We start from the raw sequence: 108,928 nt of genomic DNA on the forward strand, positions 1-108,928 counted from the left end.
TAATCACTTTATTTGGGCTGACAACGGAGCCACAGAACAACTGCGTCTGCATTTGATCTCGTCTTGTCGATGGTGTAAAATGAATTAGGTATATTGTTAGTAAGTTAGCCATGTAATAAGCGGGATAATGTATAGCCTATACTCTGTCATTGTCGCAAAATAATTGACCTTCACTACTTTTAAAACACCTTGGCGAGGCGCCTCGGTATTCTAAACTCTGTGTCGGTCAATTATTTTGCGACAATGACCTCGTAGCTATACATTATCCCTTACATAATAGATTCTGAGTTTCAACTCTGAAAGACAAATCTAGAACTAGCCTAATCCAATGCTGCATCCACATGGATCCAGGCAGATGGTAGATGGTAACCCCGATATCGCTTGGTAAAACTAGAAAGGTGCGCTCAGTAGAGATCAAATCTCCAGCAGGTATAGGACACACAGACAGACGAACACACACAGAGACATAGTAGCATAGTACATAATAGTAAAAGACAGTAAGGTTATTTCTTTTTTTAATTCAGATATTGATGTGTTGAGAAAAAAGTGTGTTTTTAGTCGACGGTGGAAAATTGGGGCGGGTTTCAGTTCTCGTGACTGTGGTGGGAAGTTCGTTATATTTCATATCTGGTCTTCGCGTTTCGCTCTACCTTTGGGATCACAGTCGTAGCTCATAGCACCTAATGTGCTCACTGAAAAAACGTCCACCTGCACCTTTACATCTACCACAGCCACCCCCACCCCGGGTCCCATAAATCCCGGGGCGAGGCCCATACTTCCTCCTTCCTTTGTTTTTTCACGTGAGAAGGCTGCTCACACGCACCGGCTAACAGTGAAGCAATTTGGATACTAGGAGTTATGAAGAGAAAGCAGAAAGAAAAGAACATTGAACTACCGAAGTCCTTTCCAGGACTTCCCCAGCATGTCCAGATGCAGTATCGCTGGGTGCCCGATGCTGGACCTTCTTCAGATCACCGTCGCCGGTCCGGTAGATGGCTGGCGAGCGTCAACGCGTGGCGGGCGGTAGTCGAACCGTGCCGTGCTCAGGTAAGGCCGGGCACGGCGGCACGCGGCGTTGAAGCTGTCACTGCTGCCCATTGCTCCGTGCAACCGGTCGGCATGGGCACAGTGCAGTGGGATTTGTACATGGGGGAATGCAGACAACAAGCAATGTTATTACGTGTTTTCCCCAGTATTATGGCGTTCCCGGCTGCAGCCAACAGGGTACCACTCCCTGTACCCCCGCCGGCCGATGGCATGTTGGGGAAGTGCTTCGGGGGGGATCTGAGCAGTGGGCAGGGCCTGCTGTGCCCGGGTTTTCCCTCGATTAACCCTTATGTCACTAAAGGCCAGGTGGTGTAGAGTGTTAACACATTTGGCGCCAGACCCGATAGTCGGGTTATCTCGCCAGCGGTTGAGCGCCATACCCGAGTATAGTCAGGTTTTCATCGTTTTTTCTTTTATTCGATTTTTTTATTCTATGCAATGTCACGGACCTCAGTGTTACCATAGGAAATCATCCTGAGATCCCTAGAGTGCAATACCGGCCGCATCCTGCTAGGTGGCAGTATCGCCCACCCGTTGAAACCTTATTTCACACTGTGTGTTACATCTAATTTCCTCCGGGTGGAGAATTTTGGTCCAGGCAAGTCTAGCAGTTCACCCGATCACATTGGAACGCGTCCATGGCCCCTCGATGCATGTGTTGTGCCAAATTATGTCGGGGACCCGATGGACACCAATACTGGAAATCGCGATCAGACCTGTCTCAAAACCCTGGCCTCTTTTCTTGATCCTCCAATCACAGCTGTCGCTTACCTCTGACTTCCTCGTACAAACAAAGTTTGTACGAGGAAGTCCGAGGTAAGCGACAGCTGTGATTGGAGGATCAAGAAAAGGGGCAGGGTTTGAGACAGGTCTATTGGAATATTCTTTTTGGGATACCTCCTAGTAAAGGTAAGGACTATATGACATCAACCCTAGTTTGATCCAACAATGATTTCACATCGATCGCAACGATTATGTAACATACTCCAAAACGTATGCCGTTGCTGACGATCAAAGCATCAAAGAACAACCCCCCCCTTTCATGCATTCATGATGAAACATAATACCTATTATATACCTTTGAATTGGAAATAGTACCGTGTCCAGGCGAGCAACGCAACCGCTTTTAGCAAAATTCACATATTGCTCCATAGTGCCGTTTTTAGGAATTAGCCAGGATCACTCTGAAACTATACAATATTCACCACGGTATAACACGCGAACGTATACATGAAAACATTTATTCTTTTTCACATGTTGAACGATGGATAGTTAATGTCAAATTAGTATTGACTCCATAGCTATAATATAGATATAGCCCTCCAAACACTGAGACGCACAGTGAAAATCCCTATCTCTTACAGCGGTGGCACAGTAGGTACAAGGATAGCTAAAGCGGCTGGCGCCCAAAGTGTTAAGGGCCTGACCGAGGCTTATCTACCTTTTAACACAGGTAGAGGGCCGGGTCAGGGGGCTTAAGACCGGCGTGCCGTGCTTAGATAAGCCGCTCGCCTTGGTCCTTTGCCCAGAAATAGTGGAGTGGCACCCCGACCGGAAGCCGGCACCGGGAGGCGATTCGGCCCGGAAGATGGCTGAGTGGGCCAACGAGGCCGCTGCAGTACAGAACCTGGCAGCAGCGACTAACATTGCTCAGCTAGCTGCCTTTCTGTCAAAGGTGGTGTCGGGCGGAGGGGTCTTGGGTCCAGACGACGCCAAGACCCTCGCTCAGGGTTCCGAGGTTATACTGCACATAACGCAGCTGCAAGCTATAGCCTCAGGGAGAGTGACGATGCTTACAACCTTGATGCATAGACATCTTAGGTTGGAGCAGTCGCCCCTGGAGGAGGTGGCCCCCCTCTCCGAGGATGGACTTTTTGGTTTATCAGCAAAGTCGTCGGCGGCCTGTACCCAGGTCCCCCACGCCACCCCACGCCCCACAGCCAGAGGGGAGAGTACTGTCTCGTCAGCGGCTGCAAGACCCCTGACCAGCGGCTTTGTGACCCCTGCCCGGGGCACCCTGGCGCGCAAAGCGCAAAATGAAAGAGACAAGCGGTACCGACAGACCCAGGCAGTTGTAGGTCCAGGCGAATATGAAGTGTGCGGCTCCCCCCGGGGGTTAGGTATTGGGGATTGGGTATTACGCTGGCCGCACAACCGCTTTGTGTTTTTTACCACGTGTGGCTACGGAAGTGCCACATGTCGGTATGGTAGAGAGAACGTTGGGGCTCATGTTGCAATTTCAACACCCTCCCCCTCCGTTTATGGGTTTGAACCATACTCTGTTATCAGAGGCCACGGCAGTGACAGTCCTGGCCAAACAGAGACAGTTTTTTAATCGAGTCGTAATGTGAATGGGTCATAATGTAAGGGTCTATCCCCTGTTTTCTGATACCTAAGTAAACGGGGGGGGTGTCTGGCCAATACAGTAGGGAGTAGTTGGCCTGCCCTGCCTCCCTACAATTAACGGTGCCTGGTCTCAGGCGTTGCAATGCTGTCTTGGGGACCGGCACGTCCTGGTCTGGCCGAACAGCATAACAGCGTTTATGTGGTCAGACAGGAGGGAGTACGTCTCCGCCAGGCAGCAGTCGAGCTCTGCTCTTGCTAAGGAATCTGCCAGCTTGAGGGCCCTCTATATTTCCGGGTGGAAATGACAGGGCAGATCGAAAGTCACAGGGGAGCTGCTTTTGAGCAGTCAGTCCCGGTAGCGGCCCCTGTGGTTTGTGGTCAAACGTGCACCCCCCCCCCCCCCCCCCCCCCCGCTTGGTATACCGGTTTTAAAAGTGGTGCGGCAGCGTTGGGGACCCAGGCCTCATTCTGGTCGCGCCGGACCGGATCAGTCTAACCCGGTGTCCGCCAGGCGACGGTTGAGCTCTGCTCTTACTAAGGAACCTGTCACCCTGTGCATTTCCGGAAGGAATTAACGGGGCAGACCTGACGTCACAGGGGGCTTCCCCCCCCCCCACCCAGCGGGTGGGCCATCAAGGTACTGTTTTTAAGCAGTCAGCCCCTCTAAGCGCCCCTTGTGTGGCTCATGGTCAAAGGAGCAGTGTGTCTCCTCCAGGCACGGTCGAGCCCTGCTCTCGCTAAGAAACCTCTCAGCCTGGGTTAAAGGAGCAATCCTCTTCAAGGAGTGGATGTCTCCCGGTATGCCAGTGGTCACACAGCGTACCGGACGCCCCCCCCCCCCCCCCCCCCCCCCCGCCTGGTACACCAGTTACAAGAGGGGTGGTTACGTCAGGGACTCAGGACTCATCCTGAACCTCCACCTACCAGTCAACGAACCTCCTCTGCATCCCGTCGCTAGGTAACGGGCGGGATGCACGGTGAGGTAGTGGCGTATGTTTTGAGAGTGGTGTGAGGCTGAGGGTCTGGACCCGGTCCCCTGAACTCGGTTCTGTCCTTCCTCCAGTCTATCCTTGATAGGCTCTCGGCCTCGACGGTGAAGGTATATGCCGCGGCTATATCTTCATGTCATGTAGGCTTTGAGGGCAAACCATTATTCAGCCACGTGAGACGTTTCCTGCTGGGCACCTCTAGCCTGTTAAACGTGCTTTGTCCCCAAGCTGGGAGTCCAACTAATCCTGGTAAGGCTGTTGGGGGCCCCGTTTGAACCTCTTGAGCAGGCGCTGTTGGATCGGCTGTCTTTCAAGACAGCGTTTCTTCTGGCCATCACCTCCGCTAAACGCGTGGGTGAATTATGCGCTCTTTTGGTTCGGCCCGAGTGTCTGTCTATCCAGGGAGATAATAGCAGCGTTACTCTGAGGCCCAATCCAGCCTTTGTGCCAAAAGATATCCGGAGCTCTTATCGCTCCACGGATATTGTGCTAAGGGCTTTTCACCCTCCCCCTCACGCAGGTGAGGTGGAGAGGAGCCTTCACCTGTTGTGTCCTGTTTGTGTGCTTGCGGTATACCTTAGACGCACACAGGACCTCAGGGCTACCAGTCAACTATTTGTCTGTTACGGTGGTCCTAACATGGGTAAGGCGCTGTCCAAACAACGCCTGTCACATTGGTTGTGCGAGGGCATTGCCCTCTGCTACACCTTGGCTGGACAGGTTCCCCCCGCGGGCGTCAGGGCACTCTACACCGGTGGAGTGGCAGCCTCTGCTGCCCTGCTTGGGGGGGTCTCGGTGGAGGACATCTGTGCTGCAGCCTCTTGGTCCTCCCCGGGCCCTTTTGTCAGGTTTTATCTCATGGACACGACTGAGAGCTCTGTCTCCCATGCAGTCCTGAGTACCGGGACTTCTCCTGCATCCCGCCACCAGGTGGGCTAACAGGAGTGTGTGGTGATGTGGACCGCGGGGTGTTTACACACGGTCACACTCATGTTGTGCGTCCTAGGGTGGCTGTGCCCTATTACACATAATGGATCGGTGTCCTATCTTCCCGCTCCTCGTTAGGATGAGCGGGGGGATATGACCCTCCTCCCCGCCTTGATGGTCGTAAGGGACCTCAGGGGGTGCATCTATCAGTGGCTACGCGTCCCGCTCCCCCTTTAGTTCCCAAAGGTAGAGCGAAACGCGAAGACCAGATATGAAATATAACGAAGGTTATCCTATAACCCTAGTTATATGAATACTGGCTGAGCGTTTAGTTTTCAAGCCCTGAGGACCCTTGGCTGTTTTCAGACTCGGAAGGAGGAAGTATGGCCCCCGCCCCGGGATTTATGGGACCAGGGGCGGGCGGGGCCGTGGTAGATGTGAAGGTGCAGGTGGACGTTTTTCAGCAGGCACATTAGGTGCTATGAGCTACGAATGTGATCCCAAAGTGTAATGGCAGAATTTCTTTAGACTTTCGTTTACCATTTCATTTTCAGTGCGGGCAGTAAAAAGGTTTCAGACTCGTGTCCAATGGCTAACACAAATCTGTATCCACAATTATGATGTACACTCACGGACTCCAGGAGACATTTGAAGGCTCTTTACTTTCATTTGGGCAGTCACAGAATAGACAACATCAATCTTCATAGGATATAGACCGGACTAGGATCAATGGACTACGGTCAAAAAGTTATGTACTTCTTAACTGCATGGACACTGTCTCACAACTAACTAGACAGTACATGTTCACGGCATGTCTAGACTCTCACACATGCGCAATAACACATCTACAGTACATTTATCATTAATTAATTAATAAACTAAATTATAAATATGGCTTATAGCATACCACAGCATTACAAATTAAACTACTGCTCATTTTCTATGCAATAACTAAATATATAAAATACAGATATATTCAAAATATGACATTTCAAGATTTGGCTCTTACACAAAGGTAGAGTGAAACGCTCAGCCAGTATTCATATAACTGTTATAGGATAACCTTCGGTCCACCACCATGGAACCAGGACAGATAATAGCCTGCTTCATTTCAATGACCCCCCAGGAGCCCCCAGCCTCCCATGTTGCCTTGATACTGTTTGAATTGTGCCATGAATTATACAGATTATGTTTGTCAAGTGTAATTGTCAGCTAGCTAATGTTATGTTAAAGTATCAAAAGCTATTGATAATGTTAGCTAACTTGCGAATCAATCAACTTTCTTGACTTGCAAAAGTATCTTTTAAATTGACAAATGTATGGCACAACTCAAACAGGATAAACATACCCCCCCCCCCCCCCCCCCCGAAATAAGGTCCCATGGGGCAGTGGTTCTCAACAGGGGTTCCGCGGCACCCTAGGGTGCCGCAGAGAGCTGCCAGGGGTGCCTTGAGATAAAAAAATATATATATATATATTCTTTTTGGATTACAGAAAATTATCACTAAAGTGCTATCTGTTGCAGCTGCACTGTTTTCCATGCAAATACAATATTTGGATAAGTTTGACCATTTCTCAAAATCTGAAAATCATTATTTAATAAAACACAGAAAAGGATCACCAAGTTACTCTGGATAAAAAAAAACGTTACAGACAACATTGAGACAAAGCTTCCTGACACATCTCCATCCAAACTCTTGGAATAACACATTGAAATCTCATCTGATACCACCTGGAGAGCTAGTTTCAGAGTGTGGTGCTGAGTACCAAGTATCTCATGATGCAGCAGTTAAGGTGTTGATACCTTTCAGCACCACATATCTGTGTGAAGCTGGCTTTTCATCCATGACAGCTCTGAAAACAAAATATAGTTGAGCCTTGAGGATGACATGCGTGTTGTGTTGCCTTGTCAAAGATCTCCCCACGTATTGACCGTATTATTAGCCAGCAGCAGCAGACCTCGCATTGAGCTAGAAATGTCCATTGAGTGAACGAGTGCTTATTTTCTGTATTTATTTTATTTAATTTTTTGAGAAATGGTAACTTGGTGATTATTTTCTGTATTTAAAAAAATACATAATTTTCTGTTTTTGAGAAATGGTCAAACTTATCCAAATATGCTATTTTTATGGAGAACAGTGCAGCTGCAACAGATAGCACTTTAGTGATCCTTTTCTGTATTTAAAAAAAAAACATGATTTTCAGTTTGAGAAATGGTCACACTTATCCAAATATTATGCTATTTTTATGGAAAAGTGCAGCTGCAACAGATAGCACTTTAGTGATAATTTTCTGTAATTTTATTTAAAGAAATATGCTCTTTGATTTACTACTACAAGCAGTGTAATGTCAACAGTACTAAGCCATTTAGACCTGAAACACCTGTTAATAATGCATTATATAGGCATATACACACAAATGTGTTTCCCGGTTTCTTAAATAAACATTATTTTGAAAGCAAGCACTTTTGTCATCATTGTAGCAAAAAAGACACGACCGGAAAAGTCTTTATCGTATGTAGGGGTGCCCTGGAATATTTTATTGAACACAGGGGTGCCTTGGCAGCAGAAAGGTTGAGAACCCCTGCGCATGGGGGACAACGGAAGAGAAGGGTGAGTACATGTTAGGTTTAGTCTATTCAATGTTTTCTTCTTGTAAATTATAATATCAGGATTCAGGATGACATGTCGTCAGCTTGTGACTGCAACTTGTTCTTGTTCGCGGACGACTCAGCCCTGCTGGTCTCTGACACAATAGCCTCCAGCTGCAGCACTAGAGCGATCCCCTCACTAGACGATGTGGCAGCCACAGAGAGCGCACGCTGATTGGCGGAAAGTACGGACGTTTCTCTTAAGGGTTAGGTTTAGGCCCTCATCTGAGAGAGGTTAAGGTTAGAGTGACAGTCAGCGCTGATAATCCTTCCTCCTTCATGTTAAACCCAGATTCGGCTCAAACAAGGGACTAAACACGTTTCGCAATTATCAATGTGGAACGCCCTACCCAAAGCTGTAAAGGAATGTGAATCACTACCCACTTTCAAAACCACTCTCAAAGAGCACCTACGGGAGACTGCAATTCGAAACTGGCCCCTGTAAATGTCCTAACCCAACCCCCCTCCAATGTACAGTAAATGTCCTAACCCAATAATACACAAGACCCTCTTCTTGGGACCAAGTAAGGTTTCGTCGATATTCCAATATACAGTTTCCCCCACCCCGCCTACCCAATAAGGCAACAGCCTAACAGACCAATAGCGGCTGTGTACTGGTAAGTGGAGTTCTTTTTTTACGACAAATTAAAAACCTTATAACTACCTTTGTTTCAACCAAAAATGCTTAAACAATCATGTTAGTGGTAGAAGGGAACTCATGTTGTGCAAAAATGGAAAGCTTGCCAATGTTCATGTGGCAGAATTGTTACAATAGCCGATAATCCATTTTCCCAATGATTGATTGATTGATTGATTGAAAAGTTTATTAACAGATTGCAGAATGGGTACAGTACAGTACAGCTCAATACATACAATTGTTAAGAGGATGCAGACCTGAGAAAGACTTTCGTCTTGTTTCCATCAGGGTCCCCCATTTTCAATTCATCATATGACACACATGACATACAGATAGACAGTACTGCTACATCTATACATTTATGACATACCAGATTTTCAAATACAGTACTGTTTGTGATACTAAAAAAATCCAGAAGAAGAGTATATACATTTGACATAGAAACTGTGCATTGGGGGAGGTTGGGTAGGTGGGGTGGGGCTGTACATTGGAGGTGGGGGGGGGGGGGGGGGGGGTTGGGTAGGGGGGGGGGGGGACACTGCACATTGGAATACTGACATACATTTGACATGGAAACTGTACATTGGAGGAGGTTGGGTAGGTGGGGTGGGGTTGGGTGGGGCTGTACATTGGAATACTGACAAAGCCATGCTTGGTCTTTATTGTACAACTGGGTTAGGACATTTGTAGGGGCCAGTTTTGAATTGCAGTCTCCCGTAGGTGTTCTTTGAGAGTGTTTTTGAAGGTGGGTAGTGATTTACATTCCTTTACAGCTTTGGGTAGGGCGTTCCACATTGTTGTGGCATAATTGCGAAACGTGTTTAGTCCCTTGTTTGAGCCGAATCTGGGTTTTACATGATTTGTGGAGCTCCCTCTGGTGTTGTGATCGTGGTATTCACTGACCTTTGGGAAGTATTTTGACATGTACATGGGTACCTTGGTCGTGTAGTGTATCTTGTAGACCAGGCCCATTGCAAGTTGCTGTACTCTGTTGTCTACTCTAAGCCATCCTAGGTTGGCAAAGTGTGCAGGGGTGAGGTGGGTTCTAGGAGTCAGGTCAAGCAGTAGTCTGACTAGTTTGTTTTGAGATGTTTGTAATTTGGTTTTTAGTGCCTTTGAGGTGCTTTGGTACCATGAGGTGCAAGCATAGTCGTAGTACCCTTGAATGAGTGCTCCTGCCAGAGTCTTCAGGGTATTCTTGTTTACCAGGGAGGAGATCCGGTACAAGAATCGAGTTCGTTGATTGACTTTTTTTATTACATTGGATGCCATTTTGTCACAGGAAAGATTAGCCTCTAGGATGGAACCTAGGTAGGTAATTTCATCTTTCCTTGTGACAATATTGTCACCCACTGTAACTGAGAAGCCGTCTGTTTTGCTGAGTTTGTTATTTGAACCGAAGAGAATGGACTCTGTTTTGCCCATGTGTAATGATAGTTTGTTGTCGGCGAGCCATATGCAGATTTTGCCTAGTTCCGAGCTGAGGGTTTTTTCAACCTGTAACTTGTTCTTGTCAGAGACCAGCAGGGCTGAGTCGTCCGCAAACAGGAACAAGTTGCAGTCACAAGCTGACGACATGTAATTTGCATAAATTAGGAACAGTAGTGGTCCTAGTATGCTTCCTTGTGGAACACCACAGTTCACTGTGAGGGGGGGGGGATAGGGTACCGTTTACCTCCACCATCTGTTCTCTCCCCTCCAGGTAGGATTGTATCCAGCTCACTGATAAACTATCAAAACCAATTGCTTTTAGCTTGTCAATCAGAATGGTGTGATTGACAGTGTCGAAGGCCTTTTGTAGGTCTAGCATGACCATGCCGCAGTATTTGCCCGCGTCCACCTCTTGCTTGATGTGGTCGTTCAAATAGAGAAGGCATGTGTCAGTGGAGTGGGATGTTCTGAAGCCAGATTGGAATTTGTAGATTAGATTTTTATCCGTAAGGTACTTTTCGACCTGTTCGTATACTATTTTTTCCATGACTTTCGAGATGGATGTAAGGATAGAAACAGGGCGGTAGTTGCCTGGGTCTAATTTGCTGCCCTTTTTGTGCAGGGGTGTTACTCTCGCTATTTTGAAGTCCTTGGGGACGTGTCCCTGTTTTATGGAGAGGGTTATTATGTGTGTGATGACTGGGGTGATGGCGGCTGCTGAGTCTCTGAGGAATTTGGAGGGGATGTTGTCATGGCCAGTGGCCTTGTTCGGTTGGAGGGCGCTCAGTTTATTGAGTACCTCATCTGTAGTTACCATTTCCAGTTTGAAATCGTCTTTGTGGACGCCTAGGTTCTTGTAGTATGCTACTATGTGTTCTACCCCATACTGCCCTGAGTGGGAGGGTAGTTTGTTTACCAGTGTTGTGGCTATGTTTGTGAAGAAAGTGTTTAAGTAATTGGCTACATCCAGTTTGTCTGTGATGAGCGTGTTGTCCGTCTTTATGTTTATGTTTGAGAACCTGGTTTTAAGTTTTTTACTGCAGCCTAGTTAATTATTGAGTAATTTCCAAAGTTCACGTGGTTTATTTTTGTTTTCCTCAGTTTTGTCATTGATGACATTTTTTTTTGCAGTTTTTATCATGGAGTTTACGTCATTTCTTAGTCTATTTCTTTCTAGTTTGAGTTCAGTCACGTGGGCTTGGAGTGATAAATCCCTATACGGGTGGAACAACCAGTGACGTCAGACTACACCTCCCTATAGCGTCCTCATAGTAGTACCCTCCCGGGTTGGGTAGGTGGGGGGGGGGAACTGTACAACTGTACAACCAAAACTGTACATTGGAATATCTACGAAACCTTACTTGGTCCCAAGAAGAGGGTCTTGTGTATTATTGGGTTAGGACAATTACTGTACATTGGAGGGGGTTGGGTTAGGACATTTACAGGGGCCACACACACACAACTTCCTGTTTATCAAATTCTATTGATGACGTTATTTGGCAACTTGCGTACACGCAATTTGTCTTTTTGCTTGCTCACACAAAGAGGACAAAAAACAATACATCTAGCACAAATTATCTTGTTATTATACGGTCTATGCCTCAAGCAGCTATACTAAATGATCGATATGATCTATTACAAAAACAGCATTTGAAAACACCGTAAATTGCATTATTATGAATCAGCCTTTAGCAGCTGCAGTACTTATATTCACCACTAGATGCCACCCATATACATTGAATAGACTTTGGTGACGTCACCTTTTTAAAAGACAAAAGCCCGATTGGTCCTTCCAACTCTCGCCGGGTGCGGTGGCGCGCGCCTGTAATCCAAGTTACTGGGAGGCTGAGGCTGGCGGACCGTTTGAGCTCAGGGGTTCTGAGCTGCAGTGGACTATGCCGATCGGGTGTCCGCGCTAAGTTCGGTATCGATATGGTGCTCTGATTTTTTTTGCTTATTTTTTTTTATTTTTTTTATCAGACCGTTTCTACACTGCTTGCTTTCATATTAGCTCAGTCTGACACTGGGTGTTTCACTGGTGGTTTCAACATCACTCTCTTGATAAAGATATGAGTGATGTGAATAAATAGTGCCTTGGTCCATCATAACTTAACTTACGTAAGTAAAGACATACATTTGGTTATTTTGACAAAATATTACAACAAAACAAGACAAAATGGCATGTTCATGACTGCCTCCTACTGGATATCTGGGGTAAATACAACCCTTTTTCTGAGCACTTTCCAAAGACGTTCACTAGTAGGCACTGTTTCACCAACAGACAGTGTTGCGTTGCTGATATCCGCACGCTAATGACGCCACATGCACGTTACACACACACACACAGGAGTGGTGTGTGGAGCAGGAGTTTAGAAGTTCAGAAACACTAGGTAAAGACAGTTAAAGACAAACTGTAATATTGTCAGATGATCTGCCAGATGCCTGTTTGCCTGAGAGGGTCACACTATGACACCGTTTATATTCTATGGCAAACACAGGAAGGTGCCTTGGGCAGAATGTTGGTCCCACTCCCCAGGCGCTGAACCATGGCTGCCACTGGTCCTAACTGGTTGGGTCGGGTTAAATGCAGAGGACGAATTTCGAGTATATGTCAAATGTGCTTGATAAATAAAGATAACCTAACTTAACTTATGTAATTCTAGTTTAAAATGGAATACTTATGGACAAAGAGATATGGTACGGTTTATTTTTTATTTATCGCCATGATTAGTTTCAGGCTGCCAGGTTAGGTGAGAAGTCTATCTGGTTACTCTTGTCACTCTCATGCAATCTTTGAGATGTGATCATAAAGAAGTGATGTTGTGAGGTCACACACCTGAAGATGCCCATTATCTGTCTCCCATGCCTGGATACGATGGGACCAGATGACCTTTTCCTGTTCTCCATCTCTTCACACGATGCTCACATGCACATTGTGGCTGGACTGTGTCCAGACTACGTAGCATTCAGATCTCAATACCAGCACGGCAACTTAAAGGAACAGGCCAACATTATGGGAAACAAGCTTACCATCTTCTCCCGAGTCAGATAAGAAGATAGATACCTATTGCCTCTCTGTGCGTTCAGTAGAAAGCCATCTGGCTGCAAGCTAGCCTAGCTTAGCACAAATGGAAGTGGATACGGATGGTTTGTGCTAATAATGTTGGCGTGCCCCTTTAACTCATTCAACGCCATAGCCAGCGCCCATCTCTGCTCTCTAGCGCCAGCTTTCCATTGCCTATATATATATATATATATATATATATATATATATATATATATACACACACACACACACCATCCTGGTTGAGGGGGGGTCCTTCTTTGAATTGCCCTCCTGAGGTTTCTTCCATTTTGTTTCCTATATTAACTCAGTCAGTGATTAAATGTAAACAAATGAGTGGCACTCATTTGCTTCCATAGAGTAGCTCCACTACCACAAGAAAAGAAGCACAAAAAATAAAAAAGCAATGGAGACGTGTTTTTATTCTCTAGCGCTGATTGACTCAGCTCTTATATATGGGTTTTGAATCGTATTCACTGTGTTTTGGGGCTGTACGATATTTGTTTATATTGTGACTGTTTGTAAAAACTAGACTAAAATAGACCTATATGCTGTTTTATGATTAGTTCATTTCTATTATATACTGTATTATTATCATTCACATGTATAGGCTATGGTAAACTGAGGGTTAAGGTCAGAGGGATGTTGTTTCATCACAATGTGGCTCTGTGAAGCCCTCTGTGAAGCCCTTTGAGACATGCCACTGTGATAATGGCCCATAAATCAACTTGACACACACATGTACACACAGACACACAGAGACATGTGCGCACACATACATGCAAACAATGCACAACCATGCCTGGACACACACAAGTCTCTGTCCGTCTGGTACATTGGCTCCTGTGTACAGTTATGTGGCCAGTCCCAGTGGAGGAAGGAATAGTTGTGTGTTTTCTCTCTCTCTCTCTCTCTCATTCTCTCTCTCTCTCTCTTCGGGGACGTGCCCAGAGTAGACAAATCATGCTTATTGTCCGGGAACGAAACAGAGCCTTAGACCCAAGATGAAGGCAGAGAGACGGACTCTCTCAGAAGCCAAAACCATTCCAGTTTTACTGCTCGGGTGTCTCCTCCATCTGTTCCATTTGGGTATGTCGAACGTTTCTTCTTCTTTGACATTCAAAATGTCCAGAGATGAGGCTTTGCAAGGTACGAGGACGTTTGAGTGAGCTGTGCCTACTTTCTGACAAATGATTGGTTTAGAGTTATACAAAAAAGTTTAATTTCCAACATAAAAATATATAGGCCTATTACATTTAATGTTTATGAAATTTATTTAATGTTTGGCTGTTGAGTTGATCTACGTTCATTTAAAAAACTATTAATACTATAATCTTTTGTGAGTTTTAATCAAGTGACTTGGAGAGCAAAAGAAAAGCAGCCAAATAAGTATGATTCTGATTTCAATTGATATGTTCCATAGCATTAAGCACAGTTACAATTACCATCTAAGAAAGTTAATTTTGTCTAAGTTCTTTAACACAGTAGACCTAGAATCTTTCCAGATAAATAGATTTTCACTCATTGGGAATACATGGGAGAATATTAACTAGCTGACCATAGCAGGAAGTGTCATGGCTCTCGCTGAGTATCAGTACACCTATATGGAGTCTATAGACCATAGCCATTGTAGAAAACAGTCTAAAAGATCAGCAATTCAGCTACGTTGTTCATGTGTTTTGATGCAGATGCATCAATTAGTTGGGTGGCACAATCAGATAATCCTCCCGGTATCTTATAGATAAAGGGCGGGGGACGTTCAAAGGCTCTAAGAATATTTTCTTGTACGCCATCATAAAAGTAGCCTACAAAAGGGACTCATGCAGCATCTTTGCATGTCGTTTTACAATATGCTTGATTAAGTGAGGCATGTTGAGAAAATGTAAGAATCCTACTTTCTTGGCTTCCTGTCCCTGAATCATGGCAACTCTAAATTTGCATACTGCTACTGTACAAACACATATTTAACACTAATATATTTGTGGCTCGAGGCGGTAACAAAACCAATATTTTCATATTATGCACAATTATTGCAGAGCCGTGGTGGTGCCCCGTCATTATTGTCTTTCAGCAGCAGAGTCACTGGGCTGCTCTGTCTCTGCCCAGCCTATCAGGGAGCCCTTGTTGTTCAGCTCTGTCTCTGCCTGACCTATCAGGGAGCTCCTGTTGTTGTGCTTGGTCTCTGCCCAGCCTATCAGGGAGCCCCTGTTGTTCTGAGGGCTCTTTTCATGGGCTGCCAGGGAGGAAATTAGAACAAACAATCCCTACTTTTGTTAGCTCATCCCAGGCCTCGCTGGGGACTGCCACCCGTTACTATGGCAATGAGGAGCAGACATGCAAGCTTGCTCTAGCACATTGAAACCCAGTGGAGGAGGAGGGGGGGGGGGGGGCTGCCTACACCCACATAAGCCAACTGCCTGTTACAGAAGTTTACATAACTACGATACAGCATTGGCATGTACATTCTCTCTGCCCACCATGCACACTGAACACAATTTTCTTACAAGGGAAAAAGCCCAGGTCACTGACCTCTGAAACGCTGCTAGAAGAGTGATTGTGATATGATGGAGCGATAGAAGGCATCACTCGTACTTTTTCCATATCACGGACCCCCACAATTATACGTAGTAGGCCATGGACCCTCTTTGATAAGACTTTGTTCATATGTACCCCATGAATAATCCAAACTAATCCAGGTTCCTCTCCCCTACTCTTTATCGTCCAGGAGGGGTGTTGGCCGTGAACATCACCAGTTCCAACGCTCTGATCAGGGGCATATTAGGAGGAGAGGCCCTTCTCTCTGTCCGCTACAGCAGCATCAGTCTGGACCCGCCCGTCATCAAGTGGCAGCTGAAGAGGGACAAGCCCATCACCGTGGTCCAGTCCATCGGTACCGACATCATCGGGAACCTGAGGCCGGAGTACAGCGACCGCATCCTGGTGTTTGAGAATGGAACGCTGCTGCTCCACAACCTCAAGCTCTCCGACGAGGGCACGTACGACGTGGAGATCTCCATCACAGATGATACCTTCACAGGAGAGGGCAGCATCGACCTTACTGTGGATGGTAGGTGGACGTTGTGTTTTTCCGTGATATTGAACATTATCCGTTATATAATTATATAATTCATTTAGAGTAGAGTAAATTCTCAATAGACACTTTCATTGAAATTGTGAGTGTGGGTGCAGCCTGTGCACCGCAGACTGTGTGCTGAACGGCATCGGTAAGACAAATAATTCTTGAGATAGGAACGGGGACGGAGCAAACATCGGCCAAGCGGCTCACGAGATACAAGAGGGGGTGGGGCTTAAACATAGGGGGTGGGGCAAACAAAGACCAATGAAAGTGGATCTCCCCGCTGAGTCCAACGGCGCCACTCGTGAGTCTCTATGATGAACTATCTCACGGAGGAGATAAAACTGGGAACGAGGTTAATGATGAACGGTTCTTGAGATACAAAAGGGGGCGTGGCTTAAAAACTATACAATAATAAACAACACTAGGCAAGCCTCATTAAGCCGAACCCACAGCCATGACACTCAACACACATTCCTGTTTCAACGATGGGGTGTCAGTCAGTCAGTCAGTCAGTTAGGGACATTCGATATTGTAGGCTCTATTTTATATTGTAGCATCATCAGTATAAGCATCACCTCCTTATAAACATCACCATCATAGTAACAGTCAACACCAACCTACCCCAGCAACTTTATCCCTAAAAACGAAACTAAATACCGGTATATAAAAAACGTATTAAATGAACACAGCAATTATGGGAAATTTCGCTTACTGTCTTCTCCAGAGTCAGACAAGAACATAGATACCAGTTTCCTCTCTGTGCTCAGTAGGAAGCTATCCGGCTGCACGTTAGTCTAACTTATCAAAAACCTCTTAAGCCCGGAGCCCTATTTTCTGAAAATCCGCCTAAAATACATACCTAAGTAAATGGAATATTGCTCCACTTCTACAAGGGCAATTTGCATATTCTTGGTATCTAGGGACATCTATGGACCTCAGTGAATGTATTCCCAGTGTCCGAAATATTGTGTCTATACTAGGCTTGCTTAAATTGTGATGAAACAAAGGAGAATATGAATTATGATTTTTCTTTGCATCTTTGACAGTGAATAACACCATGCTAAAAATGACCAGACATGAAAAACTGCCACTGCTCTCATTCAGTACCTTCTTGAGATCATGTGTACAAAAAATCTAAATACAGTACTGAATTCTCCCATCCGGACCAATGCAATTTGAAATATTATTATAGAATATAGAATAGCAGGCTTATAAATTACCTTATTATAGCCAATTCGCACATTTATGGATTGTACCAAATCTTATATTTCAAATGCCCAAGTTCAATTTGGATTTAGTATCACCAGGCATGCATAAGAACAGATAATGAAATCTACTGTATGTACAGTAGCTTTTTTATTTTTGCCAGGGTGCCACCATTTTGAAACTAATTTAAAATCTGATTGTTGCTAGAAATAGGGGAGACAAACTAATTGCGCTCCCATTTATGCCAATAACGTTACGTTTTGTGGTTTATTATCCCGAGTAATAAGAGATATTAAAATAATTCATACAGGAGTAATTTGCTGGAAGCCCTGTAGAGGCCTTTGGGAAGTGTCGTTCGGAAAGATTCCAACGCTCATCGAAAGCTCATCGGAAAAAAAAACTACAATTCCCGACGTTAAATTTTTCCAAAATGCTCGACTTTCGCGACCAAAACAATAGAAAAACGAAAACGAAAATCAATCTAATAACACTTTAACCTATTGGTAAACTAACGTATTGATGATAATATACATTATAACTGCTGTTGTGACATGGTTATGATGTTTATACTTCATCTTCTCCAGAGTGAGAAAAGAAGATAGACACCAGTTTATTCTCTGTGTGTTCAGTAAAAAGCTCTCCGGCTGCACGTTAGCCTATAGCTTAGCCCAATGAATGGACACAGACAGTAGCGGTTAGCCTAGGTGTTGGCAAACTAACACCTCTCCCGGAATTTAACATTTATGATGATACACTTGTTGTGTTTATGACGATGATCAACAATCTCTGATTGTCACACCTCCCTAATCTCCTCCCACAGAGCCTATATCCAGGCCCTATATCCACATGGAGGCTTCATCAGTACTGGAGCTCACTGAGAACTTCATCCTCAACTGCTCCCATGACAACGGCACCAAGACTACATACAGCTGGTCAAAAGCTGGCAAACCGCTGACCAATGAGACACGGCTACTGTTGTCACCAGACCAGAAGCTCTTGACCATCACACGGGTGCTGATGGTGGATGATGAAGTATACAGCTGCACCGTGGAGAACCCCATAGGCATCATGAAGAGCGTGCCCGCCAAACTGACTGTCTATAGTAGGTGATTCTACCTTGACTTCAGGTATCTGTTGTCGCAGTGACAAGCAGAGGGGAATGGAGCCTGTGTGTTCTGTACAAGACATATACAGTATGAGGTGGGCAACAGGAATTTCAGCGTATGATGATTCACAAACATTTAGAGGATGTATTTCACTGGATTGCTTGCTAGGAATCTAGAGACAGATCATGCAAACGTTTTTGAGAAGGTCATGGGTGGATGGATGGGCGAAAAACATAGTGAGACAGACTCAGTGTGGGTCGGCGTATCATACTTTAAACAAGTGTGGATCCACAATACACCTAAAAAGCCTATAGTTGTGACAGTTGCATTCCCGGGTGTTGCTTTTGAATAATTATCTTCCTGCCCAGAGACCACAGATGTAAATGAGCTATCCAGCTAACTCTGGCCCAACTGTTGTGTTGTATATGGCCCCTGTTAAATAAACAAATAAACTAAACTAATTGCAATGAATAAGCATTTATGGTGCCCACGTTATCCGCGACCGAAGTAGCCTACCTTATCCAAACTCTATTAGTTTGGTGAAGTGTTCTCTTCATTTTGTTCAAATAGAACTATGTCAGATGTACTTTCATTGAGTTGTACAAAATATAGATATAGCCCCTAATATTAGCATGCCCATTTCTTTGGCTAATAATAAGGCAATAACAGTCATATGGTTTTAAAGGCAAAAATGAAAGGCTATTGTCAGCGCAGCAGTAAAAATAAATATGCAATGGATGGTGTACCCAAATGGGAGACATGAACAGGGAGAAGAGGATGGGGCCTAAAATTTTGCCATGGGGGACTCCACAAATTATATTGTGATATGGAAAATTCTATGACAAAGGTAGGACCTGACTTTGTGAGAATACCTAGGGAACAAGTTGAGTACAGGAGGTAGAGCAGTCGTCTGGTAATCCGGAGGTTCCTGGTTCGATTCCCGCTCCTCCTGGGCAGCGTGTCGAAGTGTCCTTGAGCAAGACACTTAACCCCTAATTGCTCCTGATGACCAGGTTGGCACCTTGCATGGTTGAGTGAATAGGTAACATGTGAGGAACAAATTGTGAAGCCCTTTGGATAAAAGTGCTGTATAAATGTACCATTTAGTCTCCCCATGACCAATAGTGAGATGGGTTCAAAACACCCAGATACAATAGAATATTTGGATCTCTATACTTATAGTCCATTTTGTTACCAGAGACTCTACCTGCCATGTTGCCTAAAAAGCTGTTGTTCTGTAGGATATGTGCAAACTGTAAAGCGAGTTGTGAACTGATACTGTATGTCCTTAATATCCCATGACTTTGCAGGGAGGAGTTCCCTCTATATCATCCTTTCCACGGGCGGCATCTTTCTCCTCATCACCCTGCTAACCGTGTGCGCCTGTTGGAAGCCCTCCAAAAAGTGAGAACTCCCACTGGGTTATACTATCTGTCCACGCCTGGCCAACACAATCTACTTGTGTACTGAACTGAGTAGCTTCGAACATAATGTGGGTGTGGAAATTGGCCAAAACACATTAATATAGTCAATAGTGTACAATTACTTAATATGGCATGTATAGTTTTAAAATATATTATGATTTGACGGATGTATATTTATGGATGCATATGCAAGAGCAATTGGATTACATAGCAATTCAGTTACTATTTATTGTCATTTTCATTTTCAGGCGAAAACAAGACAGAAAGAATCTCTCAAGGTCTTATGACCAGTGTCAGCATGCACCACTCAACCATACAGGTATGGACCATTACTCACTTACTACTTTACTTTTAACACTACCTACCACACTCTTAAAGGAACACACCAACATTATGGTAAATGCGCATACTGTCTTCTCCAGTCAGACAAGAAGATAGATACCTTGAATTTCCTCTTTGTGCATTCAATAGAAAGCTATCTGGCTGCAAGCTAGCCTAGCTTACCATAAATTAATGGAAGCGATAGGGACCAGCTAGCCTATAGCTGTCGGCCAAAAACACCTCCCCTGGAGCTTTAAGCTAGACTAGTGGTCCATATCCACTTCCATTAATTTATGCTAAACTAGGCTAGCTGGCAGCCGGATATCTATCTACTGAACGCACAGAGAGGAAATTGATATCATCTTGTCTGATTCTGGAGAAGACTGTAAGCGCATTTACCATAATGTTGGCGTGTTCCTTTAAATTCATGTGAAATTTATTAATTGTTTGTGTGCTTTGCCACAGTTGAAGTGCTTCCAAAAAGGACAGAAGGAAAGAATCCAGTGTCACTTTACATTCTAAAGAAAAAGGTAAGTCACATCACCATTGAGAATAGAGGCCTTGATATGGAATGTTTAGAATGGCCATTTGAGCTCCATGTTGGAAGAAACAATGGTTGCTATGTGCAAAACAACAGTTGCTATGTGTTGACAAAAATGTTAACAAAAATTTTATAATTTCATGTCTTATTACTGGATCTTGTAAACAAGTCACTGTAGAACAATATAATTTCCAGTGTTTTACCTACTCTAGCACTGCAGAAATTTGCCTTTAAAAAATAAAAAATAATAACGTGGTTACCAATGGTTACAGGCAGCATGTTGGAAGAAAGAGCACCAAACAAACGTTACATGCAAGACCTCCATTCATCTGTCTGTATGATCCTGTAGCTGAATTGGGTGAAGCATGGCACTAACACTGCCAGGGTTAGGGGTTCGATTCCCACTGGGGCCTCCCGTACTAAAGAAACAAAACACTCTTTCTTGGTACTACTGTGAGGTGCTTTGGATAAAAGCATCCACCGTGTTTATTGAGTTGACCTTCTTTGCAGGACTCCTCCAATGGGAACCACGACTCATCCATACACTGCCCCTCTGATTGTGGCAGCCCACCCAGCTACACCAGCTCCATTTCTCCATCCACCGAATCGCCCGCTCCCCCCGCCCGCTCCTCCCGCAAGTATCCCCGTACCCCCACCAGCTCCCCGCCGATGCCGCGTAACAAGATGCACAGCAAACCCTCCCCCTCTCCGACCCGCCCGCAGGGGTCAGGCCGCATCTCCCAAGGTCCAGTGGGAATACTTGTACGCCACTTGCAGGAGCCGGCCCCTGTTTTGGAGACCAATGGTATTTTGAAACCCTGATTGTAAACTCCGTATCACTGTGTACCACATTCAGATAGCCTACTGTACTTCTTTATCTAGGCTTTTACAATAAGGACAGTATTGTATGTATGTAAATATGTTTTCATGAAGATACACTTTTTTAGTATTGTTTGTTTATACTATCAGAGGATCCCAACACAGCACTTGATATTCCTTTTTTGATGGGTTTGTAGGCTACATACTCTGTCAGCCATAGTGAAGTATTTTATTTGGCCAAGTCAGCCTCTGCTCTGGCTTGGAAGGAATTAATTGAATGGACAGGTCTTTTCTATATGTAATAATGTGAATATAATTGTGTGTATGTTTTAATTGAACTAATGTCTGTATCATAGTTAAATAATCGTTTAATTGTGTTATTGTATGCCTATAGATTTAAGAAATCTATAGAATATCTGTGAGACTGGCTCAGAAATGCATCAGATTTGGTTTAGCTTTTGCATTATTAGTGAAAATAATTAGGGGTTTGAGCCCCTAGGGTTTAAATGCTATTGTTTTTGTCTTTGTATATTATTATAATAATAATAATAATAATAATAATAATTATTATTATTATTATTATTATTATTATTATTATTATTATTATTATTATTATTATTATTATTATTATTATTATTATTATTATTATTATTATTATTATTATTAAAATGATCATTATTGTTGTTGCTGCTGTTTTCTCTTTGTTTCCCTCTCAAACTACCATGAACATCCAACATACATTAATTTAGTTTGACAGTTATTGAGAGTAAATGAGTTTGAATATGACCACCAGTGATGTCATCAGGGACATTGATTAATTGTGTTGTGTTAATTACAGCTCAATAAGACAAAGTATTGCTATTTGTAATTAACACAACACAAGAATTCACTGGTGGCCATATTCAAACTCATTTACTCTCAATAACTGTCAAACTAATTTAACTTGTGCAAAACTGTTTAGAGTTTTTGGACGTGTGTGAGACTATGTGTGAAATAAATCAGCATTGTTTTTTGGTGAAGTGTCCCTTTACACAAATTAGTAGGGATGCTCGATATTGGCTTTTTTACCGATACCGATATTCCGATATTGTCCAACTCTTAATTTCCGATACCGATATCAACCGATATCAACCGATACCGATATATGCAGGGTTTCCCCGTCCAAAAAACTGAATAATTTCAGGTAACTAATAATTTCACTGGATATATATTTAACAAATATTGTTATTGTTTTTTTTTCTTTTTTTAACCGATACCGATATTTTCCAATATCACATTTTACTGCCGATATCGGCCGATAATATCGGTCGGCCGATAATATCGGACATCCCTACAAATTAGCCTTTGCACCATCAATGTCTGACATAACGGAATGTTTGCCATTTTGAACAGAAAGAAAGAAAGAAAGAAAGAAAGAAAGAAAGAACAGTTATTTCTTTGTCTTGTTTGGGTAGCCTAGATCTCTAAAGGGTAGAGGGGCTTGTGACCGATAAGGTCACCGGTTCAAATTCCAGATTTCCACCAGCTGAGGGGAAATTAACAAGTGTCGAGATGCCCTTAAGCAAGGCACTGAACCCCCAACTGCTCCTGTGCAGCTACTCGGTAGTCAGTTGGAGTAAGTAAAAGTATGCATTTTAGATTAAGTTTGTGTATTCCAGTGCTTGGGAGCATTCAATGACCTCTATAGGTTATGTTCAAGTGGTATGTGGTCCAGTTATGCTGCTCTGATTAAAGGTTATGTTAAAGTGGTATGTGGTCCAGTTATGCTGCTCTGACTATGTCCTCTTGAAGTTGACAGGCTTCAAATATTGCCATGTTTACTATGCAAAATCAAAAAAGTAACTAGTAACTGATGGGTTCAGATAAATGTAGTGGAGTAAAAAGTACAAAGTTATCAAAAATGAAAATACTCACGTAAAGTAAATGGACTGCATTTATATAGCAGTTTTTATCCAAAGCGCTTTACAATTTTGTTCCTCACATTCACCCATTCACTCACACGTTCACACACCGACGGCGGAAGCAACCATGCAAGGTGCCAACCTGCTCATCGGGAGCAGTTAGGGGTTATATATTCGTACTGGCATCGTGTCCCGCTCTTAAGCCATACCGAGATATACCTCATCTCATGTACCTAGTGTACTCCATCAACGAATAAAACGAATACACCCATCACCTGCCAGGCCCCGCCCCTAGTGGCGTACTATATAGTACTAGGCGTGGTCACCACTCACTCTTCCTCTTTTTTTGTTTCCATCATAGCGGATGCATGACACCCTATGCAACTAGTTGTTATGAAAAGTTAAAGTAATTAGGTTGAGTGCTTACCGAAGATTTGCCTACCCCTGAAATCTTCGCGGCATGTTCTGGCGGTTCTGCGACTCTGCAGCGGGATGCATTTCGATACATTTCAGCGTCGAGTTCTGTAGTCTCCTTGTCTTGTTGACAGCAGACAGAGGGACAGCGTGTGAGGTGTAGCTATCGAGCTACCTCGCACAAGGTAGGACTTGCGCCACTAGGCATTATCGCTGGTGTTAGTAAATGCTGCTTGTTGTGAGTTGTATATTTGCGCCAGGGGCAGGATGTTTGGGTAAACGTCCCTCTAAGAGGTGGACGTTTCCCAGGCTGTCCTGGAGCGCGCTGCTAATACTAAATGCTATAAATGCTGGGTCAATGTTCTACTGTTCCCCGCTGTGGGATGTCACTAGGCATGACAATGCTGGCGTTTGTGATGTGCTCGAGTTGTCCCGAGAGACAACCGAGTGTGTATTGGCGCAAGCGGCGGGATATCTGGGTAAACGTTGTTGTTTTCCCCGTTATCCTGGAGCGCGCGGCTAACGCTATGCTATATTGGGCTACTGTTTCTGTTCTGTCTTTCTGCTACGGGAATGTCTGTCTATACTACAGTCTTCCCTCCTCTCAACCATTCATGCTGACGGTCAATCGGTGTCTATTGGGGGAGTATTGCGGGGGGGGGGGTTTGTTTACCTTCATGGGTAAATGGGCTGAGGTCTAGGGCTGGTGTGCTGTTGTGAATATTATGAATGAATGCGGGACTGGTTCTCTCTGGTCCGCAACACCTTAACGTTGTGTGCATGGGCTTGCCCATTCTACAGTATATTCGTGGTGTTAGTTCATTTATTCATTAACCCCTTCATGGTGCACACCACAGTGGAGGTTGCTGGTTGCAACCACCACTGGTGCTCTGTGTTAGCATCAGTCCTTTGCTTTTGACATGTTGAAACAGTGCCCCGCCCGGCCGACGCCATGAGGTGGGTCGGCCCGGCGAGTGGCTGGTGGGCTGCTAAAGCCTGTACCGCCACGGTATGGAATTGGCAGCGATTAGTAACTGTGTTTCGAATTGCTGTTTTTTCTATAAAAAAATGGTGTCTGGTGGCGGGGCCTTGAGGGCCAGCCGACGTCGACACATTGCGCGAGGTTGTTGACGTTATTAGCTTTGACCTAGCCGCAAGCTATAACCGCTCAGGGCTCCCCTCTCCGCAGAGGATCTTGGTCTTCCGCTGGAGCGCGGGCGCGGGCGGTATTGTCCTAGGCCCCACACCGCCTCACACCGCGCAGCCAGAAGAAGAGAGAGCACGGCCTCGTCAGCGGCGATGACGAGGCCCTCGACAGGCGGCCATGTTTTCCCCCGCCAGAGGTATCCTGGGCGTTGAATCGACAGGTGTCCACAAGGCCGACAGCCTTGGCGGCCGAGGGATGGGCCATGTTGGATGAGCTCGGCTTGGAATATACAAGCCGTCGCCGTCCTGCCGCGAGCAGCCCGCTCTCCGATCATGGCGCAGGGTGAGTTGGGAGTGTCATCACATATGGCTACAGCAGTACCATATGTCGAGGTGGATGGAGAGAACGCTGAGGCGGGGACTTGTGTTTACACAACCCCACCCGTTTTCGGGTTTGGTACAGACCCTATTGTCAGGGTCACCAGCAGTGACAGCTCTGGTCAACGAGATCCAATCTCTGTGGACAAAACAAGCCATTGTCGTGGCGTTTTCCTCCCGGTGTTCTCTGGTGCCTGAGAAATCGGGAGGGGGGGTGTCAGACCCATGCTGGACTTGTTCCATGGGAAGGTACAGCATTTTTTGGATCGTCTCCTACCTGTTGAACACTGTCAGGTGGGGGTCTGGTTCTCCTCCATAGACCTGTAGGATGCGTATTCACATCCCCGATCTTCCATCCTAGGGCTTACCTACGCTTCCTTGCAGGGTTAGCGTATGAGTACCAGAGGCTGCCGTTCGGTTTTTCTCTGGCTCCTCGCATCTTCACCAAGTGCGTGGAGGCCGCACTGGGGCCTCTGCGTCGTCAGGGGTTACGAAGTGTATGCCCTGACGACGTTCTGGTCCTTGGCGGTCAAGGTGGATCGTCAGGTCTCGTACCAGGCAGGTTCCTACCAGCCTGGGGTTTGCTGTAGACTGGAAGTAGAGTACTCCTCTTCCCAGTCAACGGGTGGAGTGCTATGGGCATCCCTCTCAGAGCGTGTTGTCGACACGCTCGGGAGGTTCTGTCCTAGGACGGTTACGGCGCTGTCCGTGATACGCCTGCTCGGTATGATGGCATCTGCTCATTCCGTGGTCCCTCTTGGCCTCCTCTTCACCCCAGGAGGGGGTTACGGAGGTGGGTTTTCCAGTATGGAAATAGACCCGGTGAGAGGCAAGTGGAAGCGGCTAAGGTTCCCGTGTCAGTACTGGGGGACCTCGCCCCTGGGTCCTCACCAGGGGGGTCCCCATGGGCAGTAGGCTGTCACACGTCACGTTTTTCACCGACGCCTCCCTCGCTGGAGACGCGTCGGGCCAACGCAGTAGGGGGCAGCTGGCAAGCCATGCTGCCCGGTCTGCGCTACGTTCAATGTGTTGGTATTGAAAGCGGTCCTTCTGGTCCTCAAGCGGTGTTGATCAGGACGGACAATACGACGTCAGTGTCGTATATCGACAGACAGACAGGAGTACGCTCCCCCCGTCTGCACCGGGCGGCGGGCGGCTGGCTATGGGCGTTCTCCATCTGCGCGCCCTGAGGGCTCTCCACATCCCCGGCAGGGTGAATGTGGGTACGGGTGGGTACGGGTGGGGATTACGTCCGGACATAGTCAGGCAGGTCTGGGACCAATGCCGTGCCGCCTGGGATTCTTTCCCCCATACATCTGTTAGGTCAGTTGTTGGGGCGGGTACATTGAGGAGCGCAGGTCCTTGATCCTGATTGCGCCGGACCGGGGCGCAGCTGTGTGGTTCCCGGTCCTGGTCCAGCTCTTGGTATCCCGTCATGGCCTGTTCCTTGGTCATCGCGGGCCCTCCCTCAAGCGCACGGGTCTCTGTGTTAGTTCCCTGTGCTGGGCCAGCTGCTGGTGGGTTGGCTGGTGAGAGGGTGAGTCTGGAGAGGATGGATCCTTCTGTGGTTGGTACCATCCGGAACGCGCATGCTCCCTCCACTATCGCGGGTTACGCGGGTAGGTGGCGTATTTTCCAAGAGTGGTGTAAGGCCACCCTCTTGTGAAGCGTTTCCTGCGTGGCGTTGACGCCTTAAGCCGGTGAAACGCTCTTTGGCTCCGAGCTGGGATCTTCAATTGGTCCTCGGTCGGTTGTCCTTGGCCCGTTTGAGCATCTTGAGCAAGCGCTGTTGGAACGGCTGTCGTTCAAGACTGCGTTCTTGCTGGCCATCACCTCCGCTAAAACACGTGGGTGTGCTTTGTGCTCTCTCGGTACGGCCAGAGTGCCTGTCTTTCCGTTCCAATAGCGGTGCCACTGTGCGGCCTAATCCAGCCTTCGTGCCTAAAAATATCCGGAGTGCTTTCCACTCCAGGGATATTATGGTTCAGGCGTTTCATCCGCCTCCTCATGCTAGTGAGTTGGAGGCGGGCCTTCACCTGTCATGTCCGGTCCGGGCTTGGGGGTTTACCTCAGCCGTACTCAGGGCCTCAGGGCTACCGATCAGCTCTTTGTCTGTTACGGTGGCTCTCGTGCTGGTAAGGCACTGTCGACACAGCGCCTGTCCCATTGGTTGTGCGAGGGCATTGCCCTTTGCTTCACGTTGGCCGGGTTGGCTCCCCCTGGGGGCGTCAGGGCGCACTCCACTTGTGGGGTGGCGGCCTCTGCCACTCTGCTGGGTGGGGCCTCGGTGGAGGACATCTGTGCTGCAGCTTCATGGTCCTCCCCGGGTCCCTTCGTAAGGTTTTACATCATGGACATGACCGGGGGTTCTGTCTCCCAGGCGGTTCTGAGGTCTGTGGCCTCTCCTGCTTCCCGTCCTTTGGTGGGGTAGCAGGGGTGTGTGGGTGTGGGCCACAATGTGTTGTGTCACACGTGGTTCCGCCTGCGCTGTGTGTTCAAGAGGTTCTAGTTCCCTCTTGTTCGCACTCGGGTGGAGTTGACTGCGCCCCCTCTTCATTAGGAAGGATGGGGTGACGGGACTCCCCTCCCCCCTGATGTGGGCTTACGGGTCCTCAGGGGGTGCATTTGTCGGGCCTCGCGTCCGCTCTACCCCATATCTCGGTATGGCTTAAGAGCGGGACGCGATGCCAGTACGAATATATAACAACAGGTTATGTATATAACCTAGTTATATGAGTACTGGCTAAGCACCCCGCTCTTAGCGTGCCCTGAGTTCCCTTGGTGAAACTTTTCTTTGGAAACGATTTTCCGAGGAAGAGTGAGTGGTGACCACGCCTAGTACTATATAGTACGCCACTAGGGGCGGGGCCTGGCAGGTGATGGGTGTATTCGTTTTATTCGTTGATGGAGTACACTAGGTACATGAGATGAGGTATATCGCGGTATGGCTTAAGAGCGGGACGCTTAGCCAGTACTCATATAACTAGATTATATACATAACCTGTCGTTAAGTGTCTTGCTCAAGGACACTTCGACACGTTGCCCGGGAGGAGCAGAAATCGAACTCGGAGTTTCTCGATTACCAGGCGACCGCTCTATTTCCTGAGACACCTAAAAGTTGCTTGAAATTGTACTTAAGTACAGTACTTGAGTAAAAATACTTACCGGTAGTTACTTTCCACGACTGAAAACCACTGAGCGGTTTTTAACATAAAAATAGTTTTTGAAACGTATGATATATGCTGAGAAAACACAACCGAATCAATCAATTGTATTAATTCGCTAAATACAATATAATGAATGTACCTAGGGATTTATTTGGGTGAGAATGGTAATGGTATGCAGAAATACTCAACAACTCAAGTTTTACAGTACAACAGACACACATGTGGTACAGTAGTGACAAGAGGATGAAGTCAGTGTACAGAGACGGCATGGCAACAATAGATAGTGGGCTGTACACAACATTCTCTATACATTTAGCTCTAATGTAAACAGATTAGCTTGCTGAGTAGGCTGACAGCCCATGGGAAGAAAGCGTTGAGGTTATGTGTGCTGCCTTGGTCTCCGGGGAACTGTGTAGTCTACTGTCTCTCAAAGGAGAGGTTATGAAATAGATTCTTCCAAGGGTGGGCGAGGTCATCGACAATCTTTGCAGCCCTGTTGTCTCTGTCATGATGGTGGGCAACTGGAAACTAATGACCCCCGCTTAGCAAAGTGGACAACATGCTGAAGCTTGTCAGTGGGAGTGTCTTGCTCAATGTAATTATCTCACTCCTGTTTATGCGTTATAATTGGACTATTATGATTTTAGAGTAGGCTGTGTGAAAGAAAGCCTGTATGTAGGTCACCTACTGTACAGTATGTACCTCCTTATCGTCACCCTCTTAAAATAATGGCCTAAGTCATTTTTTGGAGATTTTTTTTTTTTTGCCTAACTCATATCTTCATGATGCTGGCCACCCTCTGGTACAATCGCCTACATCCTTAATTAAAAGGATCATGCTGTTTCTACCCTGGAAGAATATTGCTTATGTCAAGAGTGTGACTTAGGCAATTTTACAACTTTTCAAGATGGCAGATGCTTCAAGAAGCAAGAAAAGCTACAGTCTGGATGAAGTAATTTCCATGATTCAGGGCTCGTCCCCTATTGGTAAATGATAAGTGTAACTGAGGGGTACAATTCCCTGACTGTATTGATAAGTATGGTATCATTAAACCACTACCGATTATGTACTTTAACTTCTGGCCACACAGTACATGATATAGATATGATGAACACTTTCCCACCATGAAACGAAGTCCACACAAATGTATAAATCGAATATTTTATATAGCAAAGGGTATATACAACGTTCACTTAATGACATTTATGATTTGAATGCACTTGTAAGGCAAATGAGTATTCGTAGGCAAATCAACATTGAATGTCCAATCTCTGGTTACGCAGGGAGCAAGTATACAATCTGGTTCTTTAGGGAACTATAGCGATGGTACTTAAATGATTATAGCTGGATACACTAAAGGGGGGTCCCGCTGGTTGTAAGTCAGTAGGGGGGGGGGGGTTAGGAGAGCCGCCGGCGATATCCCATCTGGCCAACGATTTCTTGGGAGAATTCAGAGTGCTGAACACGGTGCCCACAGAACCTCGGTCCACAGATGAATACAGCTGGGCCCTCTTGTAGACGGTAGCTGCCGGTCCACAACGAAGAGACGTGAGGCGACCTCACTCGGGGTAGAGCGCCGTCTCACCTGGACTCCTCTCGGGGGGTAGTTCCAACACTCAGCAGTGTTGGCTGTTATCCATGGCATAATCAAAGCACCCAAAGCAAGTAGATAATCCAAGCCGTGTAGGGCTCGCCGTCGTCCGGGTAAAGTAATCCAATGTGCAGGTCCACTCGTCCTGGCCCAGAACTCCTCGGATGAAAGCACCACACGTGGTCTGCCCAGCCTGGTTAAGACTCTAGATAACGCCAGGAACGATGGGGGTACTGCTCACTTTATAACTCTAACCGAACGATGCACCATACATAATAGACTATTATTAACTTAATAGAAATACGTCCCACTCGACGGTATAGTGCCAAACTATGACAATTCAACTATTAATCCACACGATGTCTCAATGCCTATTCTGAGGCCAAGTAGGCCATACTGCACCACACGTGGGTCGTGGGTGAGGCTTCACGTCTGTTACTAGGTTGGAGGGTAAAGGACTAATGGACTAAAAGACTAAAAGTTCTACTTTACTTGCGCCATATATATATGCGCTGTGAACAAATAGTACCATTCGTATTTCGCCAGACGTATTCCTACGCGGAACCGGGCTTGTAACGACATGTTCGTCGGCACGATTGAACTTGAACCAAGGGGCTTGGCTGCTGGCGCCAGGTTCTTGTCCAATGAGAGAATGAAACTATTATGGGCTGTTAGTAGACTAAAGGGATATTCAGTGTATATGTACAAGGAATATACAAGGGATATCAAACGATATACAAATACTATTAAATATATATCCATAAATAAATATATATATTCGGTTTATGTGATCCTTCACAACAGCCGCCCCCTAATTAGTCCCACCTAATTAGCTAAGCAGAGACAGATTAACCGCACTGTCTACCACTCAAGGTCCGCTGTAAGGGTCAGTCAACTCACAAAGTCGTGGGGTCATGGTCGTCATCGATAGTGTCTGGGAGTCTGGGCAGTTCTATTAGCCTCGCCACGGGTCGTGTGTAAGTTCGCCCTTGGACGAGCACCTCGGCTGCTCGGACCTTGCCATCGGCACCGGTGATCACTTTGCTTACGCGGCCAGCCGGCCACATAGCTCTGGGTAGTGACTGGTCGATAATCATGACGACTGTTCCTTCTGTCAAATTGTCTCTCTCTTTTACCCACTTCTGGCGGGTCTGTAGAGACGGTAGGTAGTGGAGTAGAAAGCTGTTCCAAAACTTGTCAGCTAGTACTTGACTGTACCTCCACATTCTTTGGCCGTTCGCTTCTTCAGGCCTGTACATTGTCTGGGGTAGCGCGGGGTCCAGCCGCCGCATCAAGAGTGTGTTGGGGGTGACTGGGTCGACATCTGCTACATCACTGGAGACGTAGCCGAGGGGCTTGGAGTTCAATACTCCCTCGATCTCCGTGAGGACTGTCATTAGGACTTCTTCCGCCACAGTCTGGGCCCCAAGCACGGCGTACAGGGCTGTCTTTATAGAACGTACTTCTCGTTCCCAGGTTCCACCGAAGTGGGGTGCGTTCGGGGGATTAAACTGGAAGTCAATCTGGGATGGAGCGAGGTGGGTCTTAAGTTCTGGGCCCATAGCTTGGAAGCTCTCTCTCAGCTCTCTTTCTCCGCCTTTGAAGTTTGTCCCGTGATCAGACAACAATGTAGACGGTTTTCCTTTCCGTGATGTGAATCTTCGGAAGGCCATAAGGAATGAGTCTGTGCTCATGGTTGGAATGAGTTCGATATGTATCGCTCTGGTGGTCATGCATTTGAATACAATACCCCACCGCTTCTCGGTTCCTCTTCCTTTCTTTATATACAACGGGCCAAAACAGTCCATGCCTGTGGAGTGGAATGGCTTGTCGCCGAGTTGGAGGCGACAGGGAGGTAGGTCAGCCATCCGGGGTATGCTGGGCTGCGCGCGCCACTTTCGGCAGTCTAGACAGGTTCGCTGGAAGCGTCGCACTGCTTCTCTTCCTTGAAGTATCCAATAGCGACGTCTGATCTCCGCGAAGACTCTCTCTGCTCCTGCGTGGTGTACATCCTCGTCGTATTTCTTTATGATCAGCTCTGTGACCTTGTGTCGGCTGTTCAAGACTATCGGGTACTTAACGTCATCCGGTAGATTGGGGGCTCTCCGCAGACGACCACCCACTCTGATGAGATTATGGGCGTCGCTCTCGGGTGCCAGGTGGAGCAGTCTGCTGTCTGATGGGACGGGCTTTCCTCCCTGTAGACAGTCTAGCTCATCGGGGAACGAGTCTCTCTGGGCTCGTTGTAGTAGAAGAAGTTCTGCTTCTTCGTAGTCAGCTGCTGAAATGTCGGCAGTGGGCTGAATCTCTGGGTGGTGCCGCAGAAATGTCTTTAGCTGCGCACTCTGTAGGGTAATGCAATCATCTATGTTGGGGTCTGTGGAGGCGACTGTGCTCAGTCCACAGAACATAGGTTTCTTGTTCTCAGCCTCCTCTTTACTCGCTTCCCGTGGGGTGGGCGTAGGCCACTCTTCTTCCGGGAGCTTGAGGAACTCTGGTCCGTCACTGTAGATGTTGCGACGGGTGAGGTCATCTAGGGACATTCCCCGGGTGATGACGTCAGCTGGGTTGTGTTTGGTGTCCACATACCGCCAGCTCGCTGCTTCTGTTAACTCTTGAATCTCGGTGACTCTGACTCCCACGAAGACCTTGTATCTGCATGAATCAGACTTGATCCATGTGAGTACTGTCGTGGAATCTGACCACAAGATTGTTCTGTGCACCGGAATGGTGAGTTCACGTTGGATTAACGTGGCTAGATGCGCTCCTGCTAGGGCTGCGCAGAGCTCTAGACGCGGGATAGATTGTTGCTTTCGTGGGGCTATTCTTGAGCGAGCCAGGATGAAAGCGGTGTGTATCTCTCCTCCCTTCTCTTGGGCACGCAAGTAGGCCACTGATCCATAGGCTACTTCGGAGGCGTCGCTGAAGACGTGTAGATCCATCTTGCATGTCTCTGGCCTCACTGTGGGTGGGAAGTAGCTGCGGCGTATATTGACGCCTGGGAGTGAGTGGAGCTCCGTCTCCCACTCTCTCCATGTGGAGGCAAGGTGTACGGGTATTGGGTCGTCCCAGCCCTGATCCTTGTCCCATAGTGCTCGTACAATCATCTTTGCCCTGGTGGTGTAAGGTAGAATACATCCCAACGGGTCATATTGTCTGGCGAGTGTTCTGTACACACTCCGTCTGGTGGTCGGTATCGCCGTCGACCTTCCCTGCTCCGTGGTCAGGGGTTTGTGTCTATAGTGGAGCGAGTCTGTTTTGAAACGCCAGACTAGTCCTAGTGTCATTTCTTGGGCTTCTCCTGGGATTGTCGCCATCCAGGTCTCGCTGCTGGCAGCCTTGTCCGCGGGGGAGAGGCTGCGCAATACGTGCGGGTCACTGCTGGCCCACTGCCTGAGATCAAAGCCGCCTTTGATCAGGGAGGCGCGGAGCAGCGCACGGCGTCGCCAGTCAATCTTCTTTACGTGTCCCGCTGTGATTAGCTTCTCAATCTCAGCGCGGTACACACTCTCTTGAGCGGGGTCTTTGGCTAGGCGCCGCTCTGTGTTCAATAGATACCGCTCCGTGGCGTCTTTCTTTGCGTGAAAGGTGGGCATTCCCTCTCGCCTCAGGAGTGGAGTTGCGTATCTCATCACTCCGCCGACTGTGACTCTCTTTGTCCCTTGCTCGAGGAGGTTTATGGCGTAAATGTCTTCTTTAGAACGAATGTCTTTCTTTTCGTTCTTAAAGGGCATTGTCTCTAGTGTCCATAGCCTCTCGACATGCTGCAGGAGAGTGGCGTCTTCTTCTGTCGTTCTGGAGTGGAGGCAGCTAGTGGCTGCTGTTCGGTTGAGAGATTTAGCGAGGGGGCCTTGTAGTGTCCACCCTAGGCGGGTCTCGACTGCTGCAGGACAGCCTCGGGGTCCTGTATGGACCCGGTCTATCGGGACTATGAGGTCTGCATGGTCGGAGCCTATCAGCAGGGTCGGGGTGGCGCCGTCTATGAGCGGGATAGGTAGTTGACGCAGGTGCACATATTTATCCATCAGCTTGGCGATGGGGTAGGTGTACTGTGATAGTCCTATTTCTTGGCTGGTGAAAGCATTTGTAATCCTATACCGTCGCTCTGGCTGCCCGCTTGCTGCGATAGTGAAGGAGACATTCTCGCCCTTTATCGTCTTTAAATCTCTTCTTATTGTCCGAATCGTCATTTGGTTCTCGCTCCCCCGCAGTCCCAGCTGGGCCGCAGCGGACGCGAGCAGAAGGGTCTTCTCTGACCCGTCATCAAGGACGGCGTAAGTGTCCATGACTTTATCTTGGTAGCTCAATGTTACACGGACTACCTTTAAGAGCACTTGGGCGCCGCTGCTGCTGGCGGGGTCAATGTACATGACACTTGCCTTGGTGCTGCTCGATGGTGCAGGTGCAGGCTTTCTTCTGTTACTGTCGTGTAGTACATCTAGATGGGCTCCGTCACACCGACTGCACCTCTTCTTTAGGCGGCATTCGGCTGCCATGTGACTGCGCGCACATCGGTAACAGCGCCTGTTGGACTTTATCCATTGACTCACTTCTTCTGCATTCATCTTTGTGAACAGGTCACATTGTGACAGCCAGTGTTCCTTCTCGCAGTACGGGCACACCATCTTCCACTTCTCTTTTCTCGAGGGGGTACTGTGGTTCTTACTGCTCGGTACTGATTCTGATTGGTGCATGACAGTCACCGATCTTCTTCCATCGTTTATTCTCCTGGGTCCCTCTCTGGAGCTTGGTGTGCTCCGCACGAACGTATCCAGTCGTAAGCTGCTGACTTCTCTCGCCAGGAAGTCGGCTAGATCGAGGAGGGATGGTTCGGGGCCGTTAGGATCACGGTGGTCTCTCTGCCGCCTGAAGCGCTCTTGTCTGGCGGGTGGCAGCTTCTCTAAAATCCTCTCGACGTTAGAGTTGGCGTATAGCTCGTGCATACCCTTTTCCCGTTGCGCTCCCAGCATCCCTACCAGGGATTGCACTTTTATAGACAGGTCGTCTAATGAGCGATTGTCTGTTGCTGGGGGTAGGCGGTCAATATGCCTTATCTCTTGGATTACGTAATCCCATATACGTCCATATCTCTGGTCCAGCGCTGCTAGAGCCGCGGTGTATGGGGTCGTAGAGGTGGCATAGGCTAGCGCTATATTGTGCGCTCGCGGTACTTTCAGGTGCTTCAGTAGTATTGCATACTTGTGGCGTTCATCAGCGACATCTACCATCATTGTCTCTAAGCACATCCGGAGCTCCGTGTACTGTGCTCGATTCTCATAGGTGAAGTCTGGAAACGTCGGTGTGGCAATGTATGACGCCGTGGATGGCTGATACATCGGCGAGCGTTGGGGGAGAGACCTCCTAGGCGAGTCTCCTCTTGCGCCTCTCTGTGGGCTGGTACCGGCAGGGTACCATGGCCCGCTGGTCCAGGTGCTATTCCTCGGGGCTGGTCGTGCGTCATGCTCACCCGTGAATAGAGTCGGGGGTCTGTAGCGCAGCGCTGCGGGGGTATAGCCTGGGCTGTACTGGACCTCCTGGTCCGGTGGAGTACTGTGCTGTCGTCGGGCTTGGTTCTCCTCCTCTCCCTCTTCTTCTTCTATCAGGTCCTCTAGATCCTGTAGTCGTTTATTTAGCTTCTCCGCAGTGTATGCCGCTCCTTCCTTGTAGCTGGGTCTCGCTTGGACCGGTCTGGGAAGGGGGTCTGCGGGGGGTATAGGCTTGGTCTGTTGGTCAAGTTCAGGGTCGCTTGCTCGGTTAGGAGACGCTGCCCATGACTGTTGTCTCGACGAGTTCCTTGAACCCCTGGCGGAGGGAGAGGGTGTTGCCTTGAGGATCAGCTGCTCCATTAGTTGCGCTTGTAGCTTGTCGCGCTCGGCTTGTAGTCTGTCGCGCTCGGCTTCGCGCTTGGTGAGATCTGCTTCTCTTTGGGCACCGGCAGCGGCGCGCTGGGCGTCGGCCCGGTCTCTTGCCATATTCTCTTCCGTCTGAAGGCGTCTCATCTCCAGGCGTATGCGCTCTTCTTCGCTCCGTTGCTGTGTCTGGAGTCGATCGCGTTCACCCTGAAGTCGATCGCGTTCACCCTGAAGTCGATCGCGTTCGGTAGAGGCTGTCAGGCTGGCGAGGAACGCCTGTGATAGCATCCTCTCCGCTTCGCTGGGGGAAGACGGTTGTAGAGGTGAGCCGCTCCTGGCTGTACTCGTTGGGGAGTCCTGGAGCTCTATTTCCTCGGCGCTCTCCTCCTCTTCTTCCGTGCAGAGTTCTCTCTCTGTAGGGTTGTCTTCCTCCCGGGGCTGGTCGGGGACTACTTCTTCGGTATTGGCGGGGGGTAAAGGCATGTCAGCTCCCTCCTGGTCCCCACCGTGAGCTTGGTCAGTTACATTAGAACCCACTAGGGCCTCTGTGGTCGGGGTAACCTGGTCGTTAAGGTCAGACATAATTTTACTTTCTACTTTTACCGCGTTTACCGTTTGTCGAAGGCTAGGTAGTTGACTGACAGCGTAATCCTCTAAGTACTGAGGTGTCTGTCGTCTGCGCCGCGGGCGTTCTACGTTAGGAGGACCGTTTCGTGGAGTGTTCATCATAGGCCATTTCAATATTAATAACACTATATTAATATTACACTAGTTACCCTCCGGCTCGAAGGACCAATTGTAACTGAGGGGTACAATTCCCTGACTGTATTGATAAGTATGGTATCATTAAACCACTACCGATTATGTACTTTAACTTCTGGCCACACAGTACATGATATAGATATGATGAACACTTTCCCACCATGAAACGAAGTCCACACAAATGTATAAATCGAATATTTTATATAGCAAAGGGTATATACAACGTTCACTTAATGACATTTATGATTTGAATGCACTTGTAAGGCAAATGAGTATTCGTAGGCAAATCAACATTGAATGTCCAATCTCTGGTTACGCAGGGAGCAAGTATACAACCTGGTTCTTTAGGGAACTATAGCGATGGTACTTAAATGATTATAGCTGGATACACTAAAGGGGGGTCCCGCTGGTTGTAAGTCAGTAGGGGGGGGGGGGTTAGGAGAGCCGCCGGCGATATCCCATCTGGCCAACGATTTCTTGGGAGAATTCAGAGTGCTGAACACGGTGCCCACAGAACCTCGGTCCACAGATGAATACAGCTGGGCCCTCTTGTAGACGGTAGCTGCCGGTCCACAACGAAGAGACGTGAGGCGACCTCACTCGGGGTAGAGCGCCGTCTCACCTGGACTTCTCTCGGGGGGTAGTTCCAACACTCAGCAGTGTTGGCTGTTATCCATGGCATAATCAAAGCACCCAAAGCAAGTAGATAATCCAAGCCGTGTAGGGCTCGCCGTCGTCCGGGTAAAGTAATCCAATGTGCAGGTCCACTCGTCCTGGCCCAGAACTCCTCGGATGAAAGCACCACACGTGGTCTGCCCAGCCTGGTTAAGACTCTAGATAACGCCAGGAACGATGGGGGTACTGCTCACTTTATAACTCTAACCGAACGATGCACCATACATAATAGACTATTATTAACTTAATAGAAATACGTCCCACTCGACGGTATAGTGCCAAACTATGACAATTCAACTATTAATCCACACGATGTCTCAATGCCTATTCTGAGGCCAAGTAGGCCATACTGCACCACACGTGGGTCGTGGGTGAGGCTTCACGTCTGTTACTAGGTTGGAGGGTAAAGGACTAATGGACTAAAAGACTAAAAGTTCTACTTTACTTGCGCCATATATATATGCGCTGTGAACAAATAGTACCATTCGTATTTCGCCAGACGTATTCCTACGCGGAACCGGGCATGTAACGACATGTTCGTCGGCACGATTGAACTTGAACCAAGGGGCTTGGCTGCTGGCGCCAGGTTCTTGTCCAATGAGAGAATGAAACTATTATGGGCTGTTAGTAGACTAAAGGGATATTCAGTGTATATGTACAAGGAATATACAAGGGATATCAAACGATATACAAATACTATTAAATATATATCCATAAATAAATATATATATTCGGTTTAATCTGATCCTTCACAACAATAAGGTTTACTATAATATAGGCCAGGCTATACATGTTGTGTAGTTATTTAGTCTTTTACTGTCACAAATTATAGTTTAATTACAAACACAATATAGTGAATGAATCCAAGCAGAAACGTCTCAAAGGAATGCCATACAAGGGCAAAGGTGGCAACAAAATACCTGCGAAGGTTAAGGGTCCTCCCTGCAATTTTCTGTCAACGAGTCACGACTCGAGACTGCCAATCCATTACAGAAGAACAGAGGCAGTGGATATTTCAGAATGTTTGGTCGATGAACACCTGGGAAGAACGTCGGTTATACATCAAAACTTTGGTCACAAAGGTCGCCATAAAGCAAAGGAAAGTTGCTGAAGAATCCAGGCGCAATGTGTCATTGTCCTACCAACTTAAACTTCAGGATGGAACGAGTCATAAAGTGTGCCAGGCACTTTTTTCTTCTACACTTGGTCTCCATGAAAGAACCATTAGACACAAGCAGCAGCCCCGCCAACTAAATCTGGACCTAAGAGTGGCAAGCTGGAAACTGACGTCACAGATTTCCTTAAGGACTGGTTGAAGGACCTGCCCACTGTTGATTCGCATTACTGCAGAAGCACAGCGACCTACAAAGACAAGAAGTTCCTTCACCCAGGCACAACCATCTCCCAACTACATCGGGAATATCAACAAGCAGCTGCAACTGCTGGAGTGAGGGCCGTTGGGATACGGCATTTTACAGATGTGTTCCATGAAGGAAAGTATTCCGTATTCATTCCTCGAAAAGATCAGTGTGATGTTTGTGTTTCACTCAAGCATGGTAATATCAGTAAGGCCAAATATGATGCACATGTGATGGCAAAAGATGAAGCAAGACAAGAGAAATCCCACGACAAGGATTCTGCAAACAATGAGAAGTCCGTTTGGACAATGGACTTGCACGCCGTGCTGCTGTGTCCAAAAACCCAAGCCAGCTGCCTGTATTACAAAACAAAACTGCAGGTCCATAACTTTACCCTCTATGACTTGAAATCAAAGGAAGGGTACTACTACATGTGGGACGAGACTCAGGGCGATCTCAGTAGCGAAGTATTCGCACACCTTCAATATCGCCATTTTGAAGGTTTGATCAAAGATCATCCAGAAATCAAGGAGATAGTAGTGTGGAGCGATGGTTGTGGTTATCAGAACCGCAATGCAAATGTGGCGAATGCATTTTCTGAGCTTGCCAGGAAATATGGGGTACTAATAACACAGAAGTACCTTGTTGCTGGACACATACAAATGGAGTGTGACAGCATGCATGGTACCATTGAACGTAAAATTATTACGGATATCATCACCCCGAGAGACTACGTGATCATACTCCAGACGGCAAGAATAATCAGACCATCACCCTACCATGTGAAGGTGGTCAAGCATGATGAAATCCTGAAATTGAATGGCTCTTACATCCTCAGCATCAGACCAGGCAAAAAAGCTGGAGATCCGACTGTACATAATTTGCGGGCTCTTCAGTTTAGCAGTGATGGCAAGGTCCATTACAAGCTATCCTTCTCGGAGAACTCATGGGAAGCACTGCCACAGAGGGTCCAGGTGCCAAACGAGCTGATGACATGGATTCGAATGTTTCCACATGCTCTGCCAATCACAGAGAGGAAGTTTCAGGACCTTCAGTCCATGAAACATGTCATGCTTGATGTAGCAGTACTGTCTATCTGTATGTCATGTATGTCATATATGTTATGATGAATTGAAAATGGGGGACCCTGATGTAAACAAGACGAAAGTCTTTCTCTGGTCTGCATCCCCTTAACAATTGTATGTACTGAGCTGTACTGTACTGTACCCATTCTGCAATCTGTTAATAAACTTTTCAATCAATCATGCCCACCGAGTGTCATCACTTCTTCGATAATTTGCCACATAAATAGGCATCAATCAATAGCTCTGCAAAGAAGAGCTGAAGGGAGAAGTGAGGAGAGGAACATGCCTTCCAGTGTTTGATTTTCCTGCCATTTGTTTGATTTTGAGTGATTTAACTACAATAAAAACCCAGTAAAGAAGAGCTGGGGGAGAAGTGAGGAGAGGAACATGCCTCCTCAGTGTTTGATTCACCTGGCATGTTTGATTTAGCCAAGAGTGATGTAGGAGCCAAAGCTATATATTTAGGTTATTGTATTATATGAATGTTTATTTTTATAACCTTACATTGAAACGGCATTAGGAATATTGATTGGATTTATATAAAGTAATTGAACCGTCTTATTTGTCATAATAGAACATTCTAGAACATTTGTGATGTCACAGTATGATGTCATGACCGAACGTTCTAGAACATTTGTGATGGCACAGTATGATGTCGTGATCGAACGTTCTGGAACAGTGGTGATGTCACTGTATGATGTCATAACCGAACAATCTAGAACATTGTGTCTCTATATATAGTCCACAATTTTCTCAGGTGGTGCTTAGGGAATTGGCTGAGGGGGCTGCGAGGGACAAAGCAGCCCAGAAAAAGATCGCAGGGGGAAAGGAGGGTCCCGCGGAGGGGGGCTCAGGCAGGAAGTAGCAGCGTTAGCTGCACTCCAATGGACAATGTAGTTGATGACGGGGTCCAGTAGAAGAAGAAGAAGAAGGTGAAGTAGAAGAAGACGAAGAGCCCATACAAAGAATTGCGGAGGGCAGTAATACGCCACGATGCGTCTACACTGCCGGAAATTCAAATAAGAAGAAGAAGAAGAAGAAGAAGAAGAAGAACAGGCAGTGTGTAGCTTGAAACAGGACTGAACAGGACTGAACAGATAGACTAAACAACATAGACTGAAGCCTGCATTTCTCAACCAAGGTGCCAAGCCGACCGTTTTGCTGTGGAAAGAGCCGGCAAGTTGATTTACAGCTTTCCAGTGTGGAGGAATTTTCATGTGTCGAGTCGGCGGTGATTTTGGAGACTGGGAAAATACAGTTTTCTTACCTTAGTAGTAATGTGAATATTTAGGAAAATAGCTTTAGGACCACTTCTATAAAGAAAGACTTCGCTGTGGAAGAGAAATAAACCATTTGGATATCTTTGTTTTACACTGGAGTGGCTGTGGACAGTATTTTTCTTTATCAACGAACGTACTACTCACGAGTAAGCAACTTTAACCAGTAGAGTGGAACGTCGGCCCTCACAAGTGATTTGAGTTGTAACTGTTGAGTTTGCACTGCCCTCTGTCTCCTGAGTCTCTGTGTGCCCTGCTAGTGTGGCTTAATCCTTCCCCATTGTCTGTCAAAGAAATGGGAATAAAAGAAGTGACACGTTTTGACCAAGTCACTTGCTCAAGAAGTAATTTGGCCTAAGTCAGGTTTAAAATGGCTCAAGTCACAACGGCATGTTCGTAAATTGGCCTAAGTCATATATTCCTTTTATGTTACATAATTGATAGACATCGTTATTTTTATGTTAATTGTCTTCTATTGTCATAACATTTTTGTGTGAAATTATTAATAAATATAATATATTCTATATATGGTTCAATTTATTATGTTTCCTGAAAAACGAGAAATTATGACAGGCCACTATTTTAAGAAGGCAACGTTATTTAAGTGTCCTTAGTTTATACATTATACATACATTTTTATATTGTGTTTTGATTCTTGGATTATTTCCACTTATATCTTTTCTTTTCACTTGTTTAATGGCTGTATTTTGAAATATAGGCCTTCAAAATCAATCATTTTGTTATTTCCTGCTGTAGTACGCGGGTGGGTGGGGCAAAGCGTCGCATTGTATATACGTCACACAGTGTTGCTCAATGAACGGTTGGAAGACAACAAGCACAACAAACCAAAAACATCAGCAAGACGAGAGAGCAAACGTTAGCCAAGTTAGTTTGTTGCAGAATAGGGAGGAAAGAAAGCCTTTCCCCGTTTATTGAAACGTTTGACCAACTTATCGATCGATTCTAGTCAATGTTAACACATGATAAACGAACGTAGTAGCACGAGTCGACGAGAGATGTTTTAGTAGCAGTTGATCAGGGGCTCAACTTTTAAACTAGCAATGAATTCGAAGGATGTGGTAACTAACGTTAGAGGTAAAGCTGCGAGCAAAGTTGCGATCCGTCGACCAAATGCTGCTAAAGTTATTAAATATCAATCGGGAAATCGAAACAAAGTGTTGGCCGAGAGGAATCAAGCCGTTGTAGCAGTGGGAGCTTGGGTGGAATGTGAACATGATTGCATTTGCATGGAACATCCAGCTGTGAGTGTTTGCTATGGAATAACGCTAGCTTTTTTATTTTATAGAATGAATGACATGTTTTGACCAATGGGTCGCATCAATATGAAATTACCAGCACCATGGCCACCAGCTTGTTATCTAACGTTATGATGAATTGAAAATTGAAAGACGAAAGTCTTTCTCTGGTCTGCATACCCTTAACAATTGTATGTATTGAGCTGTACTGTACTATACCCATTCTGCAATCTGTTAATAAAGTTTTCAATCAATCAATCAGCCAATTTAGCTGTGTAAGCTGTAGGCTAAACAAATAATCATCACAACAACAAATGGAGTGCCAATATATATCAAGCATATTCTTGCACGGCAAGTGTGGTCAATGTTGACTATATCTTGAACATGAAGAGGCCAGATACCATTAAAAACACAGTCCCACTGGTGAAAACACTTCTGCTCAGTTGGCTCAACAGATGTGATTAAAAGTCATGGGTGGCACCGTGGTCCTCATGAAATGTGACATCAGTACAGTTACCTGGCTGTAGGCTACCTATTCTGGGTACTTTTATAGAAAAGCGATAGCTACATATTTACATAAATGACTACATAATGTATTGACATTTAGCATTTTATTTGACACTGCAAACCAACCAGTGTGAACATACATGTAACTTCCCAGATAGCATGATGGGAGAAGCTGCCTATTATGCTATCATTGCCTATAATGAACAATGGTCATGGGTTTGAGCCCAGGCTGGTGCTGGGAAAAAACATCAATGCAACACATACAAAAACCCTAAACAGTTTTGCACTCATTTCACTCACATTAATTTAGTTTGACAGTTATTGAGAGTAAATGAGTATGAATATGGCCATTGAATTGAGTCCCTATAAAACAGGGTGTCACTATTTTTTCACCTACATAATTTCATGGAGCTGTAACAACACAAGGATTCAATGTCGCCGATGACATCACTGGTGGCCATATTCAAATGCATTTCCTCTCAATAACTGTCAAACAAAATTAATTTGTGCACAATTTTATTTGTTTAGAGTTTTGGCTGTGTGAGATTATGTGCAAAATAAATGAGCATTGTGTTTTGGTGAAGTGCCCCTTTTAAGTAGAGCAATGAGTTTATTTAGGCCTAGTTCCTGTAGAAGAAGAGATAGGAGGGTCAAGATGGGAAACTGATTTGGCTTTAGTACTGGTAACATGGGATTTCCCCCCTCTTGACTTTTGAGATTAAACAGGATGAGAAGTTAGGATTATGACCTGTAGTGTCTCCCCAGGTTCTGGCGTCACTAACAGAGGAGCTGCATCTAGAACTGAGACGGGAGAAGGAGGAGAATCTTCGCCGTTTTCAGGAGGAAGTGCAGCAGCGCGTGGCACAGCAAGCTCAAGTCCGCAAGAGGCGACAGCTTCAGAAAACATGTCAAATGGTGATTATAGTCAAATAGATGGTGTCACTGCCACGATCTTCTCGCTCTTGCTGATTTGACCATTTATAACATTTTATTTTTGGAGCAACGTCCGAATTAAAGGAACACACCAAGATTATGGGAAATGAGCTTACCGTCTTCTCCAGAGTCAGACAAGAAGATGGATACCAATTTCCTCTCTGTGCGTTCAGTAGAAAGCTATCCAGCTGCAAGCTAGCCTAGTTTAGCACAAATGAATTAAAACGGATACGGACCACTAGCATAGCTTAAAACTCTGGTAGAGGTGTTTTTGGCCAACAGCTAGGCTAGCTGGTCCGTATCCTCGTCCATTCATTAGTGCTAAGCTAGGTTAGCTATATCTGTCAATACAGATAGCTTCATACTGAACGCACAGAAAGGAAATTGGTATCTATCTTCTTGTCTGACTGGAGAAGACTGTGAGTGCATTTCCCATAATCTTGGCGTGTTCCTTTAACATGGTAGTAGCAGCTCAGCAGCAGTTGCTGCTCACTTCAGTAGTTTGGGGGTCAAACACCTCTACAACAGGAAGAGGCCAGACAAATTGAGTGAGGCAAGAAGATTCATCAGAGACACGTGCTGCTCACAGATTATTGTGCTTGGCGCTCACTGCATGCTCTCTGCATTCATCAACCTTTATTTATACTCAAAAAGACAATTGAGGTCACCCTCATTTTCACTGTCGTCGAGACATTCAAGAACAACTACAGCAGTACAACTGTACCAATCATAGTGTAGATCCTAAACATGTAGCTCCCATATCCAGTACACTATGGCATTCCTATGAATGCCTGTTTAAGGACACGCCCCCAACAGTGCTTGGGCCACACCCCTTCCCCAAATAATCAGTGTACCCCCAGCAAAAATCTGTACTACACCACTGCCCATATCTGATATCATCCTTTGCTATCGTGTCTGTGTGTTTTCAGGTGGACCGTCAAAGGGGAATACTGCAGCACAATGGGGATTCAGCCCAGAGATACACCACTGGCGAGAAGCAGTCTCACTCCGCTCCACTGGGGGAGCTAGACGTTTTCAGCTCCAGTGGTCACTGGGTTGTGGCCCATGCCTTAGAGAGAGGAGATGTAGAGCACATGAGAGAAGATCAACCCACTCAGCAGGTGTTCATTTTCAGCCAAATTATTTGGTACTGAGAGCCAAGCGGGGCACTATCAAGGATCAAGGATCCCAAAATTGATATTCAATGGACTATGGACTCCCATATGATACAATTGTCCCAGTTAGATGATTTAGACAGGAATATTCTAAATTATACTGTACTCTAGGTGGCACTGGGCCATATTACATTTTGATGAATTATTCAGCCCTTTTGGACCATGGGAATAACAATAATATGTGAATTCTTAAAGTGGGGGTAGTTCTCCTTCAAACACGATTAAGCTGTGGATGGATGAACCATGCAGAACATCTGGAGCTTCATAATCATATATTGTTTCCATTCATGAGTGATTTGAATAATAATATGACACTGATTTTATTCTGAGTTCTGTCTCTCGTCTATTTCCAGCGGAGTAAAACCATGAGACGGGTCCGTCACAGACTAGCCGCCTGTCAGACGGTGTCAGACGGGGAAGTGATGTCAGAGCTTCCTGGGGGTCTATGGAACGTCTCTCCAACCAGGGATGTGAGTGTGTGTTCTGCACTCTTCCCCTTTCTGATGTTGGACATTCCATACGTTCTATAATGGAGTTTATCTGATTTTATTTTAGATTTTTCTCAGGGTCTGCGAAACATTCAAATTAAATCACTGAAATTATGTTCCTCTCTCCCCATCAGAAACCTGTATATCACAGGTCAACAGCAGAGGAGGAGGAGGAGGAGGAGGAGGAGGAGGAGGAGGAGGAGGGAGATGAGGAAAATGATTCTCCCATGATCAGGCCGCACATCTGTCCTCTCGTTCAGCAGAATGTTAATCTATACCCAGGACACAAGAGTGTGGCGTTTGATAGTCCGGTCAGTGTGCTCTCCCTTTGAGAAGAATAATCTCTAGCCTCAACACTGCTATACTGTTCTATACCGCCAGGCTATAATAGGGTTTCACTGCCACCGGGACTAATTTAAGTCGAGTCATTCTCAGACCAATGCCAGTAAAATTGACCTATGTTCATTAATTCTTTATTCTGCTGTAGCCTTTGCAAGCCTATGGGCCTTGGTCTCCATGTTAATGTCCTTGACTCTGACTGTGTGTGTGTCTGTGTTTTATATGGGTGAGCAGGTGTTGGAGGAGCCCTACCATACAGGCCATGTTGGAGCCAGAGCCACACAGGTGCTCTGGCCTCTGGATGAACAAGAGGAACTAAAAAGAGAGGTAGACTTTAGATGTGTTTTCCAAAAATGAATCTTGAAAAATAGGGATTGTCTTATATAATCAGGATTGTCTTATATTTGGATCATTATGGTAATGTTCTTATATTTGGATCAGCATGGTAATACTGTTCTTATATTTTGATTTTTTTTTAGCACTCTGAGATTTGGTTTCCAGATATAGAGTGCATTATAAATCGAATTTATTATTATTATTATTATTATTATTATTATTATTATTATTATTATTATTATTATTATTATTATTATTATTATTATTATTATTATTATTATTATTATTATTATTATCATCATCATCATTATGGTATAATGTTCTTATATTTGGATCAGCATGGTAAAATGTTCTTATATTTGGATCATTATGGTAATAATGTTCTTATGTTTGAATCAATATGGTAATAATGTTCTTAGATTTGGATCAGTATGGTAATAATGTTCTTATATTTGGATCATTATGGTAATAATATTCTTATATTTGGATCAGTATGGTAATAATGTTCTTATATTTGGATCATTATGGTAATAATGTTCTTAGATTTGGATCATTATGGTAATAATATTCTTAGATTTGGGTCATTATGGTAATAATCTTATATTTGGATCAGTATGGTAATCTTAGATTTGGATCATAATGTTAATATTAATGTAATAAGATAATAATCATCTTGTACATTAACGATATATGTAAAGTATCCAATATATTTAAATGTTTTTTATTTGCGGATGACACTAATCTTTTTTTTTCTGGTGAGAATATCCAGCAGCTTTTAGAGGTCATCACATCTGAAATGAAGAAATTAAAAAAAAGTTGTTTGATAGAAACAAATTATCATTGAACTTGAGCAAAACTAAAAATTATGTTATTTGGAAACTGTAGATTAAATACTCAAGTACAAGTTAAAATAAATGATGTGATTATTGAAAGAGTTTATGAAAATAAATTCCTAGGTGTAATATTAGACCATAAAATCTGTTGGAAACCTCACATAAAACATGTCCAATCTAAACTGTCAAGAAGCATTTCAGTCATGAGTAAAGTAAAGCACATTCTGGATAGAAAATCACTCTACTGTTCACTAGTTTTACCATATTTAAATTACTGTGCTGAAGTCTGGGGAAACACTTATAATTCTACACTACAACCACATAAGGATAGTTCACATTGCAGGTTATCGTGATCACACAAACATATTATTTTTTAAAGTCAAAAACATTAAAGTTAAATGATCTTGTGGAATTTAAAACGGCACAATTAATGTATAAAGCAAAAGGTCATGTACTTCCAGGAAACATTCAAGAACTGTTCTTTGATAGGGAGGGGGGTTATAATCTGAGGGGAGAACTCAATTTAAATGTTCTTAATGTACGCACTACGATGAGAAGACACTGCATCTCAATATGTGGAGTGAAACTGTGGAACAGTCTGAATGTGGTGCTAAAGCAATGTCCAAATAATTCAAACTGATTTATAAGGATGTTCACGAGGTACAGGGATGAGGAAGGGACTTGATATTCACGGGTGTTTACATTTTTATTTTATTTCTTTCATGTCTTACATATTTTTTTACATATACCGGTATATAGTTTTTTTGAAATGTTTTAAATTACTACACTCATTTGAGTAGTGAAAAAGGGGTAGGATTAAATAAGTGTATACTTCTTCCTACTCCTTTTCGAACATGTAAATTGAGTTATGTTTTGCTTTTGTTTAGTTATTTATTTTGTTTATGTTTTGATTTTGTTTAGTTATTTATTTAGTTTGTATTCATTTACATGTTCGAAATAAAGATTTCAAATCAAAAATCAAATCAATGTTCTTATATTTGGATCAGTATGGTAATGTTCTTATATTTGGATCATTATGGTAATAATGTTCTTATATTTTAGATCATTATGGTAATAATGTTCTTATAGTTGGATCAGTATGGTAATAACGTTCTTATATTTGGGTCAGTATGGGAATAATGTTCTTATATTTGTTTGCAGCGTCAGTCACAGTTCATACTGTATCGCCGTCTGTTCATGGATATCGAGAGAGAACAAGTACACGAGCACAAACGGCACAGGAAACACCTGAGAAGGATCACAAGGTGACGTAACCACAACATCCTCTTATAGGTCTGACTATTCCTTTTGAAACCTTGTGCTGTTTTCCAAATGCTTTTTTTTATTTTTTTTTATCGCTTATGCAACCTAAGGTGTAATTCTGTTGATTTATTTACCGGTAGTTTATTTTGTAATAGAACCTGATATATTCAGATATGTTTGTAAATTGCAGTCTTGTAATTGAAGTCCTATGGAAATACTACATTAATCATTTCCTTCTTTTCACCATTAGGATCAAAAAAGAAAAAGAGCAGATGCGATTGGAGGAGGAGAGGAAGATGGAGGCCAGGTTAGAGATGGAGGAGAGAGAGGTGCTGATTCTGGAACGACTGCGGCTCGAGGAGGAGGAGAGGATCGCGGAATGGGAGAAGAGAAAACTAAAAACTAAAGAAAAAGAAACTACAAGGTACAGTACCGTAGTTTGAGAAAAGATCTCAAGATTAAAGCTGCACTATGTAGTTTTGAGAGACATAATTGTTTACATTTGCAGAGCCTGTTACTATATTGTATTATTTTAGTTAGGGTAATTTTTATCATAAATTCTAATAAATAATTTTGAAGCATTTCAACATGCCAGTGTAGGTCACATGTAAAAACAAAAATAGGCCAGATGACCTTATTGTACTGTTAGCAGTGATGGGTGTAGCAGTCACCTGTAATGAACGTGAGACACTTCATCATGAACCCTGCATCATTAAAAAAAAGAGGAATAAACAGGGGTTGAATGTGTCAATACTAGTCTAGGCCTACCGGTAAAGTATGTGTTTGTGAGCAGCTGCTGTCCTGGATTGTCAAGAAATACTACTGGAAATGTCCTAGAAAAGTCCTGGAAAATGATTTCTCAAAAAGAGTGGGAACCCTGTGTGAGACAGTGCCACAGGTGCCAAAAGCATGTTGTAGCACGTTCTCAAATGAGTTATTGCTATTATACAACAGTTTTATGAACAATCGTATTAAAAGGAAACACTTTGGGCTAGATCCACAAAGAATGGATTGCACAGAGCAAGTTGCACTCTTACTTAAAATTCATTATGAATTGAAAATGGGGGACCCTGATGTAAACGAGACGAAAGTCTTTCTCTGGTCTGCATCCCCTTAACAATTGTGTGTATTGAGCCGTACTGTATTGTACCCATTCTGCAATCTGTTAATACAATTTGTATTCAATCAATCAATCCGCACGGTGATTGATTGAATGAAAATTGTATTAACAGATTGCAGAATGGGTACAATACAGTACGGCTGTTAAGGGGATGCAGACCAGAGAAAGACTTTTGTCTTGTTTACATCAGGGTCCCCCATTTTCAATTCATAATGAATTTTAAGTAAGGGTGCAACTTGCTCTGTGCAATCCATTCTTTGTGGATCTAGCCCTTTGTTTTTGCTGGTGTAGGCTAAAAAAATTAAGCAGTGACAAAAGTTGTAGTTAGGTTATTAATTAATTTATATCGCTGTCATTGGTGTGATGTAATTTATATAATTATCAGAGGAATTCCTAGGGTTATGAGCGCATTATCTCTCTCAGCTGACCAGTACAGTGTGTTGTGTTCCAGGTTCATTGAGGCCCTGAGAGCTCAGATGAAGGAACGGATCGCCCAGGAGAAGGTGGACCTCCCCCCCCTCTGTTGCTGTGGAGATGGTTTCTGGGATGCCCATCCCAACACCTGTGCCAATAACTGTACCTTCTACAACAACCCCAAAGGTACAAACAGCGCAGCCACCAACCTGCCTCTCTACTACTACTACATACTCTCAGTTTGAAGCACACCTGTATAAATAGTGAACATAAACTACTAGATTGAATTACTGGCTTGTCTAGAAGATGGTTGACAACCTTGGGCGACCTTGTGTTAGGGGCGTAACGATTTTGATTTAAAATTTAAAATGGACAATGATAAGCATTCAATATTGGTTATGAAAAATAGACAGGCTCCAGGATTCCTAATAACAAACAGAAACTGACTTGCTACAGTGCATGCAGTCACACTAGCATACTGCTTGAAGATCCTCCTGCTTCCTTCAAAGTCAGCATTATGGAAGCACTTTGGTTTCCTCGTGACTCATGACAACAACGTCTAACGACGTTCGTGTCACTGATAAAAGAACAATGGGTTGCCAGGTCTACCATATTTACATTACACAGGTCTACCATATCCCCCCCCCCCTGCCGTCGACACTAGCTGTGCTAACATGGCCGTATTTCAGCACAAAGGTGTTGCCCCCGCTGTACGATATTGTAAAGGCTAGCGTCAACGAGAGCCTGAGCAACACAGCTTGCCCCGACAACCCATGGGCAAACACAGCTACTTGACCATCAAAGCACACTAGGTTAATGAAGATTTGGAGGCAGAAAATCCGGTGAGTGAGTGAATAATTTTTTATGATTATAAAATCTGAATCAAGCTTATTTTGGTTATATATAAAGGTTTAATAAAATATTTTGAGAAACTGGTGTTTTTCTTTACGAATCAAGACAATAGTTTAACCGTCTTCTGAAAAATCGGATAAAAAATGTACCTTGAAATCAAAAAGTCTATAATCTAATCGTGGATTTGGTGAATTGTTACACTCTGACGTGCAAGAATTAGACATAAAGGCCCAATCATTCAGACGTACAGTAGCAGGTCTAGACTCCGCTGGGCTCCGTGCGGACTAAAATGACGTATTAGTGGACCTCAGCATACGTCCGCATAGGCATCAAGGAGCGTATAAAAGGACTGCAGACCGTCCGTCCACATAGTGTATCCCTGTACTTTGAGACCGTGTGAGCGCCTAAAGATTCACTCACGCTTTCCCGCTCTGCCCCTGGTGGTGTTTCACAGTCGTGTTGCTTTATATTCAGAGAATCCGCCCTCGTGGTTCACATCTGTGACACTGTGTTCTTGTTGACAGCATACGTTCAGGCCCTGCAGTCGGCCCTGTTGAGCTTCGGCCTGGAGGGTGGTGGTATTCTGCATCGTGCCTCCGCCCGCAAGATGGCCTCCATGCACAGCCTCTCCCCCCGGAGGTGAAACCCCATTTGAGGGGGAACTACGTGGTCGTGGCTACGTGGTCCTAGAAGCTTTTAGATTGATTAAATTTAATTGATTATGTCTCCAGTGATGTTAAGGGTTAACTTTTTTTCTTTTTCTTTTTTTTTTTAACAAATGTTTTTTTATTTTCCCTTTTTTTTAACATGAAACAAGACAAACAATACAGTAACAGTAATAATCAATGATAAATCACAGGACAATAACAGAAATAATAACAATAATGACAGTCCAGTAATTAAATCAGAATGAATGTAGATTAAAATAATTTCGTTAAAGGGTTAACTTAAGGGTTAGGTTCATATGTAACTTTTAAGATGAAAAATGTAATAGAAGCGGATATCTTCTAGCCATGACCTCTGAAGAAGATGTTTAAATCTGTGTCCCTGACTTTAAAACTAAAGACGGTACATCTGTGTTAGGGCTGGGCGATAAACTGAACATTTACCGATATAATGAATTTCGTACTGACCTCATTTTGCCCATATCGGTATGTTAGGTAAATGCATTCCTCCAGTGTAGGCGGTTTCATTGTGTGCCTCTTTAATTTAACTGAATGTACAACAGCCAATCACATGTTGACAGACAAACATTACAAACATGTTGACAGCAACACCATGGAGAATGTGGTATTTGTGCACTGGTATTTAAAAAAATGTGTGTGAATTTAAGTTTTAAAGCAAGCAACAATGTGCGGCTGGGTGGCGCAGCGGACATTGCGCTCGTCACCAACGCAAGAGACACCGGGTTCGACTCCGGCTGTCTGCGTTGCCTCCGGCTTGGGCCAGCCGTCATACTAACTCAATTGGCAGAGTTAGCGGGTGGAAGTCGATGGGTGGTAATCTGGACGTTGTGGACAACGACTCCTACAGGTCGGTTGGGGGACGCCTGCACAGCAGAGACAGGAAATGGCGGAGGTAGTGTGAGCCTCCCAAACGTTACACCTCGCCGGCAGGTGAAAAGATGTCACAGGCTGCCTCCTTGTGTATCGGAGGAGACACGTGATGCAAGGCCTTTATCCTCCCTACAACTGGCCAGTGGGGGGCATATGCGAGCAACGTTCAAGACAGCGGAGGGGATAATTGGCACAGTGGAATTGGGATGGGAGAAAAATAGAAAAAGAGGAGAAAAAGTGGATAAAAAAAAAGCAAGCACAATGTTAACTTATTTTTTTTACATATTTTTTTTATTGTTCAATTTGGGACTTTTACTTGATAGTTTTAAAAATGTTCAACCATCTGGTATTTAAAAAAAAATTATCCACTTTTTCTCCTTATTTTTCTCCCATCCCAATTTTGCATTGCCAATTCTCCCCTCCAATTCTCCCCTCCTCTGTCTTGAACGTTGCCAGACTATGCCTCCCACTGGTCGGCTGTAGTGAGGATAGAAGCCTTGCATCACATGTCCCCTCCGATACACGAGGAGGCAGCCCGTCGCATCTTTTCACCAGACAGCGCGGACTCTCAGTGGCGAGGAGTAACGCGTGGGAGGCTCACGCTGCCCCCGATACTTCCTGTCTCTGCTGTACAGGCCTGTAGGAGTCGCTGTCCACAACGTCCAATCCCCACTCATTGACTTTCCACCCGCTACCTCTGCCAATTGAGATAGTATGACGACTGGCCCAAGCCGGAGGCAACGCTGACTCGGGGAGTCGAGACCGGGGTCTCTTGCATTGGTGATGAGCGCAATCTCTGCTACGCTATAACCATTTGGTATTTTGAAACAAAATTATTTCAGTTACATATGTCATAAAATGGCCAGATGTGTCTTTCTGGTGCTATTTGCTTTATTCTCAGGACAGTTTTGAATGCCATAATGATGTGTGTTTCGATGATTTTGATGTGGTATATTGAAATAGATCTTGGAAGCCGGTGTTTGTAACTATCAGAATGTTATGTGTAACCTTGATCTACTATTTATTGTCCCTCTTTTTTTTCTCTTTTAAGGCATTTTAATAATTAACTCATTCCCCGCCAATAACGAGTATACTCCATGCGTTGAGCGCCAATAACGAGTATACTCCATGCGTTGAGCGCCAATAACGAGTATACTCGTTATTAGATCGTTTGATCTTTTTCCTTTGATCCCCGCTCTACACTCGCCTGGAGCTCTCTGAATCACTGTGGCACAGCCACATGCGCTGGAATTGCAATGCCGATCGAATCCCACCAGATGGCAGTATCGTCTACCTTTTGAACTCTGATAGAAAGGCAGCAGTATTGTCAATGAATGCATCGAGGCTCGCTCTGTGGGGGAGGAGCTCTTCCAAAGCAATCGCAAGCAGATCTGCTTGCCTCAACCTATAGTGTCCCGTAAACACGTGTAATTACATATAAACTTGTAATCGCGATCGCCGATGGGATCATTGGAATTATTCTTTTTGGATTACCTTCTGGCTAAGGACCCTCTATGTCTATTTTACCGAACATGAAACGTGTTTATGTAACGATCACAGTGGCTTACTGTACCGCTTTTTCTAACGATCGGATTTTTGGGGTAAGACTACCCCCCCCTTGATGCTTTTGTGAAGGTACATACATGTTATATACCTTTTGATTTGGGGGTCAGGGAATCAACCAGAACGGTTCGGACTTATTTCACATAACACGTCCTATCTCGCGATCTATGGAAAAAGACTGGATTCTTTCGGAAATGGGCGATGTTCAGCGTGTAATAAACTACAAACTACAGTGTGTAGAAACGAACGCCTCTTTACATGTTGGACTACAAATAGTGTCTGTCAAATGAGCCAGACTATTTTCTCCATAGCTATAATATAGATTATAGAATATAGATATCGTGAAAATAGGCAATGGAAAGCTGGCGCTAGAGAGCAGAGATGGCGAGAGCCCCCTGGCGGTGAATGAGTTAAGAAGTTATTACTTGCCATGTGGATGTCGAAATTTAGAAGTTTAATTTGATTGTTTTGACAGTGTATTCTTAAAGCTGCTATTTGTAGGATTTTCATTTGAAATGAGGACCATGTAGACTGGATCACTTATGTTCAGTAATTTAATCTGATGGGTCTATTACAAGTGTAGTCAGCCAGGAATCTCAGCACCAACATCGCATTATATTTAATAACTGCTCACTGTGGGAAAATGTGTATGGTGGAAAAATCATGTACCGTCCTATAAAATAGGGAAATGATGACTCCTCAACCGCAGTCTAATATTAAAATTGTGTTTTGATATCGGAGTGTCACTCATGCATCAGTATCACTCATTCCTTTGTGTGGGTGAACCATCATTTATTCCCTTCCAACAGAATGGAGCATATGATTCATGCGGCTTTACCTGCTCAATCACTGTATATCAATCATGGTAGCAAGTGAGGCACGCTGTAAAAAAAAATTATGTTTCTAATTAAATCACAAGTTATCTCAATTTATATTTTCAAGTAACTATTTTGCAGTGGCTTTTTTGCTGTTGAATCCACTCAAATCAATTGATTGAATGTAAAATTTCAAGTTTACATAACTCGTGTCTAGTTGATTGATTGATTGATGACTAATAAAAGCGAATGCGAAAAGGTCAAGTCATTTTCTCCATGTGGTTTTTTTCCTAAAGTACTTTTTTTTTTTGCTCAAACTGGGAGGATATCTACTTACGGTACCTAAAACAACACTTCTCAATCCCTTGGTAGCAGACAGAATGCTGAACTTTGACACTAAAGAGTGACCTCCTCCTTGAGGCTATTTGATTTGATTTGATTAATAATTTGAACAGGGCTGAATGTAGACTTCAAATAATGATTACTTCACAAAAGGTTGTGTGCTTTTTTCTATCTAGAGTTATGAATTGTGTTGCATGAATTAAGTTGTGAATTATGAATGGGGCTTTTTAGGTATTGCAATTAAACTAGTCCAATCTTGATTTTTGATTGCAGACATCTTGGATTGCAAAAACAACAGGTGATTGTAATCAAATAGCAGGTGATAATCATTAAATGACAACCATGGCCAGTGAGCTGTGGCGTTGCGCCATATTGTATCGCATACTATGAATTCAATAAATATTTATTGGAGAATCAATTGCACGAAAGGCCACACCTACTAGTTAAAACACATTGCAGGCGAAATGCTCCTATTTGTGAACTCTTAACCTTTTAAATATTGATTCTTCCTCGTAAGCTTACCTCCAAATGTAGCCTAAAAAGTTAACTAATAAACCATGTGTTCTATATGTTTCATTGTATGCCAAAATCTTTGATTTGTGTAGCCAATCATTGAATGGAAAAATGTGTAATATTTTTACTTCACTATTTCATTTAATAGAGGATACAGTATGTAACAGTGACTACTACCCTGACCATAGGTTTCACTCTCACCACTGTTTATCTCCTCAACTATAGACATACTTAAAGGGATATTTCACTCTAGTAGAACTTGTCAGAAATCAGTAGTCTTACCTCTATCTAAAGTAATTACAAGTAAGCTAGCGACCACTGCTGTCAACCCACCATTCCTCCCAGGTGTCAGGCTCCTCATTCACTTCCTTTCCTTTTGGGGACCATGTCTAAATATTGTACTTCTGTAGTATAGTAAACAAACTATACATATTAGTATTAGTGTAGTATATCTTTCCGAGTCTAAGGTATTTTTTTGTTTAGGAACCATGTAGATGCACAACACACTCAAACCTACAACAAATTGACTGGATCTGCTTTTATTTTTCAAAGGTAATCAATATAAAGACACATCAAATGCCAAAACAAACAGTACCCTTGAATCAGAATTATCTGTTTTATTGAAATCTACACAGCAACAGTTTGTTTATACTTCAAAGAAGTATGATCATATTTAGACCAAAATTAATGGTCGCTTACCCCCCCAACCCCCACCCGACCTACCCAACCTCCTCCAATGTACAGTTTCTTCGTCAAAATGTATACTCTATTTTTTTAGACAATTTTTGTATCACAAACAGTACTGTAGTTGTAAATCTGGTATGTCATAAATGTCTAGATGTAGCAGTACTGTCTATCTGTATGTTGTAGTGGCGAGAGATGAGTCGGAGACGGTGGCTCGAGGCAGAGCGAATAGCATTTATTAAGCACAGAAATACAACATGCTACTGCTATGTTGCTTGCAGCCGACTGACTCCTCTGAGAGAATTGCCGAATACATATATACGTACACAAATGTTCTAGAACATTGGTCATGACATCATACGGAGACATCACCAATGTTCTAGAGAACGTTCGGCTATGACATCACCACAAATGTTCCAGAATGTTCATGTATGTCATTATGTTATGATGAATTGAAAATGGGGGACCCTGATGTAAACAAGACGAAAGTCTTCCTCTGGTCTGCATCCCCTTAACAATTGTATGTTTTGAGCTGTACTGTACTGTACCCATTCTGCAATCTGTTAATAAACTTTTCAATCAATCAATCCCCTTAACAATTGTGTGTATTGAGCTGTACTGTATTGTACCCATTCTGCAATCTGTTAATAAAATGTTCAATCAATCAATCGCTAGCTTTCTTGTAGGTTACTTTACATAACAATTCTGGGGGGTCCTCCTTGACACCCAAAAAAGTTTGAGAACCTCTGAACACCGTAAGCCAATTATAATAATAGAGGACCTGTCCCTTTACGCCGTGACGTCACATAGGGACATGATCACGTGTCCACCAGGTTTCGGGCAGGATCGCCGGGGCTACGCCTGGAAAACAAAGGGAATTTCTGTCTCCAAACTAATAATAACGGACAGAATTGTGAGCATGTGGACTAATATTCATGTGACGCGAGAGAGAAGTGCATTCCGTTATTTATAGAGCCACTCGGACAGCCTGTTTGGAGGAGGATGCTTTAAAGCAAGAAGCATGGATCGGATATCTTCTCTTGGGATTCATTGTTTACGGACCTTCTCCCCGATCAGGACGGTATAGAGGAGCAGACTGCGGCGGGTTTCTTAGGATCATAGTTTTATTCATCATTCTTGTTGACTACTTTGCACAATATTGTTGTTTGGTCTCAAAGAAAGAAAAACAATCATGTCGTTGATTTTGGACTGTCCACTTACTGTAACATATCTAGCTTTCCTATATTGATTGGCTTATTTTGATATATTTTTTAATAAGGTTGACCCTATAAGTTATATTTTAAATAGAATACTTTATATAGGCGGCGTGAACTCACATTATTATTAATAATGGACATATCCTAGATACACGTTTTAAGTGTTTTTTTTTATCAAGTTAATAAACAAAAAGAAGAAACGCTCACCCAAAGATGAAGGCGCCCCTCGCTCCTGGTATACAAGTTATAACGTCCTTTTCTCGAGACAGCTGGTAAGTTTACATCATTTTATTGCTTTGTTTCCACACTACATGAATAATAACACGTACTAACACTACTAATGGCACAGTACAGTGGGGGACAGTCCGGGCATATTATTATCTCTTATCACCTCCACCATTACCTTAGGCTAGACGATCACTTTGATAATGGGGCATTATTTGAATGAACTAGGTTGGGGGCAAAGTTACATTTAATGTTTCCGGCTATTTGTCAACTGTGACTCCAAGACGCACTGTCTGTGACTCCAAGATGCACTGTCTGTGACTCCAAGACGCACTGTGACTCCAAGACGCACTGTGACTGGAAGACCAGACAGATAAAAGTTTCGACCACTTCTGCTGCAGGGCAGGATAATTCGTTGCGTGGTTGTTACTGCGGATTTATTTATTTCTGTAGGATTATGCTAGCTGGTCCCCGGCTGTGTAACCAGCAAAGATAAGATAAGACAGTTCATTACTTTGCATTTTCCTGATGAAATACATTGTGCTTGTGGGGGCTGGGGCACTGGGCCTGGGGGGCTTCGTGATACACTTTAGGAAGTGCAGATACAGTGTAATTACAGCTTCACAGATGTGACAGATTTCATTAGATCATATTGTGATATATCAAGTGTTAAACTTATCATACCAAGTGTTAAACTTGCTTGGACCTTTGACACTTTTGAGTAATTTGTGCCCTTTCAGGGGGATGAACTTGATAATGAAATGTGAAGAAAAAGTCAAGGCAAGAGTATTATGGACTGATGTTAACTTAAAAGCACTAAATTGCCAATTTGCTATTCATCTATTTGATATGATCACTTCCCATAGATATTATGCTTGGATATGGACCAGTTCTTTAGTCCGTATCGCTAATAAGGTGCAACAATTCAGAGTCTTTCTGTTCATTTTCCAAATGTGCCTTTCAACAACTTTGCGACTCGGCTTATCATTCTGGTGCTGTAGGCAAAGCACAGCTGCACCAGGGAGGCAGGTTCACATGGGAGACACAATCTCATTGGACACCTACACCACCAAGTGATATGACATGAAGTTGTGAAAATATTAGAGGCTGTTCCTACTTTTGACCTGAAACAAGTTTATAGCTGTTATGGTACTGTAGGCTGCTATAGCAAAAAAAACTCCCAAACTGGCGTACTCCCATGCCCCAATCTGCACTGTTCTGCTTGCTTTGTTATTTAAGTTCTCTGCATATTTAAGTGAAACACATAAAAGTTAGCGAAAGATCTTCCCAAAAATCAGTTTCTGCCATGATACACACAAAACCCACTTGTAGAGTTCCACGTTTTCATAGCATGCATACACTTGGGGGCAAGGTTATGAACATAAATAGGCACAATTAATGCACATGTAGGCTTGTATTATTTTTCAGTATTTTCTAATCTCTCTCCCGTAGGTACCGAGGCTTCACCCTCTTCCTCACCTTCCTCTTCTACACTGCCTACCATCTCTCCCGGAAGCCCATTAGCATCGTCAAGGTGATTCTGAACCATCCAATACATCCTATGATGTTATAGTACGATAGCAAGGTTTTACGTGAACCAACAAGTCCACACCATCCACATTTGACAGTGTCTCCCACAGTTTTGTAGGTTATTTGTGGTGGCGACCTACACAACACTTTTGATGAACATTGTTACTCAGCTGATAGAGTTGTCGTACAGAACTTGTAAGTCGCTTTGGATAAAAGCGTCAGCTAAATTACTAAATGTAAATGTGACAAACTGGGACCAGTAATATACACAGTCTAAAGGGCCACATATATGCAAGAGGAGACATTATTAAAGCTAACATTATGGGAAATGCACTTACCATCGTCTCCAGAGTCAAACAAGAAGATAGATACCAATTTCGTCTCTGTGTGTTGCAGCCAGATATCTATCTTCTTGGCTGCCTCCGCAGAAGACATAATGTTGCAGTGTTTCTTTAACGTGTTGTTGTATCTGTATGCGACATGTCTTTGTGGTGGGTCTTTTTGATATTGTGGTGGGCCGTTACAAGTAAATCTATTTAGGGGAAACACTGAGTTTAAACGTTTGTATGTAGTCCTCTCATGAAATAGTCATTAATAACCATATAATATTGCATTATACCATGTGCCTATGAGATGTGTGGTTAGATGGTATGACCTCAAGCCCAGCTAACATTATGTCTTCGCTCTTATGTTTAGAGTCAACTGCACAGAAACTGTTCCACGGTCATCAGGCCGGCAGACCTCAACGTGACGAACAATGACACGTGGTGTGACTGGGCGCCCTTCGGTGAGTCCCTCGCACGGCACAATTTGAAAGACAGCTTGACGTCATCGATGCTAATATAGAGATGTGTATCAAAAATGACAAAATAAGGATGCATCTAAACAGGCTCTCGTCTGGGATATTGGGATATTATTACCAGGCTAAAAAAAGGGGGATTGGTAAGATGTCGGAGATCAAATCAAAGCAACGTTGTCTTCTTTATCTTTTGTGTTTTTGACATACATAAATATATTATATATATTTATTACATGGCGTTTTCACATTCGCCGAAATGCTTGCTTGTGATTGGTCAATAGCCCCCCGACAGCGGTCATTATTTTTCAATAATGACCGCTGTTTTTTCAATAATGACCGCAGTGCGCAGCTGTTGGCAATCAAGCCCACATCAGTGCAGCAAATCAGACACACCTGCCGCGCTGCACTGACAGCGGAGTGTCAGCGGAGCCAGAACAGAGGCTGCCCGCGATAATAATAATCACTTTATTTGGGCTGACAGAGCCACAGAACAACTGCGATTTGTCAAATGAATTAGGTATATTGTTAGTAAGTTAGCCATGTAATAAGCGGGATAATGTATAGCCTACTCGGTCATTGTCGCAAAATAATTGACCTTCACTACGTTTAAAACACCTCGGCGCGGCGCCTCGGTATTTTAAACTCCGTGTCGGTCAATTATTTTGCGACAATGACCTCGTAGCCATACATTATCCCTTACATACTATATCAGTATCTGCAGTGAAAGAGTGGAATCGGTGCATCTCAAAATTGCTGGAGAAAACCCACAATATGTCTTTTCTGGATTTTCATCATTGTCATCTCGCTCTAGACCAGGACAACTACAAGACACTGTTCGGGGCCTTGGATAACTCCTTCCTGGTTGCTTATGCCATCGGCATGTTTTTCAGGTGTGTGTTTGTGTTTATTTATGTATATGCAATACTTGCATACAGTTTCTGTGCGTGTTTTGCGTTCAATCACAACGTGATCGCTTACCTATGTTTTGCATTTCTAAACTTTAAATCTTTAATAAAACATATTTTTTAAAACATTATTCTAGATGTCGTTGCTTTTGGCTTCTTTGTGTGAGCAGGCGCGGAGACAAAATTCCTTTGTAATTCACGCCACTCACTCGGCGGTCAGTTAACACGGCTTTGATTGTGCTTGTGATCCAGCGGGATCTTTGGCGAGCGGCTGCCCCTGCGTTACTACCTGAGCTGCGGGATGCTGCTGAGTGGCCTGTTCACCTGCCTGCTGGGCCTCGGCTTCTACCTGGACATCCACTCAATATGGTACTACGCCTTCATCCAAGTAAGGAGACGACATCGTCCAATGTGTTTTCCTCCCCTGGTTCTGTGGTCGCTTGTGGTGCCGGGCCAGCCCCGGGTGCGTTAGAGAGTACACATGGTCACCGGTGTAAAATACTGTACATACTTCACAAAGAAGCACCGCTGCATGTGTTTATATTGTGTCAGGTACTGGAAATCTATTTGCGGTGGGTTTATGCCAGATTGTGGTGGGCCGCCACAAATAAATCTATGTACAGGAATTGCTGATAAAGTCGACGCATTCGGCAGTGAAACCATTATCAATAAAATAAAAATCAGACTTTGATTATTTTACGTATTTATTTGACATGTATCGAGTTCAGAAATAACAAAGCCCAATTAAATTATCATCATTGATCTTGTCACTCACACTATTACTATGTCTTTCTTTACTATTACTTGACCATAGCTACAATAGTCATTCAGCAAGTGGTCAAGCTCTGTAATAAAGATACAAGCCCTGCCCCTTTGTCCTTACTGTCACAGTGCCCCTCCATAATACGTTTATTAATGCATTTTACTCTTAAAGATAAGGCAGAATATCCATAGGGTATCTGTCCGTCCAAAATATGGATATAAAAAGACATTGAAACACAGCATAAAAGATGGTGTCAGGTACATACTCCTGCCATTGCCCTTGACCAAGGCACTGGTATTAGACCTTGAGTTTGTTCCCAGGTGCCGGACTATGGACTTCCACTGCTCCTAAGTAGTTACGATGGGTTAATTGCAAACAAATTCCTGGTATATGCAAAAATAAATAAATAAAAATATTCAAATTCTAATATAAAGTTATATAAAGAGTAGCCCTTTTTGTGCTTGAGTGTCCTCAAGATGCAAGTAAAAAGAAAAATAGCAGGTTAAAAGTTGCTGGAGAAGCTTAGTTAGACCCAAGGCACATCACATCACATGTTGCCAGCAGCATCACATGACCAGACATGAGAGATTGTTTCCATGTCATGACTTACTGAAGGCTGTGTGTGAGAATGTGAGCTATTAAGCTAGATTGCACTCTTTCTCTCCCTCCCTCTCACTTTTTCTCTTTCTCCCTCTCCATCTCTCCCTCTCTCTTGCTCTCTCCATCTCTCTTTCTCTCTCTCACCCTCTCTTTCTCGCTCTCACTTCCTCTCTTTCTCCCCTCCTCTCTTCCTCTCTCTCGCTCTCCCTCTCTCAATCCTTCTCTCAAGCGTTGTGGATGGGCTGGTGGTTTGATATTTATTACATTGTGACGTAGCCAATAGGGGTGTAAAGGTACACGTATCCGTACCGAACCGTTTCAGTGTGTACCGTACCGTACCGAACGGCTGTGTACCGAACGAATACAACGGTATGTTAACCACTAACGACCGCCCACCGGGGGCTGTTTTTTTCCACAATCTAATATAATTATTATAATTTAAAAAAATTACAAGTTGATTATTCATTTCAATATAGAATATTCGTTGACGGCCCTACAAGTACAATTAGTTACTGCACACTACATCACCCCTGAGTGGAACATGGAAAGCCAAACTTTCCCCCACTGTACCAAAAACCCGTACCGAACCGTGACTTCAAAACCGAGGTACGTACCGTACCGTGGTGTTTGTGTACCGTTACACCCCTAAATAGTGACTGTTCAGACAAAGAACCATATAACTCTGTTTTGAAATTACCTTGGGCAGCCCATGTATCTACAGTTGTAAAATCAATCCAAATCAATTCAAATCTAGATAATAAAGTTAGAAAACATTGTTCATCTGAAAAGGAAGTTCTTTGTTCACCATGTGATGTTGACACTGTGATTTTGTCCCTTGACCCCCAGGCCATGAACGGGCTCATGCAGACGACCGGCTGGCCGGCGGTGGTGGCCTGTATTGGGAACTGGTTTGGCAAGGGGAAGTGAGTGAGACCAGAGCTCTGCACGTTTTAAAACACAACTGAGCTTTAGTACTGCTGACTATGCAGTATCACTACCTTCATTTAACTCACACTCAAACACTCACTCATGCACACACACACACATACACTCTTAGCTGTCCATCGTGTTCGATGATGCCTCTTGCTCCAGGGATGGGGGGGGGGGGGGGGGTTCAGCGACGCTACCGCTGGTGCCACTTCTCGTGGGCGTTGAGTCCGATCCTTGAGCCGCACACCCGTCCGCAGATGGCGCAAAGGGTAGTCAGATACCTGGGGGATGCCAGCTGCCCGCTGGTGTCGTTGTGTGTGCCTCTCAGATCTTCAGTCTTGATTGGTTTGGTTGGTGTATTTGGGAAACTGCAGTGGCACAAGTGAAGTGACTTGCCAGGCTCATCTGTCGAGTGCCAGAGTTTCAAGCTGCATGGTGTTGATGTTTGCACACTTTAGGAGGTCCCTGGTATAGTCCTTAAAGCGTCTCTTTTGGCCTCCAGCAGCCCGCTTTGCTCCTCTTAGTTGGCCATAGAGGACTTGGTGGGGCAGGCGGTGGTCAGACATACGTATGGTGTGCCCTATCTAGCGAAGATGTTTTTTGGCCACAGCTGCGGCCGGCCATACAGATTGAGTTGGTGTTGTTGAGGATGTCTGTTTGGGGGACTCGATCTTCCCAGGTCAGGCCGAGGATTCCTTTGTAGGCAACGGATGTGGAAGGCCTCCAGGTTGGTGATGTGCCGGCGGTATGGGGTCCAGGATTCTGCTCCATAGAGCAGAGTGGAGAGACATACTGCGTTGTAAACGGCAACCTTGGTGCTGACCTTCAGGTTTCGGTTTTCGGTTTACAATCCTGTTACGTAGGTGTCCAAAGGATGATGCGGCTTTATTGATACGTGTGTGTATCTCCGCGTCAAGGGAGCAGCATGAGGACAGAGTGGAGCCGAGGTAGGTGAAATGATCCACTGTTTTAAGTGGAACAGCGTTTATGTGCAAACTGGGAGGTGTAGAGGTTCTGGAAGTGAGTTGGGACATGACTTCGGTTTTTTGGATGTTGACCTGGAGACCGAAGGATTGGTACAGACTGGATATGGTGTTGAGAGCATGCTGCATAGACTCTGGACTGTGAGCTAAGATGGCACAGTAATCAGCGTACTGTAGCTCACAGACTTGGCAGGACTTTGTCTTTGTGAGTGCCTGGAGCCGGCGGATGTTGAAGAGACTACCATCAAGGCGGTATTCCACATGGACACCGTCTTCATGTCCCAGGGCTCTGCGGAAGAGGCAGGTGACTGCAGAGAGGAGGAGATTAAAGAGCACCGGAGCCAAGACACAGCCCTGCTTCACCCCAACATTAACCTTAAAGGATTCTGACTGGAGTTCACCCGTCTGGACTCTGGCTTGTATCCCGTCATGCAGCTGCTGAAGGATGGAGAGAAACTTGGGTGGTACCCCAAGATGTTGAGGTGTTTCCAGAGCATCTCACGGCTGATGGTGTCGAAGGCTTTGCAGTTTGCACACACACTCACACTCACTCATGCATGCACGCACACACACGCATGCACGCACGCACGCACGCAAGCATGCACACACACACACACACACACACACACACGGTAAAGCTAAAAGAAAAACTGTTACATAGATAAGAGCAGTACAAATAAATAAAAGGGTTTCTGTGTCGACACAAGCTTGCATGTGCAGTATATAAGTTATAAAATATAGTAGAATACAATAGTTGTTAAAAGTCTTAACATCCTTTGTAATTTATATGTTTACTGTTATATGTGTTACTTGAAAGAAAATAAAAACATATAAATGTTATGCTAAATGTGGGAAAACTGTAATAGAATATTTTTTGGGGGATATTATTTACATTCCCAGTCAGGTCGGTATTATCTTAGAGTGAAGTGCGCCACAGCAAGGATCTGCTTAATTGACCTTCTCACATCAGAGGGAAACAACAGTTGTGTGATTGGAGGATCAAGAAAAGAGGGTGGGTTTGAGATAGGTCAATTACCACCCATGTGCAGGTCTATGGCATGGTGAGTGGCATTTAGTTTTTAATGATGAATTTAATCAGATTAGGACAGCAAGTGGTCTCTCTTTTATTCGCCTTATTAACAGATTATTGGCCTCAAAGAACTCGCATTTGCTGACTTGATGGGAATGTGCATGTATCCTGGGAAATGTGCAAAGATCTGTTTTCCCACAGTTAGCAGAACATAAGGTGTTCCCTACCGAGGCAGGGAGCTCCAGACACCATGATGGTGCAGAATTATCTGTTCTCTAAGGTTTCACTTGAAAACACAACATTTATATACATCAGTCCCTCCCAAGATTTGGCGTTCCTGCGATATAACCAAACTGCAATATCTGTGACAGCTTTGACAAACTTCACTAATCCCCATGATATTTCCACATTAAATGTGGAAATGTCGCTCATGGTCAGTTTACCTGCAACATTGCATTGTAGCGATAACTGAGGGGGAAAAAGTGATACAACGATATATTGCAATATTTTGCCTGCCAATATTGATACACTGACGCCGAAGTATCGATATTTAACAGGGGGGGGGGGGGGTGCTTGACAATTTTGCTGCAATAAAATTATTGGAGTGAGGTGAACAGACTGAAAAAGTGATTAGATAAAACAGATGATGTATGTATATATCTTTATTGCAGATCGACATATCGGGACATATTTTGCAGTTGAAAAAAGGTAAAAGAAAGTGGGCGGCTGGGTGGCGCAGCGGACATTGCGCTCGTCACCAACACAAGAGACACCGGGTTCGACTCCGGCTGTCGGCGTTGCCTCCGGCTTGGGCCGGTCGTCATACTAACTCAATTGGCAGAGTTAGCGGGTGGAAGTCAATGGGTGGTAATCTGGACGTTGTGGACAGCGACTCCTACAGGTCGGTTGGGGACGCCTGCACAGCAGAGACAGGAAATGGCGGGGGTAGTGTGAGCCTCCCACATGTTACACCTCGCCAATGAGAGTCCGCGCTGGCAGGTGAAAAGATGTGACAGGCTGCCTCCTCGTGTATCGGAGGGGACACGTGATGCAAGGCTTCTATCCTCCCTACAACCGGCCAGTGGGGGGCATATGCAAGCAACGTTCAAGACAAGGGAGGGGAGAATTGGCACAGTGGAATTGGGATGGGAGAAAAATAGAAAACGAGGAGAAAAAGTGGATAAAAAAAGGTAAAAGAAATTAAATAAAAAAATTGCAATATATTACAATATTGTGACTCTAGTATTGTGATAATATTGTATCGTGGGGCCTGTGGTGATTCACATCCCCAGCGACAAGCAACAACCTCCATATTACTTTTCAACCGGGAGACACGTCGCAAGGACGACTACAGATGACTAAACTACAACAGAATGAATAACCACAAAGAGGCTACTGCTTGGAAGTTGGTGGCAGGAACCAGATCAAGTGCTTGATTTGAATTGGAAAAGAGGTGAATGGTAGAGGGACAGAGAGAGATGGGGTGTGTGTGTGTGTGTGTGTGTGCTATAGAACTCTTTGCTGTGGTAGGATGGGAGAGAGAAGGGGGCAGGCTTTGTTGGTGAATGGGAGAGGTACTGTAGGCAGACGGAGGGATTACAGGCAGGCCTGCTTGTGTGTGTAGCTTACAGGAATTTTCATATGAGGTCATTCTCATAGCTATCTTTTTCATGGAACTTTTGCGCAATCTTCCTGCAATAAAACTAGCATTTTTCACACTTCTGTGCAATTTTCCCCACACTAAAAACACGGAAAATGTCACAAATTGCATTGCTGTGTTTAAGACAAACTGCCACAAAATCAAGCAATTTGGAGGCAATAATCACAAGATAGACTGTATACCATACTGTATATTGATATTATTCTCACATTGTTTCGTGTTTCTTCTGTGTGTGCTCACCAGGCGTGGCTTCATCATGGGCGTGTGGAACTCCCACACCTCGGTGGGTAACATCCTGGGCTCTCTGATCGCAGGGGTCTACGTGTCGTCCTCCTGGGGCATGTCCTTCATCGTACCCGGCCTCATCATCGCCTCCACCGGGATCCTCTGCTTCTTCTTCTTGGTGGAGAGTGAGTTCAGTTTAAACTGACTCAAATCGTTAGGAACTCGTTGTCTTCCGGGTCAGGTTGAGTGGTAACATTTCTTTCCTTTACTACAGAACCAGAGGATGTCAACTGCACCCCTCCTCAGCACCACGTGAGTTAGAACCCAGCATGTGTGTCTATTGCCTCGTCTCCACTAGTTTAGCCGTGCTGTGGCCTGTCTGGCACACGGTGAGCGTCTCCATTGTCTTTGGAACCTGGCCAGACCTGGCTGGACCGCGGCTGAGACAGACACCTGGTCAGACCTGGCTGGACCCCGGCTGAGACAGACACCTTTCACAACCTGGCCAGATCTAGCCAAAGCCGGCTGGGACTGTTGTATCGTCATAGCTTTGAATTTTGAAAGGTTGCTTATAGGGCTGTCTTAAATACTTCCAAGCTTCGAAGCTTCGTTCGATGGGCACCAGATTCGAATGGGAAAATAAAATTCTAAAAAAAAAATATATATATATATATATATATATATATATATATATATAATATGTCTTGCATTGTTCCAATGCAACGAACGAAGGTTGCAACATAATTATGTAATGTAATGTTGTTGGCTGTGTAACGGAGAGCAGCCGCCCAGGCAGCGCAGCTCCCGACTCATTATTCAATTAATTAATCCAATCCAATCCACTTTATTTATAGAGCACATTTAAAAACAACAAAGTTGACCAAAGTGCTGTACAAGTCCCACAACATAAGATACAAAAGAAATATTTAAATTTTTTAAATCTCAAAGCTTCAAATTAAAATCGAGTCTCGGCCCCGAAGCTTCAATTGCCATAAAGAGCTTCGAAGGTCAGCCCTAGTTGCTTAGCCAACCAGAGAGTTTACAAGAAATGCAATGGAGACACAAGCCCAACCAGACCATGCCAGACCATGGCTAGCTTGTGTGTGTTACCTGTGCTAAATGCGAGATTATTGCTACAAGAAGTTGTATGCTTAACATAAGAACAATGTTCATTTTATTAACAGAAACAAACATTTTAAATAGCCATATTCTATCCAAATAAAAAAAACATGGATTTATTTTGCCAATGTTATGAGGCATTCCATGGGCACTGATATATATATATCGGTAGAACAGTATACCAGTGGTTAATATGGTCTGTCTGGTCCTAACGTCTAACCATGTGTCTGTGTGATCAGGCCGTTGGCGAGGCGGAGCCCCTTTTGCAGAACTCCACCAATCACGAGGAGATCTTCAGCAGTCCGGAGCCCGTCTCCACCGCCTCGTCAGAGGCTACAGGGGCACCCACCGAGGCCATCAGCTTCTGCGGGGCACTCAGCATACCTGTGAGTGGACTCTGTAGCCCCTCATGTTACTGTACACTAATAACAGGGTCATTAATGTACACTAATAACAGGGTAAATACTGTGTAATAACGTGGAAATAACAGGTAAGATCTGGTATTGATGAGGAGAAAGCACTCCTCCATGGTTACAAATAATTTCTTGTCATTGCCAAGTAATTCAGTTATTTCTATATGATCCTGTAATTTGTGTACTATAATATAAAGTGCTATACCAGATTCTCTTAAAGCCAAACAATTATTATTATTATTCTTTAACTTTTTTGTTCAATACCTGAATAACGTCAAATAGCTTATGTAGGCTATATTACTTTACCTGTGCTATGGCTTGTATATAATGTTGAGGTCAGTTCATTACACGACCCAGAGCTCTGACAGTTGGCCTATAGGTTGTTCATGACCAGCTCAATCATTTGATGTATGATACGTGTGGCTGACACTCCTCCACATCGGCCTGTATTTGACTTGGCTCAGTCCAATTACTTTTATTATACTCATAAACCCATGACTTGATGTTAGTCATAAACCATTATGTATAAGTCAAGATAGACTGCGCTCACAAATTATAACACTGGGTGCTGAAATCCCGTGGAGTATAATAGAAAAAGAAAGCAATACGCTTGGACCAGCACTCACAGATTTTGGTTGTTTAATGGCAGCCTGAAACAAACATGTTTCGGAACAATTATGTTCCTTCCTCAGTGTTGAGGAAACATGTTTGTTTCAGGCTAGCCCTCAACACTGAGGAAGGAACATAATTGTTCCGAAACATGTTTGTTTCAGGCTGCCATTAAACAACCAAAATCTGTGAGTGCTGGTCCAAGCGTATTGCTTTCTTTTTCTATTATAAACCATTATGTACAAAATGCCACGTACAATGTTTTTACACTCAATCGTACAACACTGACTAAACCTTTTAACATCTGCTGGTTTGAACCTTAATGCACCAGTCCAGATTTGTTAAACCATATAAATATATATGTGGCATATTCACATACATTCTTGAATTTGTAGATGGTAGATGTGCTTTATTGAACTCTCTTAACCTATTGTGAATCAGAATATAGATTAGATTAGATTAGATTCAAATGTATTGTCATTGTAAGGCACAAGTACAGTACAATGAAAATAAGTTGTCTAAAGAGAGCAAGGTAACGGTAAAGGGAATAACAATATACAGTGCAACAAGTGATTAAAGGGAATATACTGTATATATAACAAAGCTACAGGTATGCTAATCTGATGTATGTTCAGTATATTATGTACAGTGATATAAATACACTATGTTAGGTCTGTTTTACTGCAATGTTTACAAACGTAAACAAACCTTTTTACAGCAGTACAATTAAATACATAAATAAATAGAATTAAAATCACGTTTCCATTGTACTTAATATATTTCGTGGTGGGGCTACCCATTTTGTTTATATTTGTATTATAAACTACTGTTTATCTTAGAAATCACATTTTGTGACATTTTGGAATTGCTCAGCAGTCGGCCACCATTAAAGTGGTGATAACAGCTTTCAGAATAAAGGAGTCACCGCTCATTCAGAGCTCCAATGCTTACATTTATCAAGATGTGACAAAAAAATACATGTTTCAACAGCAATGCTAAAGAAAGGTAATGTCAGTATATTGCTGCCCCGTGCTTTTTTAGCCCCTATTAAAAAGGTTCTGGGGCTAATGAAGCACAGGGCGCTTTATGGATGTAAAGCTAGAGTCTTGCGATGGAGGGAGGAGGATGATGATCAGGTGAAAGCGAGATTGAAAGAGGTGAACCTTGAGGGCCTGTGTGAAGGAGGAGGACTTTACTTTCAGTTATTTTCGTCCAGCACCAGTTTTATCAAGAATTGTGGCGTTGCGTCGTGCATGATATTCTACCTCTTCTCATCAGCAGCAATGCTGCCTTCAACCCAGTCCTAATAACATTTTTACATCGGAGCTACGAGTGTATGGTTCATCGCTTTTAGCTGAGATCAGCAGCTCTATAGTTTGCTCTATTGGTTGATTGGTTGGTTGGCTAGGTCCACACAAGTGTCCCCACTTTCTAAGGAAGTGGAAGCTGACATGGAGGTCAAGTGTGTGTGCGTGTGCGGTCACAGCTATTGCTCTTGTCAGATTTCATCAGCCCTCACCTCACCGGCACAGGTGTGCTATTCTTCTGTATAACAGCTTTCTGTACATATTCTACACAGGGTGTGGTGGAGTTCTCCCTGTGTCTCCTGTTTGCCAAACTGGTTAGCTACACCTTCCTTTACTGGCTTCCTCTCTACATCTCTAATGTTGGTCAGTACACGCACCTCACCTTGTCCTACCTATCTAAACAATGTAGAAATACAATGCTGCACACCCTCTGGTATATATGGATTATGGTTTTATTGTGGTTGTTGTTGTTATTTTGTTGTTTTTCAGCTCATTTTGACGCCAAGGAGGCTGGAGACATGTCAACGCTCTTTGATGTAGGAGGAATTGTGGGTAAGCTTGTGATTTACAATAGAGGTTTTTGTCATCTGTTTATACACCATTTACCTGTGTTGATGGGTCGTAGGTCTCACCTCTGATTGACGACTGTTGTGTGAGTGACTGCTGATTGCCTCCATAAAAGGAGAGGATACAGGTTAAAATATCTCATAAATTGATGCTTATTAGAAAGTCATCCTTAAAGGGGCACGCCAACATTATGGGAAATTAGCTTACCGTCTTCTCCAGAGTCGGACAAGAAGATAGATACCAGTCTCATCTCTGTGCTTTCGTTTGAAAGCTGTCCAGCTGCAAGCTAGCCTAATTTAGCACAAATTAATGGAAGCAGATAATATTACGGACCGTTAGCCTAGCGTAAAACTGCGGGAGAGGTTTTCTTTGGCCAACAGCTAGGTGAGTGGTCCTTATCCACTCCAAATAATTTCCATTTGTCCTGTCCAGATACTGTAGAGTTAGATTTGTATGTTTGTTTGATGTTGTGTTATAACTTGTGCTTGCAGGAGGCATCATGGCCGGGGTGGTGTCTGATTATACTGGAGGCAGAGCCACCACTTGTGGGGTCATGTTACTTCTGGCTGCTCCGATGGTGAGTGTCGTTTTACACATCAAATGACCTATCTCAAGCCCGCCCTCTTTTCTTGAGCCTCCTATCACAAGCGTTGCTTTACTCAGTCAAGCGAGGGCAGAACTTGAGATTGGTCAATTAAACATTATACAGTTGGGTTTTTCCTTTGTAACGATTGTTCACATGCTGGTAATTTAACCAGGAAGTCTCTTGAGATTTACATTTATTTGAGGAGGGAGACCTGGCGAAAAGACAGTTTGCCAGTAACAGTTTAAAATGAAAATAAATAAAAACACAGACAAACAGCAAAGAAAACATAGGGAATACATGCATCAATCACACAAGGAAGAGACTAGCTCAATTAATCACCCTGTTGGTAGATAGTGTCCTAGGTTAACCCTGTGCTTGTGTGCCTGTTGTAGAAAACTAAAACAATCATGTGATAACACCTTTCAGTGCCTCATGTTTCCCCTTTGCTCACTACTGTCAAATTCATAACTAAAGTGATGTATGTATATTCATAATGTAAGTGTCAGTAAGAATGATGAGACCATCTCTGGTAAGGGTCTTTCTGCGTGACTGCATGTGGGAAATCAATCGATTGTTTTTAAACTCCACCCTGGAGTAGAACTCGGAGTTGAGCCGGTATTTGTTCTGTGTAAAGTAAAGTTGGACAATTGTCAGGTGCAAAGGTCATGGTAACCGTGGCGACTATCACACACCACTACAAACGGTCCACCACCTGTGTGTGTGCGAGGAGGAGCACGTGGAGGTTATCACCGGGGAACAGGAGAGAGACATAATGTTGACTCAAAAAGGAGTAAACGGATCATGATTCATCCATTCTCTCCCGGCTCTGCTACAGCATTTTTAAACCTGCGTCGGAATTGTAAAGAGGGCAAATTGTAACCAGGAATAACATAAATAACACAAGAATATAATAATAATAATAATAATCATAATCATAATCATAATCATAATAATAATAATAATAATAAATCACCTAATCTTTTAATTGCAAATGCCCATTGTTAAGACCAAGTTAAGCTGAATTCACAACAAACAGTTTACATTATTTGACCCGGTAATGAATGGAGGGGGGGGGGGGGTTGCCACTACGTGCGTGTTTCACGGTACAGTATGAGATCTCTGACAGCAGAGTGTTCATCCGTTCTCACCGCGGCTCTGCGTTCTCCTTTGGGTTCACGTGAGGTTAAGAAGTGGAAGAGCTGAACGTTTTGCCAAAGATCATGTGGAAGCTGCCATTTCCTTTTGTTCTTATTCCAGCTCTTCCTGTACAACTACATTGGGCAAAGGAGCATTGGTACCACTATTGGTAAGACATCCTGTTTGTTCTGTGTGGGTTACAGTTAGTTGTACTGTACACTCGCAGTTGTATCAAAGCTTGCTGACTGGTTCCCACATTTTTACCATTTCAGGTTTCACATGTATTTGCACAGTGGCTTGTCGAAAGAGACAAAATGGGACAACTAGACAGAAATGCCTTAAGGTGAACTAACATACAGGGCTAACCCTACCTAACATGTAGGGCTTCCCCCGCTTAATCTGAGGTATTTAGTCAACCAAGTTACTTGGTCGATTTTTGCTTTGTTAGATGCAACGCCAATTTATTCAGCATATAATCTCACGCATATCCCAAGGCTCTAAACTCACTGTTTTGCACACATTCATTTAGGTTGACAGTTATTGAGAGTTAACGGAAGAAAATAGGGATTGCCATTTTTTGCATTTACATAATTTTATTTAACTGTAATTAACACAATACAAGGATTCAGTGTAAATGAATGTGTGCAAAACAGTTTAGAGCCTTGGGATATGTGTGATATGTGCAAAATAAATTGGTAGCAGGTGCCATACATACCTGAAGCTAAGACATTTACCGTAATTGAACCGACGTTGAATAATAACAATTGATCATCATCACAGTGGACTGCATGGCTATGGGAAATTGATTATTTTCAATGGACATCCTCAAATATTTCAGAAATAATTCTGTGAAAGAACTAACCCTATCATTAATTTAGACAACAATGGGCATTGGTTTTTCACACCAAATACACACACACACACACACACACACACACACACACACACACACACACACACACACACACACACACACACAACACACACACACAAATGCACAGAGATTTCTAACTATTACATTACAACTCATTTCCATTTATTTTTGTATACATTTTCAACCTTTGACACATACAGAAATATTGAAAAACGAGGCCCATTGTGTGTATCACAATTAACTACGGTATATGAAAAAAAATATACAGAAATATCATCACACAGATAGACAATAAATGATAAATATGAATGTATAAATATGGTGATGGTACATTGCTGTTCCTCAGACTGCTCTATGGTGTCTCTCCCCTGCAGCCATGCTGTTGGTGTGTGGAGGTCTGGTGAACGGACCCTACGCCCTCATCACCACTGCTGTGTCTGCTGACCTGGTAATGAGTGAGCACTGCTCTCCTGCGTGCTTCTATCACATGAGAGACCTCTCTCTACCTCCCTCCCTCTCGCTACCTCACTCCCTCTCTCTCTACCTCCCTCCCTCTTGCTCTCTCTCTCTCTCTCTCTCTCTCTCTCTCTCTCTCTCTCTCTCTCTCTCTCTCTCTCTCTCTCTCTCTCTCTCTCTCTCTTTTGTCCTTACTGCTAACACAGTCACAGGGTTTCTCTGCGGTCACATACAACATAACCGCCAGGCCTCTTATTCCATATCCTTATTCTTATTCCTCTCTCTCACCTCCACATTGTGCACAACTTCTGTCTCAGTTTCCATGTCTGCGACCTAGAGGTCTGCAGTAATTCACAGTATAGTGATATAGCAACTTATTCTACTGTGCGTTTCTCCAGACCTCTCTTGGCAGAGCCTGAGGTGTGGCCGGCAGTGGCACTTTTGCCCAGAGGTCGCCTAGAGGTCGCATTGCAGATTCTACCTTTAAGCTGTGGTCGGCCATCTTTAGTCCAACTGAAAACCTATAGCGCACCGATATGATAACTATTTCATAGAGCAGCTCATAGGAAACAGCCACCGAAGAGGGAACGTGGTGCCATCAGCTTCTCATGTCTCATTTAATTAATTAATTTATTTTCTTGCCATAGGGAACACATGAGAGTCTGAGAGGAAACTCCAGAGCGTTGTCAACAGTAACGGCCATTATTGACGGAACTGGGTCCATAGGTATGTATGGAATGCCTGTACAGATTGATCCTCTTGATCAAAGGTTACTACTATGGGTTGTTTGCAGATGACGTCACGACGTGTTGCTGCGGCGCGAACTACACACACACACGCACGCACACGCACACACACACACACACACGCACACACGCACACACACACACACACACTGGGCAAAACCATCATTTCCTTGGTGGAGGTGATTAATCTGCCTTTTGACTTAACCAAAAAGTTATACCGTATATTCCTATTTATGGCTACAGGTATTACACAGTGATAACAAAACACATAAATAATACAAATATAGGCTAAACATTTGAACATTTGGCGCTAGAGTTGTACTAAATCACAGGAGAGCTGAAATAGTTACACCCTATTTCATGTTTTCATGGTTGATTTCATTTTGCTCATGAGTCCGGCAATGTGCTTTTGACAAAAGATAGATTTTCGATACCGGTAATCTTGTATGTAAACCCATTCTTACATCCATGGGATCCTAGCCGTTGTTATTATGTTATTATTGTGTTGTATCTATGGATTCTGCTTCAATGCAGTCGCCTGTTGCATGGCAACCTTAGTTAGCTACAAGTATAAAAACACAAGGATGGTAGCAGCAACTCTCCAAAACTCTGACGCTAATTATTTATTTATTTATTTATTTATTAATTGAATGATAAAATGTTGTATAAAAGCAATACCATACTCCAGGCTGTGCTATAGCCTGTCATGGTTAATGACACTGGTGTGGCCTACAGCCTGGTTCCTATGATCCCAGCACACACTGGTACCAATAACCCTGATATACCAGTCCTCCCTATGGCACCGGTGTCTGAAGGTCCTGTTCTCTCTGTGTCCTCTAGGGGCCGCTATAGGTCCTCTGTTGGCAGGTGTGATCTCTCCTACGGGCTGGAACAACGTCTTCTACATGCTGATCTCTGCTGATCTCCTCGCCTGTGTGGTCAGTCCCCCTACGTTAACCCTTTAGTCTGACCTATCATGCACATAATTAGCCATTCACAACCAACCAGTTGGTTGTTGTATATGAATTAGGGTCATGCACCGATCCGACTTTTTCAGTCCCGATACCGATACCTGGGTTTGGGTATCGGCCAATACCGATCCGATACCCATTGTCCACATTTCCCCCCCAAAAAAGTTAAAAAAAATATATATATTATTCACGTTTCTTTTTTAATTTTTATTAAAATATATTTTGTTTTTAAGAATTGTAAAGGATCACAAATGTGTTTTTGATTTGTTGTAAACAAAGACAGAAAATAAACTTCATTCATTCAATTAATAAACTGTATGCCTCACTGTCACTGTGTGGAAGAGACTGGGATCATTATTTTGTGCAAGGCAACATCAGGCTTGACTTAAAACATTACTTTCCTAACTTAGTGAAACTAAATGTGACAAATTAACACATAGATATAAATGTACTGAATGGTTATTTCTTATTTTATTTCTTATTTATAAAAAAAAAATGAAAGAAAATCCGATATATAGGCTATATATATTTTTTTTAGCGATACCCGATCCAGCTATTTTACTGATATCGGCGGCCAATACCGATACCAATATCGGATCGGTGCATCCCTAATATGAATACTGTCTTTATTACTTCACAAGATAACTATTTCACATAGATTACAGTATTTCATATACTGGATTTTCTTTGATTATCAAGACAAGTATGTACTGTAAATGTATAGTATTTGTACTGTATAACGTGAGGACACGTTCATTTTATTCCATCACATACATCTTGGTGGGCAAACAAGAAGTGGTTGTAATCAAATGCCATATTGCTTGGCATGATGACACATCTTGAGAATACTATGTACCGTAATTCCTCTAATAGTAACCGGGTCTCAAATACAAGCCGGGTCTCTATTAATGGCCGGGTGCGCTCTTGAGCTAAGCAATTATAAGCCGGCCTCCTAATACAAGCCGGGTTACTAATATACTGAGCTGCATACTGAGCTAGTTACTTGATTTCACTTTGAAAACATTGAAATGACCAGTGACCACCTGTAATTGCACTGTTTACTATTTCATACAGTACTTGGTTTCAATAAATGAACCCAGTACATTTTACTGGGTTCAAACTGACACAAAATGTTGATTTATTCATTATGATCCGTTTGAAAATTTGAAATATAGGCCTCCCTCTTATACAGGCCTCCTCCTAATACAAGCCTGGTACCCGCTACAGTTGAAACAAATACAAGCCGGGGTTACTATTAGAGGAATTACGGTATATGAATGTTGTTAATTGGGTCCAGCTGAGACCTGACAGAGTGCCCGTTTGTCTTTCAGTTTCTGTGCAGGCTTGTGTACAAGGAAGTCCAAGGCTGGTGCGGACACAACGCCACGCGATTAAGAGGGTGAGGTTTCCATTGATACTGGCTTCAGTCTGTGGTGCGTCTTATCAGAGCTGCACAGGGGGTTTTAAATGGCCCTTGGAGACCAGGGGTCCAGTCCAAGGGTTTATAGATGTGTGCTCCTCCTCACGTCTCCTCCTCACGTCTCCTCCTCACGTCTCCTCCTCACGTCTCCTCCTCACGTCTCCTCCTCTCGTCTCCTCCTCACGTCTCCTCCTCACGTCTCCTCCTCACGTCTCCTCCTCTCGTCTCCTCACGTCTCCTCCTCACGTCTCCTCCTCACGTCTCCTCCTCACGTCTCCTCACGTCTCCTCCTCACGTCTCCTCCTCACGTCTCCTCCTCTCGTCTCCTCCTCATGTCTCCTCCTCACGTCTCCTCCTCACGTCTCCTCCTCACGTCTCCTCCTCACGTCTCCTCACGTCTCCTCCTCACGTCTTCTCACGTCTCCTCCTCATGTCTCCTCCTCACGTCTCCTCCTCATGTCTCCTCCTCACGTCTCCTCCTCACGTCTCCTCCTCACGTCTCCTCCTCACGTCTCCTCCTCACGTCTCCTCCTCACGTCTCCTCACGTCTCCTCCTCACGTCTCCTCCTCACGTCTCCTCCTCACGTCTCCTCCTCACGTCTCCTCACGTCTCCTCACGTCTCCTCACGTCTCCTCCTCACGTCTCCTCACGTCTCCTCCTCACGTCTCCTCACGTCTCCTCCTCACGTCTCCTCACGTCTCCTCCTCACGTCTCCTCCTCACGTCTCCTCCTCTCGTCTCCTCCTCATGTCTCCTCCTCATGTCTCCTCCTCACGTCTCCTCCTCACGTCTCCTCCTCATGTCTCCTCCTCACGTCTCCTCACGTCTCCTCACGTCTCCTCCTCACGTCTCCTCCTCACGTCTCCTCACGTCTCCTCACGTCTCCTCTCGTCTCCTCCTCACGTCTCCTCCTCACGTCTCCTCCTCACGTCTCCTCCTCACGTCTCCTCCTCTCGTCTCCTCCTCTCGTCTCCTCCTCACGTCTCCTCCTCACGTCTCCTCCTCACGTCTCCTCACGTCTCCTCCTCACGTCTCCTCCTCACGTCTCCTCCTCACGTCTCCTCCTCACGTCTCCTCCTCACGTCTCCTCCTCACGTCTCCTCCTCACGTCTCCTCCTCACGTCTCCTCCTCACGTCTCCTCACGTCTCCTCCTCTCGTCTCCTCCTCTCGTCTCCTCCTCACGTCTCCTCCTCACGTCTCCTCACGTCTCCTCCTCCTCACGTCTCCTCCTCATGTCTCCTCCTCATGTCTCCTCACGTCTCCTCCTCACGTCTCCTCCTCTCGTCTCCTCCTCTCGTCTCCTCCTCATGTCTCCTCCTCATGTCTCCTCCTCTCGTCTCCTCCTCTCGTCTCCTCCTCATGTCTCCTCCTCTCGTCTCCTCCTCTCGTCTCCTCCTCACGTCTCCTCCTCTCGTCTCCTCCTCATGTCTCCTCCTCTCGTCTCCTCCTCTCGTCTCCTCCTCTCGTCTCCTCCTCACGTCTCCTCCTCTCGTCTCCTCATGTCTCCTCCTCACGTCTCCTCCTCACGTCTCCTCCTCACGTCTCCTCCTCACGTCTCCTCACGTCTCCTCCTCACGTCTTCTCACGTCTCCTCCTCATGTCTCCTCCTCACGTCTCCTCCTCATGTCTCCTCCTCACGTCTCCTCCTCACGTCTCCTCCTCACGTCTCCTCCTCACGTCTCCTCCTCATGTCTCCTCCTCACGTCTCCTCCTCACGTCTCCTCCTCACGTCTCCGTGCAGAGGACTAAGCGTCTGTCTACCACCACAGAGACAGTGGTATCGAATCCAGCTGTGGTGCTTCCGGGTTGGCCGACCGTCCATACTAACACAATTGGCAGTGTTAGCGGGTGGGAAACCCGGCGAGGGTGGGTCCTGGTCGTTGTAAACAGCGACTCCTACAGCTCGGTCGGGGCACCTGCACAGCAAGGGAAGGATCTAAGAGAGGTAGTGTGACCCTTCCACACGTTACACTCTCCCAGTGAGAGTCCGCGCTGCCAGGTGAAAAGAAGCGGTGGGCTGGCTACACATGTGTCGGAGGAAGCATGTGATAGTCTCCGCCCTCCCAGACCGACGGTAGGGGGTAGAGCACGCAACGACCAGGAAGGGGATTGGGAATTGGCATAACGACTAACATTGGGATGGGAGAAAAACGGAAAAAAGGAGGAAAAAGATCATTAAAAAAAAATATATATTGTCTATATATTCATGTCTTGCCCGAAAAGGTCTCAAATGGCCCTAAGAGAAAGCCCTTTTTGTCGTAAGTCCGTTGGAGAATGAGACCCATTGTTCGTGCAAGGTGTATTGTTGTGCGAGTATTCAGAGACTAATGATCAGAGCAGCTATGAGTTGGGGCCCATTCACTAGTTTTTTTCTCTCTCTCCTTTTCTTCAAATCTTCTGTTCCAGGTTCAAAGAAATCTGAGAGTCCAACGGCTGCATCAACACACCCACCAGGAGAGACGCGTCAAAGGAATCGGGGAACTAAATCTGTGTTACAAGACATATATCTCCAATAAGCACATGGCGCTGTGTGTCATCATCCAGGCAGTATGGAACCACAACCATCACCAGCAGATGAGAGGAACTCATAAAGGAGGAACAATGCTTTATTGACATTCTGGGACTGCAAAGAGACAAAGAAATCTCTGATTCTTTTTTTTTGTTGCTTTTAAATAGAAAAAAAAATATTTTTATTGACTAATCCAATGGCCTTTGTACATTTAAATTTTTTATTAAAGTGCACACACTGTGCATTTTATCAATCTCACCGTCTCCATGTGTATGTATCCACCACTTTGGGTAATTATTATTACTTCGGTTTCCAGAACAAATGTTTAGAAGGGCACTTCACCTTAATCCTATTGTTCTGTTGTGAGGAGGACGTGTAATCAAACTAACCAACGTGTCCTGTGTCTCGAGAGCTCAAGCTGCATCGGCATTCCTCCAGGTGACGTCACAGAGAGGAGAGCAGACCTCTAGCGAACTGCAGACACTTATTTCCTCAACCATTTCTTCAACTTTCCTTGAGTTGAGCCAAATACAATTGAACATAGTTGAGGAAATAGTGTCCGCTAGAGGTCCGCTCTCCTCTCTGTGACGCCCCCCGGAGGCGTTTCTCTGGGCACCGATGTGGCTGAGCTCTCGAGACACATGTTGGTGAGTTACATGTCTGATTATCACATGTCCGCCTCACTACAGAATGATAGAATTAAGGTTGAAAGTCGGCAAAGTGCTCCTTTTAACTCACGTTTAGTAGTAGATTGCTGTGTGGGTCTCCTTAGTATTGCATTCATCAAGTTATGAAGGTAAAACATACCACACAACATCTCACAACAACACCCACAACTTAGTCGACTCATAATTACTTGCATGATTGGTACGGCTGATAAACTCGTGTACTTATTTACTTACGCCTTTTACCCCGTTTGGGGCATAGGCCGTCAACAAGGGTTCTCAACAAGAATCTCGTGTAGATGAGAAGAAACACTGAAGAATGAGATATTAAATTAGTTGACAGTCAGTGTCAAGGAAAACTCACTACTGCGGCCTGGGTGAGTACTACACTAGTGGAAAACTCACTACTACGTCCTGGGTGAGTACTACACTAGTGGAAAACTCACTATTACGTCCTGGGTGAGTACTACACTAGTGGAAAACTCACTATTACGTCCTGGGTGAGTACTACACTAGTGGAAAACTCACTATTACGTCCTGGGTGAGTACTACACTAGTGGAAAACTCACTATAAAGCCCTTCTCTCCCCTGCAGACCTTCAGAGAGTCATCCACGCTTTCATTTCATCTAGATTAGACTACTGCAACTCCCTCTATATAGGCATTAACCAGTCTTCCCTGTCCCGCTTACAACTGGTACAAAATTCTGCTGCCAGACTGTTGACCAGAACCCGTAAGAGAGACCACATCACCCCTGTCCTTGCCTCCCTTCATTGGCTTCCAGTACGCTACAGGATAGATTTTAATTTTAATCTGCCCGTCGCTTATCAATGACTTGTTTGCAGTCAACATTGTCGAAACGGATTGTTTTTTTAATCGGTTCATATCCTTTTTATAGCATTTCGAAAAGCTATCGTTCTCTCGAAAATTTTCGGAAAGTGTAAAGATTCCCCCATAAACTGCATTTATTGGAATATTCTCGAATACACTAGACACGTTGTCATTTGTCGGCCTATTTATGAATAGTTTTCAAATAAACGCTAGATTATCGATAGTATATGTGTACTTATGCACGCTATAGAGGCGGGCTGAAAAATCGATGATCCATTTCCTCAAGATCACACACACACATACACACACACGGCACATGCTGATATCTCAGTGAATACAGGTCTGATTATCCTAAAACTGGTAACATAGACTCCTTACCTTAGATCAGATGTTCTCCAAAAAGATTATTCCAATTCCTGATCGCCATTCCAAATATTGATTGCGTTTATTGATTGATTATTGGCTGCTGTAAATATATATTCCAGGCTGCATTCCAACTCGCGATCAGATCCCTCATCATCAGACGGCTCGCCAGCACAATGGAGCCAGTTGGCCACCCCCACAGGGATCTCCCAGTATAATCGACTGACCTGCAGTTACACAGGGATAGACGATAGGGGGCGGTTTTTTCCTATCTGAGCTCCTAGAGAGTCTGCTGTACCAACAGGAGACTCGGTTGATGAAATATGAATTCAGTTCGCTAATAAAAAATCAAACGACAATACACGTCGTCTGCACTCAACGGGGGGTCTGATAAGACGACAATACACGTCGTCGGCATTCAAAGTGTTAATGGTCAGCCCCCCTCCTACATCTCAGACCTCCTATCCCCCTATTCCAACACCAGGTCCCTCAGGTCAGCCGATCAGAGGCTCCTGACAGTCCGAAGGTCTAACCTCAAGCTCAGGGGGGGCTGTGCCTTTGCTGTCGCAGCCCCTGAACTGTGGAACAGCATCCCCACCTCCATTAGGCTCGCCCCCTTGATAGATGCCTTCAAATCTAGGCTCAAAACCCACTTCTACCTACTATCCTCTCCCGTTCACTGACTCATGCCCCGTTTTCCTATGTGTTTGCCTGTGTGCCCTCCCATAAAACGGAGTGTGATTGTTGTCAATATGTATCTATGTATCTACCCTCTGTACAGCACTTTGGTTGACACGTGTCATGTTAAATGTGCTATATAAATAAATCTGATTGATTGATTGATTGATTGGGTGATTGATTGGGTGAGTACTACACTAGTGGAAAACTCACTACTGCGGCCTGGTGTAGCGAGTACTGTACTCTGTACCAACCTACACCCATTTCAGATCTCAGGGTTGGGTAATGAGTAATTACCATAGGTAGTTAAGAGGGCGTGTCTAAGCCTTAAAGGGCCACTTCACCAATTTAAAATCCTATCATTCTGTTGCGAGTGATAAATGTGATAACATTCCTGCTGGGTGACGTCTCACCTCTGGAGACACACGTTGGTGAGTTTTATGTCTGCACATGTGCTCTTCACAACAGAACCATAGGATTCAGGTTAGAAATCTGCTAAATGAGTCTTTAATCCTTTCACTACCACACTACATAAGGTTAACCTTTCACTACCTTTCACTAGTAGTGAAAGGTTAACCTTCTGTAGTAGTGTGGTAGTGAAAGGGTTATGGAACAGAGGTCTGTATAAACTCGTACAAAGAAGTAACGTGGTATTTCAAAAAAGGTATCTTGGCATTTCCATTATTACTATAGAATACTTTTTCGTAAGGGATTGAGGCTCCATCACCTCGTTGCAAGCTACTTATCATATAGGTGTTAATTAGACTTCTGGGAATCACCTTGCGTTGTCTGTCAGTACTGTCTTTTTGGGGGCAGTTTTGAATTAAACATTCAGTGGGGAAGCTATTTTCATTGCTGTAACAACAGACCTCATGTCAGTTTTTATGATGAGTATCTGCCTCCCAGAGGGCAAGCTGGGGAAATACGCTGTTGTCGAAATAGACCAATACTGAGCTTATTTTAAAACCACAGCAATATCCCTCAAGACAACGTCAAGTCCAAGTACATTCTTCTGTCTCAGCGTTTTCTCTTTATACTACCGTGCTAAATATACACTGTTTCAATTGAATGTCCACCAGTATCCTGGACATGATTGTGATGTGAACTAAAGCTGGATGTACTGCAGCACTCTGCAATCATATGATTACTTACAGGTGCCCTTTAAAATGTATTTAGATTCGATTGAAATGTATTGCCATTTCAACGAGTCAACAAAAAGAGGTTTGGCATCCAACCAGAGTGCAAATGTAACAGTAAAGTGCAATAGTAATATACAATGTACAGGTGATTAAACTGGGTACAAAATATACTGAGTGTAGTGTTAATCATATTCTAATCAGTGTGACTACTACTGGCCAGCAGTGTAACTAGTAAGAGTAGGATGTGTACAGATATAGATATAGTAATTTATTGACATATAACGACCCCATAGAACATACTGTTGTGAACAGACAATCTGCTTTGGGATTATTTGCAGCGCAGATTCATGTATTTTGGTGCTTTTTGTCGGTTTGCCCCATTGACCACTGTAGTGGGAAATAAGTACATTTCATAACTGTTTATAATAGTTTGTCCCACTGCACCACCCCTGTGATGCAGCGTTGCAATGCTTATGTAGTTTCTGGAGCACGAGAACAAAGTAAAACCTCTGGTTGTGTCTCATGTGCTGCATGGTGTGAAGTCCACGCCGCTTGGAACGTTCAGCTCCAGTGTCCAGTGGCCTCGTTTTATAAAAGGATTTTACGCACAAACGTTGGGTTCGTGTTCAAATCCAAACTAAAGAAGTTGTGATTTAATTAATAGGTCATCTTGATGTCAAAATCAGCGGTTTACGTGAATTTTATCTGATACAGGACAATGCAAAACACATTTCTGCCGTTACCCAAAGTATGAAAGCTATAGGTATAATGTTAATTTGTTTTCATCATATTCTTTCAAATGACCACCACCACCGTCATCATCATCATCACAATCATCATCATCATCATCATCAAAGGGAATGTTTAACTTTGTGGTTGCAGGCTCTTAACAGGCGCCTCCAAAATTGGCCATTTTCGTTTTCGTTTTTGAGGACTGCATACTTTTTTTGCAAACCAAAACAACATACTTTATACTTATAGCACATGCATGAGCCTGGTCTCTTTTGAAAGATGACATTTTGCAGTTTCTGATTCCAGAAGAAGAATTCACTTTTAGTGCTAACGTATTAGAGTAACATGAACTTGAGTTGTAAAAAAACTTTACTCAAGTTTTTCTGTAGTAGTTAGTAGTCCAGAGGTAGTATTTCCCCAGAAGCCTTTTGTAGTACATATCCAAATTTCATAAAGATCCATTCAGAAATGAGTGATTAGGAGTGATTTTGGTAAACTGTGTACAAAGAAAAACGTTAGGTTATGACTATAACCAAGTTCTGTTAGTATAGTGACGCTCGGCGTCACTCTCTGCACTGTCCTCGCACACGTGCACGCGCACTGAATAAAGACCACAATGTACCTTTAATCCCAATATTTGTCTGACCACACCCCTATCAGCTTACCCATATAAGCAGGGGTGGGGCCACCCACTCGCCTCCTTCCCAAGCTTTCACCACAAGGCGAGATCAAGGGCTGCAGCGGCGTCGGACGCCGAGCGTCACTATACTAACAGAACTTGGTTATAGTCATAACCTAACGTTCTGTATCGTATAGCTCTCGCTCGGCGTCACTCTCTGCACAAGGGAGGCCGAGCGAGAGCCATCGGCCGACAAATACACCCCGCTGAAAGCCCCCCACAACCATCAGAACAGGGAGGGCCGAGCCCCCCCGACCCACCCTAATGGAGGGCACCCCCCCTATTGGGGGCTTCACGGGAGGGCGACGGACCCGACCGTGCGAAGAGGCACTCAAGCAACTCAACGCACAGGGTGAGCAGACCGTGGCTTGACCCCACGACTACACACACGCACAACCCGCATGCCACCCGGGAACGGAGGGAACAACCTCGTTACTGCCCCCAGAATCACGGGGTCAAGGGCAAACCCAACCCCGTGGCAAGGCCGTAGCAGCGGAGCGCGAAGGAAGACCCAGACCCACCAAAGGGACTGGACCCCCTGGAACGGGGGCCCGGAGAAGTCCATGATGCCAGCATCAAGACCCCACCAGGTGGGCACTTAGTGACCCCGCCCCCCACATCGCCAGCGTATTCGGACAAAGGCCCCTCAGCCGAGCGGGCCCTGTCCCCCCAATAGTACACCGCCTGGCACACTGACCCTGCAGAACAGGCAGTCAGCATGGCCGTAAGCACACAAAAAAGGTTAACCAACGGAAGCAGGCAGCGCACCGGGGAAAAACCAGGCAACAGGCTGTTAACCCTAGCCTGGAGACTGCGGACGAGACAGGCGCCAGAGGGGACAGCTGAACACAGCCGCCCCGGCGGAAGGGGCGTAAGCTGGCGTTGTTGCATGACCAAGCCTCCATTTAAAAAGCCCCCACCCAGAGGGTTGAGGCAGAGAAGGCTGACACGATTGGCAGACGTCATGAACGTGCAGGGGCACCCTCAACCGGTGAACCCGGGAGTTGACACTGCTCCAACACACCAGGGAATCAACCACCTTGGTGTTACCCAATGCGGTGGTTGTTCCTATAACCCCTCAAGAAAAAAACTCCAAAACACACCTGCGGGTATACACCGGCTATACCGCAGTACAAGTGTTTCAGTTTTCAAAAAAGGGTTAACCCAGGCCTACGGGTCGACGAAACATGACTTCGGACCGGGCCCGGCGATACGGGAAGCACAGGGTCACCAGAGGAGGTCAAAGACCACCCCAACAGGCCCCTCTTCGCCATGCGTGAGAGAGGAGCGAAAAAGAATGGAGAACCAGCCCCAAGCACACCGTACTTGGTATTCCCAGGCGGTCTCCCAACCAAGTACTAACCAGGACCAACCTGTGTAGCGGCCGAGATCTGACGAGATCGAGCGTGTACAGGTTGGCATGGCCGTAAGCCATTACGACAGTGCTGAGTAAAAAATGTACCCAACCAGGGTCTCCATAGCGCTTAACCCTGTGACACCCGGACCGACCTGGCATTTTTCCCCCTGAAAAAAGCCCAAGTCCCTCAGGGTACCAGAACAGCAGATCTGCATCCCCGGCGGACAACAGGTTCAACTGATCCGGACCAGCGTGACCAGAACCAGTCCCGTGCCCTAACCACGCCGACATGCCTACTCCAGGAGAAGGGGCAGATATGCGTGTTGATCTTAAACATGAAAAGAAGGCGCCACCCAGACGTTCGGGCGAACCGCGCCTGGTGGCCCACCCCCAGGGCGTGAGACCCCTCTACATATGTTCAGATCCATTCCGTCATCATCCCCCAGATATGAACGAGAATCCGTCGATAACCAAACCAGGTCGTCGGATTTGGTCGTCGGAAGAGGAAAAACCTCCATCCCAGTTGCTTTATAAAAACGCCGTTTTAACCTCAAGCAACCAAGGCGTGCCAGTCAGTCGCCTGTTTACAGAACACCCCGAGCTAGCACTATACGTGCGTCGGGACACACCCACATCAATGAACAGGCTATTTAGACCTGTCATTGAATCCCCAAGGCGCCCAGGGGAACGACAAGAGGGGTGTGATACTTCCTAATTCCAACTCTTTTTAGTAGAAAAGAAGGAAGCACCAACAGTATGTATCCCAGTCTACACAGCCGGGGGTAAAAATTGTTCACATTTTTACATCCCACCACCCTCCCATAGGAAGGAGATGGGAATCCCCAGAGAGGCTTCCCACGCGAGCTGTACAGATTGAAAAGAATATATTGCAAAAATATTGTATTGTAAAAAATTGGTTTTAGGGCTCTCCGGGGAGGAGGCACAGAGCCTCCTTGACAATCTGAGGAGGAGGCTCTGTACTCTGAAGGAGGCTCCCTCCTCACGGAAGGAGTCCCAACTCACAGAAGGCCCGAATAGGAGCTTGGTGAGGAGGAGCCCTGACCACCCCCCGAAACAGATCCATCACATGGACCTGAACAGCACACGGAAGTCCTACCAACAGAGACGCGCACGGTGACGTACTCTATGGCGGGGGAATTTTATGATGTCACACGCCCAATATTCCAGGCCGTGGGACCAGGAAACTCCCCCCCCCCCCCCCCCTCACCCTGTAACGTGCCGAACCGCAACGTGACAGGAACCTTGAAGGACAGGTGGGTTTACCCCTGACCAACAGAAAAAAGGGGGAGGAAAGGTTACCAGTTCACCCCTTTACGACCCCACACCCATGATACGTTGTAATGACAAAAAGAGAGTATGACACAGTCATAGTCAGCTCTATGAAACATCTGACAGCTTCACACAGCGCATGAGCTAACCTGCTATCTGATTTTTACTAAGGAAAAAACACAGAATAGAGAGGGCTCTCCAAGAGCCCCGGTACCAAACTTACACATGTGCTTCTGTGGCCAGTCCAACCCAGTTGTAGGTCACATGACACACACAACCCATCATCACCCACAAAAAATGGCAAAAACACTCTACGGAGGAACGCCATTTTTCATAATGAGAGAATACATAATTCTCGATTAGTATCGGCCACAGGCCTTGCTAAGCACACACGAAAGCGACCAAACAATTTTTTCTTTTAGGAAAATAAAGTTTCTCCAGCAGTTTTAGCACAACCTCAGCAATCAAGCTAAGGGTTACATCGTATCCCTACCACACAGTGACACAATGTAGTGCAACAACATGTCTGAAAGGAGGATGAAGAAGTCCCCAGGGAACCGGGGGGAAACACAATCCTCCTACTTTACCCTTAATACGGCCAGTTAAAACAGGAAAACCTGTTAATATGTGAACACACTGTTCATTGTCATTACAGGCTGAGAAAAGAATCATTCTTTACTCATTTGTCACTAAGCATAGCTTTATAGGTTAGTTAACCCCCTTAGTTGTGAGTACACGGTACATATAAACACACATGATGTTTCTCAACACAACAAACCAGATCATTTTCACATCTGTAACAACAACTCGATTTGCATGGAGAAGCTAAATACCAGTGACAAGACAATTCACACATAACTCGCGTTGTATCCTAAATGTAGTGCAGCAACACTCGTTTTGGAAAACATCGTTATTTACAAAACATTTAGAAGGGAAAGCCAGAAGAAGTGTACAAGGTCTGGCCAAACCTTGCCTACCCGGAGCGTAGATCAACGAAGTGCAGTCTCAAGGCACCGTAGTAAACACAGCCGTTCTGTGTTGCCGACCCGGCCAGCGTCGCCGCTCCAACCCGTCGCTACGGTCCCCTTTGTTGACGCAGTCCTTGCCGTCCTGGCTCAGGGCAGGGTCGAAGAACATCCTCTGTCAAAGATGACGTCGTAGTCAAGAGTGTTTAAAACATGTTATAATCAAAGCACGTTCAACAGAGTAGCATTAAGCTAACGGCCGCTCCAACCGTCGGTCGCTACCGCCCCTGCCCGCGAGACGCCGAGCGAACGGCGCACGTGACCAGAGGGGAGCTTTGAATCCCCCCCGCCTCTCCCCGTGAGGGAGAGGGGAGTTGGGAACCGCGGCGGCGCACGAGGGGCCGGAGCCACCCCGCGCTGGGCCTCGGCCGATAGCAGCAAGCTAACGTTTCCTAGCCTAGCCAGGTAGGCCACCTAGTGATCACAGCAGGCTAGCGCCGCAGCTAACAGCTGACTGGCTAACAGTAGGCCACCACTAGCACGTAAGCTAAGCAGCGACAGCAGCAAGCTAACATTTCCTAGCCTAGCCAGGTAGGCCACCTAGTGATCACAGCAGGCTAGCGCCGCAGCTAACAGCTGACTGGCTAACAGTAGGCCACCACTAGCACATAAGCTAAGCAGCTATCACCTGAACTTGTACACAATGATATATAACACTCACCCAGACAGGCCGCCGTTCTGAAACCCTCCTCACTTTTTAAGAGAAAAGAGAAACAAGATGTCAACACAGTTTTACAACAGTGATTTTACCAACACCTGACGGAGCCAGCACAATACCCAACTGGCCTGTGTAGCTGACTTTGAACACAGATCTTCCGCTAATGAACATCTATGCCCATATCTCCTCGTGAGGGAATACTCTCATTTGGATATGAAAGATGGGGCCTAACACGGTGACAGAGAGACATCCACTCGTCCAGAAAACACAGGGATCACCAGTGTTAATGGTCGTGGCCCACTAGTTAAACTATAATGGGCTTCAGACCAAGGTCTTCTGTCGCCTAGGAGGCTGAACAAAGGACCCTAGTCTGGGGCCGGTTTTCATAAACATTGTCAACTAGCCCCCATAGCACTAACAGACAAGTGGAGCTTGCCAGCAAAACATAACTCACCAAACCTGGAACCCACCGCTTCTCACAACAGCGGCGCGTCCTACAGCCCAGCTGTGTCTTTACCGCAACCAGCACACAGCAAGGACTGCAGTTGGAAAGGCATGTAGCGGCGCGAACTCCCAATACGAAAACCGGTGGAGGATTTTTAGAATGATCATCATCTTCCAGACACTACAGTACGAAGACAATATCGCCGTATTTTCTCGAAAATAGTGAGAGAGAAAATAAAGATATGATGTCAACGTATCCTTGTTTTCCAACTCTTCTCCTACCATCACATCACTTCAAGTGGGGATCTACCGAGGCACTTCCTTGTGGTGAAAGCGAGAAGGAGGCGAGTGGGTGGCCCCACCCCTGCTTATATGGGTAAGCTGATAGGGGTGTGGTCAGACAAATATTGGGATTAAAGGTACATTGTGGTCTTTATTCAGTGCGCGTGCACGTGTGCGAGGACAGTGCAGAGAGTGACGCAGAGCGAGAGCTATACGATACAGAACTCAGTTTTCTCATAGACTTCAATTCATTCGGCTGTTTTGCTCTTCCTGTTTTCGTGTTTTTTCGTGTTTTGATTTTTTTTTTTTGAATATGCACACCCGAGCCACTAGGGGTCGCCAAAGTGCTGGTTGCAAAAATCTGAAAAACGTCCCATATGAGGGACGTTGCAGCTTAAGAGGCCTATTCGTCAAAACCCCTCCCACCCCCTCTATTGGGAGCTAGCCAAGATGAGGAGCACGGTCAGCCACAGACTTATCCCCCCCGAGTCCCCGACACACCACAAATCACCTGCTGCCAATAGCTGGAGAACTTGAGAACTGTTAAGACTGTCTGACTCTTAATACTAAACACTCCACCGACTCTGGCACAGTGTGTTGCTACTATATGTATACTATTATGTTTGTATATATACCATTTATACTATTATTATTATTATTATTATTATTATTATTATTATTATTATTATTATTATTATTATTATTATTATTATTATTATTATTATTATTATTATTATTATTATTATTATTATTATTATTGATAGAATATACCGCCATTCTATTATTATTAATATTATTATTATTATTATTATTATTATTATTATTATTATTATATTATTATTATTATTATTATTATTATTATTATTATTATTATTATTATTATTATTATTATTATTATTATTATTATTATTATTATTATTATTATTATTATTATTATTATTATTATTATTATTATTATTATTATTATGTTCTACTCTATTGTTATTATTACTGTTTCTATGATTATCTTTTTTCCTGCCAGTACCTCCCCTCCCCCCTCCCCATGCAGGATGAGTTGACACCTGCATTTCCCCAAGAGGATTAATAAAGGAACACTGAAATGGGGACAGACACTAAGTAAATAGCCTTTGTTTATATGTGGCTTAGTTGTGATCAATGATGAAGCCACATGTATTGCAAATAGTTTACACACTCTTACATTCATTCAATTTCCACAAGTCCACAACAACAGATGTTGTAAGACCTCTTTGGCGCCCCTATTCATTCAGGGGGGCTCCCTAAATTACATTTCTCACAACAATAATCACGCAGCTGAGGTGACGGGGTTGGAGGATAACCGATATGTCATTGGTACGTATAATACCCGTAACGTATTGCAGTTATTATTACTAGGTAATTGTTAAACGTTGATTGTCAAGATTATAGGGTACAGATTGAGCAGGCCATACGAGATCTCCGTTTACAACTATATGGATGCGCGCAAAGAAGACATTCCTTCTTTTCTTTATGTGTAGATACGGACAGAGAGGCAAGATCTACACAGTGGAGCGCTCATTATGGGATGATGATGATGGGACTGGGAGCCCCCAACCTCTGCTGCAGAGATTTCACAATGTGAGTTAAATCTGTGGCTTTTCCCAAACTCTTCTTGATCGACTGCAACAAGGGAAGCGCGCACAGTTCCCAAGATTCTTCACTTTTTCCTCCACTCCGGTGAAATATCTTCGGCCACAGCAGGAATGCTGCACGACGCGTGGAAGAAGTCATCATCAACAACACGGCTTCACTTGCTGCTCGTGTTGTTGTTTGTATCGTTTGGCGCTTGTTCCAAACTAAAAGTGCGTGTGCGGCTGAGTGATGGACTGGTCGCGGAGGAGCTTCTGGAAGCGGACAGGGAGAAGGATGCCATAACGGTGGAGTTTAAGCAACTGGATGGTACTCATATTACTGTCACATTTGATTTCAAAAGAGTAAGTAAACATTTTCCAAATACGCAAACCCAACTGTAGCCTCTATTATGCAGCCTATAGTTTTGTTGAAATTTTTAGCTGTTTTATCTGACTGGGTGGACTCGTAGTCGCACATCACATATGAAATGTCTTTAATCTAACACTGTCTGCCTATTGATGTGTTTGTATCATCTAGCTCACCTAGGCAACATAGGCGTCAAAGTAAAAAGTAACTTTCGGTTGCTCTCTCTCTCTCTCTCTCTCTCTCTCTCTCTCTCTCTCTCTCTCTCTCTCTCTCTCTCTCTCTGAAGCTGAAATAAAGTAGGCACAGGGTTCCATCCTTCAAATTGGTATTCTGCCGAGTAGGCCAACTTGTTGCTGTTGGAAAACTTACAGTTAACAGCCACACACACACACACACACACACACACACACACACACACACACACACACACACACACACACACACACACACACACACACACACACACACACACACACACAGACACACACACACACACACACACACACAGACCCCACCCCACCTACCCAACCTCCTCCAATGTACAGTTTTTACGTCAAATGTACTCTCTTTTCTGGACTCTTTTTGTATCACAAACAGTACTGTATTTGCAAATCTGGTATGTCATAAATGTATAGATGTAGCAGTACTGTCTATCTGTATGTCATGTATGTCATATATGTCATGATGAATTGAAAAGGGGCGACCCTGATGTAAACAAGACAAACGTCTTTCTCTGGTCTGCATCCCCTTAACAATTGTGTGTATTGAGCTGTACTGTATTGTACCCATTCTGCAATCTGTTAATAAAGTTTTCAATCAATCAATCAATCAGACATACACACACTGCAGGCAGTCAGCATATCATTTATTTTGTCTGGATGAAGTCCGTTTGGACAGCAGCCCTCCCCCTGGCTTCCTGGGTAGGCTATACATTTCCAATCCAACTCAGCATTAGGTCACACAGATGGAAAGTTGGAACCAGTATAGGATGATCAGCTGCTACTACTGAGCCTGTCATTGTGATTATGTGAAGTATTTGCGTAAACCATTTAAACATATTCCTACGAGTGGATTCCAGTCCCTTTTCCACAGTCCATATGTCTCAAGACTCCTCCCAAGACTGATTGATTGATTGATTGAAAAGTTTATTAACAGATTGCAGAATGGGTACAGTACAGTACAGCTCAATACATACAATTGTTAAGGGGATGCAGACCAGAGAAAGACTTTCGTCTTGTTTACATCAGGGTCCCCCATTTTCAATTCATCATAACATATATGACATACATGACATACAGATAGACAGTACTGCTACATCTATACATTTATGACATATCAGATTTGCAAATACAGTACTGTTTGTGATACAAAAGTGTCCAGAAAAGGAGTGTATATACATTTGGCATAGAAACTGTACATTGGAGGAGGTTGGTTGGGTGGGGTGGGGTTGGGTGGGTTGGGTGAGGGCTGTACATTGGAGGTGGGGGGGGGGGGGGGGGGGGGGTTGGGAAGGGGACACACACACATTTTACACTGTACATTGGAATATTGACAAAGCCTTACTTGGTCATTTACTGTACAACTAGGTTAGGACATTTGTAGGGGCCAGTTTCGAATTGCAGTCTCACGTAGGTGTTTTTTGAGAGTGTTTTTGAAGGTGGGTAGTGATTCACATTCCTTTACAGCTTTAGGTAGGGCGTTCCACATTGATGTGGCATAATTGCGAAACGTGTTTAGTCCCTTGTTTGAGCCGAATCTGGGTTTTACATGATTTGTGGAGCTCCCTCTGGTGTTGTGATCGTGGTATTCACTGACCTTTGGGAAGTATTTTGACATGTACATGGGTACCTTGGTCGCGTAGTGTATCTTGTAGACCAGGCCCATTGCAAGTTGCTGTACTCTGTGGTCTACTCTAAGCCATCCTAGGTTGTCAAAGTGGGCAGGGGTGAGGTGGGTTCTAGGAGTCAGGTCAAGTAGTAGTCTGACTAGCTTGTTTTGAGATGTTTGTAATTTGTTTTTTAGTGCCTTTGAGGTGCTTTGGTACCCTCCTTCATGCTTGTAGTGGATTACATCGTTGTTTTCACCTAGTTATTTGATTTCATGAAAACTACTGAGGTTCCGGCCCAACTTGAAGTAATCCTTTACATCCTGATTTCTTGAGGAGAACCAAAAATGGGTCACAGCTCACAGGCCATCGTCCAGTGTGGGTCCCCACATGACAACAGTGGTAATAATAATACCATTATGTTTGTGCTATGTTTTAATGAGCTTGGATCTCCTCAATAAGTGAATTATGCATACCATCAAACTAACTATCTTGACTTGAAGATACGTTATTTTTAATCCATTGTTTACAAACATTATCAACGTAAACAAACCTTTTATGTGACATAAAATATAGTAAATAGAATTAAAACTAAAATGAGCCTGTTGTACTAATGCTCATATCAATACCCCATGTCAATCAACTACAGAATGAACACATGCCTCCAATCCATACTTCCTATTTAAGATGTTCAGCAATGATGGAACGGCTGCGTATTTGTTTACATTTGGATCACAGATTGGGCTTTCAACTCCCTCATCCCCCGGGCTGATGACCTCACATAGCTGGGAGCTGAGTGTGGCCTGTCATCAGACCCTGATGGTGCATGTTACTCTGTCTGACGGGCACTGTGCCTCTGGCACCTCCAGATGATAGCGTGATAGCGTCATGCAGGTGATATCTGATGGCAGAGGCACCCGTCCATGCCCTCGCCCGCATCCTTCCTCATCCCCTTAACTGACAGCTAACGTGTCAAGTTTTCTACCTATGATGGTATCTCGCCGGGTGCCGTGCAGTCAGTGTGGTGGACACAGTAGAGTCGACGTACTGGCACCACTTTTACCACTACAATACTGATACAGGGTTTGAGGTCCGGTCCATTACTTTTACTGAGCAGTATAAACTCTCAGGGCTAGATCCACAAAGAATGGATTGCACGGTGCTAGTTGCACCCTTACTTACAATTCATTATGAATTGAAAATGGGGGACCCTGATGTAAACAAGACGAAAGTCTTTCTCTGGTCTGCATCCCCTTAACAATTGTGTGTATTGAGCCGTACTGTATTTTCTTTTTTGATCCACTTTTTCTCCTCCCTTTTCTGTGTTTTTCTCATTGGATGAAAAATTATCGAGATATACACTTTCTCCAGTAGAGAGAGATAACAGGCTTTGATTTCTGACATTTGGCTCTTGATATCGGATTTTAGTATTGGGGAAATTCTCCATTAGGATACTATATTTTTTAACCTGGTATCGGCCTGATATCTGTTACTGATACTCCAGTGTCAGTATCAGCACATCCCTAAAAGTGATTCTTAGTATTTTGAAGGTTATCTATATGCAGAATATGAATGCCAGTTTATTGATTTGACTGATTGTCCCCCTACTTGTCCTTGACATCCCTGAACTAAACTTCAGTGATCCTCCATTGTGTTTTCTACATTAATTCAGCAGCTGTGCGACCCCCCCCCCCATGAGATCATTTAATTACAATATAATTATGCCATATATCATATATCAAGATATAAGTATCCAAATACTAGCCATTTTAAAAGCATAAGGGGCATTAGACGCGTAAAGGACTATGAGTGAGCTGAGTTTTAGAACCAACATCCTTATGTCAGTCCCTCACTTCTAAATATATATTATATACATTTACATTTACATTTTGTCATTTAGCTGACGCTTTTATCCAAAGCGTAAATTTTTTCACTTTGGCCAATTGCGGACTTTCTCTATCTTGTCTGTAGATAGTTTTGATCCACTAGGCCATAAAAGACATCAGTCTAGAAGTCCAGAGTCACTCAGCTGCAGGAATCTTTTAGTTTTCTTCCCCTCCCCCACTCTGCATTGCCCCACCATCCATCTGGCCCTGCCTGGGATGTCCCGAGACTCCCTAGTCTCGCAGTAGCCCGTCGTTAAATGTCCTGCCCTCCCTCCATGCTTATGGAATTGATAATGTAAGACAGTGGGTTTGAGACTCCCTCCCTTTCTTTGTCTTATCTTTCACTCAATGTTTTCTTGGAATCCCATCTCAGAACTCTAGAACTCCATAGGTTTCAATCACCAATAGCCATTGTTACATCATCACATTCATTAGAATGTTCAATTCTCCAAATTCTATCACACATGTGAGATTTTACATTCCTACCATCATCCCCAGACGTTTATTTATTTTTTTAATATATATGTATATTATTTATTTATTTTAGGTTTAATCTAGATTTCAGTATACGAACAAGTCTATTAAAGGCTAAGATGCTAATAATTAAGTTTATGATGTCATCAAGTGACACTCTCTGGAGTTCCTCCATTGACATGATTGAATAGGACAAATTATAGGCAGCTCTAGGTTTTACATATTAATGACATCACAGGTTCAGGTCCTAGTCCTCTGGTCTCTGGCTTTGGTAGAGAATCACCTTAGTAATGGTCATAATACTTTTTTATGTATTTATATATTTATTTATTTATTTATGAATTTTAGATCATAGGACTAACTATGAATGATAATATTCTCCCTTAAAGGAAAACTCAAACATTTTGGGAAATTAGCTTATTTGCCATCTACCCTGGAGTTAGACAAGAAGATGCATACCTTTTTCTTCTCTGTGCATGCAGTAGGAGTAGAAAGACGTTGGGAACTAGGCTAATGGAGGAACCTACTTCCAGTGACTGACGCTAAGCTAGGCTAACGGTGCGCGTCTTCCTACTCCTACTGCATGCACAGAGAAGAAAAAGGTATGTATCTTAACACTCCAACATTTTGGGAACCCTGGAGTTAGACAAGAAGATGCATACCCTTTTCTTCTCTATGCAGTAGGAGTAGGAAGACATTGGGAACTAGGCTAATGGAGGAACCTACTTCCAGTGACTGACGCTAAGCTAGGCTAACGGCTAACGGTAATATTCTAGAACGTTGTCATTTGTCTGCCTATTTATGAATAGTTTTCAAATAAACGCTAGATAATCGATAGTATATGTGTGCGCACGCACGCTCGTGCCGCGCGCTGATAATCGCTGCTCTTATTTCCTGATGGCTTTTACAGTCAAAACAGCGATATCACATATAGGGGAAACGCTTATATATCCGTGAAAACGAGTCTGATTATCCTAAGACTGATAACATAGATTCCTTACCTGAGATCAGATGGTATCCAAATGGATTATTCCAATTCCTGATCACCATTAAAAAAAAATCGATCATTGAATTGATCAACCGTGTATACAGTAGAACACATAATCCCCGCTGCTCTTCAGGCTCCGGAGTGATGCCGGTCGATGCCGGCTGCGTGAGTGAGACGTAAAATGTGGAGTCAGAAATACTTTCTCCCATTCACTTTCATTGAGTCCAATCCAAAACTAAAGGGTGATTTACCATCTGGGAGACGATAGGGGGCGCTTTTTTCACATCTGAGCGCCTGGGGTGACTGGATCTCCAACGTTAGGCTCGCTTGATGCAATATGATTTCAGATCGCTAATAAAAAAAAACGAATAAAACGAATATTCTCGTGAGTGGGCATTCAACCCGGGGGGTAATAACACGAGAAAACTCGTGGGTGGCATTCAAAGTGTTAAAGACAATAAGGTTGTCTGTGGAAGGCCCACATATTCTGATTACACATGGCTGCTGACAGTGAATACAGTAGTAACAGACTCTGATTACACATGGCTGCTGTCAGTGAATACAGTAGTGACAGACTCTGATTACACATGGCTGCTGTCAGTGAATACAGTAGTGACAGACTCTGATTACACATGGCTGCTGTCAGTGAATACAGTAGTAACAGACTCTGATTACACATGGCTGCTGTCAGTGAATACAGTAGTGACAGACTCTGATTACACATGGCTGCTGACAGTGAATACAGTAGTGACAGACTCTGATTACACATGGCTGCTGTCAGTGAATACAGTAGTGACAGACTCTGATTACACATGGCTGCTGACAGTGAATACAGTAGTGACAGACTCTGATTACACATGGCTGCTGTCAGTGAATACAGTAGTGACAGACTCTGATTACACATGGCTGCTGACAGTGAATACAGTAGTAACAGACTCTGATTACACATTGCTGCTGACAGTGAATACAGTAGTAACAGACTCTGATTACACATGGCTACTGACAGTGAATACAGTAGTAACAGACTCTGATTACACATGGCTGCTGTCAGTGAATACAGTAGTGACAGACTCTGATTACACATGGCTGCTGACAGTGAATACAGTAGTGACAGACTCTGATTACACATGGCTGCTGTCAGTGAATACAGTAGTGACAGACTCTGATTACACATTGCTGCTGTCAGTGAATACAGTAGTAACAGACTCTGATTACACATGGCTGCTGTCAGTGAATACAGTAGTGACAGACTCTGATTACACATGGCTGCTGACAGTGAATACAGTAGTGACAGACTCTGATTACACATGGCTGCTGTCAGTGAATACAGTAGTGACAGACTCTGATTACACATGGCTGCTGTCAGTGAATACAGTAGTGACAGACTCTGATTACACATTGCTGCTGTCAGTGAATACAGTAGTGACAGACTCTGATTACACATGGCTGCTGACAGTGAATACAGTAGTGACAGACTCTGATTACACATTGCATGCTGAATAAAAGTTGGGTCATCTATGAACTCCAGTTGATGATCACGGCAATGCACAGGAATCACAATCGTTTTTTAAATTATGTTCTTGTTTTTTCAGAATAGTATTCTTTCACTTTATTTCCTAAAAATAACCCATGTTTTATGTAACCTAAATCTGATATACCACTTTCTTCCTATAATCTCTCTACACACAATGAATTTCAGTCATAACAATCGATATATTCCACGAGTAAACTCGATTTTACAAAAGAAATAGAAAAAAAAGAAGCTGTTAAACTAAGTTTAAGTGGGTGTACATTCCATTACAATCCTGACTACTGAGCTGGGAGAGAATGAACCGAAAGAGACAATAATAAACGCACGGAAGAAAGAGAAAACAAGAGCATGTCTTCTGCTTCTATTGAGACGGCAGCCCGTTCTCTCCATTCTCTCCATTGTCTACGTCTTACTGGGGGATGTCTGCCTGTTGCACTGAGCCCCGCTGTATCAACACTAGGACAGCCATTCAGATGGTAATGAAGCAGAGGAGGCAGTATTGTCAGTGGTGAGGGTCGCGTTGGACTCATCAGAGGCTCGTGTTCCTAAAGGTCAGCACAGCTCAGGTCAGGATAGGTCAGTCCTGGTAAACTACGGACAGATACGGTTGTTATGCTACTCACGTTGGGACAACTTTGTAGGCAAAGCGGAAGTTCTCGTACAATCGCTGCAGCCACTTTCCGGGAAGGTTTTTAAACAAAATACACATAGCCTACTGCAATTATGAGAAAATGCCAATATTCAGATTCCTACTAATGAAATGCCCCGTAATGTCTTGACCAATTCAGCTAAGTTAAAAGTTGTAAAATAAAATTGGTATAAAACAAACTTGTAGATGTTGTGTGTGTGTGTGTGTGTGTTGTTGTCAGGATGTGAGGATTGTCCGGGCCTTGGTCCTGGGGGAGCCGGAGCGAGGCCAGAACATCTATCAGGTCCTGTGTTTCCTGACCCGCCTGGACCACCACGAGATCATCCCCTCGGAGTCGTTGGCTCGTTTGCGACAGGTTAGCTAACCCAACCGTGTTGGAGTTCTACATAGGAATGTTGACGTCAGAGTTCCACAGTTCTACGGCTGTAGTTACATTTATTTTTAACCAGTCAGATTGCTCAGCTGGAATTCAACATTTAACCCTTTAAAGTGCACTGTTTTGTGTGTGTGTGCAATGTTCTTCTGGAATCCTATGTTGGAATTATGGCAACTCCATAACTTTTGATCACCAATAGCTGTTGCTACATCATCATCATCATCTATCTTGCATGTGAGAGTGTATACTTCAGATATACCCACCCCCACCTAATAGACAGTCTCCTCCCCACCGCATGTATATATTCTCTCCCCGCCGTATATGTATATTTCTCTCCCACCCACCCACCCCCTCCTAATGTACAGTCCCCTCCCCATCATATGTATATACTCTGTCAGGATCTATGAGTAACAGTACTGTATATTTGAATACCGTATATGTCACAAATGCATCAGTACTAAATACCTATATGTCCCTATGCCATAAATGTCATGTATGTTGTGTATGTCATAAATGTCAATATGAAATGAAAATGGGGGACCCTGATGTAAACAAGATGAAAGTCTTTCTCTGGTCTGCATCCCCTTAACAATTGTGTGTATTGAGCCGTACTGTATTGTACCCATTCTGCAATCTGTTAAATAAAGTTTTCATTCATTCATTCATTCATTCAGAGGGTCAATTGTGTGACTATTGACTGTGGTCTGTGTTGGGCTCATAGAAAAACCCTCACCTGGTGCGCAGGGCGGAGGAGAAGCACGCGGTAGAGCACCTGCACATGGACGCACAGGTCAACCTGAGCCGCGCGGCTGCAGGAGACCTCAGCTCACACCTGCACGCCGTGTGTAAGGAGGCCCAGCAGGGCGTGTATACCCGCACAGCTGATGTCAAACACTGGCTGGGAAAGGGTGAGCTTGGTTCTGTAAACACTATTTAAACTAAAGGGATGTTACACAACTGTCTCTTACCTCTATCTAAAGTGCATTCTTCAAGTAAGCTAGTGGCCACTGCTGTCAACACCACCATTCCTCCCAGGTGTCAGGCACCTCGTTCACTTCCATTCATTTTGTCTGTTGTACTGAAATCTGCACAGCAGTAGTTTGTTTATACTTCAGAAGTATGATATTTAGACTATGTTCCCAAAATGAATGGAGGTGAATGAGGAGGGTTAGGGTTAGCCTGACACCTGGGAGGAATGGTGGTGTTGACAGCAGTGACAGGGACAGCAGTGGTCACTAGCTTACTCGTAGATGACCTTAGATAGAAGTAAGACTGCTGAAACTTGACAAATTCCAATAAAGCTTTTGTTCATATTCACACTTGAACCCAAATAAACAGTTTTACATGTTGTCGTTAACATATATAATCTATAAACTGAATTAATTTCCTACTCCATAGAACCTTTGCAGAGTCCATTTTGTCCACTTCTATTCCAATTTCCTTTTCAATTTCCACTTAGTGAAGTTGTAACTAAAGAATGAATGACTAAAGAATGACTTAGTCATAGGAAAGAGGAGATTTGGCCCTATCCATAGATGTATGACTTGGCCATAATAATTTATAGGCCCGATATTCTATATAATATATTCAAATGCATTATAATTCAAATGGCATGTGTTCTGATGGCAAAATTCAGTACTGTATCTACAAAGAACGCTGTAAATCATCTCCCCTTTATTCATTTGCTTAGATTTCTTGTACACTTGATCTCAAGCAGGTGCGGAATTCCTCCAAACCCAATGTTAGCATGGGGTTATTCACCATCAACGATGCAAAGAAAAATTATAATTTATATTCTCCTTCGTTTCATCACAATTTACTCAAGCATAGTAACAGACACAATATTGACCTTGTAGAAGTGGAGCAATCTTCCATTTACTTGGGCATGTACTTTTAGGCAGATTTTTCTGAAAATAGGGCTGCAGCTTAACAGGTTAAATAACTTTTTGTGATGATTAGTGTCACCTTAAAAATTACCCTGACCTTAACCCCCCCCCCCTCTCTCCCCCCCTCCTGCAGGACTGGAAGAGTCTGCTGTCTTTGAGCCTGGAGACAGTGTGCTCGTGCCTCGCTGTCCCTCCTGCCTGGACTCATGGCAGCCCTGCCTCTGCAGGTACCTCCTCCATCTGGAGTGGCTCCCCTGCCTGCTCAAATACTGCCACAGCCGCCGGAGGACGGCCGGAAGGGACAATCATTATAAATGTGGCATCCGGAGCTGCAGTAAAAGCTACGGCTTCGACTACTATGTCCCCCACAGACGACTCTGTCCGTGGGACGAGAAAACCTAGTGGACGTCATGGATGGGCAGAAGTTGTTTCTTCAGAGGTTTTTGCACCTATGTATTTGTCGATGGCTTTGCGGCTCGAAGGGAAGGCGTTTAACCAGTCTATTGTCCTGCATCTGTTGAACTGTGGCTTGTGCACCTTTGTGCCACCTGTGTTTAGACAGAGTTTATCGTCTTAAGGCATCTGGAAACAAAGGATAGGCCTAGTGAGCAATGGATATTCACATATCAAAAGACAGGAAAGTCAATTGATCAGTAATGCTAGCTTCAGCTGGTTCGCTATCAAGGTGTTCATTCTACCACATTTAACATAACATTTCAAAACAAAGCGTTGATAGCAGCAGTAAGACTGAAAAAAGAAAGTGCCTTCGAGATGCCCAAGACAAAGCTCTCTTCTGTCAGTGACATGGACTGTATCTTGCCAATTATGGCACATTGACACAACCATCTGTAAATGTTCAGTGTGTCTATCAACAACAACAACAACTGCTGAAACAGTTGCTTCATGTACCTTCCAGTTGTTTAAATCAATTTATTTACATTCAAGCAGCTTTTTTTTCTTTTTTGCTTTTTTCACCAAAACAATAATTTTCCCGAATTGTCCTGAATTCCCGCCAATGTCTGGGTGCTAACGGAGAGGCGGGAAACCAAACATTGAAACGGCGTCGCCACACGAACCTAAATAAATGGAGGAGTGAGTCTATGTTAAAACAGATTGAACTGAAAACTGTCTGTTTATGTCTAGGGGTAAACTGCTAAAGAAGGATGGGAACCCCTGTTGCTAAAATACAGGCTTTTCATCTTTGGAACATTAAAACCAGTAAAACCACAATACTGAAATACTGAAGATGAATACCAATCTCTATCACTTTAGGGAGATACAGCACTTCCCATAATATTGAAGGCATGATTCCATGAATCAAATCAATGTCATAGCTGAAAGTGTTTGTCCATAATCTTCCAACCTGACAGCCCATTCAAATGATTAGGCTTATATTGGGACAAAGACATGCCTATTATTTACCAGAAGGGGTCAACCCTTTGCCTTACATCTAGCAGAGAACATCCATATAACCTCAGCCAGTTGGGATGCTGAGAACTGGTTAGATTAGTTGATGCAGATTGAAGCATATAGGAATTCCATTTGTTAAGATATTGGTTAAAACCAGAATCCAATTGCGTTTCCTGCACTCAATCACCACCAGAGTGAGAGAAAGTTAGTGTAGGCGTGGAATAGTTTTCCATGTGTATATGGAAAAAATAGCAAATAGGAGAAGAAAAAGAAGCAATGCTGTATTTTTACAGATAGAGAAACATTGTTGGTAATTCTGTTTGAAACAAAGGAACTTCAATCGTACAGTAGCCTACATTAAAGGAGAATGACACACTCTGTTCTTCCTGTGCCTCAGGACAGTTGAGTCAGTATTCGTGAACACGCACCACTCTGTCCTAAAGCTAGAAATCAGAGAGAGAACCCTCCAATCAGTGATGTAACTGGGGTGTAAAATCTGGGACTGCTACAGTGATAATAAATGTGTCCCTAAAATATTTGTTTTAGGATTACATTCTAGCATTTCTAGAAGGTCTGAACCAGAATTAAAACCTAATTTGGGTGCCACTGACTGCACTCCCTTGGGTCCTCAGCAATACACCCACCAGGTGTGAAGTCCATCAGATGAACAGTTCTTGAGATATGTATAACGTTTATTGTTATAGTGCCACCATCTGGCCAAATGACATGCAAATGCTGGTGGCTTACATGGACAGATTGGTGGACAAGAAATGGCACCAACAGGAAGTCGATTGGATGAACGGTTCTCGATGTGAGCCACAGTCACCAGACACACACTCAGACAGACAGACAGACAGACAGACAGACAGACAGACAGACAGACAGACAGACAGACAGACAGACAGACACACACACACACACTCAGACAGGCAGACAGACAGACAGACACCAGACACACACTCAGACAGACACTCAGACAGACAGACAGACAGACACACACTCAGACAGACAGACAGCCAGACAGACAGACAGACACACACTCAGACAGACAGCCAGACAGACAGAGAGACACACTCAGACAGACAGACAGACAGACAGACACACACTCAGACAGACAGACAGACACACACTCAGACAGAGAGACAGACCGACAGACAGACACACACTCAGACAGACAGACAGACACACACTCAGACAGAGAGACAGACCAACAGACACACTCAGACAGACAGGCAGAGATCCCATCCTTTATAGTTAGACAGATTAGATGTAGAGACGGGAAAGAAGCAGCTGTGGGCCCCATCTCCAGCCCGTCATCATAAATATTCCTACTCTGTAAAGTTTGAACAACTTAATTAGCATAGGGGCCCTTTGTGTGACTAATGCACTCTCTATGCATTTAGATACCATGTCGAGGATATTGTTGTTACTTGCTATCCCTTCAACAATTTGGTTGAAGGGAGTGGGCCATTGTAAGCTGTCTGAAGAAACCCTTTTTTATCCAGGAGATCATGTAATCTTACGTGTGTGTGTGTGTATCTGTCCGCAGAAAATGTTGCAAACTACAAGGCCGATTTGGATGAAATGTTGCACATAGGCTGACACCAAGGACCTGATTTCAAATCGGTCAATGACAAGTATTTTATTTTAATTAATTTCCATCATTCTCCATTGAAATATATATTTAGGCCTTGTCCTAAAAAAAAATTGCGAGAGTGACCCCTCTGCACAAAAAGGGCAGTAAATTAGACCCAGGCAACTACCGCCCTGTTTCTATTCTTACCTCCATCTCGAAAGTCATGGAAAAAATAGTCTACGAACAGGTTGAAAAGTACCTAGCGGAAAAAAATCTAATCTACGAATTCCAATCTGGCTTCACAACATCCCACTACACTGACACATGCCTTCTCTATTTGCACGACCACATCAAACAAGAGGTGGACGCGGGCAAATACTGCGGCATGGTCATGCTGGACCTACAAAAAGCCTTCGAAAACTGTCAATCACTCCATTCTGATTGACAAGCTAAAAGCAATTGGTTTTGATAGTCTATCAGTGAGCTGGATGCAATCCTACCTGGAGGGGAGAGAACAGATGGTGGAGGTAAACAGTACCCTATCCCCCCCCCTCACAGTGAGCTGTGGTGTTCCACAAGGAAGCATACTGGGACCGCTACTGTTCCTAATTTATGCAAATGACATGTCGTCAGCTTGTGTCTGCAACTTGTTGTGAGGATTCGCCTGTTCCCTGAACCTTTCCCTGTCTACTCTCCTTCACCAGCCCCCACCCTTGTGAGAACTTTTGCCTGCCTCCTACTCTTCACCAGCCCCCACCCTTGGACATTCTGTTCCTCTACCCTCACCCACCTGTTGGGAGTTTGCAATCTGCTCGGGAGAGTACTTAGGTGGCAGGCTCCCTTCCAGTCCTTGTCGGGTCGTTCTGTATCTATGTTCACTCTGTGTTCATGGAGTTCTGTACGGTTACCATCCTGTACGTTACCATCTCCTGCCGCGTCTCCGGCGTGAGACGACGTGCCAGCCATCACCACCTGTCGCCGTTTGCCTGGAGTGGGACACCATCTTCGCTCTCTAATTCTCTACGGGAGGTTTTCCAGTGTCCCCACTCCAGACGTCAAGCCGGCGCGTCATCGCTCCCTATTTCCACGGGAGGATGCGTCTCTTCGCCCCGGTCCCCTGGGACCCCTGTGTTCTGCGCTGCCCGTCTGCAGCATCCGAGGAGGATCTCCGTGCCAGGCCTGGAGTGGTGTTCCCACTCCAGACGTCAAGCCGGCGCGCATCGCTCCCTATTTCCACGGGAGGATGGCGTCTCTTCGCCCCGGTCCCCTGGGACCCCTTTGTTCTGCGCTGCCCGTCTGCAGCACCCTAGGAGGAGGAAGAGGATCTCCGTGCCTGGAGTGGGACACCGTCTTCGCTCTCTAATTCTCTACGGGAGGTTTTCCAGTGTTCCCACTCCAGACGTCAAGCCGGCGCGTCATCGCTCCCTATTTCCACGGGAGGATGGCGCCTCTTCCCCCCGGCCTCCGCTGTCGGGCCCCTATCTCCATACCAGGCCTCCGCCGTCGGGCCCCTGTCCCCGTGACAGGCCTCCGCCGTCGGGCCCCTGTCCCCGTGACAGGCCTCCGCCGTCGGGCCCCTGTCCCCGTGACAGGCCTCCGCCGTCGGGCCCCTGTCTCCGTGCCCAGCCCCCGCTGTCGGGCCCCTGTCCCCGTGCCAGGCCTCCGCCGTCGGGCCCCTGTCCCCGTGCCAGGCCCCCGCCGTCGGGCCCCTGTCCCCGTGCCAGGCCTCCGCCGTCGGAACCCTGTCCTCATCCCTGTAAGCAGCTCTGGCCCTCGCCCTGTCCAAGGCCTTAACCCAGTTCTCTGTCCCTGTCTCCAGCCCGCCTCTCCGGGCCTCTGTCCCTGTCCCCCTCTCCAGTGCCCCTGGTCCTGGTCCTTGACATTTAGCCCTGGCCCTGTCCCTTAGCCTTAGTCCCTTAGCCTGTTCGCCTCTTAAAGGCACAGTGCCGCATTTTCCATATTTCTTTGACTCTAGTGTTTTTGTGTTCTCCCTTAAAGGGACTGTGCCGCTTTTTGTTATGTAAGAAATAAATGCCCTGTTTTGGCTTACTCTCATACCTGTCTTGTGTTGTGCGATTGGGGTCGGTTACAAACCATAACACTTGTTCTTGTTCGCAGACGACTCAGCTCTGCTGGTCTCTGACAAGAACAAGTTACAGGTTGAAAAAAAAAACAGCTCGGAACTAGGCAAAATCTGCATATGGCTCGCCGACAACAAACTATCATTACACATGGGCAAAACAGAGTCCATTCTCTTCGGTTCAAATAACAAACTCAGCAAGACCGACGGCTTCTCGGTTACAGTGGGTGACAATATTATCACAAGGAAAGATGAAATTACCTACCTGGGTTCCATCCTAGAGGCTAATCTTTCCTGTGACAAAATGGCATCCAATGTAATAAAAAAAGTCAACCAACGAACTCGATTCTTGTACCGGATCTCCTCCCTGGTAAACAAGAATACCCTGAAGACTCTGGCAGGAGCACTCATTCAAGGGTACTACGACTATGCTTGCACCTCATGGTACCAAAGCACCTCGAAGGCACTAAAAACCAAATTACAAACATCTCAAAACAAACTGGTCAGACTACTGCTTGACCTTACTCCTAGAACCCACCTCACCCCTGCCAACTTTGACAACCTAGGATGGCTTAGAGTAGACGACAGATTACAGCAACTTGCCTGGTCTACAAGATACACTACATGACCAAGGTACCCATGTATATGTCAAAATACTTCCCAAAGGTCAGTGAATACCACGATCACAACACCAGAGGGAGCTCCACAAATCATGTTAAACCCAGATTCGGCTCAAACAAGGGACTAAACAGGTTTCGCAATTATGCCACATCAATGTGGAACGCCCTACCCAAAGCTGTAAAGGAATGTGAATCACTACCCACTTTCAAAACCACTCTCAAAGAACACCTACGGGAGACTGCAATTCGAAACTGGCCCATGTAAATGTCCTAACCCAACCCCCTCCAATGTACAGTAAATGACCAAGTATGGTTTTGTCAATATTCCAATGTACAGTTTTGCTTGTACAGCTGTACAGTGTTCCCCACCCACCCCTCCTACCCAACCCCCACCCACCCAACCACCTCCAATGTACAGCCCACCCACCCAACCCCACCCCACCTACCCAACCTCCCCCAATGTACAGTTTTTACGTCAAATGTATATACTCTTTTCTGGACTATTTTTGTATCACAAACAGTACTGTATTTGCAAATCTGGTATGTCATAAATGTATAGATGTATCAGTACTGTCTATCTGTATGTCATGTATGTCATATATGTCCTGATGAATTGAAAATGGGGGACCCTGATGTAAACAAGGCGAAAGTCTTTCTCTGGTCTGCATCCCCTTAACAATTGTATGTATTGAGCTGTACTGTACTGTACCCATTCTGCAATCTGTTAATAAAGTTTTCAATCAATCAATCAATCAATCAAAGTCCACGCGTATAAAGGTATTTCTGAAACCTGCCACGCAAACTGCCTTTTAGGTGACTGAAACTGTCTACGGTGCTACCCCGTGCCCTGTAGAGGAAGACCCACTCACCTGCCGTAACTGTAGAGTAAGACCCACTCACCTGCCGTAACACTCACACAATTCTATTCTATCCGGCATATAGAATTGTTGATACTTATTGCACTTGATACAGCTCTGGTCTCCACGTGTGTTGAGGCTGGATCTATCCAAACATTTAGCTTAGGGCCAATGTTTTATCATTCACAGTATGCAGACTAACACCATTTACAGATACATAAATAACAGAAACGCACATTAGGAATGAAAATGTTGTCTGTTGAAATGAATTATTACAAATGACCCGAGTGTTTGTCTCTGTGTTCTCCTGCAACTCACCATACTGTACCTATGTTTTACACCTGGCTGGAACTGCCAAAAGTCCATTTCTACGAGGGGTTCCCGGAGGGATATACCAAGTGTGGTAGAGTGCAGGGCCAGTCATTTTCTACAGTTCTATTGTTTGTTTCTTTGTTTCCCTATAACATTTTGAGATGGTTTTTACGTTCTTTACTTTTTCTTAATTTTTGCCATTTTTCTGTGCTGTAAATACATACATTTGGACTCCACTTACTCTAAATAACCACCTGACAGCTGCCTCGAACCTTTGTCCTGTTCCATCATAGCTCAGTCAACCTAATAAGACCTTTTTGAAAACTCCTGCCAGAGTGAAGATTTTTTTAGAATATCTGTTTTTTAAAATACACTGTGTATTTGTGTGGACGGGTGAAACCAGAGCTTATGGAAAACATCATGACTAATGGCCCCAACCACACACAGGACCACGGAGAGCTCCCTGCAGCCTCCCGTCCAGGTCATGTGAACATGTGACCGAGAGGTTTTCTAAAACACTATAGGTGGAGAGGATTTCTTTTTTATGGGAGGAAAACTAAGCCTAAGTATAAAGTTAC

The 108,928-nt window shown here is 44.5% G+C and overlaps 4 protein-coding genes and 1 long non-coding RNA gene across 5 annotated transcripts; all 5 read left to right on the forward strand.

Annotated features, from left to right (window-relative positions):
• The first annotated feature begins 14,083 nt into the window (after nucleotides 1-14,083).
• Nucleotides 14,084-22,021, forward strand: hepacamb (hepatic and glial cell adhesion molecule b). The gene is made up of 7 exons (XM_084320959.1): nucleotides 14,084-14,180; nucleotides 15,817-16,158; nucleotides 18,197-18,478; nucleotides 19,793-19,886; nucleotides 20,155-20,225; nucleotides 20,693-20,757; nucleotides 21,279-22,021. The coding sequence occupies exons 1-7, from the start codon at nucleotides 14,096-14,098 to the stop codon at nucleotides 21,588-21,590; spliced, it is 1,251 nt and encodes a 416-aa protein (XP_084177085.1). The 5' UTR covers nucleotides 14,084-14,095; the 3' UTR covers nucleotides 21,591-22,021.
• Nucleotides 22,022-42,046: 20,025 nt separating this feature from the next.
• Nucleotides 42,047-45,531, forward strand: LOC311233001. Its single transcript, XR_014619996.1, has 4 exons — nucleotides 42,047-42,455; nucleotides 43,722-43,871; nucleotides 44,819-45,010; nucleotides 45,418-45,531. It is a non-coding gene; the product is annotated as an uncharacterized lncRNA (long non-coding RNA).
• A 219-nt stretch (nucleotides 45,532-45,750) lies between these two features.
• ccdc15 (coiled-coil domain containing 15) lies at nucleotides 45,751-51,458 on the forward strand. The gene is made up of 6 exons (XM_084319854.1): nucleotides 45,751-45,863; nucleotides 46,126-46,218; nucleotides 48,222-48,325; nucleotides 48,574-48,747; nucleotides 49,895-50,043; nucleotides 51,234-51,458. The coding sequence occupies exons 1-6, from the start codon at nucleotides 45,780-45,782 to the stop codon at nucleotides 51,350-51,352; spliced, it is 723 nt and encodes a 240-aa protein (XP_084175980.1). The 5' UTR covers nucleotides 45,751-45,779; the 3' UTR covers nucleotides 51,353-51,458.
• Nucleotides 51,459-57,031: 5,573 nt separating this feature from the next.
• On the forward strand, nucleotides 57,032-80,019 carry slc37a2 (solute carrier family 37 member 2). The gene is made up of 18 exons (XM_084320783.1): nucleotides 57,032-57,671; nucleotides 59,077-59,158; nucleotides 59,851-59,941; nucleotides 60,765-60,843; nucleotides 61,111-61,246; nucleotides 63,068-63,144; nucleotides 67,068-67,234; nucleotides 67,324-67,361; nucleotides 68,408-68,554; nucleotides 70,770-70,860; nucleotides 70,987-71,049; nucleotides 71,556-71,641; nucleotides 72,908-72,956; nucleotides 74,036-74,109; nucleotides 74,765-74,843; nucleotides 75,704-75,801; nucleotides 77,166-77,233; nucleotides 79,662-80,019. Exons 1-18 carry the CDS (start codon nucleotides 57,613-57,615, stop codon nucleotides 79,675-79,677), a joined length of 1,500 nt encoding a protein of 499 aa, XP_084176909.1. The 5' UTR covers nucleotides 57,032-57,612; the 3' UTR covers nucleotides 79,678-80,019.
• An 11,585-nt stretch (nucleotides 80,020-91,604) lies between these two features.
• On the forward strand, nucleotides 91,605-102,500 carry oafb (OAF homolog b). The gene is made up of 4 exons (XM_084320229.1): nucleotides 91,605-91,876; nucleotides 99,454-99,588; nucleotides 100,331-100,517; nucleotides 101,629-102,500. Exons 1-4 carry the CDS (start codon nucleotides 91,646-91,648, stop codon nucleotides 101,895-101,897), a joined length of 822 nt encoding a protein of 273 aa, XP_084176355.1. The 5' UTR covers nucleotides 91,605-91,645; the 3' UTR covers nucleotides 101,898-102,500.
• Nucleotides 102,501-108,928: the final 6,428 nt, after the last annotated feature.

The sequence above is a fragment of the Notolepis coatsorum genome (genome assembly GCF_963971535.1).
Source record: "Notolepis coatsorum genome assembly, chromosome: 8".
NCBI classification, from domain to species: Eukaryota; Metazoa; Chordata; class Actinopteri; order Aulopiformes; family Paralepididae; genus Notolepis; species Notolepis coatsorum.

Coding starts and splice junctions, on each gene's coding strand:
- hepacamb (XM_084320959.1), top strand. CDS start 14,096: ATGAAGGCAGAGAGACGGACTCTCTCAGAAGCCAAAACCATTCCAGTT. Junction 19,887..20,154: donor TGTTGGAAGCCCTCCAAAAA/GTGAGAACTCCC, acceptor TTTCATTTTCAG/GCGAAAACAAGACAGAAAGA. Junction 20,758..21,278: donor TTTACATTCTAAAGAAAAAG/GTAAGTCACATC, acceptor CCTTCTTTGCAG/GACTCCTCCAATGGGAACCA.
- ccdc15 (XM_084319854.1), top strand. CDS start 45,780: ATGATCAGGCCGCACATCTGTCCTCTCGTTCAGCAGAATGTTAATCTA. Junction 48,326..48,573: donor CACCTGAGAAGGATCACAAG/GTGACGTAACCA, acceptor TTTCACCATTAG/GATCAAAAAAGAAAAAGAGC. Junction 50,044..51,233: donor CTTCTACAACAACCCCAAAG/GTACAAACAGCG, acceptor TCTTGTTGACAG/CATACGTTCAGGCCCTGCAG.
- slc37a2 (XM_084320783.1), top strand. CDS start 57,613: ATGAAGGCGCCCCTCGCTCCTGGTATACAAGTTATAACGTCCTTTTCT. Junction 67,362..68,407: donor GCACCCCTCCTCAGCACCAC/GTGAGTTAGAAC, acceptor CTGTGTGATCAG/GCCGTTGGCGAGGCGGAGCC. Junction 71,050..71,555: donor TGATGTAGGAGGAATTGTGG/GTAAGCTTGTGA, acceptor TTGTGCTTGCAG/GAGGCATCATGGCCGGGGTG.
- oafb (XM_084320229.1), top strand. CDS start 91,646: ATGCTGCACGACGCGTGGAAGAAGTCATCATCAACAACACGGCTTCAC. Junction 99,589..100,330: donor CGTTGGCTCGTTTGCGACAG/GTTAGCTAACCC, acceptor TTGGGCTCATAG/AAAAACCCTCACCTGGTGCG. Junction 100,518..101,628: donor CAAACACTGGCTGGGAAAGG/GTGAGCTTGGTT, acceptor CCCCTCCTGCAG/GACTGGAAGAGTCTGCTGTC.